Here is a 131366-nt window from a genome sequence, read left to right as displayed (position 1 = left end):
GTTGCAATTTGAGAAATCAGCTCGGTTAAAAAAGAAGTCTCCATTTTGCCCGAATCTCCTCTTAGGAGGCCTTCTTTAGGCTTAAGAAAGGCTGGAAACTGGGAACTCTTTCCTGCTACTTGGAACACAAATGAATGTGCTTTTAGTTTGTTTTGCTTTTGCAGACAAAATGTCCCTTGATTTGTCAATAAAAATTGGAATGGGGAAGTTCCTGAGCCTGAAGTGCCTTGGTTGACTGCTCAGCTTGGTTCCCTTGGCCCAGAACAGTGTCTGCTGCTCACCGGTTGCCCAATAAATGCTGAAAAGTGTTTGGAAGGGTCCTTATGAGAATACCCTACAAAGGGCACACCAGAAGGAGGGACAGGAGCATGACAAGACGAGAGTGAATGAAGAAAAGGAAGAATCTAGGTGGGCGGCCAGTAGAGTGAAGGAAGGAACAAAATGTGGACCATTAGCACAAGAGGAGGGGAAGAGTATGGTGAGAAAACCAAATGTAACCTCTCATTTCAGGGTTTTTGTCTAAAGTCAATTTAGACAAACTGATATTTTTGCTGTTTTAGCCTACTAGCCTTGTAAGGAAACTCATAATAATTAGCAGTAGTGAGAGAAAACTAAAAAAGCATGACAACCACTTTGCCCTATTTTTCTCTGCAAGATCCTTATGAAGTGTGTCTGGAATGTCATAGGTTGGATTGAATACAAATGCGTTAAGTGAGTAACTACTATGTGCTGTAGATGTAGAACACCTAGACTTTACTCTCAAGAAGCACATAGGCCTCCAGCGTAGACATTACAGGTACTAAATTTTTTTAAATGCTTGAAGAGAAGGAGAAACCCAAGGCCAACAGACACATTGTTTCTCAAGGACACATGTAATGTTACAGGCATCTCTGACTGTGATATACCTCAACACACACCTTCCTCTTCTGGGAACCACTGGCCAAGAGGTGTATGGGAAAGATGCAGAAAGGATGTAGCACTTGAGGTGGACTTTATTTTTTTTTAAAGATTTAATTTATTTATTTGACAGAGAGAGAGACAGCGAGAGAGGAAACACAAGCAGGGGGAGTGGGAGAGGGAGAAGCAGGCTTCCCACTGAGCAGGAAGCTCAATGCGGGGCTCGATCCCAGGACTCTGAGACAAAAGGACATGCTTGATGACTGAGCCACCCAGGCGGACTTTAGAGGATGAGTAAAGGTTCACTGAGAAGGTATAGGAAAGCAAACTCAGAAACGGGAAAGCAGTACCAGGTGCAAGAAATAGTGGGTAAATCTTCTGTGGTTTGGAACTTCAGAGGAGTTAGGGAAGGAGAATGCTGGTGGTCTTTTGAAGAACCTTGGGTTGTCCATCCTGTGGCCACTAGGGAGAGGTAAAAGGGGAATGACAAATTCAGGTCTGTGTTTTAAAAGGTTGACCACAGCAGACAAGGTGAGCGAGAAAAGAATCCAGGGCGCCTGGGTGGCTCACTTGGTTAAGTGTCTGCCTTGGGCTCAGGTCATGATCCCAGGGTCCTGGGATGGAGCTCTACAGGGAGTCTGCTTCTCCCTCTCCCCCCCTCCCCCCGCCTCATACTCATGCATGTGCACGCTCTCTTTCTCTCTCAAATAAATAAATAAAATCTTTTAAAAAGAGAGAGAGAAAAAAAGAATCCAGAAAGACAGATATGACCTCCAGTTTCTAGCCTGAGTGGAGAATAATGCTACCAGTCGACCGAAACGAAAAGCCAAGGAAGAGAACCTGGTCTTCGAGGAGGGCTAACAAGCTGGGCCTTGGACATAGCTTAAGATGCTGACAGACGTCAGGGGAACTGCAGAAGGGCTTCTTGGAACTTGAGCCGCTGTGGCAGCAAGGTGTTCCACAAGAAACATTGGACCATCAGTCTCAAGTCAATAGAACGTCCTTCCCTTCAAATATGGGATGTAAAGGAAAAATGACTTCCCTTGGAAGGGTCAGAGGGCTTGGTCTATCTGAGCACTAGTTGCTATCAGGCCTCCCTAGGGACTCCTGGGTGACAGCAGATGTGGCGACTCCCAGACTGAGTACACCAGCCCCCCTTTCTTCCTTAGCTTCAAATCCCCGGCCAGCTTCTCTCCCTGCTTTGCTTGGGATCTTCTCCTCTCCCCCAAAGCCTGTGTGCACCCCTGCAGGGAGGAAGACCCGTCCAGAGAGAACAAACAAGAACACTTGGACTCTGAGGTGTTTCGCAGGGGGCTGGATTTCCATGGATATTTCCACAACTTCCACAACCACCAGAGAATGGACAGAATGAATTTCCCATTTACTCCCTTTTTAGAGCCTTTCATTGGCTCCTTATTGCCCTTAGCATGACGTCCAAACCCTTTGACTGGCATCACATCCCTGCAGACTGCTTTTGTGAGCACCTGCCTGGGGCCCTTCACCCCACACTCCAGCCATGCAACCCAAACCTGCCTTCAGTTCCAGCGCAGGCGCTCTCGAGCCTGCAGGGCTGCATTCCCATGGCTTCCTCGGGCCTTAGGCCTCCCTCTGCCCCTTGACGGTCAACAGTTTATCTTCCCATCTTTCAGAACATAACTTGAGGGTGAATTCCTCTAAAAAGGTTTCCTGCAGTCTCTAATATCTCCCTGCACTGCCCTGTGTAGACTTGATCACTGTCACCCGGTACAGCTGTGTACTCATTCAGATTTCTAATGATTTTATAACCTAAAATGGGGGCGCCTGGGTGGCTCAGTTGGTTAAGCGACTGCCTTCGGCTCAGGTCATGATCCTGGAGTCCCTGGATCGAGTCCCGCATCGGGCTCCCTGCTCGGCAGGGAGCCTGCTTCTCCCTCTGACCCTCCCCCATCTCATGTGCTCTCTCTCTCTCTCTCTCTCTCTCTCTCTGTCTCAAATAAATAAATAAAATCTTTAAAAAAAAATAAAACCTAAAATGGGACTCACGTCTCAAGGTCTTTTCGAAGACAGTTGAGAGTAATGTATTAGGTGGTAAGTTCTTGATACAGGTTACTATTATCATATCAGCACTTGCTTGCTATTATCCACTCACTTGTCTGTCTCCCGTATAAAATGGTCCCCTTGAGGGACACAAGGGACTTTTTTCCCCAGGGCCTAAGACAGAGCCTGGTGCAGAGTAATGCTCGTCTCCTGTTAACCTCACACTTAGCTGCACTGTCCTATTTGCTGTTTCTGGAACATTTCAGGTACACCCACGTCTCCCGGTGTTTGCACTGGCCGCCCCCTCTACCCAGTTGGTTCTTCCAGATATGTGCATGGCTCACACCTTCCTCTTCCAGCTTTTGCTCGCATGTTATCTTCTCAAAGAGGCCCATCCTTACCATCCTGTTCAAATCACAAACCCTCCCTATACAATTTCTTTCTTCATTGTATTTATGGTTTGTCTTCTCTCACTAGAATGTCTGCTCCACCCCAGCAGGGACTGTTTCTGTTTTGTTCACGAATATACTCAACACCTTGCACACAGCAGATGCTCAATACATTTTTGCTGGGTGAAGAGATGAATGAATGTTTATTAAATTAATCTAGAGAAGTTACAAAAAAACCCCCAAAAAACATCGTGCAAAGTTGTAGTTTCTGACCCTGCTGTAGAGAGTAAATGGGAAAACAAACAAGCCAAAAACCCCCTTGGATTCCAGTCGTTATTGTTAGTCCGAGGTCCTCACTCGCAAACCTCCTTCTCTTCACGTACCCCTTTCTTCCTCCTGGAAACTCCCCTTTTCCAGCGCGTGCAATTCAGACAATACAATCAGAATCAACTGAAGACTTCCAATCAGGTCAGAAAGGTCCTTTCAATGGACGGCTGCCTCTGAAAAGAAGGGGCTCCTTGGGGAGAATTTTCCCCACAGAATCAATAATAAGAAAAAAATCATGTGCAGAGGCCTTCTGATAATAGTTATTGAGACAGGCCCATTGGCCTCACAGACTTCCTTTTTCACGCAGCGCACAATAAATGCAGTAGTGAGGAGGGGTTTGCCTTGGCTTCACTTAATAGAGATAAGATAAGGGGCGCTCAGGAGCATCTACTGCTGGCAAATATATAAGGGCAGAATTTTCTAGAGCTGGAATTAACGGGACAAAGTAGGAAGATGGTGACAGGCACCAAAATTTCAAACAGATCTTTGTGATTGTGGTGGGATCCTCCCCGCCTCCTGTATTCTCATGGGCATTCCTTCCTTGCTTGTCTTTTTTAAGATCTGTTGCCACAGGAATTGGAACACTGTGATCTGTGGGTAGTGAGAATTTGACTATTAATGAATAAATATCAGAGTAAAAAATGAATCCCAGGCCATCGTAAAAAAGATTTGCCTGAAGCGAAATCAATTTCATTAATATTTCTGTTGACAGAATGGCTTAATTCAGGAGAAGGGTTGCATTTTTTGCTAGCAAATATTGAAAATTTGAAAATTAGAGTTCTAGTGTCTCCGGTGTTTCTGGGCACCAAATTGGGGGAACAAGAATAATGGGGGTCCTTAGAGAGGTGTTGTCAGTAAAAGTAGATGTCACCAGGCTTTTTCATTTGCTGTGACTGGGATAAAATGTTCCTCAAGATCCTCTGTCCGCTTGTACACTGTAACAATCTGTGTACTACAAGGGAAGGATGTGCCCTGGAGGGGGTCACAGGCATTCCTTTACCAGGATAGAGATGTTTCTCCCTGTGAGTTAGGCAACTGATATCCTGAGTTTTGTTACTGTCAGTTTTCCTGCACCTTTGTGAGAGGCAAATGAGATACTCTAATGGAGCCTGAAGAGTAATAGACAAACTATTTTCCAATCACTAGAGAGAAGTAGGAGTAAGAAAAAAAAAAAAACAAACCCTGAAAATGATAATAACTATAGTAAATTCAAGTGGGAAAGGAGAGCATAGAGACCTCTTAGTAACTGTAGAAGCTCAGGTTTTCAGAAATCTGAAGTGGTTACAGTATTTTACCTTACAAGTTATATTTTTTAGTTTCCTCGTTCTCATGAGAAATATAAACTTCTCAAGTGTCTAGGGCACATTTTTTCCAGTTAGGTTTTGATGAATGAAGTGAGCTGGCACCTAGAACCAATTAACATTTTAAAGGGTATTCTTATTCTCCTTGCCTTGAGCGCTAAGAAGAACTCAAGACTCTTGTTAGGACAGTTTCAAACAAAACAAAGAAGGGTGGGGAATGTTAGAGATCCAGAACTATAATTTGCTAGTGTCAAACCCTAGGAAGAAAGTTGACAATTCAGTGTCTGGTACATAGGGCTTCTAATGTTTGTTGAATGAATGAGCAACCAGGCGAATGAATAAACTGATATGAAACAAAATAAGTGACTAGGTTCTATTTCGGATAGCCACCCTTCTATTTGTTGTTGTTATTTGTTGACAGTTCACACTTACTAGCTGTCCAAGTACCAAGATTTGTTTTGTTGAGGAACTTGAAACTAATTGCAGTCATTTATTGAGCACCAGCTTTGTTAGCATAAGCTTAAATACTAAGTATTTAAGAATTTAAAATACAGTAAACAAACCATGCGGTAAAGGTATTGGGACAATTGGACACCAATCATAATGAATTATACATTTGGTTGCCAGTTACACAGATTTCAGTATTGTCCTCCAGTAAATTATGATTAGAGGAGACAAGACTGCACGCCAATTATATATCACATACAGTTGATTTTAATATGTTAAAGGATCTTTCTCTGGGAAAGTTAGAGTTTGGGATTTATCCAAGAGGAAAAAGATTTTCCAGCTGAAGAGAACACTTTGAGTAAAAACACAGAGATGGGAATTCACAAGGCTGGCTGGCGTCTTGAGCACTAGGATAAAAAGTAGAGAAAGAAAGCGACAATTTTACTATTATTGGAAAGCGCAACGTCCAGAACTCAGTAAAGAAGAGAGTCTGGAATCTTCCTGCCACAGGGACTTTGCCACAGATACCCTGCAATTTATTAGCCGAATATAAACGGAATTATGTCTTTTGAAATGAGAGGTAAGTATATTACAATGGTAATGAGACTGCTGTTTTCTTCTGTATCAGATTCTTAAAGATAAAAAGTAAAAAAGAGAAAATAGAAAACCTACATAAAGCACACAAACAAGTGAAGGATATAAACACAATACATAAATAACCGCTTGGGGGCGCCGGACTAAGTAGTTCACCTTCCTTTAGCATGGCAGGAACACCGAAGCTACGCCGGCTCGTTGGTCTAGGGGTATGATTCTCGCTTAGGGTGCGAGAGGTCCCGGGTTCAAATCCCGGACGAGCCCTCCTTTTCTTACTAAAAATTTCTGATAATAAATACAGGTAATAAATACACGTTGCTGCAAAACACAAAATTGAGACTTTTTGAGCTTTTGCACACTGCACATCCAAATACTATAAGAAGACAACGTAAAAACGTAGAAAGTTTGAAAACATTGTGATACTCTGAAAACGCTGTCCCCACCCCTGCTAGGTCCGGAGTCGCGTGCGTGTGCAAGTGACACAGAGTTCCGCTGTCGGCTGCCCGCAGGTGTGGTTTAAACACCCCTCCCACCCCCCACCCCCCGCCCGCGTCCAGCCGCAGGCCTGGTGCTGGGCGTCGGCAGGAGGACCGCGCGCGCCTCGTCCGGGACCGCTAGTCGCCGGCGTCCTGCCCACGTGCGGGGCTGTGATCGGGGGGTCAGGACTCCGCACGAGGCGCCTCTTTTTTCCTAGCGCGCGTGCTTTAAGGGTACAGCGGTTCTCACGCGCAGCTCTGCGACGCACAGTGGCCGTATGGTACAAATTGATCCCATTCGATTTCTTGCTTCGCAAAACTGGGGGAATTAACAGTCAAGCTCAAGAGACCATATTAGTTGGTTTCATATAAGCCTCTAAATGCGTTGTGTGAGGAAGAGGAAAAAAAGGTTTTAAATTTAAGGTGTGGAGCGAAAGAAAAGCCTGGGCTCGTCCGGGATTTGAACCCGGGACCTCTCGCACCCGAAGCGAGAATCATACCCCTAGACCAACGAGCCACTCTCGGCAAAGCGGCTCCCGGTGCCTCCCTTCAGCCTCGCCCCGCCTCTCGCTGCGCTTCCCATCCGACCCGACCGGCGACTCTTCTCCCACTGCCTGGACCGTGCACCCATCCAGGCGTGGGCCCCGGAGCCCCTCTTGTCGCGGATTTTGCGGAGCCGGGCGGGTCTCACCACCCTGAGCCGGGCCCATGCTGCACCCAGCGGTGGCGGCGGGCGCGGGAGCCGGGGCTGGGAGGGCGCCGCCAGGTGCCCGCCTAGGCCAGTGCTCGCTGGGCGCGACGGGCCCCGTCGGGCTGGGCTGAGGGCACGAACGGGAGCCGCGGCTGAAGGCGGGCGGAGCGGGCGGGGAAGAAACCCCAGAGGAGGTTAAAAGAGAACTTTCCCAACATTCATTATGGGATCGTCCGCCCTTTTGAGGGCTTTGCAGGTACGGAGCTCATTGGATATTCCTGACGTCCTGCTCCTAGGTGCTCCCCGCCTCCCTTTGCAGAGGGAACGCAGGCCCGGGACCTCAGGTAGCTCGTTTGGAGCCGTGGGCAGGGAAGGCCTGGGAAGGGGCCGCGAGCGGGCGGGGGCGACGGGTGTCCCGGCGGCCGCGACGGGTGTCCCGGCGGCCGCGGGAGCGGGGAGGACCCCGGATGCGTGCGCCCCCTGCAGCCGACGGCAGGGGCCCCGCGGTGGTAGCGCGCCCCGCCTCCGCCCCGCCCCCTCCGCCTGCGTCCCCGGCCCCTCCGCCTGCGTCCCCGCCCGCCCCCGCCCCCACCCGGGCCCAACTCCCCCAGGGCTGCGGGGGTCCTGGCTCCCGCAGCCGGCTTCCGGACCCCAAGCTTCCTTTTTCCGTGGAAGCTGTTCTCCGTAGCTGTCTGACAGTCCTCCGAGGGTCCAGTGGTGTTCTTGCCCCTCACCTTTTGGGAGCTCCCCGTTGCACCAGCTTCTCCGCTTTCCCCCGCCCCCTTCCTCCTGAGGCCCGCCGGCACCTGGGGTGTCGCTCAGTGACGGAAGGTCAGGACCGGAGCTCGCGCCCTGGGCGGGGGTGGGGGAAGTACAAGCGAAAACACCTCAAATCAAAGAGCAAAAGCTGAAAAGCCAAATCTGGCCCCGTAGAGATCCCGGAGCCCTGCTGCTCCCTGGGGTAGGAGGACGTGGCTGGGGAGGCAGACTGTCCAAGCTAAGCCCTCTATTTGCTTTGATCGCATGTAAGACTTTAACGACATCCTCTCCTTGTCTGAGACCACCTTTCTTCCTCCTACTGAGCCAAGGTTTCAGAGCTAAATACTGCTTTGAACTTGAGGATAGGTTCGGGATGCGGGTGCGGTGGGTTCAGGGGTGGGCGTGGGGCAGGAGGCGCTCCCCGCAGAGTCCTGAGCAATCCGCTTCGCCCTCTCCTTGAGACCATGGGCTCACTCTGCCCTGCCTGGGCTGAAGCCCGCTCCCTCCACTCGCCTCTCGTGCCATGAGAGGTGACAAGGCTGGAGGCCTCTCCTACCTCTGCCAGTGTCCCCTCTCAAGGTTGTTGTTGAATTTCCCACACCCGCTTTCTTATCCCTTAAGTTGTTTGTAATGACTTCATCCTGTTCCGTCAAGACAATAGGGCACGATATTCTTATTTTTCTGTAAGCTACGTAAGTGGTGTCCAACATTTCATCGATGTAAATATTGCTTGACGGACCCATCTGTGTGTATACTTTTTTCATGTTTTAGGTGATTTCCTGAGGTAATATAGTCAAAGGAGGTGACCACTTTGACAACTTTTATGGCTCTTGATGCAATTTCATGCCAATGAGCTTAGCTTGGCTGGTTAGCAAGTAAGATGGAAACTGGCCTGGAAGAAGAGGACCTGAAAGAGGAGAACTTTGAAACCCATGCTTTAATATTTTAATTTTATTAAAGGGATCTGGAAGCATCAACGCTTTTGAGAATGGTGGGAATGTTAAAAGTACGACTGAAGATAATTTTGACTTGGGGTCAGATGCATGAGAGGAAGATGATGACATTAGAGTAGGTCCATTAGGAGATGATTAGAATAACTCTGGGATGATGTCAGGGTGGATGCCTTGACACTGTGAATGGATTTAACAATCACTTTCATTCCTATTTTATAACTAAAATTAGTTGGCACGCTACTGAATTCAGACCCAATCTAGACCTGAGTGGTGCAGACTGTTCTGACCTGACGTGGTTAGTCTTTGGAAGTGAGAATACAATTCAGTCACACGGGTCGGCCATTCAGAGGACCCTTCCTGCTGACTCAGCACCCGGAACTGGAGGACTGTGTGCTGAGCCTTATTTGCTGCCCATGAGGTTAGGCTCTAAGTGACTTTCAGGCCACCACGGCTGTCATAACTGGCAGGTTTGCTTCACCATCGCAACCATGCCCTGATCCAAACGGAAACTTGAATCTGATTGAAGATGTGTGTCTTTTTCCAGACCAGTCCAATATCCTATAATAGCTTCAGCTCCTTTTTACTAACAACATTTCTACGTGGTTTCCCTCAATGATTCTTTTTCTGAGGTCTATCTCATGCCTTCCTCTGAATTTTGCAGCCCCTGAATCATCAGAAATGAATCTTTGGAGCTGCCTCAGCCCTTTCTTTTTTCATTCAAAAGTTTTCACTTGATTTAAGTTTTGAGAGTGCCTGAAGTCCCAAGGTGATAGAAATCTAAGGCCGAGAGTGTGAAAAGAACCACTTTCTACTAGAATACCATTTCCACGAGGGGATCTTACTGTCCCTCTGTTTTATACAGACTTGGTCTTGCTCTGGATGTTATTGGCTGCATTAGAAGAGGACAAAAGTGTATCGTTCTCATGATCAGAAGTGTGATTGTTTATGAAGACACGCTCATGATAGTATGTTACGAAAAGGAAAGATGCACAGTTACATGTATTGAGAGCTTAATTTTGTAACAAGCAAGAATTAAAACATATATATGCATATTAAAAAACTAGAAAAAAATCCATAAAATCTTAATATTAGCTATTTCTCGGTAGTGGAATTATAAATATGTTTTTACTTAATTATTTTTCTTTTCCTCCACAATTTTCTAAAATAAAGATGTATTGCTTTTATAATAAAAAATAAGGATAATTAGCATCTTTAAATCACACTTTAAGAACTCTGTGCTTGGTAGAAGAAAAGAGACACGAATCAGAGGCAATGCAAAGCAGGCCCTTTTGCTTTTTCAGCCCAGCTACTTCTGAAGGTCATCAGTAAGGCTTTTACCATCACTCCTGAGGGGCCAGGTGCAGCCATGATGGGGAAGTGCCTGGCACCATCCAGCACCCATGTGTTCCTTAGACAGTCCAATAGTAATGACTAGTGTCGGAGCTCCTACTATTTTTTTGAGTACCAACCATGTATAGTCATTCTAGAGTCTTGTGTTTGAATGCTGGTTAAAGTGCAATCCAGTCCACTCATTCTTTTAAAAAGAAGAAGTTGAGAAGTGTGATAACTGACATTACAGGTTTACCTAAATTCAAGTAATTTTCTCAAATTTTTATGTAAAACGACACCATGAAGGGCCAGAGTCATTACTTATAGGAGTAACCGGGGGGACCCTTGCTCATTTTGGCCCCTTCCTTCTGCATCCTGTTTGCCTCCTAGCATCTCCCTGGCAATGCCAGGATCAGCGTGTTATAGCTCCCACAGAGAAGCCCACAACTTTCCAGGATTAGAAGGAGTAAGAAGTCTTTATGCTCTGGTTTTTGAGGTAGCTGGTTTTTACCCTCGTGGCTCCCTTTTCACTGAGAAGCGTAAAACATACACATTGTCTCCTCCTCCTCTGTGGAGTCTCAAAGAACCATAGTTCCCTGCCCCATTTGACCACAGTGGAGCCTCTCCAGAATTCCCACAGTTCCCCTGGGATGTGAGGGCAGAGCCAGAATAAAAGTCTTCGCAGCAACCATAGCCACTCTGGTCAGGACATCACTAGGCTGAGTGGGAGCCTGGGTTGCCCCAAGTCAGAAAACTATGTCTCCTGCCCCTAGACTTTTCTATACTTTGCTCTTCTTTTTCAACCCCTCTGGGAAGGATTTCAAGAACCAACTCAACCCAAGGTGTGATGACAAAGGAAACTTAAAATATTACTTCTCTCAGGATATGCATTTTGATTGGGAAAGAAGACTGAAGCCAGTGGAAGAGTTGCTGATTATGATATTTCAGGCCTCTGGTATCAGATGAGGGAGGTGTTGGGCAGTGATCGATATTGAAAGTAATCTATTCCAGCCCCGACATCAGTGCAATCATTCATTACTTAACAACTATTTATTGAGCACCTATATTGCATGGGGCACTGTGCATAATGAACAATACAGACATCAACTGTACCCTCATGGAGCCCCAGGTTAGCTCTGGATCAGCCATATATTATTACATGAAATCATGAGACTGATATTCAGTGGTGGCTTATGAAAACGAATTCCACTTTCAGTAGCGCTTGCATTTTGCTCAGTGCTCTTGATATCTTCAGACGCCACCTGGTCATACATCACAAAGAAGCATTCTGGTCACATTATTTTTACCTGGTCCATAGAGCACAAAGTTGATTAGAACTCGTTGAGGTGTCAAACAAAATTTAATGTTTTAGTAAACAATGGAATAGTACTTTGGTATGTCTGGGCTTGCCCTCTTGGACACATCTGTTGTTGGTTTTTTTGTTTTTTCCAGCATAATTTCCTTTGGTAACAGCACCCCATTTGACACCCATTGTTCCCATTCAGAATCCTTGCAGATTGCACAGGATTGGCTTACCTAGCCCTTAGCTCTGGAGGTCACACGACCCAGGCCTGGCCAGTGTGATCTCCGCAGCTCCTTGGTCATAAAGACTGGTTCAGGTATGAACAGGTGATCCACACATGGTTTATAGAAAACCTTTGCAGGATTTTTTCCCCAGTGTTATTGGAAAAAAATAAGCTCTTTCCATTGGGTTTGCAGGCTGTGAAGAGCCGGCTTGGGAATATGGCCAACATAGAGGAAAGCAGAGACCAAGAACAAAGAGAGGTTTCTGATATTGCTTGAGTATTGTATTTAGGTCTATCCATAGATTTTTAATTTATATTATTCCGTATATAGGGAGGGAGGGAGGGAGAGAGAGATATTCATAGATACAGTTTTCTGGTTTTCATCAGCCAGTTTCTTTCATTAGCAACTGAATGTCCTCATTCATTCAACTGTGTTAAACTGTTACACTCTCAAGAGTATCTAATCAAAAGAAGATGATGAACAGGTTGCCTTTCTACTAATTTATCCCTTTATTTTTTGAGTGTCTAGTTGACTGGCAAACTGAGGTTTGAGCGGGGGGACCTCAGGGAGGAGAGTGGAGTTCTGAGGCCCCTGGGCTTCTTGTGGTCATCTGGCTACCTGGTTCCACATGCAGCTGAAACAGTATAACAGCCCCCTATTAAATATTGGCATCTCCCTTCACAGCATCCAGGGTTTTTTTCCCCCCTTGCTCCCTTTCTGGAGAAAGCAAAGACACAGTATGAAATTCAAGCCGGAAGACAGAGGTAAAGGAGGAATGACTCTGACTCTTGAGCCTTATGGCTATGAAGAAATCAGTGTTTTCCTTCAAGCCTATTAGGGAAGCCTGAATAAAACCATCTGCTGCTGTAAACTGTTGTGCTTCCAGACGAAAAAATAGTTTCATCTTCACGTCTACATCCCATGCTTTCTGGTCCATTCCTTTTTCAAGTAGAGGAAAGTGGCAGATACCCCTTTTCTGTCACACACGCTCACAATCATGCACACATTCACTAGACTGTGTGTATAAACAACCCAAAGACGTATGTAAGTAAAAGCATGTGTTGTTTCGGGGGTACACATCTCTGTGGATAGATGGGTGGATGGACAGATGAAGGACAGATGTAGATGGGTGGATGGATAGATGAAGGACAGATGTAGATGGATGGATGGATAGATGAAGGACAGATGTAGATGGATAGATAGATGAAGGACAGATGTAGATGGATGGATGGATAGATGAAGGACAGATGTAGATGGATGGATGGGTGGATGGGGGGAGGGATGGATAGAGATGGATTATACTGACCTCAAAATAACTGAAACACACTTATCTCCAAAATTCCGCTAAAACATAAAACTTAAAATATTGGGCTCGACTAAGTTACAAGTTTTTGGAAGATGCATGTATTTAAAAAGTTTTGAAAAAATACATATCCCAAGTATGAACACTCTCCCAGAGTTCTAGGAAAACTGTAATGGGATGAGAACGCTGAGGTACCAGCAGTGACATAAGGCCTTTTTGTCCGGGGGATGACTTTCTGACGTCGGGGTAGGAAGTGGTCTAACAGACCTCCAGACAAACAGCCGCTCCACCTGCCACATCAGCACAATGAGACACTGAAATACGCAACTCTGGATAAGAACCAACCCTAAAGATTAAACATTTATTTGGATTAACATCTTTGCATCAAGAGGGGAGAGGAAATTAGTCAAGGAATGGGTAGTCAGGGCCCTGTTCCTTGCAAAGCCCCTTGCATTTTCCACACAGAACATTAAAGCCAGAGCTCCCAAGTGAGAACAGACTGAAGACCCAGCCCACTCCTCCTGAGTCCGGAAAGGGAGTCTGGGCTTTGATTCAAGAGCAGCTTCCCAGGGAAGCTAGGAAGGATGTTTTTGTTATGTACCTTTCAAAACAGACACTCAAGCACCTCCCAGGCAACATGGACTCCCTGCTCAAGGATCTCCTTCGGAAAGTGCAAATTTCATCCTCCCAGCCTACCTCAGAGGGTAGGCATTATTTAGGTATCCTTGCTCTGCTTTCAGGATGAGGAAAGGCAGCGTGCCCAGCCGTGACACCTGGCATCTGCTTCTCCAGGAGCTCTGCTCCCTGCCTCCACTGGACTGAGCCTGTCACCTCCCAGTGTACCATCCACTGGAAAACTCCTGGACAGGAAAGGTTCCTATTGCTGGAACAGATACCTATTTTTTAATGTTGCAATAAGTATCTTTTCCAGGCCAAGGTTTTAAAAATTGGTTGGCCAGTTCCAATTTGGACAAAGCTGAGAGGTTGTCTCAAGGGTCTTGATACAATTTAAGGTCTTCTGTAACTTACGGGATTTATATTTTCAGCAATGCGATTTTCTTTTGTTTCCTGCCACCTGAAATTAGTTTTTACTTCCATCTGAGAATCATAAAAGCTTCAGAACATTAAAAAGGCTATCGCTTTACACAAAACAAAATCTGAGAAGCTAAATTAGAATCCAGTTCCGAGGTCAGCCGCAGGGACAGGTGGGTGTGGATAGGATCCAGGCCCACAGGTTGACCAGTATCCCTGGGAGCTGTCGCCGCAGTAAATTGTTTTAAATAAGTTTTTTTTTCCTTCTTTTTTAAACCAAGTCCATCAAGTGACACAAACTCAAGCTGATTAAAGCCTGCTGCCCTCAGACTGATCTTTGTCTGCGAGGGAACATTCGGCGTGGAGACGGGAAACAACGCAATCTACATTCTCGGGCTGCCTCCAGACCCCCCCCCAAATTCTGCTCCAGCGATGGCTTCATTCTCTCTTTCTCTTGTTGCTGCTCCTTCGAAAGAGATGTCTCCAGCAGCCTCATCACTAGGCACAGTGAGCTCTTCTTCACATTTTAGTGTCCTGGACAGGGGTGTTATCCTGTGAACACAGGTGGAAAGGATGAGTTAGGAAGAGAGTGGGGGAAATCCTGACGCTCAGCAGACCTCCTTGGTGATACCAGATCCAGCAAGGATTGTAACACTAACAGTAGTGATGGTAATAATAATGCTATGTGCTTGACGGAGGTTTCTACGAGCATCAAATCATGTATTCCTCACAAAAGCAAGACGAGTTAGGTACTTCTGTTAGCGCTGTTCTGCAGGTGGGGCAGTTAAGGCACAGAAAGGTCAAGTGACTTCCCCTAGGTCACACAGCTAGGAAGTAACAGAGTCAGGATTTAAAACCAGGGACCAGAGCTTGAGCCCTCAACTATTAGGTGACATTGCCTATTCCTTGATGCCTGGCTTCCCATGCCCTCCCTGCCCCAGCTTCTTACTTACTAATTCATTCCCACTCAATTTCATCTTCCTGTTATACTGCTCAAGAAACTTTGGTGACATAAAAGTGGAAAGAGAACACAAAGAATCAAAAATAGAAGGTGGATACTTTAGTAAAAGGACAGGAAAATAGCTATTTATTCAACATTCAACCCAAAGTATGACTTTTAGCTCCTTCTGGGCTGGGGCTGCACCAGGCCTTACCACCTTGGGTTCTCTGGCTGGGAAACAGAGACATTTACGAATGTGTCCACAGCATCAGGTGGCACGTGCTCTGGGCCACCGGAACACGCTGTACTGAGCGTGAGGGGGTGCTTGAGTCACTGCGGGTGTTCCTCACCGGAGCAGTCGGGGAAGGCCTACGGAGGACAGAGACTTCCAGGCTGCAGTGAGGGCAATCTCAAGTCGGGGGTGCGGGCGTTTCTGGTGGAGGGGACGGCAGGACGGGTGGGACGATGCGTTGCCTCTTGTGGAATGGTGGGTCCTGGAGGCTGGCTGGAGTCATGGGCCCCATGATGGGGGAGAGGGAAAGGCTGGGAGAAAGTTCAGCATGGGGAGGAGGGTGAACTCGATTCTCCAATGAGTGGTATCAAAGGGTTTCGGGTAGGAGAGTAGATACCGAGATGCCATTTTCAGCAAGATGAATTTGGTGCTAATGTATAGGGTGGGTCTGGAGACCAGGAATTCCTTGAGGAGCGAGTTGTGATTGTAGAGATAAGGAAGGGGTCACAGCAGTGGAGACGGGGCAGGAGGTAAAGTGAAAGGCCCTCCCTGGCAAACCCCCTAAGACCTGGGGGGCTGATTAGGCAGGGAGGTGGAAGAAACATGAGCACCTCATTAGCAGAAATGGGTGAGTATAACAAAGGAATGTGGGGTTTCAGTTGAATACAAGTGAAGAAACAGAGCAAGTAGGACGAGTTTGGTTTTTTTCTTTTCTTTTTTTTTTTTTTAAGATTTTATTTATTTATTTGACACAGAGAGAGAGAGAGAGAGGAATCACAAGTAGGCAGAGTGGCAGGGAGCAGCAGAGGGAGAAGCAGGCTCCCCGCTGAGCAAGGAGCCCGATGCGGGACTTGATCCCAGGACCCTGGGATCGTGACCTGAGCCGAAGGCAGACGCTTAACAACTGAGCCACCCAGGCGCCCCAGGACGAGTTTGGTTTTGAGTATGAGTGACTGGCAGGTGTCCAAGCACAGAGGTCGGTTGGTGTGTGGTTGGGACCAGGGCCAGGCTGGTGCTAAGCAGTCAGGAGTGGCCCAGTGGCTGATGGTGAGGGGCAACCTTAGGGATCATTCACAAAATATGATGGCTGGAGCTTGGTAGTGGGGGCCAGAGGAGACTGCCAAGGTCAGATGTGGCAGTTCTTCTTGAGGAGACAGGGAGGGAGGGAGGGAGAGGAGTTGGTGGGGCGGCCCACCAGACAGAGGCTACGGTGGCAGGTGGCCTCAGGGGCAGGGTTGACACCTCACCGAGGTAAGAATGCCTACTCTTTGGTGGCAGGGAAGCAGGGAAGCACTTGTGAGCCTCACATCAGAGAGAAGCGTGAGATCACAAGGAGAAACAAAGGAGGGGAACAGCACTGGGTGTGTGGGGGAGGGACAGACTCGGGGGATTTTTCTTTAGGACTGGAGAGAACTGAGCAAGGTCTATAGGCAGAAGGGGGTGAGCTAGTGAGGAGCTAGAAACTTGGAAGAGCACCTGGATGGATGGGAAATTCTTAGTGTGACCCCTCACTTAAAATGCACAGACACACTCCACAAATGTCCTGTAAAAATGTCCAGAAAATGGCAGTTGGGGGAAGCCAGATCACAGCCGATGCGGGTTTGTCTTGTCAAGAAGGGACCTGTCCTCGGATTCGTACTTTGAGAGGACGAGGCTGCCCTTCCTTTCACTCACATAGGAGGTGAGGTCATTTGCAGAGCCCGTGGGGATGAGGGAAGAGTGACTGAGGAAGGTAGGTGAAAACAGGCTGATAGAATGCAGTGAGTGAGTTTCCAGGCAGCGGGGGAAGATGGATGTGGCTCAGCCCCCTTGATAAGAGGTCATAAGGGGTCCGGGCTGCTTGGCAAAGAATGTGGAGTGAGAGTGGCTGAGCTTTGTGGATTGATCCAGAAAGAGAGAGCAGGTCAGTGGGGAGGGCAGGACGGTCCAGAGGCTAAGGGAGGGGCTGAAGAGGGAAAGCAGGGGAGTGTGGTCCCAAGAGAAGTGAGAAGAGAAAGCCAAGAATTGAGGCTCAAGAGAAAGTGGTATCTCATCAGCTGAGGGAGAAAGACATTTCAAATCAAATATTGAGAAATCAAGGAGAATGCCTTGGACGAGCAAGGGAACCAGGCGGTTAGGAAGTCAGGGGTTACTGTCGGTCCTACAAGGTCTTGAATGTGATGTCAAACGTCTTGAATGTCGTGGCTTGGGGAAGTTTATCTTTGGCATACCTGAGTGCCCTACACAGTACTGGAAACATAGTGAGTGCTGGAGAAACACTTGTTTGATTTATTTACAGTATGGGAGCTGGATCCTAGTCAGTGCCCTCTCTCCAGGGGGAAGCAGAATCCCAAGTGTTGGGATTTGATATATCCAGCCTGTTCCGTGACTGAAATTCCCAGAATGACTCATTCCTTAAGCATAAAACGTTGAAATACTCGTGAGGGGCTATGCACTAGGAAATTAACCCTTTCTAGCGCTTTCACACGGCTGATACCTGGGGCCTTGTCGGAAGCCTTTCCCTGCTCTCTCCCTTGAAGAAGGGACGGCCCCATCCTCTGTGCTTCACAGAGCATAGCAAGTTCCTGGGAAGAATCACATTTCTTCTACTGCCTTGTATTATTTGTGTTTTTTGTTCATCTGTTTGTTTTATTTGTCCTTATTTGCTATTTGTTTATGCCTCTGTCCTTTTCATCTTGGAACCCCCAGTAAGTCCCATAGTGCCAGGGGTAACTGCTGTTTGGTAAATGTCGAGTGGGATTCCAATTAGTTTCTCTGATCAATGTATTTCTACCAATCAAAGAACCAGATGCGGATTAGATCAGGGGGCTGCGAAGCCGTCTGCTGCCTCTGCCGGACCCACGGAAGGCCTGGGACAGGCATGGGGTGTGCAGGGAAGCCGAGACCCAAGCAGCCCCCTTCACCATCACTGCACCGGCGAGTCCTTTTGCACCACTGCCTGAGGCTTCTTGCTTCTAACCTTGACCGAGCCTGACAAGGACAAGAGAGGATGGGAGGCAACGCCCCTCCCAGATTGAATAAATGATGCCGATGTGCAGAGAGGTGCTGTGTGGTGTCCCTGATTCCGAAGCCTTCAGCTGGCGTCCATGGTGTCAACATTGAGCTCCGTGACCTTGGACAACTTGTGTTCCCCTTTGGAGCCTCAGGTCCTTCCTCTCTAAAACCAGGGGTTTGGGCTAAGGGTGTCAGGATTTTGTGTCTCCGTGACGGAGAAGGAGACGGAAAGCATGGAGAGGTGGTGGGTGGATGTCCTCAGTGCCTCCCTGGGCTTCCTGTTCGGAAGAAGAGCACCTGCGAGGGTGTGGGCATCTTGCTCCCTGGCCAGTGCTCTGCCAGGCTGGGAATATAGAGGTGGCTCAAGAGGTTTCAGGGGAGCCTGTTCCAAAGCTCCTCCAGTTTCTGCAGGAGACCTTCCCGAAGCTTTGCAACCAAGGTGACTCCTTAACGCCTCAGGACCAGTGCTGTGGGAAGTTCTCCTGGCGAGACGGGCACCTCCCAGCCTGAAGCTAAGGTGGAGCCGCCCCTGGCAGGTGACCACGTGGACTCGCTGGCTTCGTCCTCAAAAAGAAGGGAGGATCTGAGGCAAGTGTTTGCCTTCTGGACATCTGGTGAAGAGCTCCAGGCTGATGGGATCAGATCACTCATTTTGATGGATGGTGCTGAAGAAATGTGAAGCATCTTTGCTTAACAGCCCACCCAGAGGAGTCTCACCCACACCTCAGGTGTCTTTGGGACTCCTACTACTTTCTTCTCCCCAGTCTAGTTTGAGTGGGAATAATGTGAGGGCCCCTGGTGAGCCCCTCTCCGAACACATCAACCCTTCTTATAACTCTAGTTGTATCATTAGAGATTATTTCCTTTGGGTCAAGCAATTTTCTCTCTTTTAAAAAATTTACTCATTCACTCAACAAATATATTTTTTAAGAACTACAGTGTTCCAGGCTCAGTGGTAGGGGCTGGGGATGCAGTGAGGGCAAAAGAATAAAGAGAGATGATAAGAAAATAAATAAGAGCATGTGAAATAGTGATATGCACCATGATGGCAGAGTAGAATAGTCCAAGAGAGTGACCGGGTGGTCCAGACAGGCCCAAGGGGCATCTGAAGGATGGGTGAGAAGGGGCCATGTGAGGGTCAGGAGAAATGTCTCGGGGGCGGGGGGTGGGGGAACAGCAGGACAGCGCTCTGAGCAGGGAGTGATCTTGGTATATTTGAAGAACAAAATAACCATTGGCATGGCTAAAGCACAGTGAGGGGAAAGGTCAGGGACAACTGGGCAACAGCCTCGCGAAGGGTTTGGATTTGATTTTGAGTGCACCGGGAAGCCGTGGGACAGGGGGTGGGGAGGCACAGGGGGTGGCATACCCCCAAAGATATGTCCAACCCTAACCCCCAGTACCTGCGAATATAACCTTATTTGGAACTGGCATCTTTGCAGATGTAATTAAAGACCTCAAGATGAGACAATTCTGGATTTAGGGTGGGTCCCACCTCCAATGACTGGTGTCCTCATGAGAGAAAGGAGGGCAGTTTTGAGACACCAGAGCCAGGGAAAGACCGTGCGAAGACAGAGGCTGGGTCTACAACTCAGGGAGTGCCAAGGACTGCCGACCACCAGCAGGACCTGGAAGAGGCCAGGAAGGATTCCAGGGGTTGGTAGCAGCCGTCAGAAGTCAGGGGACGGGCATGGGACAGATTTTCCCTCAGAGCCTCTAGAGGGAACCCACCCTGCCAACACCTTGATTTTGGAGTTCTGACCTCCAGAATTGTGAGAAAATACATTTCTATGGTTTTAAGCCACCAAGTCTGCGGTAATTTGTTATGGCAGCCCTAGGAAGCTAACATAAGAGGTGAGTGACTTTAGCAATGAGTAGATGATCTAAACACACACACACACACACACACACACACACACACACACACCCACCTCTTTGGTTGCTATATGGAAATGAACTATATAGGCAGAAAATGAGGAAGCAGGAAGCCCGGTAAGAGGCTGATCTGGTAGAAAGCTGATGGCCGCCTGAGTGAAGGAGTGAGTGAGTGAATGTACTGATGGAGGGGGGAAGCGAAGCACTGGGGGGTGACTTTGTTGATGAGATTGTCAGGTTTGGGGGTGGAGGGTAGAACACTGAGCTTCTCTTGTGGAGCTGAGTCTCAGCAAGGCATTCTGCTCCTGAACACAGGTAGGTGAGTTCAAGAGGGCTTCCTGGGAATGGTGGTGGTGGGGGTGGGGGGGCTGCTGAAGGGCCAGGAAGTGGGGGTGGGCAGGGACTGAGGTACCCCTTCCTCTGTGCACTTGGTGTCCAACACAAAGCTTCCTCCTCAAATGGCCCCACTCGAATGCCACCTTCACCCTGAAGCTTTTCCAGCTTCCTCCCACACACATGCACACACACACACATACACACACACACACACACACGCGCGCGCGCGCGCGCGCACACACACACTGTTTCTCCCTCGCTTGTGCTTTGGGCTTCCCCCAGAGAACCCCCTGCCCACGGCCACACTCCGCCTTCCTCAGTGTGCCCTAAGGAGATGCTGGTCTCCCGTGCTAGCCTGAGTTGATGGAAAGGTGCACCCCCTTCATCTCTGAGCCCCCCAGCAGTGAGCCGAGCCCCGAGCCCTGCCTCCTGGGCCTTCAGTAGCTGTGTGCGGGCCTGTCACCGATCCGGGCCTGGTCTCCATACATCCCCAGAGCACCCCAGAACTCCGAGTGGGCAGGAAGGCGGACAGAGCCCGGCACATGCTTCCCTTTCTTGTATCTCTGTCCCCTCACCATCTGCAACAGGGCCTTCGTTTCTGCACACCCGCGCTGATTTGTGAGGAAGTATAAGCAGACACACTCTGGCCCTGGCCTCCCCAGGTGACCGTGCAGGCCACTTACCTCGGGCTTGGGGGCCTCATGGTGGGGGTTGCAGCCGGGCTCCAGAACGGCCCCTTCCTCATCCTTTTCCTCGTCTTTCCCCTGCTCCGGGATGCGGGGGCCCTCCACCCCTTCAGGGGGGCTTGGTGAGGCCTCCCCCACTGCTCCGTCCACCGGCCCCTTGGTGTCTTGGCTCCTCTGTCTGGGCTCCTCCTCTTCATTTCCTGCCCTCTCCACCTTCACCTCCTCAGACTTTTCTGTCTCTTTTCCGGCTGCTTTTTCTTCTCTGGGGCTCCTACCTCCATTTACCGCCTCTGGGTTGGAGGCTTGGGCTGGTTGGACGGCCTCCCCTGTGGCTGGATGTGGGCTGGCCTCCTCTTCAGAGCCCCCCACAGCCTTGTGGGGATGCTGGGCTTCCTCCATGGCCCTGCCCTTCTCCTCCTGCTTCTCCGTCCTGCTGGACGTCCTCCTCAGAGGAGGCTTCTCCTGAGACCCCAGCTGCCTCCCCACTTCCTCCGCCACCGGCCCCTCGCTGGGTGGAGGGGAACCCAGGGCCTTGCTCTTGGATGGGAACATCTCATCCCCATTCTCTTCCTTGGCACCATTCTCCTGGGATGACTCGGGGGCCCTGAAATCTCCCAGGTCCCCACAGTCCGACTGAGACCTTCGGAATCGTCTGGAGGGAGGGCGCCTTTTTATCGAGCCCTTCGTCCGCACCTGGAAGAACGTGTTAAGAGAAATTATCCACAACCTGTGAAAAAGGCCAAGAAGGGGACTGCATGTCTTTCGATGTCAGTCTAAGGCACTGCTTCATCAGCCAGCCTTTAAGGGCCATTTGATTTTCCAGCAGAACGGACCCCTGTGTGCTATGTGAAGTCACAGGGTAACCAGTAGGTTTTTGCCTCGTGAAGACGCAAATGCTTTCCATCCACTAAAAATGATAACCTACCTATACTTTTATTATCCTGTAAAACATTAATCCGTTTGGTGTCTAATTTAGCAATTTAATTCTAACATTTGTTTTTTCAGTTGCCTATAAATAACCAGCTCTTTGAATGTTCTTTGAATGAACTTTACCATATTACAGGTTTCTTCACAAATCCGACAAGCTGAATAAAATCTATCTCTATTTTATATAAGAGTCATGTTTTAACATTTAGGACATTTCACTTTGACAAAGGTGAATCCAACAGACAAGAGGGTTAAGGGCCTGCAGATGGCCTGGCCTTGCTCAGGGACCTCATGGGGACAGAGCCGGACAGCAGGTGACCAGCTTCGTCCCCTTCCCCAGCCTGGCCCTCCCAGGCCTCCGCAGAGCTGGCTAATCCCCGGGGAAGCTGCACAGACAGACACCTTCACTTTCCTGGGCTCAGGTCCGCTATGAGCAGAAGCCGTGCCTTAGGAGCCTCCAGCAGGGCTGCCCAAAATCATCTCCTGTCTGGGAAGTGTGTGAATCTCAGGATCACTCGGGCCTCATCTAGGCCCACCGGACTTTGCCAGAAGTGCAATGGAAATGTTTATTTGGATGCCGTACTTTACTCAAGTGGTGTGTCCTTTAAAATTTTATATGTAGATGAAATCTTATTTCATAAACCTTAAATCTTATTTTTGTAAGTTTTATTTTCCCATTGGCTTACGTTTTGGTATTTGTAAATCCTAGCTCCTTCTCAGAAATTTGGAGTCAATAAGGGCTTCCCAGGCTCTTTCCTGAGACCATGGTGTGGCCAGCCCTGCAGGCTATCAAGGACTGGCCCTGGCCTCACAATCAGCAGGGTTCAGGAATATACCCTGCTGCCCTAAAACACCCCCCCCAACCCCGGACCCCATTACAAACAGGCGGCCCCGCCTCCCTCCTGGCCCGCCTCCCTAGTGATCATCCTGTGAAGAAAGGAGGCTCTACCCTGGGTTCCTCTCTGCTGTCAGGGGTCTCTCCATTACCCTGAGCTGGAGGATCTCTGCCCTATCCCCAGCCAGCAGACTCAAGACTTAGCACATTTGTTTCCCTGGATTCTACCTGTTTCTACACATTTGACCTTCTCCCCCATGGATTTTCTGGAATGGTCCAGAAGACCCCACTCTTTCCATCCATTACTTTAAAGTTCTATCCATTTGCCATTCCCTGGCATCAGATCCCTTTATGTTGGCCCTTGCCGGGCTCTGGCCCAGATTTGCCGGGCACCTGCTTGGACAGTACTGGACCGTATCTCTGATTCTTACCGTGTATAGTAGGGCCGAGGATCTGACGAAAGAAAGCAGACTCAGGGCATCTACAGAAAGAGGCCTTACCTACATCTTTTTGTAAAGGGAACAGTTTGGCTAGTCTTTAAATAGGGCAAGCTGCGGTAAGAATGATTTGAACACATACTGGGGCACTTAAAAGTATTTACATCAAGCCAGAGCAGTGTGGTTTGGAGTCCTAATGACCCTGCCCACCCTCTGTGTGAATCACTGATCAGGTCTTCAGATTTTGCTTTCAGTTTTTGACACAACTATCTGTGTGGCTGGGACCCGTCCTGAATTCTCAGCCCTCTCTCCACGAAGGATAGAGCGCTCCATCCCCCAGGCGTGCCTTCCGGGTGAGGGCACAGCTCTGGGAGAGGGGATGAGAGAGGCAGGCTAGGGAGAGGGGCCATCTCAGGCACAGAGAAGTTTCCTTTCTGTTGAGAACCAACTCTGATGGCAGCTCACGTGCGTCCTCCCTTCCCCAGGACAACATCACGGCAGAGATGATTCAGGACTGCCCAGTGCCTGCATTTCTACCAACACGCCGCAGGGCTTTGGACCCAGACATTACCTTATTGTAACAGGGCAGATGGCTCCCTTCAGGAGGCTGGTCAAAGCTAACTGGCACCTCCTCTGTCTCCTGAGACCGCACGCCAGGGCTGCTGGGGGTGGAAGGTGGGCTCTGGAATGGTGACACCGCGGTCTTAAGTCCAGGACTCTTGGGCGAGGCCCCAGGTAGCAGGGCCGCTGGATCGAAAGCTAAATTGGCCTGCCAAGAAAAGGTGAGGCATTTCAAGTTGGGGTGGGGGACCCTAAGAGTTTCTGCTTGAGCTTGTTGGGTATGTGGCCTGGAACTGGTTGGGGCCAGGTAACCAGGTAATGTGAGGCTTTCTGTGTCGCTTCCTAACCAAGTATCCATTGCCCTGGTCCTGGAGGCACTGTCTCTTGCCACCACCCGCTCATACCCCATCCCCACCCCCCGCCCTCCAGAGCTGGATAAGACTGAGTCATGGTAAGAATTAAAAATATAGGGGCGCCTGGGTGGCTCAGTCGTTAAGCCTGCCTTCGGCTTGGGTCATGATCCCAGGGTCCTGGGATCAAGCCCCACATCAGGCTCCTGGCTCAGCGGGAAGCCTGCTTCTCCCTCTCCCACTCCCCCTGCTTGTGTTCCCTCTCTCACTGTCTCTCTCTGCCAAATAAATAAAATCTTAAAAAAAAAGAATTAAAAATATAAAACTACATAGCAATGCTGTGAGCCCGAGCCATGTTAAAAAAGCAGCATGTGATGAGTACCAAGGGGCAGGCTTGGTGACAGGAATTCAGGGCTGGGCGTTAAAGGAGGTCTCCCTCCCCACCCAAGTTCAAGCTGGAAAGTTCCCTCTGTAAGACTGCTTGCAAATAAAAATATATCTTGCTAGCTAGCAGGAAACTTGAGCTTTGAATTATGGACTACTCCAGGGAGGAAAAATCATACTTCATAACTCATCTAATAGAATATTTGGCTGAAAAGTCTAGCGGATGATGCATTTCTTAGTTCTTGGCTCCCCCTCCCCCCCTTCCCAACAAAGTAAGGTTCCTATGGGATCTGGCCAAATTGTCATCCTGTTGCTGACATTCTTAATGAGATTGAATGATTAGCGATCACAACCTTATTCTCAGTTGCTGTGCCTCCCAGAGAGGCTCCTTAATGATGGGGAAGGGAAGGGGAAGGAGACCAAGACTGTGGGGCACAGAGCACGTGGGAATGAATTTCTGGCACTCGGATGAGGGCTGAGATGGACTGCAGGGAGGCAAAGGTGAGGGTCCTGGCCTGCACCCCTGGGCTGGCTACGAGAGGGGATGTGCACATCTGGATCCCTTCTGAGAGATCCTCCTTATGTACATGAGATCCCTGCAGCCTCCCAGCGTGACAGGCAGCCCCACTCCTTCCCTGCAGCTGGAGGGCAATCAGGGCTTTTCAGTAGGAATTCAACTTCTGGGGAGCCCCCTCCCACACTGCACAGGGTAAGCTCATGACCAGAAACCAGAGATGCTTTTCTTAACCCCAAAGCAGGCTGGGGGCCAAATCCCTGGGCTCTCCCAGAGGTGGAATTGCAAAAGCTGTGGCTGCTTGTCTTGACACACCCCTAATAACAGCTTTGGAGCAAAGTTGATGAGCTGGTTTTCTTAGTTGGGCCCAGATGGGAGGATACGGTGCACAAGAGCCTTGCTGTTCTCCCGGGTGGTTGCACAGAGACCGTGGTGAAAGCCGGGGCAGCCTCCACAGGCCCCAGCCAGACCTATGCCAACCCTCCTCTATGCTTTAGCTCATGCTGGTCCCACATCAGGAGCACCTGCCTCCTTCCTTTCCAGCCACCCATCCTGGAGGACCGATTCAGGGTCTAGGCGTTTCATAAAGCATGCATTAATTACTCCTGTCCACTCTACTGTACTCTTGCTCTAAAATTCCTGAGCATAAATAAATAAATAAATAAATAAAAATAAAATTCCTGAGCAGTGGTTCTGATCTGGGGTGGGGGTGGGGGTGGGGGGGCAGTCGCGTCCCGGGGAGACATTTGGTAATGCCTAGAGATGTTTCCCACTGTCACAGCTTGTTGGAGAGTGCTGCCGGCATCTAGTGGGTAGGGACCAGAGATGCTGCTAAGCATCTTGCAATGCACAAGGCAGTGCCCTGCCACAAAATTATCCTGCCCCAATATTGCCCAGGTTGAGAAACCCCGATTTAGAGTAGTAGGAGTCGGGGGGTTACACACAATTTAGATCTCGGTATTTACTCTCCGAGAGTTTATGTCTTCTATTGTATCATGTGTGAAAAGTCTCGTCTCCTCCCAAAGACCGTGAGCTCAAGTTCAGTGCCACAAGGTTCATGTACACCCCCAGGAAAGCCAGCCAGTTACGGGCACAGTGGTGAGGGCTCTGGGCTCACAAAGTGATAGGTAGGGAGGCAAGCTTTCCAAACAACAGATTTGGCCATATCAGCGCAATGCCTAGCCGCTGAATTTCAGCCCTATGCAGAACTGAAATGGTTTGTAGGGGCATTCAGGCCTAGGGGGAGAGGACTTGGCTAGTCCTGGAGCGTTTCTTGCACTCTTTTTCCAGACTCTTGGGACACCCCATTATCCACCAACCACCATTAGCTGTTGACCACATGAGCTGGTGCTGGATGGAATCTTTATATTAGCCCTTTGCCCCTGGATAGAGCTCCTCATCCTTCACAGCTGCTTATCAGAGATCAACTCTTCAGGTGACAGCAGGTGCTACCCCCAGGAGCCCCGAAGACATGCAAATGTTGGATAAGAGATGAGGTGGGGTCAGAGTACCATTTTGCACTTACCTGAAGCTTCTCAATCAGAGGCGAGCTCTTCACCTTGATTTTAGGAGGATGGCTTGCATTGGGCGGTGATTTCTATAGAGCAAACGGACCAAAACAACCAAATGAGCGAGGTGAAGGGAGGTGGTGTTCTGGCTGGAGCTCACAAGGCACAGGTGGAAGAAAAGGGGCACAAGCTGGTGTCACCACTTTCCCACTTAGCTTCAGCTACCTCGTTCGGGCCTGGGCCAGCGTAGGCTCCCCTCCACCCCTCCCACATCCCACAGTTGGCAAGGCCACTTGAATCTATGAATCAGAGCAGGCAGGACAGACGTCTGAAACACAGGAGGCCTCCTGGTCCAGGAAGGATGACTTCATGGTCATTACGAGAGAACAGACCATGTCTGAGGGAATGAGATCGTCACCTCATGACCTTCAACAAAGTGAGCCAACAACAGGAGGGAATTCCAAAGAGAAAGGGCGAAATGACCATATGTTCTGTTTGCACAACTAAAACAAGAAACCACAGACCAAAGCTAAAACCTCACAGAGGTACAACTGAAAATCTTCCCTTGAACTAATGATATTTTGGAAAATCCCATCAATGTATTATTTATAGATTATCATTCTCCCAAACATTGACTATTCATTCTCATTAAGCAGACATTTACTCTCTACTACATTCTGGGCATTGTGTTGGTTATATGAAGATGAATATGATTTAGTCTCTGGCCTCTAAGAAGCGGTCAATGGCTAATACATATATAGAAAACCATACCTACGATCTGCTAGTTGGAGATATTTTCGTGATGAATGTACATCAGGAATCTTGTCTGTAGTTAATTTTATCTAAAAAAATGGACTCCTTGGGGGTGCCTGGGTGGCCCAGTCGTTAAGCATCTGCCTTTGGCTCAGGTCGTGATCCCAGGGTCCTGGGATCGAGCCCCGCATTGGGCTCCCTGCTCCGTGGGAAGCCTGCTTCTCCCTCTCCCACTCTCCCTGCTTGTGTTCCCTCTCTCGCTGTGTCTCTCTCTGTCAAATAAATAAATAAAATCTTTAAAAATAAATAAAAAAAAATAAAAAAAAAATAAAAAAAATGGACTCCTTGTTTTGTGTACAATCCCTGTAACTTGAGTCTGGGTCCACAGATACATTGATCTCCACACGCAGGAGTGATAAGAGTAATGATGATGGTGATGGAGGTGACTTCCATGGGGTTTAGGAAAGGCCAAGGCAGAAAACAGACTTGTCTACAGTTTGGAGACCCCACATATGTTTCCTGCCCCTGTGTCCTAGTGTACCTGAATCATAAAAAGAAGAGTAACACCCATCTCTTGGAGATATTCTGAGATATTTATTGAGCGAGATGATTGTACGTTAGTGATGGAAGGAGGAAGACTTACTCAGGCAAACTCCTTGTGGCCTTTTTAAGGCCCAACATTGAGGGAGAGGTGCGGAGTGGTACAGTTTCCAGCTGGGACTTGGGCATTGACAGGAGCCGGATGGGTGCCCTGGCCTCAGCCTCCTAACCAAGACCCAGGCAGGCGGGTTAGAATAAATGATTCTAGGGGCGCCTGGGTGGCTCAGTCAGTTAAGCGTCTGCCTTCGGCTCAGGTTATGATCCCAGGGTCCTGAGACTGAGCCCTGGGCTCCCTGCTCAGTGGGAATTCTGCTTCTCCCTCTGCCCTTTCTCCCCTGCTCATGCTCTTTCTCTCAAATAAATAATAAAATCTTTTTTTAAAAATGATTCTAAGGACTCTTCCAGCGTGAAGGCACCTCCGGCCACATGAGTTTACGCTGTCAGACGTATTCCGAGAGCAGTCTTGCAAGGAGCCACGTGTCCCTGAGGAGTACGGCTTCCAGCCCCGAATCAGTTGTTTTTAATTTCTGTGCTTTATGGTGAAATTTCACAGGAGCCAGTGTTTCTGAAGACACTGTTTTGGGAACGGCGGCAAGGATTCTGCTGACAAAGATCACTTTATGTAATACCAGAAACTCTTCTCTTCCCCAAGCGACCGCTACCTTCTGAAGAGAGAGGGGACATTCGATAACCAGCCTCTTCGCTATAGGACAGCACTGGGAACCCAGCTCCTGCTCGACGACGTCCGTGCTGATTAGGAGCGAGCCGCAGAGCGGGAAGGCTCCGCAATAGTGGCTGGTGCAGTTCCTGCGCTTGGCAGCAGGGGGCAGCATCTCCTTTGCCATTTAACAGGATTCCAGGCCAGCGGCCGGGTCTAGCACCATCCTGGGGGGCGGGGGGCACCTGCCTCAAGCTCTGGATGTATGCATATACGTCTACGCATGACGTTCCTGTAATGCCTAGAAATTACGAAGCTGATCTTTCAGATGGGAGTGCTTTTCAGCGCTTTTGCAGACGGCCATGCTAACTACTCTTGTGGTTGGGTCCTCCAGAGAGGAGTCACCCCACGGTCTCAGGCCTGAGCAGGCCTGGGAGGGGCAGGAATGAACAAGGGGTGCAAAGACCCTTCCCTGCACCGAGGAGTCGCCTGCCTGGGGCCGTGCCCTCCAGGCCCCCCTCCGAGGCTTCGGGAATTAGGGCTCCTGCAGGCAGAAGCCTCTCTCCAGCCCAGCCAGACAAAGCTGGTGGTTCTTCTTATTTCTATGTGATTTCCAAGGTGACAAGAACTCATCGATCCTGGAAGCAATGTCCTTCCTATGTGCATGCAGCCTGCCACTCCAGGCCAGACTTTTTCTTCTAAAATCCACCCTCCTATTCATCTTGCCCTTGGCTCCTAGAGCCCGTTTCACTGCCGGGTGGTGCCTCATGGGATGAACCTGTAGATTGATTTCTCCCAGAGCCACTGAACTAAACTGACTCACTCTGCTTTTATTCCAGGGAATAAAACGTCCCCATCCAGCCCCCGTCATCTGTCTGGTTAGTGTTCGTGTCCCCATTTCACAAATAAGGAAGCAGGCTCAGTGCAAGACAGGGGCTTCTCCAGGGCTGAGCCCGGGTCATCAGGGGGCAGCCTCACAGTAGGCTCCCAAGGGCCACGGCCTCAGCCTGTGGCCTGGCACCGACACCAAGCCCGGGGGCTGAAAGTCACAAGGAGAAGTTGACCCTCCGTAAAGAGAAGTTGTTGGAATGTATTTGGTCATAGCACTGGCTAATAACTCCATGAGGCCACAGAATCATAATGTTAGTGCTCGAAGAAATTCCAACAAAAAACTCAGTTTTTAAAAACTGTATTTCTTGGGATTCCCATTCCAGAAGAAGACACTTGTTCAGGGCCTGGGGGAGTAACCTCAGAGCAGTGGGGCTCTAGATGCCCCCACCCCACTTGACCGGCAGCAATGAATTTCCGCTTTCTCTGATGGGCTTCGGCCTGTAAGCCTTGGGTGGGAAAGGTTTGAAACTGTCGCCCTACTCCACACGTTCACTACCATAGATGCTCAAGGTCACTACCATAGGTGCACAAGTTCACACAGGTATCTAGTGTCTATCGTCAGGTTGCTGGTCCCCAAAAAGAAAGGAGGAGAGAGGTAACTGACGTGGGATTTGGGAACTGAGCTGTCTTTGCCTTCCTTGCTTTCTCTTGGGGTTGGTCTTCCAGGCTGGACGAGAGAACATGCAAGTTCATTTCTGGGGGACCGTGACGTGACCACGATGAAGGTTCATGGGCTGCTGGGAGGGGGCGCAGAGAAGTCACTCTTACAGCTGCGATGAGATAGATAAGGGTAGGTACCTACCCAGTCTGGGAATCTGTTGCTGGCTACGGTCTGTGATACCAGAGCTTTTCTTTTGTTGGTAACATCGGATATTTATATGTGAGGGCAACGAGGCCTCTGTGTGCTCTGATTGTCTTCCAGTGATCCAAAACGACAGCCAGTCTTTACAAGGATAGCACGAAACCACGGTACTCTCTCTCACGAGGCAAGTCTGCCTTATGTAAGTGTGGCCTCTCTTTCCAGGCGCCTTCTGCCCAAGGAAGATCACAGAAGTCGGACCTGGAGTGAAACATAACCTTGGTGACTCCTGAACCTGGCGTGGTAATACTCTATGGCCCGTTTGTTCTCTTTGTTGAAATTCTCCGGCTTGGAGAACAGTGCTCCAGTCCTAAACAAATCCTAAAGGAGTCTCCATGAGAAAGAGTAGAAAGGAGCCTGGTGTCTAAAGTAAAGGATTCCAGAAGCATTAAGAAGAGGAGCTTCATCCCTGAATCTGAAAGGGAGAAATTCCCTGTGCAGGTTCCAAGGCCTAAATGTGCGTGTTTTGTGCCCTCTCCTCTAGAAGGAGAACGCAGATCCATAACCGGCACCCCCTGAGCTCTGACACAGCACTTACCTCCTCACCGTTCTGGCCCAGCTCTACCTTGGGGGGGAACAGGGGGAGGGAGCAGGGTGGTTTCCTTCTTGTCGGTTTACAGGCTGGTGTCTAGAGGGAGGGGGACAGACACACAGAGAGAAAAAGAGAGAGAGCTAATCAGGCAACAGGGAGGAAGAGGAGTAAGTGGAAGCTGGTTTTAGGAATGTTCAGGGATGTCCAGAGAGAAAAGATGGAGGAGGGGTGACATGTCTTTAAGACGGACCCATTAGCCCTATGCATTAATTCTATTCCGCTGTCCACCCCTTCTGACTTCCAGGCTCCTGGCTCCTGGCCTGGTTCTTTTCTGCTGGAACATCCTCTCTGACTTGAGATTCACTGGCCTGAAACAACATCTCAAAATGACACCTGCTTCCAGCTTCCAAGCGTTGCTGGCACCTTAGGTCAACACTATCTTCTTCACCCTTTATGACATTGCTGTACTGTCTAGAAATTAAAGACTGATTTTTCAGATGGGAAAACAAAAGCACAAAATACTGCACCTAAAAAAGGCTGATGGCTGCTCCCTGGTTTGCCCCAAGGGGACCATCGCCCACCTTGGGGTGCAGTCTCCTTCCTGTCACTCCTCCTGAGCTCTGTATACTGTGTGACTCGGGAAAATCTAGCCCAAATCTCTCCAGCGTTGCGACAACCCTTTTTACACTGTCCTCTCCAACTGGATTCCCCTGGAGTCCGGTGGTCACTGGATCCCTGTCCTTCCTGATCCCTGGCCTCCCATCAGAATGCACTTCCCTGGATGTTTTCTCTTCCTCTTCAACTCTCAATTCGGAATCTGCCCCCCTCTCGCCTTGCCCCTGACTCCTGGACCCCGGAGCAGGAGCCGAGCATGGGCATCTCTGTATTCTGAGCCAGTCCAGGTCTGGCACATCTGGGCAGGATCTAAGTCTCCCACAGCCGATGATCAAGATGGAAATGAATCCAGACTCCCATGTTTCCAGCTCTCTGGCCTGTGTCTCCCCCCTGCCAGCCAGAGTGTAAGCCTCGCTCTGGTGGGGAAAGATTCTGCACAGGCCCAGCAGCCTGGCCACATTCCTCACATTCAGAGGGACCCCTCTCTGGCTTCTCTTCCTAATTTGGTAATTACCAAGCCTCCTCCCTCCCTCTCCTCTGGGCCTGACCCAGACTTCCCCTTCCTCCAGCCCCCTCCCAGAAGAGGGGCTCAGGCGCCGCCTGACTCACCTCCTTTGCAGTGGCAGCCTGCTCCCTGAACCGCCCGGCCAGCTGGGCCACCGAGGGGGGCGCCGAGTCATCCACATTGGCACTGGACTCTGCCGATCTGTCCTGGCAAACCGAGGGGAAGCGAAAGTTAACGGGCAAACGTGCACTCGGCTCTTCTCCATGTTGCTCCTGGGTGCCACTGAGCTGTGGCCTGGAGCAGGGAAGCAGGGACAACGAGGTATTTTAATAGCATCTTGCAATTGGCCCCAGCGTCCAAGGATTTTAAAAACCATCCAGTCAACCACCTTTAGTGCATTTTGACGATGCGCTCAGCCCTGGGTGTGGCTCCGGGGGTCTGGAGAGGAATAGACTGGGTCCTCCCGAAGGGGCACCCAGGGATCTGGGAAGTAGTATAAGCCCAGTGTTCCTCATTCTGCAAAGACCCAGACTGGAAAGGGGTATATCAGAGACGGCACAGGAGTCTCCTTCCCTTGGTCAGAAGAGGTCTTCAGAAATGGTGGCAAATGCTTTGGAAAGCAGGGCTTTAAGTGTATGGAACGGGGTAAGCAAATGCCCTCTATTGAACTTCGAACATGTATATAGGTCTTGTCTTCTCTACTTAAGTGAGTGCCTTGGACAAAGAAGCGTTCGGTACCTATTTGCTGAATTAATCAAGAAATAATCTGAGGGGCACGTAGCATGCAGATGAAAGCTGGACCGCCTGGATCCAACCCCTGGGTTGCTGCATCTCTTACTAGCTCAGTGACCGGGGCTAATGGCTTCACCTTTCTGTACCTTTCCGTGGATTGAATGATTCACTATCTGAAGTGCCGGGGCCAGGCGGGGCACACTGTGAAGAGCTTTGGAAGGCTTGTTGTTACTGCCAGCGGCGGGCTCCTTGCAAGAGCCCTTGTGCTGATTCACATTAGGTCCTCGCGTGATGCATTCCTGCTCTCCACAGCGTCCTCCCCGAGAGAAGCTCAGCCCTTTCCCCTTCTGCTCCTTTTTGCTGAAGGAACTACCTGAAAGTCAGGTTTCTCCAAGTTGGCTACAAGCATGCGTGGCCCCTGCTCTGCCACGGGCGCAGGTCACCGGTCCCTCCCTCCAGGTGCCTCCAGGCTCCCTGACGCGACCAAGACGCACCCTGGACACTGATCGCGCCCACGTGCCACTTGTCACCGAGACACACTCGGTGAGTCAGCGAGCGCTGTAAACGGCACCCCACTTCTGACGTGTGGCATGTGGCCTACATAACCACCTGGTTTCAGTATTTTTTAAATGTCCTGTCCTAGAGACATTAGGCTCTTGTTTTGGGGACCACGATGACGGCATTTCTTACACAGCTGCAAACGCCCCCTACCACTTCCCCTCCTCACGTCTAGCCTGAAACTGGGATTTGGGCAGCAGCAGGCCCGAGAAAGCCCACCGGGGTCTCTGCACGGGGCTCGTGGCCCACAAAGACAAGGCATGCCCCCCTCCGGCTGCAGGCCTGCACCCCTGGGCGCCACACGCACGTGCACGCAGGCTTCCTAGGCCCTCCTTTTTGTGCTAGAAGGTGTCTCCAACCTTTCTTATTTGGGTGCTCCCTCCAAAGTAAATGTCATCGGTCATGCTAGACCCTGGCTGGTTGGAGCAGGGGCAAGGCAAGCCCCAAGCCCCACTAACCTCTTGTTGTGAAGTGAAGTAAACGGAGCCGAGCTCTGTGAAGAAGGCTTTGTTTAGAGATGGGAAGGAGCGGCTGGAACACAGACCTTCAGATCCGAGAACAGGCTGTTCTGGAGGAAAGACCAGTTCGTCTTTACTGTTTCCTGCTATAATTCAAGGTCAAGCCCGTTCCAGCCTAAACACCCAGTGCTGACTTCGCATACAGATGTGGAAGGATTCACCTCCATTCAGGGAGCCAGTGTTCCCCATAAAGCTGGGGAAAAGCTGGGGAGCCTGAGCGCCCCCCCAAGTCGTGCCCCACTGGGCAGAGCTCCCGGGGCTCACACCTGTCTGCCTCCCACACCTGCCATGATAGGGGTGGTCACAGGCAAACATCGTGTCCTTTGGATCCTATGGAGAGGCTTTAGCACAGAGCCTCTAATGGAGCCACTCTTGGCTGATTGGTTTGTCCATCTGTCTAACTTCCTGCCCACATAACAGATCAGTCTCTCTGTCCGTTGCTATTTATTGCTCGGGTCCTGCTGACAGTGTACTTTACCTCCGCTTCGAAGGCACCAATCACTGGTGTGCAGGAAGATACATTCCAGATAAAAATAGAGCTGTACAGGAATCAAAAACTCCTCCCTAACTTCCTCGTCTCGAAACGGGGCCTGGCAAGGGGCTCAGAAGTGATAGAACTGGAAGCATTTAGGGCTTAAAAGCTGGGTTGAAGGAAAGATTATAAGACATCTGAGTTTGTTTTCCTGGAGCCCAGTGAATGGCTCTTCTTTAGAATGTCGAAGAACTCCAGAGCTTGTTGAAGCCTGGCAAATCCATTCACCACCAGCCCCTCTCCAGACTCTTATTCTGTGTTGTAGAAAACTGCCTTCTCCCAGCTGCCACACTGAAGCCCAGAGAGGGCAAGTAACTTAGCCAGAGTCACACAGTAGAAGCCAAACAGTAATCTATGAGACGCTTTACTCCAACACCTGCTAATCCAGCAATTGGTATCAGTTAGATAGTATAATTTGTGAAGGTGCTTTGAAAACTGTGAAGTGCTGTGTAAGAAGTGAAACTATTATTAGCCACTGGGTTGCACCGGTACAACGGGAGAAGCGGGGCCTTGGAGCTGGACAGAAGCCAACGCCTCGGGCTGCTTGAGGCTCCGCCTGGGTTTCTGCCTTGCGATTCTGGCAGGTACGGCTGCTGACCTCTAGCGCTTCAAAGGCACCCCGCCTCGGCTCCAGGTTAGCGAGCGACTCCTCTAGGTTTTTCTCCCGGCCCTGAGGCTGGTTTGGTAAGACCACCGTCTCACCTGGACTGAGAAAGACTTCAGGGTCCCTGCCTAGCCCCAGACTTTCCTGGGACCCCACAGCCTCCCTGGGATTAAGTGTTCTTCCTCTGTCCCCAAGATGCCCATAAAGCATTTAACACAGAGCCCAGAGCGTAGAAAGTCCTTGTCGAAGGGCGCTTTCTTCCCCCTACCCCCACATCCAACTTAGCTCGCAGGGGCAGGGCTGTACCTGTTCCCAGAGTCGCTGACACCCCAACTTACCCCTTGGGACCATGCCAGTCACAGGTTCTCCCCGGCCTGCCTCCAGCCTGGGTCTGAGTCACTGCTGAGACCTCAGTGCGTCCTGTCTTCTTGGGCTAATCTCTATGTCTTCAATCTGTTTTCTGGACTCAACTCCCTTTGTGCCTCGCTTTAGCTGACACTCGTCTTTCCAGACTGTGGGTCTCCACTCCATTCTCCTGGGCCCAGATCTTGCTCACCAAGCCCTCCCTGCCACGGATCCAGCCTGGCCCTGCCAGCCAGCTTGGAAACCACTCGTGTGGTTCCTGTCTGACTTTGCCGAGGCCAGAAAAAAATCACCTCTGGTGTTTACTTTCCATTTCTATGGGACTTTCTTCTGAGAACTGAGGAGTCCCTGTGTCTGGACAGCATGGAACTTCCCCCGAGCTGTTGCCATGTTGAGTAAATACAATCTGCATGCTGCTGATCATCCACATAGTGGAACCTTTGTGTACAGGCCTGAATCGTGGGCTCTACCTACCTCCCTGACTCTGCCCCGGGTTCTCCATCCTCCTCCTTGGTCCAACGTCTATATCTGACGCTGTCTGGGCCCTGGATTAGGGAAAAAAGGCACCAAGGGAGGCCTCTCCATCTACAGCTTGGAAGGAGAAGCAATGAGAGGACCAGCTTGGGGGCTGAGGAACCCCTGCTCTCGGCTCGTAGGAAGGTTCTCTTTGCTCACCAGAAACAGGCCAGACAACCGGAGCCTTGAAAGTATGGAGTATGTTTGCTTCTTTGCTCTTTTAGAACGACGACGGATCTTAACACAGTCCTTTAAGGGATTCACACCCTTCCAACATGACCATACTTAAACTGTCACTTCGAAAGGATCAACAGACTGTCTCTCTGGGATGCCACAATTGTTCCAGAGTTTTCCTTTACACTCCTACCTTATCCCTGACTCTTCAATTCACCCAACGTTCAGCCATTACCATCCTGGGATGATGCAAACGGCACTGGACCGGGAACCAGGAAGGCCCATTTGACCTACCTACATTCTTAGAGCACCTGCTTTGTGGGAAGCACAGTCTTTATAGCACTTGGTACACTTGCAGTAACTCTCAAAACACTTCTTCCTGGAGAGGAAACCACCCCAAGTTGCTGAGTGACTTGCTATTCAAGTCAGGAAGTGCCAGCACCAGACTTGTCTAGATACCAAAGCTCCAGCTCTTTCCAGACCAACATGCTAAGGAACTCTAGACCTTTCCTGGAAGGGTTAGCTTACTCAGTCATTAATATATTCTGTCATCAATAAACATCTACTGTTCTAGGCCCTGGGGTATCACGGTAAACAAGACAGAGTCCTCACACTTAAGGGGTTGCTCTTCCGGGGGGGGACATATACACAGGTAAATAAGAGGACTCGTTCAATGCTAAGGAAGAGATAAAATAGGGCATTTTATCTCTGGGGGTGGGGGAAGACATTTATGAGGAGGGATCATCTGAGTTAAATCCCAGCTGGGGAAAAGATGGGAGGAAAACTCTCCTGAGCAGAAAACACAGACAGAAACAAAGGCTGAGGGAGACACGGTGCGTAAGGGTGAGAGGGAGCCTGGGGGGCCACATTGTGGGAAGCAATTTGTAGTTTATTCTGAGGGCACAGCATGCCTTTCGGAGGGTTTCAAGGAGGGGTGTGAGCTAGGTCACACACAAGAGGCTCTCTGTGGAGGACGGATGGGAGTAGGGAGCAGAGAGACTAGGAAGAAGCTTCTGTAGGCGGTCCAGCTGAGTGCTAACAGTGGAGTGGCCAGGCTTGCAGCAGGCAGGGGTCAGAATGGGGTATCTGGGGGCACGACAGTGAGGAATTACTGATGCACTGGGTCTGGGGAACAAGGAAGGGAGCAGCCAAGGACGACTCCTGGAAGTTTGATTTGGACAACGGGATGCAGGGCTCTTTTTTCCTGGCTTGGGGAGAGAGATGTGAGTGAGGGTAGACGGGGGATGAACAGTTCTTTCTTGGTCGTGGAAGTTCAAAATGTCTGTAGACATCCAGGAGGAGATGCAGTAGAGGGACGCGAACGTAACCAAGTCCAGGGCTCAGAGGAGGTGTCCAGGCTGGACCCAGAACTTGGAAAGTCACTTGTTAGGGCTGGTATTCGCAGTCACAGGACGAGATGAAATCAGAGGATGCACAGAATAAGGAAAAGAGAGGGTCCACAGACTGAACTCCGGGCACCGAGCTGGCTCTCCTGTGGCCGCAATGCGGGCCTGGCAGACATTTTCCTGCAGGCTGCAGACGGGATATCCCGTGGGGGCCGGAAGAGCACTGTGGCTCAGGTGACAGACGGTGAGAATCCTGGGATGTCACCGCACAGAAAAAGCATCGCGTCCGCCCCCCGTGCTGCTGAGACCCTTCTTCACCATTTCTTGAACATCTGTAGACACCGCAACAGGTACTGGGATCACCGTGGTGGCCCTTAGAGGGTAACGGCCCTTTTTGGAGGAGGTGGGAATGGAGAGGAGGTGAAGAAGGGGAAAAACAGCAACAAGATGAGGCAGAGGAATAGCAACGGTTTATGTGAATGCTGATCAAATATTTCATGTAAGCCCCCAAAAGTCCCAAATATCCCCTACCTGCCCATTTGGAGGCTTTAAGGATCTGAAAATAGCAGGTCCTTGGCCTCTGAGATTCTCTCCCAGGGGAAACCCAGGTAAAGGACTGTGCTCACATGGAGGACTCACAGACCCCTGCCCCGGGGAGCGTGTCCCTCCTGAGGACCTTTAGGGCTTCCCACTTCCTCCCGGGATGTGGTTGCAGCCCAGCAGCGTGGACAGAATTTAGCAGCCCTCGGTCGGTTGGTGGGACACACTATGATACGTTAGTGGTCTTAGAATCAGTGTAGCCCACAGCCTCGGGTGCATGGCGGGTCATCCAGGAGCGGTCAGCTGGGTTAGTGGTGGTGGCACGGGCTGGGTTAGGGTCCAGGTGCCTTCCCAGGTCACAGCAGGGACAACAGAGAAGGGGGATAGAGATGTTCATCCCGAGTGCCATTATAGTGATAGGACCTTATAGATGTAATTTGGGAGATAAGATCTGTTAAATGTCTCTATCAAACCCATTACCTATTGGACAAGCATAAGGAAAACACATTTATTTTGAGTCTGGGCTCTAGTCTTGGATGTGGGTCTTGCTGACCCCCAGTTTCTTCATCTGTAAACAGAATTCTTAACATCCATCAGCCTTTGTTCCAACCCAATCTGCAACACGTGCCCTGTTTCCTGGAGGCTGTGCCATCATTCTCCCAGGGACACCAGGAAGTGGCTAGAATCCCCAGAGTCCCCACAAGATTCAGAATGAGCCCTGTCTATCACAGGAGGAGTGCACAGCTGGCGATGTTCTCATGCTCTGCGTGGGACAGTAGAGCACGGAGCTCAGGCTCGGAGCCAGACTGCCTGGGTTCAAATCCTGCCTCTGCATTTACTAGTTCTGTGGCCTTGGACAAGGTACCTAAATTTTTTGTGCCTCAGTTTTTTTTTCTTTTTTTAAAGATTGTATTCATTTATCTGAGAGAGAGAGACCGAGAGAAAGAGAGAGAGAGAGAGAATGAGCAGGGGGAGGGGGAGAGGGAGGGGAAGAGAGAGAGGGAGAAGCAGGCTCCCCGCTGAGCTCAAACCCAGGACCCTGGGATGGTGACCCAAACCAAAGGCAGACAACCGACTGAGCCACCCAGGCTCCCCTTTTAGTATATATGCTGCTCAAGTGAGCACGGTGCCTCGTTTCTATCTGTAAAATGGGGATGATAATGGTAGCACCTGTGATATATGGTCATTGGAAGGATTTAATGAGCTCATGCATGTAAAATGCTTAGAACGGGGTGTGGCATGAAGTCAGCGTTCCAGAATTGTTAGCTATTACCAAATGCTCGCTATGGGGCTGGTGCCTACTCTCGCTCTCCCATTCCCTTTGGGTCACCGAAGCCTCAGGGGGAGCTCCAGCTGGCTGAGATGTGCTCCCCGCTGTTTCCTGCACTCAGGAATCTGTTGCTCAGGTGGGGCCATCTCGACTCCGCCATTTTAGTTGGCTATCTTATTACCAAGGCAGACTCAACAGACACTCCATCACTGAGTGTTCAAACCATCCCTGAGAAACTGATGTGCACCGTAATGAGCGATTAAAACAATAAGCAAAGCTAAGTTTAATTTTATGCTTCTTAGGGTCATGACATAGGTCATGAATACATAAACATCCCAGCTGTCCAAAGCTCTGTGTCAAATCAAAAGAGTTGGATCAAAATATCAAGTCCACGGCCACTCACTGATGAATGCATAGGCAACTGTGGCATACCCATGTATTGGACTATCACTTGGCCATGAGAAGGAATGAAGTATTGATCATGCTATAGTGTGGATGAACCTTGAAGACATGATGATTGCTCAGTGAAAGAAGCCAGTCACAGAAGATCACATATCGCATGATTCCATTTATACGAAACGTCCAGAATAAACAAATCTGTGGAGACAGAGAGTAGATTCCCAGCAGTAGTAGATTACTCTGTCATAGATTACTACAGAGAGTTGTGGTTGTGTAGGGCTGGAGGGGAAGGGAAGACAAGGAGGTGGGGTAGTGCTAAGGCGTATGGGGTATCTTTTTTGGTGAGGTGACAAAAATGTTATAAAATTGACCATAGTGATGGTCGCACAATTCTGTGAATATACAAAAAACCATCGAATTTTACCCTTTAAGTGGATAAAAAAAATTGTATGGTATGTAAGTTCTCTCTCAATAGAACTTGTTGGTTTGGGAGTGGAGAGGCCAATGGAGAGAAACCAGCTCTGTTTCTATGTTCCTGACTTCCCTCCCGTCGTGTTTAGCATCCTCTATCCCCAGGTTTGGGCTTTGCCAGGCTCCCAGCACGCCTTACAGCTGCAGACCCATCTAAGGAGGCTCTTCCAGCTTGCTGCTGGACGGGCTGATTATGCAGCCTTATAAGTGTGTGAGGAGGACAGAATGAGTTTGATGGTCAAGCACCCAGGGAAGGGCCTGATACTTAGGAGGCACTCAATTCATGGTCGTTCACTTCTTTACTCACTCAGTGAATATCTACTGAGCATCTTTCATGTGCCCAACACTAGCTAAGTGTGGGGATATAAAGTTGAAAGTTCATGGTCCTGCAGCTCAAGGAGCTGAAAGACAGAATAATAAAAATCACCATAATGCAGAAAGACCGTGGCTGTAATTGGGAAATGCATGTCATTGCCGTGGAAGCTTAGGAGAAGGGGCACTTAGGTTTTGTGAGTGAATCAGGGAAAGCTTCATGGAGGAAGTGATGCTTAAGCAACCTTGAAGGGTAAATAAGAGCTTGGCAGGAGGGAAGGAAGGAGTGGGGGGAGAGGGAGGAGGTCATACCAGGCACAGGAGCGGACTGGCAGGTGCAAAGTGTCAAAGCGTGGAAGACGAATATGTCTTTGGGAAACTTTAATTGGTTCAATATGGTCTAAGTGGAAAGGGGATGAAAGAGAGGAAGAGAAAGAGAAAGACGTGGCCTGTCCAGGCGGAGGCAGATCCAGGTTTTAATCCGGGCGCTAGCACTTATGTCTCAGCCGTATGGGTGACCTTGGGCAAACCTTATGTCTCTGAGTCTCAGTTTCGTTACCTGTGATATCAGGTTGATAATCCCTGTCTCGCTGTGTTGTAATGAGGAAGACACGAGATGACAGGGGCCCTCAGAGCCAACACCTGCTGTGAGCGTCCTCTGTGCTCGACCCTTACCTCCCGGGACGTGTGCAAGAAAGCCACGGTGCTCCGGAGGTGCTCCGGAGTGTGGACTTTAGTCCCCAGGCGATGGTGAGCTAATAACACACGGTGGAGAGCTACAGGCTTTGTCGTATAAGGGGATCCCTCTGGAAGCAGATGGTACACTAGCATGTATTTCCACCCATTCTGCAGTCCTTGGGCGACAAAAGGGATTTGCCGCTGCTCTTTGAAGGCGGGGCTGTTGAGAAGGAAAGTGTGTTTCCATCATCATCTTCTTCCTCCTCTCCTCCTTTTCTTCTCCTTCTCCTGATTATGATTATTGCTTGCTACCACCTCATGCAGGGAGCGCTTGGAGGCTGGCTGGTAAGGCCACTGGGTAGGTCCTGAGCATAGTCTTGGATCTGCCCCTTTCCTTGTGTGACTTTGGTCAACTCACATGGGCTCTTGAAGCCTCGACCTCCTCATCTGTACAGTGGGAATAATGCCCGCCTCCCCTTCCTCATGGGATAGTTGTGAGGCTTTACAGACATGATGGTGAATGCACACTGGGTGGAGGAGACAGAAATGGCCACAATGGGGGCTGCCTGCCCCCAGAGTTTATGCGCTACTGGGAAACAGGGACAGTTAAAACATATTTAAAGTGTAATAGATCTGCATGGTAGGCAGAATAATGGCCCGCAAAGACGTCTGCATGCTAATCCCTGAAACCTGATATGATAGGTTCCATGGCAAAGGAGAATGAAGGTAGCAGATGAAATTAGGTTGCTAATCAGCTGCCCTTAAAATAAGGAGATCGTCCTGAATGAGCTGGGTGGTCCCAGTGCAGTCAGGTGGCTTCCTAGATGTGGCAGAGTGGGGTGGAAGGGGGCTGAGCGTCTGAGCGAGTGAGGCTGTGGGGAGGGCCCAATCCATCCCCGCTGGCCCTGAAGATGGAAGGGGGGCCACAGCGGAGACAGGCAGGCAGCCTCAGAGCTGGGAAATCGCGAGGAAGCAGTTTTTCCCCTAGAGCCTCCAGAAGCAACACAGCCCTGCCAACAACTTGATTTTAGTGCAATGAGACCCACGTCAAACTTGTGACTGCTGGCCTGCAAGGTGATAGACTTCCACTGTTTCAGCTACAGTTTGCTACGTCGGGGAAAGACTACAGCGAGCCGGCCAAGGCTTGCTGAGCAGCCCCCCTCTGTGCGCTCCGAGCTGTGGGCACGTAGTTTTGAAGACAAGGTGCCTGCTCTCACTGGGACCCACATTTGGTGGAGGGACCGGCAGTGAACAAATGAGCGAGTGAATGCAGAGTATGGGAGTGGTGCTAATGTCCTGAGGGGGCGCTGGGCGCGGCTTTGGTGCTTGTGGTCACAGGACACCTCCCTGGGGGGGGGGGAGGAGGGAAAGAGGAGGAGAAGGGGGGAGAGGTGACATTGAGTTGAGGATGCTGTGATTGGAGAAGGCCAGAGTGAAAAGACAGCCTGGGCAGCAGCCTGGCCAGAGGCATCTGGGAAGGCTTCCAGGAAGAAGCACCCACCTGGCCAAGCTTGAAGGATGAGCACAGCTGGTCCCTCTCCCCCCGGGGAGAGCAGGATGTGTGAAGGCTGTGAGGCCAGGGGCGGCTCAGGAAGCACAAGAGGTCCCTAAGCCTGGTGCAGGGCTTGAGGCGTGAGGGATGAGACGAGCAGCCAGAATGGGAAGGGCCCTCTAAGCCAGGGCCCTGTTCTAAGGGCCATGCAAAGTCATCAGAGCGTTTTAAGCAAAACCACTGGATTTATTCTGATGCTCCCTCTGGCTGAGAAATGGATGGGCTGGGGACAGGGAGCCCAGTTTGGAGGCTGTTGCCATTGTGATAAAAGGGGGACAGTGAGCACATGGACAACCCACCGCTGCCCACAGAGGTGGACCCTGGCCCTGAATGATGCTTTCACTGGGCCAAGCCTCCTTGCTGCTTCTGGATCTGCCAGGGGAGCCATGAGGTGAATTTGGGAAGAGCGAATATGGAGGAACGGGAAGGGGGCTGAGCCCTGAGAAACGTTGAGGGCCGACAACTTCTGGGGGCAGTGGCCAGGTTAACAGAAAGTCTGGTGACAGGGGGCCAAAGGGTTTGAAACTCGGCTCCTGCTACAAGGTGATGGTGGGCAAAGGCTGCAAAGAGAGGGAGAGGGTGCTGGGGTGAGGAGGTGGCCTCCAGGCTGGGCTTCCCACACACTGTCACCTGTCCCCGCCCCTCCTCCCACAGTGGGGCAGAGGAGCAGGTCAACCCCAACCTTGTCCGTCAGGCAGCCTCTGAACGGCGGGCCTTCTCTTCGCTTTTGTCCTTTCTCTGTAGGGCAAAGGGGGAGAGCGTGAAAGAAGTGACTGCCGAGCCGGCAGGGGTGATTTAGGGGGTTTCGCCCACCGAGGCCGACGCATCAACCTGCCATCCTTGGCTCCTCGAAGTGAGGCCAGGAATGCCCTCCCCTCTACCCCTCTCACGCTGCTTAGTCCCACGGTAAAGCCAATTTCACTGAGGGCCCCTCGAAGTCTGGCGGGGGGGCAGGGAGCCACCCGGGCTAGCGGCAGCCACCTGAGCCACTGCGAGTACCCCCCCCCGGGGAGGCATTTCTGCTTCCTGAGTGACAGTGACTGTCAGCGTGTGTCCTGGGGTCTGGGACATGTGTCCTTCGGGCCGCAGCAGAAAGCCGAGACATACCTTCTAAGTTTAGAACAAGTCACCCGAGGACCCGGGCCTGCCCCCCGTCAGCCGCAGTCTCTCCTGTTACAGCAGCTCCCCTGGCCTCCCGTCCTCCCCCCCAGGCTAAAGCTGGACTCGCCACAGGGACACCCTCCAACGCTCTGTGGGTTAGGTCACCATGGGCAGGGCGCAGTGCTGGGCCCTCTGCTCCCTCCTGTTGTTTTATCACATCTAGGACTCATTCATTCATCCACCCATCCTTCCATTCTTCCTGTGCTCCGGGCCCTGCGCTGGGATATGACAACGAACCAGAGGACACTGGCCTTTTCCTCACGGAAGCTAGTGAGGGAGCCATGCATTCGACAACCATCCTTAGTTTTACCCCCAGTTTATTGTTCATCAGGGCAGAAAATGATACAGAGGGAAAGGACTGGGGGAGAGAAGTAGAAGGGACGCAAGCAAGGTGTGTGTGGAAGGGAGGGAGTAGCCAAGAGCATTCCAAGGAGAGTTGATACAAAGGCCAAGAAACCAGAAGAACAGGTGTTTGAGAAAATGAAAGGAGGCTGGAGCTCAGAGAGCTGATCCAGTGCCCACAGTTCTGTAAGCTTGTCTCCTTCTGCTGTAATCTCTGAGCACGGGGACCATGTATTATTCATGCCCCCCCCCCCCCAGCCTATTGCCTGGCCCATAGTAAGTGCTCAATAAATGCCAGTAAATGAGTGAATGAAGAAATGAAGGGTGCTGCAGGATTAGCCAGCACCCCTGGGCTGACATTGTGAAAGCTCCATAAATATAGATCAGGACCTTGAAGTGAAAATGGAAACAAAGTGTCAGCCAGGGTTGGCTCTGGGCTTACCACACTTGAATATTTTCATTAAGGCTCATTGACTCATCCAAGGTCACTGGAATAGTAACTAGAGGGCAGAGAATGAGATCTTCCTTGCTGGGTCTAATACTTAGCAATCTGAGCCTCCGGTCTCTACTCGAAGCTAGGTAATCCATCATAATTTCAGGTTCCCATCCCTGGGTATCTGTCGTCTCCAGTTTTAACAACCCAATTTATCCTAAAACATGACATACCTAAAACACACTTACATGTGTCTATTTCTGTATCTAGAGTGGTGGAATCTTTGCGTTGGCTGTTGATATTTTCAGACACATTTCCTCAAGGAGCAAACTGAGGCAAAGGGAGGCACGAGTCCCTTGTCGAAGTAGAAGGACATCTGCCCTAGTGGATCTGAAATCCACAGCCCTGGTCTGGGCTCTGCAGCTGTCCTCCCCGCCTTTGCTGCCTGGGCCGCTCTAGGCAGAAGTCCCCAATCTCCGTGCATCAAAGACACGTCATGCGTGGGCCAGGCTCTACCTGCCCTAGAAGACTACTCAGCTGGGATGGGGCCAAAGGGGTCTTGAAGCTATTATTTACTGATCGCTCCTATCTCCTCTTGCCACATCCTTCAAAGAAGAGAAAAGAAAACTGCCTAGCTGAGTGCAGTGGCTTCGCTTGAAAGGTCTGTTGGGTTTTATAGAGCAAAACTGCTGGCCTCCTCGGCATGAAAAGGGGAGACTGGGAAGGGTAGGGAGTGTGGCCTTCAGCCTTCAGAGGCTTGTCGATGGCCAGACCTCTCTTTTTCCTCTGCACGTCGCTCTAGATGCTCCCGTTGGGCCTGGGGCTGATTCACAGTGCGAGGGTCCCCTCCAGGTGCCACCTGAGAACACTCCAGGACAGCAGTTCCACCTGCATCCACACCTGCGTGCAGTGACTGTGGTGGGGGGGTGGGGATTGCTGCTCGGGTCCCCGTTGTAGCCAGCGCTGTCCACACTCCGAGTGATCTAGCCGCACCTACTACCATCGCTCACACGTCTCTTTAGAAACTGGTTTTTAATTAGTAATAGCAACCTTCTGCTACGTATTTTCTCCACAGTAATAAAACAGCTCATCTGCTGAATGTTTATCATGCCAGGTGCTGTGTTAAGATCATCTTTTTCTTTTCTTTTTTTTTAAGATTTTATTTATTTGGCAGAGAGAGACACAGCGTGAGAGGGAACACAAGCAGGGGGAGTGGGAGTGGGAGAGAGAGAAGCAGGCTTCCCGCAGAGCAGGGAGCCCGATGTGGGACTTGATCCCAGGACCCTGGGATCATGACCCGAGCCAAAGGCAGATGCTTAACCACTGAGCCACCCAGGTGCCCTAAGATCATCTCTTTCAATTCTCATGACATCCCTGGGACAAGGGTTTCATAATCACCTCCAATTTGCTGATGAGAACACAGAGAGCTCAAGTAACTGGTCCAATATCACAGGGCTACTCACGCAGGCTTTGCATCCACGCGCAGCTGCTCTGCTAAAGCCTGTGTTCCTAACCACAGTACCATTCTGCCTCCAGCAGAAAAGCATTTGGCAATTCACATTTTCGGATTAAAAAGTACTCATCAAATTTAGTAATAATAAGACAAACAACCCAGTAAAAAAATGGGCAAAGGATTTGAACAGACATTTCACCAGAAAAGATATATGAGTGGCTAATAAGCACATGAGTGATTAAGTAAATGCAAATTGGAACTGCAAAGAGACACGACCGCACACCCACAAGATGGCTAAGATGCAACCACAGACAATACCAAATGTTGGGGAGGCTATAGAACAACTGGAACCCTCATACCATTGGTGAGAATGCTAAATGGGATAGCCACTTAGAAAAATATTTTGGCAGTTTCTCCTCATCAAGTTAAATGTATACTAACTGAACAACCCAACAATCCCACTCTTAGGTATTTGCCCAAGAGATATGAAAACATACGTCCACATAAAAACTCGCGTGCAAATATTTAGAGCAGTTTTATTCTTAATGGCCCAGATCTAGAAACAACCCAAATGTCCATCAACTGGTGAGTGGGTAAACAAACATATTGTGTGTTGTATCATAGAGTACTACTCAACCAAAAGGAATGAACCAGTGATACGCACAACAACATGGATGAATCTCGAGAGCGGTATGCCAAGTGAAAGAAGTCAGACACAAAACACTACCAGTGTGATTCCATTTACATGATATTTTTAAAAGGCAAAGCTATAATGACCGAGAGCAGATCACTGATTGCCCGGGACCAGGGGTAGGGACAGGGGATTGACTCCAAAGGGTACAAGGGAACTTGTGAGGTGATGGAAATGTTCTACCTCTCGATGGTGGTCTGTATCGTGTGGTGGTGGTTACATGACGGTACACAGTTGTCAACACATCAAATTGTACACTTAAAACAGGTGAATTTTATTGTGTACAAATTTTACCTTATGAATGTGATAAAGCAAGCAAGAATGGTGAAGAAAGCACAGAATTTGAGGCCTGAGAAGCCCAGATTTTTTACCACCACGGGTGGTGGAATCTCAGGCAATCAACTCACCTGCTTAGAGTCTCATCTGTAAAATGAGGATAATAACAGCCCCTATGGGGTCATGGGGATGCTAAGAGCTAGTGTTTGATCAGATAGTTGGGGTTCAAATCCAAACCCTTCCCCCTACCAGAAGTGTGATCTTAGGCAAGACACTTAACTTCGCTGAGCCTCAGTTTCCCCGCTTATAAAATAAGGCTTATCTCATCTGATTATATTATATTATTTGGGTTATAAAGCCCAGAGCAGATAATACACATAGTGCCTGGCACATGATAAGCTTTCCCTCACATTGTTGTCCCCTAAGGTACTGATTGCCACATGGTCGGTGTTAGTTGGGACGCGGCCCCGCTGCACTCCTTACAGGGACGCCAGGCGGCTGCCAGTTGGTGTTGAAGCACTGCAAGGGCTGGGTGGAGATCTGCCGCTGCCAAGTCATTTTCCCTCTCACCCTGCAGAACAAGTTGGCAGACCAGGTGGGTTGGCACCGCATCTTAGTGTCAGAGGAATTTACAAACAGGAATTTTCTGAATCACGCAAAACAGCAGACTGGCTAACTCAAGTGTGATTCTGGACTCCAGCCACGAGCAGCCTAACTCACGGCAGGGCCATTCATGTGCTGGGGTCACGTGGGTGTCTCGAGGATGTGAAGTGGGATGATGCGGGCAGGACCAGGCTTCTGTAGGTGGGGAAGGGTCTTGCCTTTTTCCCAGGACCCTGCACCATGAAGGGGCCATAAAAGGAAAGCCCCATAGCCAGAGTGCGAGGGTTGTGCCTGCCCCAGCAGGTCCAAGTCCGAGCAGGACAGTGTCTCAAGTGGGAGCAGATGCCCTCTGGGGCTACTGTAGGTGAATGGCTTGGGCAGCTCTCCAGGGAACATGCGTGGGTCCAGATGGTGCAGGGAGTGGGAATAAGGGGTTAAGTTCCTGGGAAGACATGCTCTGTCCCACAGAAGGGGAGATCCAGATGAGTTATTTCAAGAGCTGAGCAGCCTGGGGGCGGGAAGGCCACTGACCCAGCGGTCAGGGGAGCTGTGTGAACTCCCCGCCCCTCCCTGCCCTTTTGTTTCCTCATCTGTGAAATGTGGGGCTCACCAAGGCCCCCTGAGCTAGCTCGCTCTTTGGTTTTTCACGTTAACACCACTACGAAGAGAACGGGGAACACTTAGGTTATCTGTCTTGGGTAGATGGCAATGGGGGCAGGCAGCCCCACTGAGTTCGGGCAGAATGGGAGCACACTGCCAGGAAGCTCAGGAATCCCAAGGAAACGCCGTGGTAACCCTGAACAGCTTTGCATACAGCTCTTCTCCTCCTCTTCCCAAAGATGAGTCCAAGAGTGGAACCCTCTCCCACTCTCAATCCGGGAATCAAACGGGTAATGCGATATAATCCCTTCATTCCAAATTAGCAAGCCAGGGGCCGGGGATTCTTTCGGCAAGAAGAGTCTAAGAGCAGCAAGACGGCATGGCTCAAACAGCCGAGGAAGCGTTTAGCGCTTAAAGAGAGAGTGGGTGAGAACCCAGGAACAAAGAACAACCCACACACTGGATCCCGGGGTACAAGGCTGAGAGACGCACAACTGTAAAGGGTGAAAGTCAACGTGCATGGAGAACTCGGGTTCTTCCCTGTGCTGCTGCCCAGTTGGGCAAAGAATAACCCTCACTTTGGTTTTCTTGGGAAGTTTATGTATTGGGGAGGTCATACAAAGAAATGACGACGGTTTTGGTTTTCTTTCCTTCACGCCCCTCAGCATGTTATCTTACTGCTGTCTGCCTACACCAAGGGGACAGGCTCAGCGCCTTGGCCAGCTTGAGAGCATCCCAGGTCTGAAGCAGGAAGGGTTGAGGCAGGAACCAGGGCTCTAAGAATTCATGGGCCCACAGGGAAGCCCTGGGGGGTGATGCAGACCCCCTGCGTGGGAAGGAGGAGGGATCTCCATTTCTACAGGGGGCTCCCAGGGTCTGAGCAGAAGCTCCTCACAGGAAACCCAAGAAGGGTCCTTCCAGTGGTGAGCACACAAATTCACGGATCCCAGCCCAAGAAGCAAGTACAGGGCCCAAGACAAATAAACCCACCTCCTCCTGTCATCCTCTTCCGTCCCCACCGCCTGCACACAAGAAGGCTCTCTTTAGACACCGGCCAATTCGCTCCTCACCTAGATATCTGGGCAGATGACTCACAGGATGATTTGGTTTTTCTTTTGACAAGGGGCTGTGGCCATCTCAGGCAATACTTAACCCCATCATTCCAGCACACCCCCACGCGCTTGCTCACTGACTGTAGGGAGCCCAGGATGGCCATTGCTACGGCTTTTCCAGGAGAGGTGGCTCCACTCTCAGTGACTTCCAGGCCCCTTCATACACAGAGGATCTGGGAATGCCACAGGACCCCCTTGATGCCCACAGAAAGCAGAGAGGAAGTGGTGCTCAATTCCATCTCAGGGTCAGCATGGCGCTGGTAATGAGGTCAGACGTCCAAGCACCAGCTGGTGAGATGCAGTGTGAGGAATCCCAAGGAGAGTCCCAAGGAGAGTCTAGTCCCAAGATCTGCTCCTCTTGGCAGGGACCTATCTCCTCTAGATTTCATTTCTTCCTCTGTAAAATGAGGAGACTGGCTACATAGCATCATTATGAAGATTAAATAAAATGAGTGTGGGAAGTGTCTTAGAGGCCAATAGTTACTGTTCCTAATTTCCACTGATTTTACTTGATATTGCTAAGAACTGGCCCTTGTTAGAGCTTGCTTGGGAGTCAAGACATTTAAGTTAAGCAAGGACTTCTCTGTAGGTTCATCATTGCACGTGTTTTAAAGCCAAGTGGGATTTAAGAAGATTCAATATCCCCACAGAAGTCGTGGCTAAACTTCATCTTAGTGAAGGTTGGAGAAGTTCCTGAAAAACAAGCAATTAGATGGCCAACAGACACATGAAAAGATGCTCGACATCACTCATCATCGAGGAAATGCAAATTAAAACTATAGCGAGATATCACCTCCCACCTGTCAGAATGGCTAAAATAAAAAACACAAGAAACAGCAAATGCTGGCGAGGATGTAGAGAAAAAGGAAGCCTCATGCACTGTTGGTGGGAGTGCAAACTGGTGCAGCCGCTGTGGAAAACGGTATGGAGTTTCCTCGAGAAATTAAAAATAGAACTACCCTATGATCCAGTAATTTCACTACTGGGTAGTTACCCAAAGAAAAAGAAAACACTAATTTGAAAAGATACATGCACCCCTCTGTTTATAGCAGCATTACTTACAATAGTCAAGATATGGAAGCGATGCAAGTGTCTGTTGATAAATGAATGGATAAAGAAGATGTGGTATATATACACAGCAGAATATTATTCAGCTGTAAAAAAGAATGAGATCTTGCCATTTGCAACAACTTGGATGGATCTAGATGCTGTGATGCTAATTGAAGTAAGTCAGACAGGAAGACAAATACCATATGATTTCACTCATATGTGGAATTTAAGAAACAAAACAAATGAACAAAGAAAAAAAGAGATGAACAAAAAACAGACTCTTAACTACAGAGAACAAACTGGTGGTCACTGGAGGGGAGGGTGGGGGGATGGGTGAAATAGGTGAAAGGGATTAAGAGTCCACTTATTGTGATAAACACCGAGTTATGTATAGAATCATTAGATCACTATATTGTACACCTGAAATGAATATTATATTCATATTACATTATGTATATTAACTATAATGGAAATTAAAAAAAAAAGCAATCAATCAACAAAGTTGGAGGGTGTGGTGACAGACAAACTCAGTCATGGTCCCTGCTCTGTTGAGTCCAGCTGGGGAAATTTGAAACCAGAGTGGAGTAAATAAGGAGTGAGTTAAGAAGACGATGGTACAGAAGTTGTATCCCTGCGGGGCATGACGAAGTGCCCGTGGGGTAAGACAGGCTGTAAGTGTTGCTGCATCTGGGGCCCCAGGAAGGAGAAGTGACAACGGGGTCAGGATGCGGGGTAAGACAGGATCAGAAGGTTGTTATAGACAGTGCTCTGGAGACCTCATGTTTGCTGCATATACCCACCCTGCTCCTTATGTGACCGTGGGCAGGCGACTGAACCTCGTTAAATGTCAGGGGTCTCATGTGGAAAGTGAGGATAGCAACATTTACATCACAGGCTTGTCTAAGAATCAAGTGAGAGCACGGGTACAGTGCTTAGCACAGAGTCTGGCACAGAATAAGTGCTCGAGAAATGCAGGTTATTAGTAAACATGAAGCCAAAGTAGTGAGAATTTATCCTGAAGGGTTAAATCCGGCAGGGAGTTGAAAGAAAAACGTTTGTCCTGAGTTCTTACAATGCAAACCCCCTGCCGCAAAGAGGCACTCGGGCAGCCCCCACGGTGCTGAAGACATCCTTTTGGAGACAAGGTTGGATGTTCAGGGAAGGGTGGGCGACCGGGCTCAGGCAGCAGGAAGGGCCCCCCCCCCCAACCCTGTGACCTCGGAGGCCCTGGAGCAAGGGCATGGAGAGTTCAGGGACATTCCATATCTATCCTGGTAGAAAGAAGGACAAAATATAGAAGAGAGCTGGGACAAGGGAAGGAAAAAAATCCCATTTAAGGAGCAAATGGGGGAGGGGGCTGTCAGGGGCGGGAAGAGAAGACAGAGGCTAAGAGCTGGAGATAGAAAAATTCCAGACTGGTATCAGCGATAGGATCTAGCCAGAGAATAGACACGTGGCCTGAGGGGAGCCTGGAATAACAGCATGCTTTGCTAAATTCCCACGCCTGGCTCTGGGGTTCATGACATTTTGAAGGCACTGAGATTAGCTGGCTGAAGCATATGATATAACAGCAGAGTACAGGATAAAAGAGTGTTAACATGAAGTATTTCCCTTTTTTAACCAAGAGAGAAATCCTAGAAGCTATTAAAAAAGGCCCTCTAACTATAAAAAAAGTAAAAATTTTATGGCAAAAGTACTGTAAATGAAGCAAAGAGAAAACAATAGATTGGAAAAAGTGTCACATGGATGAAGAGGACATGGGGTCTGTTATATAAAGTGCTCTCACAAAATGACAAGAACAATGTATCTATAAATAAGCGGTTCACAGAAAAAAGCAAACCCCAAAAGTCCAAGAAACATAAAGGATGCTCAAATTTATAAGTTGTCAGAGAACTATGAATTAAATTAACACTGAGACTTCTCTTCATGCTTATCAGACAGGCAGGAGGGTGGGGGAGGCAGGAGGGAAGACAGAGAAGTAGCTATTGCTATTTGGGAATTGGGAAAAGGAACCATCATACATTGCTGGAGGGACTGTGAGTTGTTACAGCCTTTTGGGAATGTTATCTGGCAACATTTATTAAATTAGATTACACAAACCTTGCAACTCAGCCCCATGTTCCTGAGAATCTATTCCATAAACATAAAAGGCCCAGTATATAAGGACGTGGAGGCTGATTCCCTGTTACTGGGAACAAAGCAAATACCCATAAAGAGGGAAATGGTTTATGGTCCATTCACATAGCGGGTTATTATGAAACCATTAAAAAGAATGAATTAGAGCCCTCCAAACTTCCATGAAAAATTGCAAAGTGAGAACAGTAAGCTGCACGGAAGTCTGTCTGATATGGCCCCAGTTTTATGAAGCAACAACTCAACAAGCCACCCCCATATTGTGTGTATGTGTATATCTACATGAGTGTGTTTGTATAATGTATATGCAATCATTTGCATAGTTACAGAATATGAAGTATCCTACAGAAAGTGTTATAGGAGATTTCTGGAGGCTGGGGTGTGGGGAGGCAAGCTGATTTGGAGGAGGCAAATCAAACGAAAAACACGGCCTGTAAAAACCCAGCAGGCTTGCTATGATTTCAGTTACGTCAAATTGTGTATGTGTATTTGAATGAGTAAACTAGAACTGATTTATAGAGTTGTCCATGATTGTTTTCTTTTCTTTCCTTTTCTTTTTTAAATGATTTTATTCATTTATTTGAGAGGGAGAGTGTGAATGGGGAGAGGGGCAGAGGGAGAAAGAGAGAATCTCAAGCAGACTCTGCACTGAGCGTGGAACCCGACGTGGGGCTCGATCTCATGACCCTAAGATCATGACCTGAGCCAAAATCAAGAGTTGGACATACTTAACCAACTGAGCCACCCAGGCGCCCCACCCATGATTGGTTTCAAAGGAAAGAAGGGAAGTTGCCAAGACGTATAATAAGGTAAACATAAAGAAAAATGTTTAAAATACTGAAACGAGAGTTTTAAACTCTACTCTCCAAATCTTTTGGGAAGGTATGGTTTGAGCAGGGGAAATAAATATGTGAAAACAACTCTGGAGTGAGTTGTCAGTCTTCTCCAAATATCAAAACCAGGGCCTGAGTGTCAGCGGACAGGACACATATGCCCAGTGGGGAGGAGGAGGAGGAGAAGGAGATGAAGTCAGTAATTCCATAAAGATATTGTGTCGTTATCACAATTCCGGACTTCAGGTTATATTATGAAGCTGCAGTAAGCATCACGGCATGGTACTGGCACAAAAACAGACACAGATCAATGGAACAGAATATAAAACCCAGGAATAAACCCACAGCTATGTGGTCAATTAGTCTTGGACAAAGGAGGAAAGAATATGCAATGGGAAAAGGACAATCTCTTCAACATCTGGTGTTGGGAAAACTGGACAGCTACATACAAAAGAATGAAACTGGACCACTATCTTACACAAAAATAAACTCAAAATGGATTAAAGACTGAAACGTGAGACCTGAAACCATAAAAATCCTAGAAGAGAGCACAGGCAGTAAGGTCTCTGACACTGGCCAGAACAACTCCTTTCTAGATATGTCTCCCCAGGCAAGGGAAATAAAAGCAAAAATAAACTACTGGAACTACATCAAAATAAAGAACTTCTGCACAGTGAAGGAAACAATCAACAAAACTAAAAGGCAACCTGTAGAATGGGAGAAGATATTTGCAAATGACATGTCCAATAAAGGGTTAGTATCCAAAATATATAAAAAACTGATAAAATTCAACACCCAAAACCCAAATAATCAAATTAAAAATGAGCAGAAGACATGAACAGACATTTTTCCAAAGAAGACATACAGATGGCCAACAGACTCATGAAAAGATGCTCAACATCACTCATCATCAGGGAAATGCAAATCAAAATTACAATGAGTTATGACCACACACCTGTCAGAATGGCTAAAATCAAAAATACAAGAAAAAACAGGTGTTGGCGAGGATGTGGAGAAAGGGGAACCCTCTTGCACTATTGGTGGGGAGGCAAACTGGTGCAGCCACTGTGAAAAACAGTATGGAGTTTCCTCGAAAAATTAAAATTAAAACTAATGTACGATCCAGCAATCGCACTACTAGGTATTTACCCAAAGGATACAAAAATCCTAAATCAAAGGGATACGTGCACCCCGATGTTTATAGCAGTATTATTTACAATAGCCAAATTATGGAAGCAGCCCAAGTGTTCACTGATAGACGAGTGAATAAAGAAGATGTGGTATATATACAATGGAATATTATTCAGCCATAAAAAGAATGAAATCTTGCCATTTGCAATGATATGGATGGAGCTAGAGACTATAATGCTAAGTGAAATAAATCAGTCAGAGAAAGACAAATACCATATGATTTCACTTGCATGTGGAATTTAAGAAACAAAACAAACAGGCAAAGGGGAATAAAAGAGAGAGAGAGACAAACCAAGAAACAGACTCTTAACTATAGAGAACAAACTGATGGTTACCAGAGGCGGGGGGTGGAGGGATGTGTTAAAGAGGTGATGGGGATTAAGGAGCGCACTTGTGATGAGCACTGGGTGATGTATGGAAGTGTTGAATCACTATATTGTACACCTGAAAATTATATAACACTGTATGTTAATTATACTGGAATTAAAATAAAAAGAAAAAAAAAGATACTGTGTCATTAAGTTTAAATATATGCTCCTTGAAGCTGTTTTTAGGTTTAGTAAAATCTAGGCCAATTTATCCCATTTGCAGGAGCCCCGAATACATTTTTTTTAAAATGCTGCTGCTTTGTTATTACACACTGCTCTCTGCTCAAGGAAATGATCAATCTGAAGCCAAAACGTCCTCTTCCACCTCAGAATATACTCAGAAAAAAACAAATCATAAGACAAGAGAAAGGAGAAACAGGTAATTTCCTTTAGGCCCCACACCCCGATTTTCTACAGATCTTGGACAACTCAGCATAGAGACATTTCCATCCTTGGTGATAAATAGACTATGTCGCCGGGAAGTCGTGTATTTATCAGTTTGGGAGAGGAAAAGGAGGACAGGAATCAACACTGATTGAGTGCTTACTCTGTGCAAGGCACATCAAGGATGAGTTCAGCTCACTTAATCCCCTCAACAGCCGCGTGAAGAAGACCTTACTACACTATGATCCTCTTTGACAAGGAACCGCGGAGATGGAAGAGCCTTCCCACAGTCACATGCCCTGTAGTGGAGCTGACGTCACTGATTCATTGCTCTTAATATTAAATAATATCACAGGCATTATGACCTCCTCATTGAATTTTAAGGAGGATCAGGGTGAACCGCAGACAGGATGAGGGAGGGACCCGTTAGACTTCTGTTCCTGCCCCTCAGCAGCGACCAGAGCCCTTACCCATCCTGAGCGTTGGTCTCCTATTCAGGACAATGGACCAGTAATACCCAACTCACAGAATGGCAGTGAGGGTTTTAAAAGAGAAGCTGTGTAATAAAAGTATTCAATAAATATTTGTCCCATTCCTTGTAAAAGACAGATAGGAGGCTCCATAAATTCACGTATATTGTAAAATAGGTAAATTGAGAGAGATTATGTTGCTTTACTGATGGTCTCTTCACTTTACAAAAGGATTTCCTGTCACCAAAAGGTTTCTCTGGTGTGTGAAAAACAGGATGTTTTCCTCAAAATTTTAGTTTGTGCCTAACTTTTTGGGGTAAAAATAAAGAAGCATTCTACTTTTTCAATAGCTGTTCTACAAAGCTATCGTAGGAGGTGGGAGAACTGTCCTACAAATGAGAAGTAAAGAATGATTCTACTGGAGTTACTGGGCAGCCCGGTCATGAATGTCACATCAGCTAGGGATGCATAAACCGGGGGGCTGCTGGAGACCAGAGACTTCCTCCTCTCCAGTGCCCCCATGGGCACCTCTCACCAGGGGCTCTCAGGAGTGAGCCCCGCCTGCACCACAGGTGAAAGATGGAAAACACACGCAGGTATGAGGGGCCGTGCATTCCCCTCACCTTGCCCAGAGGGGATTTGAGGTGGTGCCCAAAGGTCACAGCAGGGAGAATTTTTGGAAGTCTCAGGAACAGAGCTGATTATGTCATGGGCTCTGTTCTTTCTGACAGCAAGACCAAAGGAAACACCTGTAGACAGCAGGAAACTAGAGGAATTAAAAATATCTGCCTCATCCCTAGAAAATAAATAAAAGAGGAAAGTAAAATGGTCTCTTTTCTTCACAGGGAAAACAAACAAGGCAATATCTGGTTTAAGCCATTTCCTCTCTGCAAAGCACCTCCCTCCTATGGACTACCCTCCCCAGGCAGAGATGTGCCTGGCCCATATGCTTCAACAGCCCAAGACATCCGGATGCCTGAGATGGTTGTCAGAGAAGGTCCTGAGCAGCTTCCAAGTCACCAAGCTTGAGATTTCTTTTGCAGGAGTGGGGGACTGAGGAAGCTGAGCTCACTTCCTTGGGGAGAGGTGTAGCCTCCAGCTAGTTTTGGAAACAAGGGGCCCCTAAGCTCTTCCTCTGCAGTCTTCCTAACCCCTGGGAATCGGTCTCTGGGAGCCAGGAAGATCAGGACAACGGGCCCATTCAGAGAGGATGGGTTTGCTGCATCTGGTTGATCAGGCCGAGCACAGGAGCAGACTTGCAGGTGGTGGAATTAGGAAACATCAGATTCTGCTCTCTGTCCCCGGCCTTCCCACATCCAACAGGTCACCAAGCCTAGTTGCTGTCTTCTAGTTAATTTGTATTTCTGGTCTGGCCTCTTCATTCCCACAGTGGTCACTGTATCTGAGGGCCCCCCTCACCTCTCCTTTGATTGGGAAAGAGATTATGGCCACATGATTTCTTTGCCTCTGCTCTTCTTCCTCCTGTCCGTTCTCCCCTCTGTTGCCCAAACAATCTGTTTAAAATCTGTCTGATCGGGGGCGCCTGGGTGGCTCAGTTGTTAGGCGTCTGCCTTCGGCTCAGGTTATGACCCCAGGGTCCTGGGATCGAACCCCGCATCGGGCTCCCTGCTCTGCGGGAAGCCTGTTCTCCCTCTCCCACTCCCCCTGCTTGCGTTCCCTCTCTCGCTGTGTCTCTCTCTGTCAAAAAAATAAATAAAATCCTAAAAAAAATTAAAATGATTAAAAAAATAAAATCTGTCTGATCATGTCTTTGCTTGGCTTACCTACTCTATCGTCCCTACTCTATGATAAATCCTCTCAGTATAGAATCTAAGGCCCCTGTCCATCCCTCCTTCCTAAAAGATTACACCTTCTCACTAACAACGGCCAATACATCTAGAGCATTTACTACGTGCCAAGAATAATGCCTAGTGCTCAATAAAGATGATCTCCTTTGGTCAATCCCCAGCCAGTCAGATAGGCATTATGATCATCATGTGGTGGATGGCAGACTGGGAGCTTAGAGGGGCTATGTGACTTGCTGTCGTGGACCTGGGACCCCGGCCCTGGCAGGCCGACTCCACGCCCTGCCCTTCCCACCATGTGTTCCTGCAATGCCCCCAGCACACCACCCATTTTCATGCCTCTGTGTCTTTGCACATGCTGTTCCTCTACCACAGAAGTCTTCACCCTTATTCCCTCCACCTGGGTAGCTCTTCTTTGTCCAAGCCCCAGCTTCTTGCTTCCTCCAAGAAGCCTTCGAGGCCCTCTCCCATAGCACCTCCCCGGCTACAGTGAACTGTCTGCCCCTCTCACTGGCGTGACTCCGCTTGAAGGCATGTACCATAGACTTTACTTGGGCTTCCCCCCATTCCTAGCAGAATGGGTCAATTCATAGTAGGGGTGCAACAAATATTTATTGGTTTGAAGATATCTGCCACTGGATAAAGATTGAGGTTCTGGTTTCTGGATCAAGTCTCTGGGACTCTGGGGCCTCTACCTGTTAGAGGAAACCAACAGATCCTCTCCTGTACTTCCGACGGGGCTAAGGTCTGTGTTTTAGAGACTCTCCCACGTGACTCTAACATGCGTCCAGCGTTGAGAACCATCGCTCAATCTAAAGACGACATAGTGGTGGCAAGGCTGCCGGGGTAGATCCTCGTTAAGGGAAATCATACAACATGTGTATGCATGTGAAATCTTTGCAAAATAAGCACCCACAAGGCAACGGGGCAGATAAACTTCCAAAACCAAAGGAGAAAATACTGACCTGAAGTTATCATTTGGGAGGCCGCAGAACGTTGACAGTCAATACTGAAATGCAAATTAACTTTAAGGGAACATCACACAGCCATTAGATTGGCAAAATATGTCACAACGATAAGAAGCCAGAGTTGCCAGGATTACAGGGAAAATTCTTTCTTTAAAAATTGTTGTTAGCATTACATCTTGATTAATTCTGCCCTCTCCTGGGACAATAGTCTGGCACTGGGTAGCAAGAGTTTGAAAACGCTTCGCTCTATTCTTAGAACAGACGTTAAGGAAATAAAGAAGAAAAATGCAGTTTCTATGAAATTATCTATAGCACTGCTATTCACATAAAGGTGAAAAATTAGAAACCATCTGAATATTAAATCTGAGAGAACAGTCGGAATAAATTATAGAGAGCATGAAGGCAATATACCACTACACTCCCATTCAAAATGACAAGTACTCAACGTTCCTAACGCAGAGATGTGTACGGAACAAAAAGAAAACAAGGGCTGGAGAAATTTGGTGTTTTGTGTGCAGTGATGAGACTCACAGAAACACATAAATCTAAATTGACAAAGACAAGGGGCGCCTGGGTGGCTCAGTCGGTTAAGCGTCCGACTCGATTTCCCGGCTTGGGTCATGGTCTCAGGGTTGTGGGATCGAGCCCCGTGTCGGGCTCCGTGCTCAGGGGGAAGTCTGTTTGAGATTCTCTCTCTCTCTCTGCCCCTCCCTGGCTCGCACTAAATAAATAAATAAATAAAATCTTTTAAAAAAATTGACAAAGACGAGAAGTGAACTTGGAAGGATGGGCAAGAAAATGTAATGTTCATCAGGTCTGAAGTCGTTCACAGTCTTCATCATTAGAGCACGTGTGGGTCCCCAGCGAGGGCAGCCACTGGCCAGGGTGTCTCCACGGAGGGGCGGGCCTGGCTCCAGGCTGACAGCTGCTCGTATCCTTACCTAGGCCTCCAGGCTGAAAATACACTCTGTATCTGGCCGTGGGAGGTTTCAACGTTAAAGGGGCCCAGTTCCTTTTAAACTCAAGTTGTCGCCAGTCCAGATGATAAGAAGGGAATCACGGGTCAGGAGGAGGGGAGAGTGAGCAGAGCAGGAGCTGGGGCAGCGGAATCTACCCCCCACCCAGGGGCCTGGAAATGGGGCGCTGCCCTCCTGTGGGCAAAGGCACTGGTGACTGTCTGTGTGAGAGGAAGCATCTGGGACCCACCCCCAGATAAGAGTGGAGGTGGGGAGGAGAACAGCCCCTTCAGCACCGGCTGGGAGAGGCCTAGAGGCTCTGCTGCCTCCTGCCGGCCCCCGGGGGGCAGACAGGCAGTGGGTTGGTCCATGCTGGCCGCTGTCCTGCCAGGCCTCACCCTTCGCCCCAGCCAGGTAGACACGGCCTCCAGAACGGGATAGTGACTGGGGAGGAAGAGCCCCATAGTAACAAAGCTCCCCCGGGCTGCTGGGGAGGAGCAGTGAAGTTCCAGACCAAGGGACCAGCACGAGCAAAGGCCTCCCAGCCAGGAAGCCGCGAGAATTTTCCAGAGGGGTTGGAAAATGCCGTGGGCGCAGTGCACAGCCCTGCACTCTGCGCAGGCAGGAGAGGGGGCCAGAAGGAGGCGGCGGAAGCTGTGCCTGGATGAGGGGAGCGTGGGGCGTGTGGCGAGAGCCAGGCAGTGGCGCTGCCAGCTCAGGGTTCAGCGTGCCCTGCTGCCCTGCTGCCCTCTCTCCAGGACATGGCCCAGGGACAGGCATGACAGAGGTCACACGAGGAGCCAGGCATGGAGTGGAAGGTGGGCCCCGGGCCACCGCTCTGGTGTCCAGAGCCATGACCTCCCCTGCAACCTGTCCATTCTCACCCTCAGCTGGAGGTGAGGCTCCGGGTCCGGGGGTGTTTTTATGGGCCAAATGGTGTCCCCCAGATTCATACATTGACGTCCTAACCCTCAGCACCTCAGAATGAGACTCTTCGGAGACAGGTCTTCAAAGAGAGAATTAAGTTAGGATGAGGTCCTCAGGGTAGGTCCTCATCCAGCGTGGCTGGTGTCCTTACAAGAAAAGATTAGGACACACCCTTGGAGAGGGAAGACCCCGTGAAGATGCAGGAGAAGACACCCATCCTAAAGCCAAGAGGAGAGGCCTCAGAAGAACGCAGCGCGGCCGACACGTGGGCCTTGGGCTTCTGGCCTCCAGAGCCGTGAGGAGACGCTTCTGTCGAGTAAGCCCGCTGTCTGCGGCAGCCCTACCAGCTAACACAGGCCGTGCCCCTGGCCCATGCAGGCTGCCTCTGGGCTGTGCCCCAACGTCCCCCTCACGCCAGCAGACTACGTGTGCTCTTGCTCACGCATGCGGTCAGGACCAAAGTGCCCCGCATCCCTCTCCCCTACGCTGTCAAAACTGCCCAACTTCACACAAGCAGAGACATTGGCTGGGCTGGCACTGTGACCTTCCCAGCTCCCTGCTCTGTTCTTAATTGGGACTTTCGTTTCTAAAACTCAAAACACTTCACTGGGTAGAAGAGGGGTCCCTAGAGCTCCTGAACTTCGCGCTTGACTGCGGCTAGAACGGAGCTCCCAGCTGGCGTGATGGGGCAGTGGTCCCCCTGGTACGGACAGCAGGCCCACGACCCAGCGGCTCCTGGGGGCATCAGGTCAGAGATGTCCAAACACTTAGAGAGTCCAGAAGTCCTGCGAGCCCCCTACTCGTCCCCCCACTGTGGCTTCAAACATGGCTTCTGTGTCCCAGCCGAGTGACCTGGGATGGGCTGGACCTGGTCTTTCATCTAACAGCTGCTCAGAACTTCAAAGGCAAACCACAAGAAGAGGAGGAAGCAGAGACCCAAGCAGAGGTGCACACCCTGTGGCTTCCCCACCCTCCCCCTGCACCCCTCTCACTCTCCCTCTTTCCCTCTCTCAGGCTCCAGGGCGCCTGCCTCTCTTTGAGGGACCAAGTTATTTCCAGATATCTCCCTGTGTTTTCCAAAGCGCAGTGGTGACAACACTCTGGATCTGTGGTGTCCTTTGTACCTTCTCCAAGGCCTTGACCACGAACGCATTGTCTCATTTAATCCTCCCAATAAGCCAGGCAGGGATGGAATTATCATCCTGGTGGGGACCCCGAATCTTGTGCCATTGATCCAAGATCCCACAGCGATTCAGTGATGGAACTTAGTCCAGAGCCCTGAACTCTGGCACCACCGTGCCTGGCTTCTTCCAGCTAGATTGTAACACTCGCTTGGCTCTCTTCCAGCACACACAGGACACCTGAGCTGCCTTCCATTATGGACACTAGAAACCCTGCCCCAGGGCTTTCCTCCCTCTAAATGCTATGGTCACACCTGGGCATCCCCATTAGAGCACAGGTCCCTGGAACCAGGCTTCTCCCTCCCTTAGTCCTCAGTGAGGCCTGTGGGGAGAAAGTTCTTGGCGAGGGGCCCCCTCCACCTCCCTCTATCCGTACACTTGCCTGATCTCTACCAGACGGTTTGCCCAGCCCCCTGAAGGACCCCATGCCATGCTCTCTCCAATCCATTCTGCGAACCCTAGCCACAGCAAACTTTCTAAAATGTAAATCTGATCACATGACTACCTGCCCCCCAGTGCTCTGAGAATCAAATGAGTGGGGACCCAAAGAGATGGCTTTGGAGAGCTTTAAGTTCCCCATAATCTCATCAGCCACGCCAAAGAAACATCCAATTTACGTTAAAAAGCATGAGCTACAAATGCAGCTTCAAGGACTGTCAGGCTCCCCATTGCAGTTGTGACTGTGAGCTAAGTGCCCCTGCAGAGAAATCCTCACGCCCCCTTGACCAAAGTCTGAAAGAGGCTCCCGGGGTCTTGCATGGTCTGCCACTTCACGCACTCCCCTCTCTCCTGCGTCCCCAGCTGGAACATCCTTCTCTTCAGAGGCTCTCCATCTCCTCAGCCTGCTGCACTGAGCTCAGGTGTTACCTCCTTTGGGAAACCTTTCCTCCCTGCAGGTCACACCCAGATCTGTGTCCTGAGCACAGATCTGGAAGGAGAGGTGATCACGCTGTTCCAATCCTGACGTCCTTACTGGACTGCAAGCTCCTTGAGGGCAGGGCTCAAGTTTTACTCCCTTTTGTGTGCAGAATTTCCGGCACAGAACCTGACATAGTGGGCGCTCATTAAATATTCATGAAGCAAGCACGTGAATGGCTCTCCTCCCTAATCCAGACCACTCTTGCCCATGACCCTGAGGGATTTCCTAGGAGCAAGCCCACAGCTCCCTAGAGGCCATTCCCAACACTCAGGGTGTTCTGCTCCCATCCTTGACTGGAGGGTAAGGTTCTTGCTCACTCTGCTCTGGTGGTTCTTGCTCACTCTCCCTCTCGCTGGTACATAATATTCCCCCATCTACAGCTGCTCCAGCAGGAAGTACCAGGTTGTTGCTTCATTTCCCACGGTGCCCACAACCCCTTCCTGCCCTCTCCTGCCCCTCCCTGCTGGCGGAGGGGGACCCACAGGAGTACCTGGGAGGACAGGGCTCCGTGCTGACCCAGGCCCCACGGGTCGCTCTCAGCTCACATTCCCTTCCTGGCACATCTCACTTAGCCGACCAGGTACAGTGAGCCTTTAAGGAAGGAAGGAAGGAGGGGGCCAATTTGGCAACACTTACTGAGAATCATAAAAACAGTCATATTTTTTTGACCTAATAATTCCACTCCTGGGAATTGCTTCCAAAGAAATAATTCAAAAGAACAACAAAAAAGAAACATGTACTGTTTATAGCTCTGTTATTTACAATAAGGAGACAGTGAAAGCAAATGCCATGTCCCAAAATAGAAAAAGAATTAAATAAATTATGGTATATTTGTATAACAGAATACCATTCAAATATTTAAAATGAAAATAGGACCATGTCAAACGAGCATATTGTCTTGGAAATAATATTAAGACAGAAGATACAGACTTGCATGTACACTGATGACAATTTTGTAAGAACTATGTATCTGGCAGAAAGTAATAAAGACACACAAAGTTGGAAGTAGTTGCATTAAGGGGAATTGATTTTCCCAGTTTTTTTTTTTAAATGATAAAGGGATTCAAATTGAGGATCAGAAAGTTGCAAAGAAATGAGAAGAAAATAGTTACGTTAGGAGGATGAATGTTTACGATTTTACCTTAAGATGCGTAATATTAGTTTAATAATGAAATAACATTTTAAAGCTAAAGCAAATACCCTGAACACAAAGTCCTAGGGTTTTCTAAGAGGATTTTTTGTTAATCGTGGTTTTAACATTGTTTTACAAATACTAACAAGAATATCCCTAATTCGGACCTTCCCTATGTGTGGCTGGAGGTCTATAAATGATCTGGTGTGGGACCTGTAGCCTGATTACCACTAAAAGCACTTCAAAGACCTTTGCCCAGTGGATAAAGAATTCTGTCCCCTCTCCGTCCACTCTCTCCATCTGGACTACCACAATCCCAGTCCCCAGGGCCTCCCTTCCTTGAGCATGAGAGACAGCCAGGGGAAGGAAGGTGGGGTCCCACCAAGGAGAGACCTAGGGAGGCTGCTTGCGCAGGGTGGAGACTCTAGGTCCTACATCGGTGGGAGTACAGAGGGAAAGCCTGAGATGGAGCCTTTCTTTTCTTGAGTGTTAGTTTGTGTGAAGTTAATGGTGGGTTCAAACTCCCCACCCTCTGCATTATAAATTGAAGTGCTCCTTCACTGTCCTTTAGTCTCCTGGTGTCCCTCACAGGCAAGGGGTGTCCACGGACTCGTCCTTGGCCTGATTCTCTCCGCGCAGTTGCTCTCACCTCCCCTGCTTCAGGGAGCACTTCTGTGCAGGTGGCCGCTGACCGAGTCTCCGCCCAAAGCCCCTCCAAGCTCTGGGGCTGAATGTCCGGCCAACGCCTCAACCGAAATGCAGCATCTCCCCGCCCAAACCAGCAACATTCTCATCCCTGTGCCCGGACTGAAAGTGCGCTCCCTGTGCACCATGCACACCTTTCTCTCTCACCGCTGCCTCCACGGCAGCCTTCAACCAAACACCAACCACTGGGATCCCTCCCTCAGTTTATTCCACAGCTTCTTCGCCTCTCCAGTCTCAAGGCCATCTCTCATTGATGCTTTAGCCCCTCGACTGGTACTTCGGCCTCTAGAGCCTCTCCATCTGCACCCCCTTGTGTGCTGGGACCAGATGTATGGCCTTCCTGCGCCCCCTGACCCCGGGAGCCCCTCTCCTCGAGGGCCTTCATTTCCCACGGAAGAATGCCCACATTGTCTTTCTAGTCAGAGCACAGTCTGGTTTCATCCTGTCTGCGCAGGTGTCCACCCTACCTCTCCCCATCCCCGCGTGCACATACACGTGTACGCACGTTTGCACAGACGCCCCCTGTGTGCACGTACACATGTATGCACGTATGCAGGAACGCCCCCTCCGTGTAGTCGTACACATGTGTGCACATTTGTACGCACGCCCCCGTGTGCACGTACACATACATGCACGTTTGCACGCACACCCATTCCCTTAAGAGACCCTCCATGTTGGTCACTGCAGGTACCCATCATTGCCCACACACGTCCTTCATCCCCTTCTCCTCGTCACATTAGCTTCTCCCCACCGTTCCTTCTTTGCCCCTGCAACCCTGCCTCCTGTTTAAAAAATCTTCCTCGTGTTCAGTGCCCACTCTGAAGTCACCCCTCCTACGAAGCCTTGTCCAGTTGCACCAGGTGAGGATACTCTTCCCCTGAGAAGGTCCTCCAGCCCTGTGGTCTTGTTGCTCACATAACAACCTGTGCCCTGCATTTCTTCAGAGCTGCATTGTATAGCTTCCCACCACCACTACTAAACCTTCAGCTTACTGAGTACCGTCCTTATGCTTGACTCCCTCTGAGAATCCCAACGGCATCTTCTTACAGTAGGCCCAATAAATCCATGTGGAAGGCTGACCAAACGAATGTGTATTTCTAAGCCAGGTCTCTCCCGTAGAGTTGCATGACATTTTCCTAAAGCTAAGCAGAGGACTTTGCATTCGTCCCTGTTTCATTTCACTAGGTTGGTTTTGGCCCAGCACCCCACCCTATATAAATCATCTTGAACTCGAATATGTCATGTAGCATATTAGCTATCCTGGCTGTGGGTCATCTGGATTCTTTCCATTTTTCATCCAAGTCATTAACAAAAATGCTTAACAAGCCAGGGCTAAGGACAGAGCCTGTCCCTGGAGACACCCCTCAGGAAAAACCCGAGATGCAAAGTGTAGCTCACTACACTTTGGGCAAGGTAGCTCATCCTGCTCTGAATTCATCTTACCAAAAAATCCTTCGTAATACAAGTAATGTAACTGTTTGAAAAATCGGAATACCCTGGTTGGCATGTGAAAGCCCTCAATTCCTTCAGCCCAGCCAACAGCTCAGGATCGATGTCAGCTGAGATGGATGTCAGCGGCAAAGCCTCCAATCCCTGCAGCTATCCTAGCAGTCTCAGAATCCCACGTCCCACTCTGGTCAGCCCCCCAGCAGGTGTGAAAGGTGAGGACAGGTCAGGGAAGAGGTAACCAAGGTATAGGAGAGGGAGGGGTTGGGGGGAGAGGGTGGGGGTGGGGGGGAGAGGGAGAGGGTGGGCAGAGAGGGAGAGGCTGGGAGGAGAGGGAGGGGAGCAGTAGTTCAGTGGTAGGACTGTCTCCTTCCCATTTCCTCCCTCCTCATTTCACTCACTGCTCTATCAGGGTGAACCCACAAAATACGCTTGCTGTCTCCTCTCTTCCCCTCCCTTTCCCTGAAATGCATGTATTGAGCCAATGATCACTCCCTTCCTCTTGCAGGCTTTGGCTGCCGTGGGAGCCTGCAGCCTGGATTTGCTGTTCCATGTCTGAGCCTCCCCCATTTCCCAGTTTCTGGTCTGGACTTACTGTTCCAGCACTGCCCCAAGGACCAGCCTCCTCCAGAAGCTGTAACAGCAGAGGTCTGCACGCAGTGTGCACTAACTGCCCCCTACCCACACACACTCAGGGAGTCACACGCTCTCCTGGAGGAGAACTTCAGATGTCCTCTTGTCCATCCTGGGTCCCAGTCAAAGCAAGGGCGTCTATAAAAATCGACTTATTTATCCCAGCACACAATCATGTCACACCTAATATGTACCAGGCATTGTTCTAAGCACTTCACACAAATATTAACTCATTTAATCCTCAGAACAACCCAATCCTGTAGGTACGATTCCTATTTCCATTTTACAGATGGGAAAACCAAGGCACAGAGAGGTCGCAGGCTAGTAGAAACTGGAAAAATCTGGATTCAAAGCCAGCTGTGTGACTCCCGGGTCTGTGCCCTTAACCCTTACGTCATGCTGTATTCTGGTCTTCATTCAAAAGGATGTGTTGAATACCTGCGATGCTCATTGTAGGATAACTAACACCAATGATGGGGATTTTTAGAGCTTATCATTTAGTTTAAGAGCTATGGGAGAGTGTTTTAAAAAGAAAGCGTGGTAAAATTGTATTTTCCTTCTTCCCATTTTGTGCATTACCTGACCTACAGTGGAAGGCTTAGCTCTGCTCATATTCACCAATGTCACCTTATTTGCACTCCCTCTGCCACCTTCCACTAGGCAAAGAGAACACCAGAACCTTCTTACAGAAGACACACTCAGGGATGTTACGATTTCCCACAATATCCACTTAATGAATATTAATAACCATAGGAAATCAGGAAAAATATCTCCTGATACACTCCCTGTGTAAGTTCCCAGGGAATGAGCGTGAGGGGCACAAACACAAGCTTTCTTCCTCAGCCTTCACACCTTTGCCAGGCTGAAAGACACAGTCTTCCTTCCAGACCCCATTCAATGACACCTCCTCTGGAAGTTCTGTCAGACTTCTCCAGGACCCCGATGATGTGCATTAGACACTTCCAGCTCTCATCACTTAGGGCACATGGGAGGATCGCTCCTCCTTTTTCCTGTGGTTGAGTGTAGCTGTGGGCTACTTCTGACCCTTCCAGGCCAGAGCCACAGCGAGTGCAGGGCCTCCAGAACTTTCCTTCCCTCTGCCATGACAACTGATAATGTTGCAGGGACATGGACAACAGTGACATGGAGCAGAGCCCCCAGCCCCACTCTTGACAGACGCATAGCACGAAAGAAATAAGCCTGTGTTGTTTTCAGCCACACGTGAGCCTGTCCAAACCCTGAGAGGTACCTGGCAATGTGCCCCCAAACTGTTTGCCGATCACATCGTTTGGTATCACTTCTTCCGTCTCTGCCCCCTCTCCACCTCCAGACTGTATGGATCTGAGAGCAGGTATTGTGTCTTACTAGTTCCCATTTAGTAGCTGCTCAAAACGTGTCCTTAAATACACGAATCAAGGGATGAATCAAGAATAAGGCATTTGACAGCAGAATATCAAATGAGATCACACAAAATGTGGTTTTATAATCTTGCTAGGCACAATCCTTTCTGAAGGTGGCGATGATCCTGGACGATCTTAAGTAGCTCTTCCCAGCCTGCTAACACCATATTTATCTCATTGGGAAGAGATAACCCTTATAGCCCTATGGAAATGCTCCATAGCACCCTGTGGACCTCCTCCCCCAACTGTGGGTCTGACCAGAAAGAACTGTGTTTGTGACCCACCCCAATACGGGTGTTGTAGGCTCCCCAAGAGGCAGGAAATCAGTCACAAGACAGATACCGAGGAGTATTCACTGGTAATTCACTTGAGGGCAGTGACAGAGATGGTGGTGTCATAATATGGCCTGCAATAACCAAGGATTCACTCTGCCAAACCCCCAAGTCCCCTGCCCTTATAATGGACAGCAAGTTGTCTGCTGTCGTGGGCTGAATGGTGGCCTAAACCGTGGCCCCTCAAGAAGATATGATCACACCCTAATCTCTGGAACCTGTGAATGTTACCTTATTTAGTAAAGGGTTATAGATTTGAGATGTGGAAATCACCCTGGATTATCAGTGTGGGTCCTAAATCCAATGACACACGTCCTCATGAGAGACACACAGAGGAGAAGGTGAAGTGAGTGTGAGGCAGAGATTACTGTGGCCACAAGCCAAGGAACCTCAAGCAACCACCAGGAGCTGGAAGAGGCGTGCAAAAATTTCTCCCCTAGAGCCTCCATAGGGAATGTGGCCCTGGGGCACCTAGATTTCAGATATCTGGCCTCCAGCACGGAGAGGATAAATTTCTATTGTTTTAAGCCACCTAGTTTGTAGCCGTGTGATGGCAGTCCTAGCCAACTCCTCTACCTGCCCACTCCACGGGCTCTAGATTCCCCATGTGGGCAGCAACCTGGCATTCTGCTGTGGCCTGGGGCACCCCATCTCCGTGCGTCTCCCATTCATGTCCCCTCGAAAACACAAGGGCTTGGAACCAACCTTGTTTTTCTCCTCCCAAGGACTTCAGTCCAGGCCCTCGGAAAGTGATTCAGGCACGACTGGGAAACAGGGGTCAGGGGCTCTCCCAGGAAGACCCCTCCAGGAAGGCCAGTAGGAACAAGGCACAGGGCTGCACCTGTGGGGTTGGGCCTCCCAGCCTCAGCCCTGGATCTCTTGCCCTTGCGGGCTAAAAGAATGACAATAAAGGCCATTCCTCTCCCTGCCTGTGTCACCCCAGAGATAATGGTGCTTGCTAGGTAAAGCCTAGAGAACCGAGCACCCCCAGTGTGGACTTGGGAGAGCCTCAAGGAGACGATACACAGAAATGGGGCAGTGAGACGGTGATGATGAGCCGATTTCCACACACGATCTATAGCGCCCTGTGCAGGGGAAGTTCCTGTGCTGAGGGCCGGGAGGCCTTCATCTTAGGTCTGACTTTGCCCCCTGACTGATTTAAAGTGTGACCATCGGTAAAGCTTTTACGTGTAGTTTCCTCATCTTTAAAACCAAGGGAACTGGAGAAATTGCTAACGTTCCTTCTTGCTCTCAAAACTCTAAGCCCTAAAATTGCATTTTTATTTAAACTTCTTTTTTTTGCCACAGACGTTCGCACTAGTCTCACCCAGATACAGCTGGAACCTTTCAGAAACCTTTCAGGTACGTAGTGAGGGCTCAGAGTGAATCTCTGCCAGACCTTAAAAGCCCCATGCCTTGAGCCACCTGGCCTCCACTGTGGGCTGGCCCTGAGCTGGAGGAGGACCGGCCAGGCCCAGGGGCCTGTGGTCTCCCTGTGAGCACACACACACTACGGGGGTGGCCAGAGCTTCCCCAGTGCAGGAGAAAGAATAGGGGCCATAGGATCCCACCCAACAGGCTGGGTTCCAATGTTGGCTCTTCTGGTAGTCACCTTCTAGGCCTTGGGCACATAATTTAATCATACTGAAACCCCAGCATCCTTCTCTAGAAAACAGAGGTAACAAGACTTTATGAGGACTAAAAAAGACAAACTTATGCGAAACATCTGTATTTAGGAAGCATTCAACAAGTGGTAGGAATCACCCAGATGACAAGCTTTAGGTTTCTCCCCACACTGACATCGATGTGGCTGCTCAGAAATGATTTCCCATTTTCCATCGAAATGTACCTCAAAAGCAAGATGAGCCAGGGACCTGAAGCTTGGGAATGCATTTCAGAGGTGGGGCGAGGTGGGGGTGGGAGACCGGCCCTCTAGCTCACGTGCTTGGAATGAACGAGCCCGTGGGGGTCTGGAGGGGAGGCCCCAAGGAGGCCTGCAGTCCTCTGTGGCATATTGTGACATGCAAATTCTCGGTGACCTCTGGTGTGGGAGTTGGGCTTGTGTAATAGCGGCCGCAAGGCTCAGCTTCCTGTTTCTGCTGCGCGGGGCTTGCTGGGCCCAGCCCGGGCTGGTGCCTGTGGTTGGCCGCTGTTACTGGGCCCACCTCAGCCTGTCCTTGCGCTGCCTTGGGCCGAAGAGGAGAGACGGTGGCTTTTCAGACCACGCACAGGATGTGCGACCACAGTGGGAGGAATGAGTGGGGCTGCAGGTAAAGGTGTGAACGGGACGAGGAGGTTTTTCGTGAGCATGGCTGTTCCCAGAGGCCTCTTTCTGACGGGGGCGAGTGCCATGGCGGTGGCTTTTGGTGAGCCTGACCAAAGGCATTCCCTTGGGGCCTGGAGCCTGTTTCAAACGGATTTCCTGAGCAAGAGTGTGTAGGAGCAGGCCCAATGCAGTGCACCTCATCACTAGGTTGAAATCCCCATGGTCGTGCACCCCCAGGGCTGCCAGGAGGCTGCCACATTTGGGGGGGGGATCCCCAGCAGAGGAAGCAAGCTTTCTCTAGCTGCCATTAGAGAAGCTGACTTTGAACTCCTACATACCTGCGAGCTTATCAAGATACTATCTTATACTTTGTATGTCACGTCATGTGTGTACATCTTGTTTCCCCAAACAGAAGAGAGCTCCTTTAACGCAGGAACTGTAACTTCTATTTCTCTGTATCCTTCATCCAGTCCCCCAACTTCAAATACCTTTATCTTGCTTTGTCCTCCAGCAATGAACTACGGGGAGTCCCCCCAGGCACACCATGTTGTTTCCAGAACCAGAGGCTTTGCTCTTGTCATTCCCTCTGACTGGAATGCTCGTCCCAATTTTCTGCACTAGAACTCCTCCTCATCCCTCAAGACCTAACTTAGAAATTGCCTCTAACAGGACGTCCCCCTGAACCTTGGGCTGGGTACACTGCTTCTCCTCTGTCCTTGCGAGCTCATACCTCTGTTCTGCACTCACCTGTTAGGTGCTTGCCCTGCTCCTAGACCTGAGTTCTTCAAGGCTGGGCGGAGTGAGGCATTTATCTTTGTGTCCCCGGTGCCTGCCCTCAATGCATGTCCGTTGGACCTAATTAAGGAGTGAGGGTGTGGTGTCCTGTGAATTGTTAGCGATGCATTATAGAAGAGCCAGTCTGAGAAAGAGCTTTGATTGCTACCCTGAGGCCAGGAGGGTGGCCCTGATATGGCATAAGCAGTGTCGGAACAAAGGGCTGGGGACATCTGACAATGCAGATGCTTAGTTGAGTTCCAATGTTTGGAATTTCTCCGTGCTTCCAGCCTGGGGGCGCCAACATTATCCATCAAGCATGGGCTCTGATGGCCTCTCACAAGTGTCTCCTGCATGTTGTGCATGTCCACATCACCTCCCCAGGGAGCTACTGGGGCCGGAGCCCCTCCTCTCCCAAAAGGATCTGGGGGGCCTCACGGGTTCGGCAGTCATTTTTCACAATTCCCAGAAGACAGGTATTCAGGAAGCCCGAAAGGAAGAAGATGGGGAGCTCACTGCCCAAATGACCGGCGTACAAGGACAGATCCGTTCAGGAGATCAGCTCCTGGAAAGTCCTAGAGCAGTGAGGTTGATGGTGGCCACCAAGCCCGAGCCGGTACCAGCAGGATCCTTGTATCCTCTTTTGCACAGAGAGATAAACATGTCTACATAACACCCCGAAGGCCAAACCTGATGTGGATATTGCTTTTGTGATGAAACTGATGATCTTACTTCTTAAGGTTTAGGCTGCCCTGCTCCCCGGATGAGAGAAACACCGCAAGCTGCTGGCTTCCCAAAGGTCCACCAGCAGCCTCGGCGGCTCTCTTTTCTCCCTCACAACGTGGCGGGGGCAGCTAGAGAAGGTTTCCTGCCACCCACAGCTCTGAAATGTTTCGATTCTAGTAAGTCGAGTAGGGGTGGTCAGGCTGGCTGCAAACCTAAGCTATTACTAGAGGAAGGCAGGGCTGCCTTCAGATTTCTCTGGAACCAAATGCTTTCGCCTGTGGCCCTGATAAGATTACTGGGCCCCTGAGCCGCCAGCGTTCAGATTTCCCACGGAACCCCGCTCTGGCTCTCCTTGCCTCGAGGGGGCACACTGCGGATCAGGCTCTGAAACCTGACTCCGTCCCGGGAATGCGCACTCACCCTCCTGTGATCGGGCCTGGGCCCTTCCAGTCGGACCGCCCCAAATTCCCCCTGTCATTGCCGGCCAGTGAATGAAAGGTGGTGGCTAAGCGGAAGCCAGTGTTACTTTGGGGGTCCCGCAGAGCACCCGGGAGCCACACAGGAATGGGAGGGTACTTGGGGATGCCCACAAGTCTTCCGAGCTAAACCCCAGCTTCCAGAGGCCATGCAATCCCTAATTATGACCCATACGCTCCAGCCAGCAGCCAACATATGGCTCAGCGAGAGGGTGGGTCCAAAAACAGCAAAGGCTGTTGGTGAAATTGTGGTAAAAAAAAATTTAATGAATTAAAAAAAAAAATCAGTGAAAAAGTAGGTTACAAATTGAACACATTATACACACACGGGTACACATACGCTCTCTGTCCCTCCCTGTCTTTCCCTGTCATCGTCACTAATGGGCTGAGATAGTCTGCGAGGAGGAAAAGACATGATAGCCCAGTGATTTTTAAGTAACATTTCAAACACAAGGTTCAGTATGGAATAAATGCTCAATAAATACTGAATAAATGGATGAAGAACAAATGATATCTGGAAAGGACTTGGCGTAGCCTCGAAGAAAAGGGCTCATTAATTGTCCCCATCTAAATTAGAGATTATCTGTTCAGTGGCAAGAAAGTTTAATCTTCACAGACGAAATCCTTCATATGTTCAACTAAATAGTAGACACGTGGTTGTGGGAAATAAGTTTAATTTTCATGTGTCTCCTATTCATTGAACAAACGAAGGATTTCATTCGTGAAGATTAAACTCTTTGCAAGCACTCTCAGGTTATTTGGTAGGGCCTACAATTTATAGTTAAACAACTAAGAATATTAATTTAATTTGGATGTCCTAAGTCTCCATGTCTTTCTTTACTATTTATTTCTCTCTTCTGGGCTCCTATCCACAGTGATGTCCCCCATTAGCTCTTCTAAAGAAGAATCCTATTTGCATCCTAAGAGGTCTGTATTTCTCAGGGAGTGCTGGGCATTTCAAAACCAATATACCTAAACCTTGCTTTAAAAAAAAAAAAAATCTCATCTTTCTCCCATCAACAATCATTTATTTACTCATTCAAAAAGCATTTATTGAGTGTCTGTTGGGCCTTCCAGGGGGAGAGCCAGCTGGGCAGTTATAAGTCGGCCTAGTACTGGGACCCAGCTTGCACAAAGTGCTCGGGGAGAGAGCCGCGGGGTCTGAGGGCACCTGCCAAGGCCTCCTAGGCGGAGGCACTGAAGCTGTGCACTGAGATGTCAAGGACTTCCCTGTTGCTCTTACTTCATTTACCGAGCAAACTTTTCTTGAGAAGTGAGAGGATTATAATTCGAGGCACTGTGCTAATCTCTGGGGACCGGAGGATCAACAGGACAGATCCTGCTTACAAAGGGCTTATAGGCTTACGTAAAAGCTGCACTATTCTCCTTGGTGTCTCGGGAACTCCACCCTTCTGGGCACCCTGGTGAGCTCAAACACGGATGTCACTTCTGATTTCTCCTTCGACACACGGACCTTACTCTTCCATCTTTTCCATCCTTATTTTCTCTTGAAGGCAGAATCTGTGTGGACACTCAGAGAAGCTTCTCAGCCTGGTTCCCTTGCTCACTCTATGAGTTGGCATTTCTGCCAGTTCATCCCTGCTTCCTCATGACCACCATCTTACTAAATGCCCTGTAGAGTTTTCTCCTCTCCGTGGAGCAGAACCCAGAGCCATCCCCTATCTGGCCTTGGAGGCCTGCAGCTGGCCTCTGTCTGAATTAGAAAAAGGCACCCTTTTGGGGGCACAGCTAGACAAGGAGACTTTGTATGAAGAAAAAGTAACCCTTTCCTCCAGATGGCTTGGATTCCAGCTCCCACTCACCCACTTGGCCAGCATCCACTATACTTGGAGGCCCTGTGGTTTTTATCTTATTACTTTCATTTTTTTCTCTTGCTGCTTCCCTACCTTCCTCTCAGCCAACTGGCCTACTTTCCTGAACAAAGCTGACATGTTCTCCCTGTACCCATTCCTATGCCTTCTCCTCCTCACCACCCACTATTCTTTCAAGGCTTCTGCCAGGTCTCACCTCAAAACAGCAGCATACTTACCATCTGCAGTAGTCATTCGTTTGGCATTTACATGTTTGAAAACTCATACATGACAGGATCTAGTAAGTCTCATTTGCCCTACTGCATTGTGAGCTTTTAAAAGGCATCTTAATCTTGTTTATTCCAGAGGGCTTATTGAGGGCTGAAGTAATGACTGATATTGATAACAGTGACTTAAAAAAAAGAACAGATTTCCCAAAGACTTCCAATAGGTTAGTGGGTTCTAGAGAATGAATGTTGAGTAAGCCTTGTTGATCTGGCTTGAATTCCTAATACTGAGAAGTCATATAACTCAGTTTCTCCCCAAATAGAGTGGTGCCTTCATGCCTCAAAAGTGGGTTTCATCTCTCAAAAGAGGGGTTTACTCAGATTTGTCAGGAGTTCCCAAATCCCACTCCTGCATATCATGTCCCACCATAAAAAGTTTACTTCCTGGCTACGAATCGTCACTTCCCCAGCCTCTCGGTTTCCTCTTTACTTCCTTTTCCAGGGCTAGCAGCTGCAGTTCTTTTTTCGGTCGTTTTGACAAAGAAAACTTCAAAAGCAGTCACTGCCAATCAGCAGACTCAGGGCAAACCGACAGGCTTCCTGGCTGGCTGAGCAATTCCCTCCCAGGCCCCACCTTGGTAAATTGCCCCCCAGCAGTTAGGACCCATCTCCCTTTGTAGACCCGAGGGCCTTGTCTTTTCCCAGCCCCAAGCCACACAGGAAGTTGCTCAGGTGACATATTCAGGGCCTCTACCACACACCATTCCTTCTTCAACTGAGGGAGAAGACAGTGCCTCTGTGGAATGAGTCCCTCTGTGTCTTCCGAGAACAAAGTTCACACACGTATTTGGCCTCACACACACATTAGGCCCCCCAAGCAGCAACATGCTTTTACTCCTAAGGCTTGCTTTGCTCTTATCCCCAACCCACTTCTGCAAGAGATTAGATGGGTCCTAAATCATATCGAACCTCTAGCCTAGGGCCTGAAGCCCCTTGTACTCTCCCAGAGGAGGGTACTCACTTCTCAAGCAACTTCTTTAGGAGCCTTCATTCACCCCGCCCGACAAGCTGGGTGCCCCCCTGGGCCATCTCCCTCCTCTGCCCTGAAGCTGTAGCCAGCCGGAGAGAATCCTGATGCTTTGGGCTTGGATGGTCTTTGAGCAGACCTGCACACCACCTGCTGAGCTTTGCTCTGTGGTCCCCACCACCCTTCCCCAGCCCTAATCTGCATGAGTTTCCCTGACTTGCCAATGTTTCCAAGGAGGGTGGATCCCACACTCTAAAGGCTCCCTGGAGATGGTCCCTGTTCCTTGAAGACAACCAGTTGAGCTGGATGCCTGAATGCAGGATGCCTGCTCAGGACAGACAGAGAGCCCTGCAGAGAGTCACAGGGCTTCACAGGCCCAGCAGGGGTCTAGCTCAGGAGAGCCAGCCAGGGCTCCGGTGCAGAGCATGGAGCTGGGAAGGAAGGAACACTGTGACTACAGCCTCAGGAGGAACAGTCTTCCTTTTGAGTGTGGGTGGGAATCACCTTAGAAGCTACATTAACATTTGCACCTTCTCCTTTCATCTTTTTCAAAAGCCCCGTCCTGTTAAGATTGGCTCAGGGCTAAACGTCAGGTCTCCATTTCAAGGGGGAAATCTATGGAAGCCTCAAAATGTGGAGAAGGGCGGGACAGGGGAACACACGGGGCATTCCTCCACTGGCGGGTGGCGCCTGCACCCCACTGGGGTGGGAACAGCGCCAGGAAAGAGCCACGCAGAAAAGCCGTGGGCACCCCACAGATGCGGCCAGCACCCCTGACACAGCCGGTCTCAGGAAGCAGGGACGTACATGGGAGTCTCAAGTGTGATCAGAAACAGCGCCATTTGACTGCCCGCGAGGGGAGCTTTTCAGAAAGTTCTGACAGAAGATGTGACGGCCAGAGAGGGACTTGAGAAGCAAGAGGACTCTCCTAAAGGTCAATCTTCAGTCGAAAAGGGAAGCCCGCAGCCTGGCACAGAAGCGCCGCACGTCGCCTGCTCTGTTTCTCTTTCAATACCCATCTCTTCAGACCCTCCAGATTCAGGGGCTTCTGCTTTATTGCGATTTTTGGGCCCACATGTTCGCCCATTTACGAAGTCGCTGCACCTAACTTCTTACTTCTGAAGCACAGACGTCCTGAACCCAGCACCTGGACCCCCGGAGGCCCCCTTCCCCGCCCCCGCACCCTCCCTCGGAGGTCCTCCCGCCGCCCGGCCTGCCCGGAGGGGTGTCCCGGGAGCCCCGGGCGCATCTGCCCTCCTTCCCCGCCCGGGCGGCCGGAGCCCCGCGCTCCCCGCCCCGAGCCCCGCAGCTGCGTGCGCCCCGGCCGCCGTCCGCGCTGCCCGCCCGGCGCTTTACCTCCATGGCCTCCAGGTGCCGGCTCCGCGGCGGCGGCGCTCGCTGTCCGCTCGGCTCCCAGCGCCCGCCGGACCCGGGGCTGCGGCGTGCAGGGCAGGGGCGGGAGGGGGGGGGGGTGGAGCGGCGCGCCGGCGGCTGCCTGGCTCGGGACTGCGGGCGGCCCGGCCCTGCCCGAGAGCACGAGGAAGGGGGAGGCCGCGGGAGGGGGAAGGGGTGGGGAGCGGGGGAGGGAGGCCGGCGATCAGGGTTTAAATTTAGACACAAATCTAAACAGATACTGTCCCCTCCCAGGGCAGGACTCGAGCGAGGGAGTCACGACTCCATTAATCTGCCCAAACATGGGGATGGGACAGCCGTCTGGCCCCTCTTCCTCGCGAAGTTTCTGCAGGACCCTGGTCTCTGCCCGGGTCCCAGCCCTTCTCAACCTCGCCCTCCTTTAAAATACCTTTTTCTTGCCCTAAAAGTTAAAGCTGTTCTTTTATTCTTTTTATCTCCTCTCTTTTCTGTTTCCTTCTTTTACGTGCATCCTTATTGCTTTCTTTCCTCCTTAAAAAAAAAAAAAATTATGGCATTCATGTCATACCTGGATTTCCTGGCATTCTTGCGTGGGATTGAGAGGACCTTCGATGCAGCTGTGTTCTCTCCTGGTCCCAGGACCAGAGCTCTTCCAACGGAGGCTTCAGCGCTCTGTGTGGAACCCACAGGACCCCCTTTCCTATTTTTCATCTCTTGGTCTCTCCACGTGCACTGTCACGTTTTCAGGAAACACCGATCAATCTGTCCATCTCTTATCTGTGTACCGGGCGTGGGGGGAGGTGTTTGGGTGGGATGAGGGACCACAAGGAGTCCAAGCAAGGATTTTCAAGTTCCCTGTAGCATTAAATCTTTTTCTCTCCCCTTGATTTGATTGATGCATTGGATTCTGTGGGAATTTCAGCTCCCACAAGCTGCTTGCTAAAGGGCCTTTTTTGCCGTTCCTATTAAATAGAGTAAAGGGCAGGATCCTGAACATCCGATTCCCATAAGACCCAGCATAGCAGCCCTCCCCCAGGGTTGTTTCAGTCCTCCCAGCTGCGAAGAGGCTGAAGAAGAGGAGGCTGCATGGGAGGGATGTGGGACCTGGAATCTGCAGTAGGTGCTTTCTCGGCTACCAGTTTGTGCACTGGCCACCAGCCTTGGGTTCTGGATCCCTCTCCCCAGGACAGAGAGAGGAGGGGAGATGCGTGCAAGGACTGTGAATAGAAGGGGATTGGCTGTCCAGGAGGGGTGCCTTCGTGTCCGGTTGCCTGCCCTGCCCCCTTCGCAAGGTCTCACCCAAGTTCACTCCCTACAGGGGGGGCGAGCAGTGTCAGAGGGCAATAGCAGGGTGGGCAAGGGTGAGCCCCGTGAAGGGAAATATATGGAGAATCCCAAAAAGCAAACAAGTGGAGAGTTTGCTCACACTAGGAAAAACTGCTCTGATTCAGATCTTAATCCCAACACCATCGGTGGGTCTTTCAGGCACTTAGATTGCTGCTTTGGGTACCAGTCTTAGAAACATGACCTCCTTCCTATCATAGAACCTTCTAAAGCCTGACTTTCTAAAACACTAACAGCCCAAATGCCAAAGTGTTTTCCAGTTCTGAACATAGGAGCAAGACCTCAATTTCCAGAAATGGATTGTGGGTTGAATTCCAGCTCTGCGACTTTCTAGCAGGGTTTCCTCCGACAAGTCACTTACTCTCTCTGATCCTCAGCTTCCTCACCTATATAGTTTAGTCGGCACTCTGAGAAGAGTAGCTATTTTGGTAATGCTTAGCTTTGTGTACAAGCTCAAATGAATAGGGACCAGATATTTCTTTTATTTGGAGCAGGGCATTCTGGGGACCCACGAAAGGGCCCCCTGCCCTTAGGAATTAAGGGTGAGTCCCCTCCCATTTCAGTCACACAGCGAGAGAGGCGAGGACTCTAGGGCAGAGTTGGAAGCAGGAAAGGAAATTTCCTGGTACCTTACAATACGTACTTGTGCTTGTGACTGTTTTCTTTTCTTCCTTTTAAAGGTGCGGGACTGAGCGGGTGATAGGAACATAGTCTCTTACCATGTCTTCTAACCCTGACTTGTGGCGCCTTTTTCTTTCTGCCTCCATCTAGTCTTCTTTTTGGCTCAGAATGGGGCTGCCCCAGCACAGGTTTCTGGCTTCACAAACAGAAGGGCGGAAGTGCCTACCCAAAGGAAACGGTTAGGCCCAGATAGCATCACAACCACCCGAAGTACCTTACGGCTGCACCACACGCCCTGCCCAGGCCTTCCCTTGCCCAGCGAGAACCCGTGACCCACAGCCCAAACAAGCTCGGCCTCTGTCATGCTCTGGGCTTTGCTCTGGGGTCTCAAGACCTGCAGAGTGGAAAGCTGCTCCAGAGCTCTTTGGGCCCCAGGCAGGCAGAGGCCTTCGCTGGAGGAAGGAATGGAAAATGGGGAGAGAGGGGTGGAGGGGCGAGACAGCTCAGAGCTCAGTTTCAGCAGCCATGAGTAGGTGCGGGGGGTGTGCTCCTCTCTTTTCCCCCTCCTGCCCCTCCAGAAGATCCCCAGAAGCCAGAGTGGAGATAACCCAGCTGGTAAACACTCTATTTTTGCTGGGTCACCTGGGATTGTGACTTGCTGCTCTGACAGCCTAAGGGGAAGGGAAAGTGGCTCTGAGGAGGTGGATCCCCTCCCTCTCTGGGGGGCTGGTTGTCTCACCAGGACCCACTTCCTTTACTTTCTCCCACGCCCCCTTCACACACCCTTGCAGTCTGACCAGACAGGCAGTAAATAGAGGCCAGTGCAGGATGAAGACAAGGAACACTAGAGACGTAGCTAGGGCAGGGGAGTCTGTGTGTCGTGGATCCCATGTTACCGCAGACAACCATAGGTACATAGCAGGTCCTCGATGGATATTTGGTGAATGAATGAGTGCATAAATGAATAAGTGGAGCAGATTAGTAGCATCTTTGTCATTAAATAAAAGGCAAAGCCCCCTTCTATAGATGGGTCTCCAACAGGAGAAAAGACCCACTTGGAGAAAAGATTATTGAAGGCCATGATAAGTTAAGCTGTAATTTAATTAGTTTTTGAGAAGAATTGTCAAGAACCCAATCAATCAGTTCTTAGTAAGCGGCCACACCGTGCTGCTGATTGACCATTTCTAAAATTAAGAGCAAAAAACAAACATTCTTTCATGACTGCAAATATTAATGTATATACTTCAGCCCTAAATTCTGGGAATGTGGTAAAAACAAAACAGCGAATTCTGCCATAAGTGACTATCATTGAGGAACAGAGTTGAAAACACTGACATGAAAGCATTTTGTTTATGTGTTTAAGAAGTGGCAATGGAGGGTTTCCCAGATGGCAGAAGATGGAAGCTGGTAGCTGTTTGTTTTTTTTTTTAAAGATTTTATTTATTTATTTGATAGAGAGAGACACAGCGAGAGAGGGAACACAAGCAGGGGGAGGGGCAGAGGGAGAAGCAGGCTTCCCGCTGAGCAGGGAGCCCGATGCGGGGCTCGATCTCAGGACCCTGGGATCCTGACCTGAGCCGAAGACAGACGCTTAACGACTGAGCCACCCAGGTGCCCCGGTAGCTGTTTTTAATGTGTGGAAGGTAAATTGAGGAGGAAGGCAGCAGGGTAGCAATGGGACCACAGGGAAGACGTTCATGTGTGCAGACGACAGTCAGCAGGGATTGGAGACCTCATGAGGAAGGCTTTTGACTGGCCCTTTGGGGATCAGGAGATTGACTACATAGGGAAACCGAGCAAATAAGTCGATATATTGAAGCCTATGGGAGCCAGGTTTCTGGGCAAGGGAAGTACAAACATGCAGGGGTGGGCTGGGGGGACTAGAACGAACTAGACTGGACTAGGATGAACTCTGGCGCTGGACTGGAGCAGGAGGTATTGGTGTGACGTCATGGTTTGCAGTCTCTAGATAGCTGTAAATACCAATGTATATAGATACATGCATATATTTCTTAGTTTGAGCCACCGAGGGAACCTAGGAGCAGTGACATCCCAGTAGCAATCAGTGCACACAGAGCCCAGATCTTGGTTTCTAAATACCATTCTCCACTAAAGGAACAAGGGCTCCTGGGAGAAAATGGCTGATTATAGGGCTGGGGCAGATAAAAAAACAAGATAAGCCTGGAACATCTTGTTTTGACAGAAAACATGGAAGTTCTCAATGAATGACAGAGAAGTGTTAAAAGGACATAGAACTCTGTTTGCAGGAGTTCCCACTGGCAATATTGGGATAACTTGGGGATAATATAAAGATCAAGAGAAATAATGATAGCAGTGAGGTATAACGCATGAAATAAAATAGAAGTTCAAGAGTCCAAACTGATACAAACAGGTGAGTGAGTAGGAGAAGAGAAAGCACAATACCAATGAACAAACACAAAACAAAGTTTAGAAGAAAACTGCCATATGACAATCATCATAGTTATAATTTCAGGTAAAAAATACTATTGGATGTTAAATCTAGTGGGTAAAAATGAGATGAGGAATGGGATTTTTACATAATTTAAAAATATCTCCCTTACAAGGTACTCACTAATTATAAAGGGGAAAAAGTACCTTTACAGAGAACAAACCTGACATCGTATTAATCAAGTGATCAAAGCAAACATGACCAACAGTGGGACAAATTGACATTGCATGCTACCCGATGGGATACAAGAACATAACATCACTTCTGGAATATTCTTGCCCAAAAGGCATAAACTGAACTTAAACATGAGGAAACATTGGAGAAGCTACATAGGAAGACATTCCTCAAAGTGACTGGTCTATCATTTCCAAACACAGTCAAAGGAAGGGCGAGGAAGGGTCCTAGGCTGAAGGAGATGAAAGTGACAGGACCACTGGTTCAATGTGTGGTTCTGGGTTGGCTCCTTTGACTATAGAGTCTATTAAAGGGTTATTGTATATACATGTATCAAATCATGACAATGTACACTTTAAGTATATTACGGTGTTATTAGTCAATTATACCTCAAAAGAGCTGGAAAAAAGACAAATTATTAGGATAATTGGCAAAACTGTAAGGAATCCTGGGTGAAGGATATGTGGGAGTTCTTTGTATTAACCTTATAGCTTTTCTTGATGTTTAAAATTATTTCAAACTGAAACGTGAAGGAAAAAGGTGGTGGGGGAAGAATTGAACTGTCCCATTTGTTTGATTTCAACGGACTCCCTGCCCGGTCCCTCCACGTCTGTTCCTCCCCGATCCACCCCCACCCCAGACACCCCCAGGGTGGCCAGGGGCCTGGTGTCCCCGGTGATGGAGAGAGACAACAGGCAGAGAGCACCTAGTCTTCTTGCATGACAGGGGATGGAGACAGGAAGGGGAAGAGTATTCAAGTCTTTCTTTGTACAAATATCTTTTCGTGGTTGTAGCAAACACATGTATCTTTATGATTTTGGAGGAGAGATTTAATTTTTTTTTAAAAAAGAAGAAAACGAAAAGCCATACTGGACTGAGGGAAGGCTGTACGTACTGACAGAGACTGTGCGCACCTGCAGGGCGCTGAGGAAGGGGCTGGGTGTCCACAGCTGAGAGAAGGCCCCATCAGGGATTTCCCAGGCCGGGCAGGGGGAAGCCCAGCAAGGACACTGGTCTGATTATCAATGCCAAGGAACAGTGTTGACAAAAACCCAAAGGGGGTAGTCTGCAGGCCCCAACAGTTTGTGGCCTTCTTCTTCTGAGGCAGATTCCATGTTTAGAAAGGAAATTATGCAGCCCTCCAAGGAACCTTATTGTATCATGCAGAGCACCTGAGCACCAGCCTCATCTCTAGCTGTAAATTAGAATGACCCAAGGAGCTTTGAAAAAAAAAAATCTATGCCTGGGCCCCACCCTTGTCAATAGGGAGTGGCACCCGGTATCAGTGTTTTGTTTTTTTTTAATTAAAAAATGTATATTTTTTGAAGATTTTATTTATTTGAGAGAAAGACCCTGTGCCCCACACGGGGGTGGGGGCAGGAATCAGGGGCAGAGGGAGAAGCAGATTCCCTGCTGAGCAGGACCCTGATGTGGGCTTGATCCCAGGAGCCCAGGATCATGATCTGAGCTGAAGGCAGACGCTTAACCGACTGAGCCACCCAGGTGCCCTTTTTTTTTAAGCCTCAGTAAAGAGGTAAATCCTGAAGAGTCTAAGCCAATTGTGGAAATAACATTCCTCTTGCCAGAAATTGGTTTAGAGAGAAATAAGTGAGATTTTGGTCAATGAGATAAAAGGAGAAATCTTTATGCTTTTGGATAAGGAAACACAGAGGAAGAGATGCCCTGTAAATCTAGGGTGTTTTCTTAGCTAATATTATGCCCGGAACTACAGCAATCATTTTGCCACCATGAGAAAAGTTGGAAAGAGCCAGAAGACAAGCTCCACGAAGACAGAGACTTTTGTTTCTTTTCTGGTCAGTGTATATCCCGTGTACCTAAATCAAGGCCAGGCACAAATAGGTCTTCAGTAAATATTCATCAAATAAGGAACCCGACAACTGTTGAGGCATTGAATTGGCCAATTGTAGAGGGACTATCCCCTGGATTTCTTCTTACATGAAGTAATACATTTCTTTGTGGTTTAAGCCATTTGAGCACAGTATTTTGTGATAGCTGAAAGCATCCAAATGATTAAGATAGATACAAACTTACAAGAAGACAAAATCAGACATCCATACCGCATAGGCAAAGAAGCATTCCTCAAAAAATGTTCAGTGGAGACGTGGAGAAAGAGTGTGGCATGGAAGGACAGAGAAACACACACACACACACACACACACACACAGATAAACAGAGATGGCAGAATATGAGGCAGATAAAGAGAGTGGGAGAACTGAATAATACCTATTGGGGAAGAAAAATTTAGTTTGAAAAAATTAGAGTAATCACTGTCAGAATTTGAAGTGTCTTAATTCCTATCTGAATTTTGGGCAGCAGATGTGGCTAATCCTCTATCATTCCTTATTCTTTTTTCCCCCCCAAAGATTTTATTTATTTACTCATTTTTAGAGAGAGAGTGAGCACAAGCAGGGGGAAGAGCAGAGCAGGAGGGAGGAGGAAAGGATCTCAAGCAGACATGCTGAGCTGGAGCCTGATGCGGGGCTTGATCCCACAACCCATGAAGACATCATGACCTGACCCAAAACCAAGACCCTCAACAGACTGAGCCACCCAAGCACCCGTATCTTTCCTTATTCTTTTTTTTTTTTTTAGATTTTATTTATTTATTTATTTGGGAGAGAGAGAGAGCTTGCGAGCAGGGGAGAAGAACAGAGGGAGAGGGACAAGCAGACGCCGAGCTGAGTGTGGAGCCCCAATGTGGGGCTCAATCTCACGACCCTGAGATCATGACCTGAGCCGAAACCAAAAGTTGGACGTTTAATTGACTGAGCCACCCAGGTGCCCCTCTTTCCTTATTCTTAAAAAGAAATAAAACTAGGGGTTGGGCGTCTGCCTTCGGCTCAGGTCATGATCCTGGAGTCCTGGGATCGAGCCCCGCATCGGGCTCCCTGCTCGGTGGGAAGCCTGCTTCTCCCTCTCCCATTCCCCCTGCTTGTGTTCCCTCTCTCGCTGTGTCTCTCTCTGTCAAATAAATAAATAAAATCTTAAAAAAAAAAAACTGATTTCTCCTAGAAAGAAAGCAGATCATATTTACAGAATTAGAAGTACACTTTCTTTTTTTAAAAGTATATTTTCATAGAGTACTTTCATATCACAATTTCTTTTAGGGTATTTTTAGTAATGTTAAGTGCTGTTGCAGTTTTGCCAGTAAAGACATTTACTAATATGAATCAGTTTCTTGGATTGGGCAGGAGCTTGTCCAAAGCTGGAGGTTACCCACATGGCCTTAAAAATAAATATCTGCAATGGTTCTACACAATAAAGTGAAGCAGGTTATGAGAAAGAATAGTACCCGAGTCCCACCTACCACTCCTCCCCTTTGCTTCCTTGACATGGACAACAGGTGAAGAATGAAGTGGGAAGTTTTCTTTTTCTTTTTTAAAAGATTTTATTTATTTATCTGTCAGAGAGAGAGAGAGAGCACAAGCAGGGGGAGCAGCAGAGGGAGAAGCAGGCTCCAAGCTGAGCCAAGAGCCTGATGGGGGACTCCATCCCAGGACCCTGGGATCACGACCTGAGCCAAAGGCAGATGCTTAACCGACTGAGCCACCCAGGAGTCCCAAAGTGGGAAGTTTTCTGCACACTACATGCTCATTTTTCAACCCCAGCAAAGTGCACATTTGCAAAAATTTACTAAAAACCTGTGTCCCCACCTGTTAGTTTCTCTTTTCCTCTTGGGGTATCCATTTGTTAGGACAGAAACCTGGGAGTCATTCTTGATTCTTCCTTCATCTTTACCAACCAGGTGCTGCCATTCCAGCTCGAAACACCCTACCATCGGTCCCCCCGCCAACCCCCAAGGGCGTCTAGATAAGATGTCCTGGTTCCTCTCCTCGTATTTCCTAATTGCTGTGCTTGCACTCAGCCTGACCCACCAACTCCCCCCACAGTTCCCACTCTACAGACAGCAGTCTTTCTCCAACGTGGAACCCGCACCCTTTCCTGACAAGGCCCTGCTGACCTCAGTCAGCGGCCTCTTCTCAACAGAGAACACCCAGTCCTCCACACTCCAGCCGTCCTGAACTGCTTTAAGTCTCTGAAAGAGCTCTGTTCTCTGCTTTGCCCAAAGTGAACTCTGATCCATCCCTCAGTTCTGGGTTAGGCTTCCCCCAGGGAGAGGGTCCTGACCGTGCTGTCCCTCCCCCATTCCCTGACCTCCCTCTGCCCCCAGGGACACGTTTCCCACTTGCACCTCCTGCCTGGACTCTTCCTGTCTTTACAAGGGTTGCTTTCTAATTGCCCGTTTACTTTCTTTATCCTCTTGCAGAACTTGAAGCTTAATGAAGGCACATTCCATTCTGCCTTGGTCAGAATTCTATGATCAAGGCCGGGTTCAACTTTGGTGAGTAAATACAGGTTGGATGAATGAGTAGACACTGACTCCATGCAAAGAAGTAGATAATCCATACTGTGATCCACTTCTTGAACGTCCACCTAAAAATGTGGTAAGAACATAAAGAGGAGTAACACAGAGGGTAGCAGAGGTTTATAAAGACCAGCACTGAAACCAGACTTCCTGGGTCCTACTGTGTGACCTTGATCAAGTTACTTCACCATTTCGCCCCTCTTTTTCTCCTTCTGTAAAGTAATAGAATTTACCACATAGAGCTGTAAGGATTAAGTAAGTTAATACATGTGAAATGCTTAAAATAGTTGCCAGTGAATAGTGAGATGAGTGCTGGATGGTTCTTGACATAGCAGTAATGGGAGCAGGATCTGTACTGTGTCATGAAGGAATGATTATGACCAGGGGCAGGTTCCTTCCCAACATGAGTGCATCCATGTCCATCTCCCAATTCCAAGCCATCCGCTTATGATTTCCACCCACTTCTTATAAAGTTCTCTGCTTGGCTGCAGCCTCACCTTGGAGGACAGATGCATCTTTGTCACATTTCTCCTCGTTCATACTTTATTCAACAGTTCTTGAATATTCTAAGTTCAGATTCAGTTCTGCATTTTTTTGCTTGCACGTGCCAAAAAACAGGGGGCGGGGGGAGGAAGGGGTTTCGTATCTCAATTGTGAATAAATTTCACTATCTTGAGTGGTGTTTTTTCATTTTGGAAACTAGTTTTAAGTTACCCTCATTTAAATAATACATACATTTCATGCATAGGAACTATAGGGTTTTTCTGGAATCGTCAAGCATTTGACCTATTTTTCTGAATGTTACCACTTATCAACTTGTTTACTTGCCTTCATCCCATCGGATAACCTCACAACTCTTAAGTGCCGAAGGCTTTCCTGTGATTTTACAGTTTTGGAGTATGTCATTATTACATTTCCTTTACTCGTGTCTCTTCATTCACTTTTTCTGCTTCCCCACCTGTGATAGTACTTGAGACTTTCTTTTAAAAGATCTTATTTTTGGGCGCCTGGGTGGCTCAGTTGGTTAAGCGACTGCCTTCGGCTCAGGTCATGATCCCGGAGTCCCGGGATCGAGTCCCACATCGGGCTCCCTGCTCGGCGGGGAGTCTGCTTCTCCCTCTAACCCTACCCCCTCTTGCGCTCTCTCTCTCTCTCAAATAAATAAATAAAATCTTAAAAAAAAAAAAAAAAAAAAAATAAAAGATCTTATTTTTAAGTAATCTCTACACCCAACGTGGGGCTCAAACTCACAACCCCGAGGTCAAGAGTCGCATGCTCCGACGGAGCCAGCCAGGTGCCCCGTATTTGAGACTTCTAAAGATTTTTTTCATCTTGGTGGACCCAATACCATTCGGCCCTGGAGAGGCCCACACCGGGTCCCGATCTTATCTAAGAGTGTCATTTATCTGAGAAGGCAGTAAATAGTAGACCCTTGAACATTTGAATCATACTTCGAACTAAATACTAAATATCCTGAAGCAGTGTTAACCCTGGCTGCCCTTGGGTCCTGAGGAAAGCCTGGGGGCAAGAGGAAGAGGAAGCAGGCCTAGGTGAGCTTGGTGGAGATGGGGATGTTGGGGCTCTGGGTGGAAGAACCACTTGAGCGAAGAAGGGCTCCAGGAGCCTGAGGACGGCGGAGAGGGACATGAGGGTTCGTCAGATTCCAGCTTGGACAGTCCTCAGGTTTGCAAGCGTCTGCTGCACCAGGGCACACATTAGCCCTTTGAGTAGGCATTACGTTTAAATCCACCCTGGGCTCGTTATAGGGGGCTGGCTGCTCCCAGAGCCCTCTGGGAGTGCTTTATGCTTGGTATTTGCTTCTGAAAAATAGGTGATTATTGACCTTGAGCAGAATTGCTTCTGTTTTGTCTTGTTTCTTTTTGCACTATGATGGGAATTTTAGGCAACGACAAAGAGAAAGACATGGGGTGAGCAGGGAAAGAGAGAGAGAGAGAGACAGAACGACCATGCACCTGTAGCGACTGAGGGCAGAGGGGCCACTCCAAGGACTGGGGACCCCAGGCCCCTAGCACATGTGTGCTTCCTAAAGGGCGAAGCTACTTCACCGTTCTCTTTCCTCATTTGAGGATGAGTCTCATCAGTCACCCGAGGACGTAGGAAGGAACACCTAATGGAAATGACCATAAATCTCAAATGAAAATGGGGTAGGCACTAAATCTGATCTCACACAGCCTAGCTGGCAATGGGCAAAGGAGGCCAACAGCCCCTGATGGGAGTCACACAGGGAGATGAATGCATCTCTGCTGCCCAAAGGGGGATGGCGTGGGCGGCAGTGATCGGGAGCAGGGTGGGGGTGGGGTGGAGAAGGAATTTGCATCTTGTGGCTTAATCAGATCCGAAACCTAACATCCTGTTTTCTGTAGGTTGGGCACATCAGTAGCCGAAAGCCTCCTCTGACCATGGCCAGCCTCAGGAAGTGAGTGTCAACAGCCTTGCAGATGGGAACCCAGCTCCCGAGTGACCATGCCTGCAAAGTATCCCCCCTGCACCCTGACCAGGCCCCCTGCCCTCCCTCTACCACAATTCTAGAACTCCAGACCTCACCCCTCCTCTTCGGAGACTTATCAACAGGAAGTTAAGTCAGCTGGAACACTCTATTCCCTTGACATTTTTGTTTTAATTCTGCAGCTGTGTTTAAGGCTTCATGAATTCTCTCTCTGGCTCTGTCTCTTGGGTCTGTCTGTTTGTCTGCGTGGTGCTTTTTCTCTCACACCCATGCACCAAGTCATGGTTACCATAAGGCTGGTGGACCGGAATGGGAACTAGGATTGATAAGAAGGAAGTGGGGTGGTAAGAAAGCACTTTAGGGACCGTAATAATAGCAGTTGATGAGCTGAGGAAGGTGACTATTTGCTCAGGGATCATTACTCAGGAGAATGCTGAAGAGGAATTCCTAAATCATTAACAATGTGCCCTGCCCGTATCTCCTTCCTCACCCCCTCATGGTTCTTATGTCTCCCTCAGATCACCATGTGGGCATGTCTCCTTTCCTCAACATTCTAGAGTGTCTACTTGGCAGATGCCTTACTCACACTTATTCTCACTCAGGAAGCTTCTCTCCCTTCTTTTATCGCTTGTCAGCTTATCACCTAAGAAACCACAACACGGCTCACACATGCACCTTGATCCCACTTCGTCCTCTTAATCTTTGGTAGCTGCAATTCACCGGTCCTTCCTTGCTGAATGTCTAAATTATGTTCACAGAACACTGTTCTAAGACTCATCAGGGCATTCTTTTTTTTTCTGTCCTGTTTTCTTTGCCTTCTACTGCCTCTCATTCAAGTCTAGAGGGAAAAGAGCTCTAAACTCAGAGACTGGGGTCTCTAAAGCACCCTCATGTCTACAACGAAGGTGGTTATTGGTGATTATTCTTTCTCCAGGTTCTTCTGCCTCAACAGACCCAAGAAGAGTGTCCCCCATCCATGATAGTAGCTGGCCCATTAAACATGCATGTAAACTACCAGCGTTTTATTTATTTATTTATTTATTTTTATTTTTATTTTTTAAAAGACTTTATTTGCTTATTTGACAGAGAGCGAGAGAGAACACAAGTTGGCGGAGGAGCAGAGGGAGAGAGAGAGGGAGAAGCAGACTCCCCGCTGAGCAGGGAGCCCGATGCGATGCGATGTGGGGCTGGATCCCAGGACCCTGGGATCATGACCTAAGCCGAAGGCAGATGCTTAACTGACTGAGCCACCCAGGCACCCCTATCAGGGTTGGTTTTAAAGGGAGTACCTGAGGCAAATGATTTACAGTCACACCGACTGGGGATGCTTTGTCAATCATTTAAAACTTAACATAGCTCATAATACAGGTATGGTCCCTTATGTCTCTGAAAACCACATCTAGAGAATCCATACACAGATCTGTTGTCAGTTCTGCATTTCTATACACTAACAATGAACAATCCAAGAAGGAAATTAAGACAACAATCCCATTTACAATGGCATAAAAAAAAAATACTTAGGCGTAAACTTAACCAAGGAAGTGGTAGACCTATACACTGAAAACTACAAAACATTGCTAAAAGAAACTAAAGAAGACACAAATAAATGGAAAGACATTATGTGTTTGTCCATTGGAAGATTTAATATTGCTAATATGTCCATACTACCCAAAGCTACCTACAGATTCAATACACTTCCTTTTAAAATCCCGGTGGCATTCTTTTTAGAAATGGAAAAAAAATCCTAAAATTCATATGGAATCTCAAATTGCCTGAATTGCCAAAAAAAAAAAAAAATTCTTGAAAAACAAGAACAAAGTTGGAGGCTCACACTTCCTGCATTCAAAACATGTAACGGGGCGCCTGGGTGGCTCAGTCTTTAAGCGTCTGCCCTCGGCTCAGGTCATGATCCCAGGGTCTTGGGATCGAACCTCACGTCAGGCTGGCTCCCTGCTCTACGGGAAGCCTCCTTCTCCCTCTCCCACACCCCCTGCTTGTGTTTCCTCTCTGGCTGTGTCTCTCTGTCAAATAAATAAATAAAATCTTTAAAAAAAGCAAAAACAAAAACAAAAACATGTAACAATGCTACAGTAATCAAAACAGGTGCTGGCATAAAGACAGACACATAGACTGATGGGACAGAACAGAGAGCCCAGAGATCAACCTTCGTGTATATGGTCAAGTGATCTTCAACAGGGTGCCAAGACCACACAATGGGGAAAGGACAGCATCTTCAACAAATGCGGTATTTGGACAATGGGGTATTCACATGTGAAAGATTGAAGTTAGGTCCTTACCTTACACTATATTTAAAAATTAACTCAAAATGGATTAAAGACCTAAATGTAAGACTTAAAACCACAAAACTCCTAGAAGAAAACACAGGGGAAAATCTTCGTGACATTGGATTTGGCAATGATTTATCAGATACGACGCCAAAAGAACAGGCGACAAAAGCAAAACTAGACAAATAGGACTACATCAAACTTTAAAACGTCTGCACATTGAAGGCAACAATCAACAGAGTGAAAGGCAATCTACAGAATGGGGGGAAATAATAGCAAATTATATATCTGATAAGGGGCTTGATACCAGAATGTATAAAGAACTCCTACGACTCAACAACAAAAAATGAAATAACTCAATTAAAAAATGGGCAAAGGGCTTGAATAGACATTGCTCAAAGAAGATACACAAATGGCCAACAAGCATATGAAAAGATGCTTAACATCACTAACCATTAGAGAAATGCAAGTTAGAATCACAGTGAGATATCCCCTCACACTCATTAGGATAGCAATTATAAAAAACACAAAATACAAAACAAGTGTTGGCGAGGATGTGCGTTGTGCACTGCTGGTGGGAATGTAAAATGGTGCGGCCGCTGTGCAAAATGGTATAGAGTTTCCTCAAAAAACTAAAAATAGAGTTACTATATGATCCAGCAATCCCCCTTCGAGGGATATATCCAAAAGAATTTAAAACAGGATCTCAAAGAGGTATTTGCACACCTATGTTTATTGCAGCATTATTCACAATTAGCCAAGAGGTGGAGGCAGCCCAAGTGTCCATTACCAAATGAACGGAGAAAGAAAATGTGGGATATATATATTCAATGGAATATTAGTCAGCTTTAAAAAAGAAGGAAAATCTGTCACCTGCTACAACATGTATGAACCTTGGGGACACTATGCTGAGTGAAATAAGCCAGTCACAAAAAGACAAATACTATATGGTTCCACTTATATGAGGTCCCTAGAGAAGTCAAATTCAACAGAAACAGAAAGTAGAGTGGTGGTTGCTGGGGGCTGGGGGAGGGGGAAGGGAGAGTGGAGTTGTTATTCAATTGGCATAGAGTTTCCGTTTTGCAAGATGAAAAAGTTCTGGAGATCTGCTCTACAACAATGTGAATATAGTTAACACCATTGAGCTGTACGCTTAAAAATGGTTAAGAGGGTAAATTTTATTTTGTTTTTATTTTAACCACAATCAAAACTAAAAAAAGGTCGGGGGGGAGGGAGTAGAAGCATACATGCTTGAACATGCTTAATCATAAATTACCTTCATTGGTGCCACACCTGGGGGTTTATGTCAAAGACCAGGCCTATGACTGACTGAGTAAAAATATCTAAAAAAAAGCATATTTAGCACCAGCCAGGAAAACACCTTTATAACAACTAGGCTTCCAACTGTGGTGTCTCATAAGAAGGGGCGTGTCCTCCACTAGTGAAAACGAGTGAACTGAGAAGCCAATCTCAGGCAATCTCTTATGGAGATGCTATAGAGCATCCATGGTTTTGTTGTTGTTGTTTTTTTAATATATCTTCTTAAGATTTTATTTATTTATTTGATAGAGAAAGACAGTGAGAGAAGGAACACAAGCAGGGGGAGTGGGAGAGGGAGAAGCAGGCTTCCTGCTGAGCAGGGAGCCCGATGCGGGGCTCGATCCCAAGACCCTGGGATCACGACCTGAGCCGAAGGCAGACGCTTAACGACTGAGCCACCCAGGCACCCCAGAGCATCCATGCTTTGATAGAATTGAGCAGCTTGTTTTTTCTAGGTAGCTCTAAGATGCAGATTCAAGGATTCTCAACCACAAATTGGGCTGAGAAGTGGTGATAGTGGTGCACATTACCTCAGTCTCTCTGACTGCGCCATGAAATGAACTGCTGAAGCCACTGACTGAAGCTTCCGTGGGGTGGATAAAGCGTAGGACAGTGATTACAGTGTGTGTCTGTGGGTCGGCGGGGCGGGACAGACAGGTGTTGAAGGAGGGGCAAAAGTAGAGCAGAAAGTGAGCAAAGCCTTGGGAGGAATGGAAGGGGAAGGGATGCATGTTTTAAACCTTAGCATCTTTCAAAGTAGAAGACAAGACGCTACGTGCCTCCTGATATGATGCAATAGGGAGGACACAGGGCCCCCTACGATGTGACATTTGCAAAAGTCATTAAAAATTCAACTAGAGTCTAATCACGCCTCTAGTTCTAACTCCCAGTTTACAGGAAATACAGCATATGGTTCATGTATGAGCCATGAGGACTTAATCAGCAAAACCTGGAATAGGATTTTCTATAGATCAAATGAACTGGTTTCTTCTATGAATAAATGACATTTGAAAAAAAGTAAAGAAAGGGAAAGTAGGAATTGTTCTAAATTGAAAGAGACTTAAGAGAAGTATCAAAATACAATGTGCAGAACTTTGCTGGATCCTGATTCTAACACACCAATGGTTTTGAGACAGATGGGAAAATTTGAACACAGATGATATGCAGAAATCTATGTCACTTTTCTTAGGTCTGATAGTGATGTTAAATACAAAGGCTTCTATGTGTCAGAGGTGTATACCGAAGTATATACACCGCACTTCAGAGGTCCAAGATTGGCTTTAAAATATTCCAGAAAAAAAAAATGGTTAGGGGGATAGACAAAGCAGGATTGGGAATACACTAACCACTGTTGAAAGAGTGTGGCACGTGGGAATTCATAGCATTATTCTCTCTGGGTTTGTTTATCCTTACGAATTTCCACAATAACAGGAAGACAGTGAACCCACTCAAGTTGACTAGGTATCCTAAATAGGTCTTGGCGTAGATGTCGGAAGGGACACTGAACACTTTGAGATCAATAAGTACACCTTTATCTACTCTACAGGTTGCCTTAAGGGCCGTCTCCTTCATGAGGATATGGGGAGAGTTACTTCATTCATTCCCTTAAAACTTTGAGAGTCAGCTCCATGACCAAGCAACCCACACGTAGCTAACCTCCCAAGAGAAATGAGTGGTTTTATCTATCAAAGACAGGTACAAGAATGTTCACATCAGATTTATCCATAATAGTACAAAACTAGAAACAACCCAAGTATCAAAGAACAGATCAACAGATTGTGTATCATTCATATAAAAAAATATATATAACTCAGCAGTAAAGAGAAACAAACGACTGACACACACAACAACACAGATGAATTTCAAACACATAATGCTGAGCAGAACCAGACACAGAATACAGCTGTGACATTCAAGAATACGCAAACTAAGTGAGGGTATCCTGACAGAGGCCAGAATAATAGCTATCCCTGGGTGGTGGTTTGACTGGGAAGGGGCATAGGGACCCTCTTGAGGAAATGGAAATGTCTTATATCTTGATCTGAGGGCTGGTGTGTGCATATGTAAGAACCCATCAACCTGGACATTTAAGATCAGCATGCTCTGGGGGCGCCTGGGGGGCTCAGTGGTTGAGCAGCTACGTCTGACTCTGGTCCTGGGATTGAGCCCCGCATCAGGCTCCCTGCTCAGCGGGTGGCCTGCTTCTCCCCCTCCCTCTGTTGCTCCCCTTGCTCCCCCTGCTTGTGCTCACTCTCTCAAATAAATAAAATATTTTTTTAAAAAAAAGATCAGTGTGCTTTGTGCATTCTAGGGTATATAAAACTCAATTTTATTTTTTTAATTAAAAAAATTTTTTTTAAAGATTTTATTTATTTGAGAGAGAGAGAGCATGAGAAGGGGGAGGGTCAGAGGGAGAAGCAGGCTTCCCGCCGAGCAGGGAGCCCAATGCGGGGCTCCATCCCAGGACTCTGGGATCATGATCTGAGCCGAAGGCAGATGCTTAACCGACTGAGCCACCCAGGCGTCCCTAAAACTCAATTTTAAGAGTAATTTTTAAAAATAGGAAAAGAGGGTCACCTGGGTGATCAGTCATCTAAGTGTCCCACTCTTGATTTCGGCTCAGGTCGTGATCTCAGGTTCGTGAGATCGAGCCTTCCGTTGGGCTCCGTGCTGGGTGTGGAGCCTGCTTAGGATTGTCTCTCTCCTCCTCCCTCCGCCCCTCCCTGCTCGCTCTCTCTCTCTCTCTCTGTCGCAAATAAATAAATAAATAAATTTCTTTAAAAAATAAAAAATAAATAAAAATAGGAAAAGAAAGAAAAAAACCTTTGAAGTGTTTGGAATTTCCAAGAGAGACCTAAGTGATGCTGTAATTTAAGATAATTTTAAGGTCTAAAAACACCTAAGTTCCTGACTCTGACAGCAAGTCTCTTCTGAGGAAAATGCTGCGTGGAATGTTCTATAGTCCCGGGGTCAGGGAAAGGGTTCCAGTTCTACCCCAGACTTCCATCCTGCTTTTTCCCTTTTGCAAAATACATCAGCCCTGTTTACCCAGCTGTTTGCCTCAGTAGCAATTAAAGAACCCATTCTTTTTTCTATTTTGTTTTTCTCCTGAAAACATTCATGGCAAATTCCTGATCATCACCAATTCAATACACTAAGCCAAATGAAGATGTCATGTACAAAATAATGAGCATGCGGCCAGCAAAGAAGAAATGATTTGTTGTCCGGGACCTCCTTCTGGGACAGTGAGGGGTTGGGGGGGGTGTGGGGGGTTGGGTGGCAGAGTTCTCTAAATAGTGCCAGACATACAGTAAGAAGACTTGGGTGCTAAGTCTAGCTATTTCCCTGACTAGTTAGGTATCCGGGGGCAAATCATGCGACCCCATCTCTTGTTATCAGTTCCACATTTGAGAATCGGGGGTGGTGAGCCTGCAGGCTGTCACGCGGATTAACTAAGATCATGTGCACACAGTGTCTGGTGCAGCTTCTGTTGCTCAATACGTGGTGACTCTAATAAAGAGGAGGAGGAAGAAGCAACATGGCCAAGTTTCTTCTTTTTTTCATCTTCTACTTTGTAATAGTACTTTTCTCTCTTCCTATCCTCCTAGTGCCTTGAGGTCCCCAGACTCCTCCTGCCGTAGTCAGGACCGCCCCCCCCCCCCCCCCCCACCGCACCTCTCAGGTGCTCCACTGGATGGCTGAGATCCAGAGTCAGTGGTGTGGCCGGTGCCCCCAGATGCCCTCTGCCAGGTGCAGAGAGCGCTGAGGTGCTGCAGAGGTGACACCGGGACTAATGACGGAGACCCAAAGCAGATTTTTCCAGACTGTGAGGTCAGCAGAAGCAAACCAGAGGATACATAAAAGTGTGCACTCTAGGGAGGGAAAAGCAAAGTCTTGGATGGCTGGGATGGTGGAGGAGAATGGGGTTGGCTTTGGACATGCTAAGGACCTTGGACCTCGGTGGGAGAAGGGGCAACCCCCGGAGAGGCTGTTTTGCAGGGGTCAGAATTGCATTTTGGGATGATGATTCTGGCCGCAGATGGAATCGGAGGCAATATGTTTGCAGACAGGGCAACAAATCAGGGGATCCTGGCCACATCAGCTGAGACATGATAAAGACCTAACCTGGAATGGAGGCGAGGGTTTGAAAGACTTTACAAATGTCTTAGTGATTAGCTAGGACTGGCATGCAGGGGTAAGCTGGAGTTGCTGAGAATAACTAAAACTTTCAGAGGAGGATTGCCAGATTTATTGAACAAAAACACAGGACAGAGGTCCAGATGAATTTGAATTTCAGATCATCAACGAATAATTTTTAGTCTCAATGTGCAATGTGCAATAGTTCATCTAACGTTCCAATTGTACTGGGGGGTCCTGGATTTTCTCTGGTAACTCGATTTCAGAATCATTTCCCTAAAATGCAAGTCTGATTTGCTTAAACCACTGTTATCTTAATTCGATCTCCCAGGTAGATAATCCTCCTGGAAAGAGACTGCCCTTGTTAGTTAGAAAGAGTGTTTGGGGGGGCGCCTGGGTGGCTCAGTCGGTTAAGTGTCTGCCTTTGGCTCAGGTCATGATCCGAGGGTCCTGGGATCGAGTCCCTCATGGAGCCCGCCCCCATCGAGCCCCCCCAGTAAGCCTCCGTACTCAGCGGGGAGTCTGCTTCTCCCTTTCCCTCTAACCGGTGTGCTTGCAGACCTGCCCTAGACTGTTCTAGATTAGGAGAAGACGGACAAGCCCCTGATAAGAAATGGGCAAGTGGGACTGGTTCTCCTGGCCCCACTGCTCAAGAAGAGCCATGTGGGGACAGGTGAGCGGCAAGAACTTGGCTTCAAATTAGTTGGGTTGAGTCATGACCTCCCCGAGGGAGCAATCCCTTTCCCCAGGGACTGTAAACTGATATCCCAGAAGACTGGCTGTGGGATTTGGACATAGATTGCGATCTACCTGTGTGCACAATGTCTAATTGTTCCTGATTTGCTCTGAAAGCGTCTCCTGATACTTGGTAGCAGCTCAAATCAGTGGCAGTCCCTGGGCTGTCCAACAGAGAGGTTTGCCCAGGTTTCTTGGTGGAGACTGGAGCCATTGGAATTGGGGCGCCCTGAACTCAAACCAACCAGCCATTCTTGCCCAGGCACCTCTGACCCCAAAGGTCATGCCAAGAGCCCAGAGGCTCTGCTCATGAGTTCAGCACTTTAGCCAAATAATGGCCGTCATTGTTGTGTTTCCCAAATGCCACAAGGCTCTCTTCTCTCCAGGTTTCACTGATCCACACTGCTTGTAAAAAGACCCCTGGATTGTGTCAGCATTCCTCTGAGCTCTCTCTCTGGTTATCAAAGTCCAGACTCCTTGGTGTGGGCTGATGGATGCCTGGTGTGCTTTTCCAAGGTGGGCTAGTGAGACAAAAGACAGTAGGGGTGGGGGAGGTGAGTTAGAATAGACGTGAGGCTGCTAAACAAACAGACCAAAATACAATAACTTACACTAAGTTATTTCTCTCTCACGTCAAATTTCAGGTGAGTAGTTCAGAGGTGGTACACTCCAAAATGGCTTCCTCGGCTCCTGCCATCACATTCCGTGTCCCCGCCATCAGGAAGGAGGAGAGCACAGGCTGTTGTTTTAAGGGGCTGGCCTGGAAGAGTGCACATATCACTTCTACTTATATTTCACGTTGGCCCAAACATAATTTACATGGACAACTGTAGCTGCAAGGGAAACTGGGAAATGTAGTTTTTAGCTGAGTTGCCAGTGTGCAGTAAGAACTTCTATTGCTGTAGAAAAAGAGAATAGACCCTGGGCAGAACAGATAACCACTACCGACCGCAATAACTCTGGGAAGCTCTTGCATGAATTGAGAGGCCATTTATGTTTTCTTTAAGAAGTCTGGATTTAGAGTCGGAGTATCTGGCTTAGAGCCACATCTCTGCCTCTCAGAGTTGGCAAGTTTTGCGACATCTCTGGATCTCAGTTTCCCCCGCTGTACAATGAGGTAATGATAACTAGTCTGCCCACCTCACTGGGATGTTGGGAGGCTCAAAAACACTAATTTCTCTGAGAACCTAGAGTAGGGGACACAGTCACCTGAAAAGCAGAACGCTACTTACTGCCCTGGGACACCCTGAGGTGGCTTCTTGTTATTGCTTCGAAGTTGTGAGCACTTAGTGCTGGCTGTCCTGCTTGGCTTAGGGTGAAAACACCTGAAACCACGTATCTGAAATTTCCTGGAATTGCATTTCCCCTCACAGGGGGATACTATTGTATGTCCTATGGTATGTCACCTCACCCGGTTAGCCTGGCCTCGCTGTGGCCACGCACCTCTCCCCAGGCTCCGGGGCTCCTATCTTCGTCTTGAGGGACAGTCGTCGGCAACCTGCCCCGCTGGTTCTTTCCGAGCTCTAATCACGTGTGGCCGATGAAGGCCCAGGAAGTTACTTCTCACAGAGTGGATCTGGGTGGAGACCCCCTGAACAGGACCCGGGGGGAGGAAACCAGTGAGTGGCCCCCAGCTTTGCCAGTCTGAGCGGTTCCCCCTACCCCACGGGCAGCAAACCACAGAAGGCAGCCTTGGCATGTTTTTGCAACCCTCACTGAGCTTGTATGGTGGTCTACAATGTGTGTTAGCGATAGCAGAATCTATCTTATTGATTGGTCTCTGAGGCCCTGAAGGAAGGAGGGAAGGATGGGAGGAAGGAAATGTTTTCTCAGCATCTTTTATGTCACAGGCACATAAACAACTTGCCAGCTTTGGTCCCTCACCCAACCTCACTGCCAGGGGAGCTTATGACTCCTTGTTGATAGAGGAGGGGTTGGAGGTTGGACTACCTTGCTCAGGACTACACAACATTAGTAGAAGAGTCGAGATTTGAACCCAAGACCTCTGACACCAAGTCTGGCTCTCTTTCTATAATGCCATAATTATTTTTATTACAGTTGAGTGTGAAAGGGTAGCAATCAGCTGGTCGGTCCTTGGATCCTCCTCTGGGCATTACTAGCATGATTTCATACCTACCACAAGGACCCAGAAAAGTCAGAATAAATGGCATTTTTTGGGTGCCTGGGTGGCTCAGTTGTTATGTGTCTGCCTTTGGCTGGGGTCCTGGGATCGAGCCCCACATCGGGCTCCCTGCTCTGCTGGAAGCCTGCTTCTCCCTCTCCCACTCCCCCTGCTTGTGTTCCCTCTCTCGCTGTGTCTCTCTCTGTCAAATAAATAAATAAAATCTTTTAAAAAATTGCATTTTTCACCATTTCATCTCTGATAGTGCACAGCACAGTATCTGACATGTGAAACAGGTCATTATAGTATTTATTGGACATACTTAAGTTGTTGGATTGATATTTTTAAAAGAATCATCACTGCATTCCAAGAGTTGAAGGTAAAAGCACCTTGCAAAGCCTTCATGGGACTAGGGTCTTTGTGCAGATACAATAAACAAGGGACATCAAGGAAAGGGGTTTTCTGGACACAACTGTTCATGCCCAGATTTTTGGCAGGCCCTGAGCAGGAGTTCACCAATGGTCCACTATGGCTGGTGTCTGAGTCACACTCAGTCTTGAATCCGTGGCAAAAGCAGATGGCAACTTCTGGCAGGCATCCTCCAGAGCAGAGAATTTCCCATGATGTTTGTGCATGGCAGCCATCCATCCTGGATTTTCTGGCATGGTCCTGTTTTATGTCTTTTGTTCAGAAGTCCTGAGAAAGGCACGTGCCCAGTGGGGTAGTAATGAGTCCTGCTCTTGAATTTGGAAAATATGGTTACAGCGGGCACGTGGAAGGTGCCTTTTATTGCTTCCTGCTATAGATCAAAAGTAGAGGGGTTGGACTGCCCAGGACAGCCTGCTTTACCCAGGCAAAGGGAGGGACCCCAGGGCTCATGAGTCATTCTGTTATTCTGTTGAGGTCAGGAAGCCGGGGGCAGCTTCCCCTAGAGAAAGCCAACTGGGGCTGGAGCAGGGCTGCGTCCCGAGGATTGGGTCCTGGAAAAGCTACAGAAAGTGATAACAGGAAAGAAAAGAAGCAGAGGCAGAAACTGCTCTTTGGATCTCATTGCACAAAGGAAGGAGGTGACCCAAGGGCTCCTTGTGACACAGGAAGAAGCACATTTGGGGAAGTGAGAGCTCTCTCTGCAGATCCCTCAGATTAGAGGCCAACCATGGGGGGCCCCAGAGCAAGCATGAGGTTCTTCTGTGGTTCTGGCTCTTTCCACTCCTGGGTGGGGTCACTGCTGGGTAAGGGTACCTCTCACAAGCACTGTCAAACCAAGCCAAGAGCCTATTTGGTTTCTAGGATCAGTCCATTAAGATCCCCCCCAGTCCCCATTCCTCCCACCCTTCAGCCCCCAGCCTGTTTGGTGGCCCCCTGAGGGTTAAGCTTTGTGCCCGGACTCAGGAGACCTGGGGTCTTATCTGGATTCACTAATCAGCTCTGAAACCTCGGGCGCATCACTTTTGACCCCTCTGACCCCGTTTTCTTGCCAGTCAAATGAGAAGCAGCAAAGACTGACAGAGCTATGAGTGCTTACCACTCACTTACTAGACTGGTTGCTTCTCTCTGAGGTGACTCAGCCAGCTGACTCCACATGGGGAAAGCTTGAAAGTGTTAGTGTTCCTCCAAATCTTTTCGATTCTACACCATTCATTCATTCATTCACTTAAACATGTATTGAGCACCACTGTATGTCAGCACTGCTAAGTACCACCTCGTGTTAGCTTCTCCTTACTGAGTCCCTCTAATGTGTCATGTGCTGTCTTGCCCGCTTTAGATAGATCCTCCATCCCATTTAATCCCCACCCCCACAGTTCTAGGAGATGATACTTCCCTTTTTAGGCTAAGAAGAGTTTAAGCAACTTGCTCCATATATCATTGATTCTAGGTCAGACCCCAGAAGTGGTGTTTTGATACACTAATTCTGTGGCTGCAGAGACACATGACACAGCTAGTTGGTTTCTGATCTGAAGGAGGTTCCAGCCAGCAGCCCTGTGGCAGAAGGCCAGCCCTGGAGATTAGAACATGTCCCACCCATTCCAGAAAATCTGGTGACCCTAGAACACACAGCCAACTCCTTTTCTCTCGCTGCTCCCAGCCCCAATTTCCAGACCTAGGTTCTCACAAGACTGTAAACTGTAGAAACAGCGCCCTCGTGCGTCAGAAAAACAACATACATTTGAACTATGAGGCCCTTTAGTTTTTACTTTTTTTTTTTTTCTTTCTTTCTTTCCTTCTATGTCTTCGAAACATTCTGGGGAGAAATGATGACAAATCGCTAAAGCTGCATAACTTGACCCAGAGGCAAATGTCTATTAACTGCTAGGACTAGCAGGAGAGCACAAAGGGGAGTGATCTTGGAATACTCGCTTGCTGAGTGACTTGATGTCCTGTACTAGCCTGGAAAATCAAAACTTCTGTTGTTCCAATCTGAGAATGATCCTTACTTCTTTACATGTTCCCTTTCTTTCTTTATACTTGCTTTTCCATTTCTTTTCTCTTTTTCTTGTTTTCCATTCATTTGCTTTCTTCCCCTTCCCCTCTGCACTCTCCCTAACTACTCTTAGAAACAGCTCTATTTCCCTATAAATCATAGCATTTTTGTCTTTCCCTTTTATGTTATTCAAAAAAATTGCCTCTTCCTTTTTGAATGTGTGTTTTGGTGGAGAGGGTATGCAACGAGGGAAACATTGATATAACAGAGAAAATCAGAGTTGGAGCGAAAACATCTGGATTTGCCTCCATCTACCCATCGCTTTCTGCTCTTTCCACAGAGGATTAGCAGTCACTTGTTAAAACACATGCCATACAAATGACACAATGTGTAAGTTGGGAGATAGGATGTAGGAAAACATATAATAATATAAAAGGTCAGGGGTGAGAGCGGTACAAAGTAATGCACATTTGCTCAAAGTGGGTCACAAGATATTTCATTGTAGAATCTCTCAGAAACCAAGGCAAAGAGGAACAAGTAATTAGTAATTGGATTTATCATATTCATTAGGTGAAAACAAACAATTGTTCTTTGGAAGGACTGTGCTTTCTGATGTCGGGGCGGGACAAATTCTCCCCATGGGTTCTTGGGAGGGGCACGCTGCGACACTGGGAGACACCCTCACCAAGCCCCTGCCTTAGCTACAGTAACAAACATCCTCTAGTTGTTTCTTACAACAACGTTCAAGGTAAGGCTGATAGTGTAACTCCAGCAAATAGTTCAGTAAAAACAAAACCAAACGGGGTGGGTGGGGGGACGACACAATATAATCCAAGCAGGCAATTCTCTGCTACTCTGATACATTTCAAGGATAAAATTCAGAATAGCTACAAGAATGATTGGACTGCATTTTCTTAGGAAATCTACCACCACCCATCTTATTTCTCCTGACTGGGATTTTATAAAACCGAACAAGACAGATTATGAGTTTGTAATCCCTCAAAAGAACCTGTGTTATTGATAAAAAGAAGATTGTCGTGTTTTTGATAACTAAAAGGGAGAAGAGAATTTAGGACTGCATCCAGACACACGGCTGGCTGGTGCCCTACTCCATCTCAGCGGAGGGTGAAATAAAAGAGTACCTAGAAGCTGGAGCCAAAATCTCTTTTAGAAAACAGTTTGGGGTCGACTCCAGCTTATGAAAGAAAGAAAGAGGCACCAAAAAATTCTCAAATTTTCATGTGTGCAGGACCTTGTCAGAAAGACTTTTTCCTAAAAGAGGTGTCAAATAATGTCAAAATAATTGCAGACTGACTAAACAAGTGTTTAAAATGCAGAGCCCTATCTAAAACTAATGATGTAATGTATGGGGATTAACATAACAATAAAAAATTAAAAATAAATAAATAAATAAAATGCAGAGCCCTGGGACCCCCCCCCCAAGATTTTGGTTTCATTGTTCTAGAGTGGATCAGTGAATGTGCATTTTAAACAATTGGGACAAGACTCTGCCTTAAAGTGGGGCTATGATAATCCTAGTTGGGAAAAAAAATTCAAAGCAGATGCTAGTGATCATTCACTTGGACAAAAATCTCTCAATAAAACACCTTGACTGATGTTAATTTTAAACTATAATTTCCTGGTAAATCCTGTAGGACAAATTCGTTTAAAATGGTGTCCCTCCCCCAGGAACTAAATGTTCTAACCTGATGCATAGAATTGCTACAGCAATGTTGGAAGATGTTTGCCAAAACTGATTTGATTTTAGAATAGATAAACTCAAGTCAGTAGGTCACTTAGGATTAGGTTTGTCTGCACATAACAGAAAAATCACAGTGGCTTAAACAAAGCTTAGTTCTGTCTCCCAGAAATGAGTTTCAGAGCCTGGCAGTGCTGGGCTGGGTGCATGGAGTGCTCTGCAATGTGGGGACCCAGGCTCCTTCCATTGCGCTGATCTCCAGCATGTGGCTGAAGGTGGTTGCTGGAGCTCCGGTCATAGTTCTACATTATAGAGAGCAGAAGAGAAGAAGGGTGAAGACTGATGTACCCCGTCTCTTTAAGGATACTTTCCAAGTTCATATTCAGCATGTCTGCTGACATTTCATTGCCCAGAACTTAGTCTCATGGCCATATCTAGCTGCGAGGATTTGAAGGTCTGGGAAATGTACTTTATTTTAGATGGCCAAGTGCCCACCTAAATTTGGGGGTTGATTACAAGAGGAAGAAGGTGGAAATGGGTCCTGGGGGACATCTCCCAGTCTCTGCCATAGTCATTTGTGGACACAGATTAGGTGACAGGGTCAATCATTGGTTGAAGTGATTTCTAGTGGGCAACATCAAAGCCATGTCACCTCTTTTAGGAAAAAGCCTTTCTGAGCTCAAGAACAGACACTCATGCTTCCTTCTCATCTCAGAGCAAAAGCAGTCCATAAGATATCTACCCGTGTAATATGACTGTGACAAACCCAAGCAGCACAGACAATAAAAAGTTCAAGTTCTCTCCTGCCACAGCCCCCAGCCCCCGGTCCTACTCAGGGCAGTCTTGGTAACATTCTGGGCGTTTCTTGCCAGACAAGATTATGTCTGCCACTCATACTTGTTATTTGATTTATCAGCTTCCCACATGCTTATCCTGACTTCTATTTTGTTTTGTTCTGTATCAGTGTGGGGTTTCCTCGTGATTTATCACAAGGAGGGAGGCAGGGGAGTCAAAGATTACAGATGTTAGAAAGTTAAAAGGGCCTGAGAAATTGCAATGGGTTCTCACAAGTTATTCCTCTGTGTATAAACCAGGAAATGTAAATGGGACTAGGTTTGCTCTTTTTTTTTTTTTTTTCCCCTCTTGACTTAAGGAATTTTCTTTATTTTGGAATATTGGATGGCTGGACAGCACCAGGAGGCCTCGGAGCCAAGGAGAAGGCTCAGTGGAGGAGAGGACATTTTTCCCCTCCTTTCTCCCCTTCCTTTTTGATTTGCTTATTTATTTATCTAATACCATCTTGTTGTATGAAAGGCTCAGGGTGGTTAAAAGTAGAAAAACATTGAAATTGGGGTCAAAAGATGGAAAAGGGCAAGTGTTACCAGCCTTATACCGGGGGGCCAGGTAGGTGACAAAATGAGGAGGTGATGCAGGTGGGCCTGGAGAGGTCACAACCTTTCTAAGGGACAGCGGCTCATGCTTCAGGCCTAGGCCACCTGATTCCATTTCCTTAGAGGATGGCAGAAATGCAGATTTCCTGATTTATAACTCTCAGAAACTCCATCTTTCAAAAACTTCAAGTTGGGATCTGTGAAGTTAGAAGCCAGTTGGTGGTTTTCCTCAGAGAGGTGGGGATAGCCAGGAGGAGACATGAGCATGATTGCCTGGAACGTTCTGGGGCTTCATCTAGGCTGGTTCCATGGGTGTGTGTAGTTTGTGAACATTTAATGGACCCTTTCCTCTCAGATAAAAAGGTAAAAGGTAAATTAATGTCAAAATAATTGCAGACTGGCTAAAGTATGTCTCTAGCTTCAATTTTTTTTTTTTTAAGATTTTTATTTACTTATTTGACACAGAGAGAGCACAAGCAGGGGGAGCAGCAGAGGGAGAGGGAGAAGCAGACCCCTGCTGAGCAGGGAGCCCGACGTGGGGCTCGATCCCGGGATCCTGAGATCATGACCTGAGTGGAAGGCAGACGCCTAACAACTGAACCACCCAGGTGCCTCACTAGCTTTAATTTGATAGGCGGGACACCATTCCATCTTTTGAAATAAGACCAAAAATGAAGTTAGGCTGTCAGCATGGGAGGGCAGTTCCCAGGGGCCTAGAGTGATTAACAGGAAGTCAGAAATCCACTTCAGAGCTTCCCAGAAGCCAAAGCAAAATGGAAAATGAAAAAATAATAATTTATATGGTATGCCAGGCCAAGGAGAGAAAAAGATAAATGAATACCCCAGAAAACCTTCCTGGGCACACAAAACTGACGGAACATCTGGCTTATTTTATGTTTTTTGGCTTGCTGGGCTGGGAAATCTCTTTTTCATGCAAAAGTAAATATGTTATATGTATATAACTAATATCTAATATCTAATATTGGGGTATCTAATATCTAATATCGTGTAATATCTAAACTCGATTATTGCCAGTACCTCCCACACCGCCAGTGTGATTTCTTCTCCGCCTCCCGCCTCCCCACGAGAGGTCATGTTATCCTAAATTTTGTGTTTTAAATTCCTTTGGCTTTTTAAAGATTATTTATTTATTTATTTGAGAGAGTGGGAGAGAAAGCACAGCAGGGGGAAGGACAGAGGGATAGAGAGAAGCAGACACCCCACTGAGCAGGGAGCCCGATGTGGGGCTCGATCCCAGGACCCTGGAATCATGACCTGAGCTGAAGGCAGATGCTTAACGGACTGAGCCACCCAGGTGCCCTTATTATTTCTCTTATTCTTAATTGAGCTAACAGATAACAGTTCAAAGAATAATTCTAAGAATGCATTTGCTTCTGCATGCTAATATATATGCATATAACATATATGCATGCTGACGCATACTTGCAGATAAGTGAAGTAAGCGAGGGAGGGAGGAATGAGGATTATTTGCATACTCTTCCCTGTACAATCCAGCAATCACAATCCTTGGTATTCACCCAAAGGAGATGACGACTTATGTCCACACAAAAACCTGCACACAGACGTTTACAGCAGCTTTACTGATGATTGCCAAAACTTGGAAGCAACCAAAATGTTCTTCAGTGGGTAAATGAAAAAATCAACAGTGGCCCATCCAGATAATGGAATATTGTCCAGTGCTAAAAATAAATGAGTTATAAAGCCTTGAAAAGACATTGGAGGAACTTTAAATGCAAATTACTAAGTGAAAGAAGCCCATCTAAAAAAAAGCTACGTACTGTACGACCCAAACTACATGATATCGTGAGAAAGGCAAGACCGTAGAGACGGTAGAGAGATGAGTGGTTGCCAGGGGTTGGGGGGTGGGCACAAGGGAGGAATGAGAGCAGGTGGAGCCCAGAGGATGCTGAGGTAGTGGAAATACTCTGTGTAGTACCACAAGGATGGAGAACATGTCATTGTACATCTGTCCAAACCCATAGCACGTCCAACACCAAGAGTGAACCCTAACGTTAACTATGGACTTTGGGTGATTACGACGTGTTAGTATAGGTTCGTCAATTGTAACAAATGGGGCACTCTGGTGGGGGATGTTGAGATGGGAGAGGCTCTGCCGGTGTGGGGTGGGGGATATATGGGAAATCTCTGTTCCCCTCAATTTTGCTGTGAACTTAAAACTGCTCTGAAAAAAAGTTTGTTTTTTTTTGAAAGGCAGATTGCCACATGCAGCACCTCATTTGGATGTGTCTGGAGTCTTGGAAGCGTGACTACCCCACGTTCTCCTACAAAGGAGAAAGCTTGAGAGCCTGTTTGGAGGTTCTAGCAGCGGACAGTGGCTACTCGTATACCCTTGACTGAAGAATGAGCCTCCTCTATTGGGGAAAGTCACCCTCTTCGACCAGGCATGCAGCTCTAGGAGGGATGCACACGGAGCAGGGAGGGAGGAAGGGGGCATCCGCCCAGCCAGCCAGATAAGCCTGATCAACCCTGGTGACCAATGGGGTGACAGATGTCACAGTCAGATCGCCCTCACATCCAACACAGTGGATCATTAGGAGACTGGGAGCAGCCACCACAATAAAGAGTTAAAATCTCCATTTCAGTTTGCAGACCTAGAACCCATTCAATGAGGAGAGGCTGACTCCCTTGGAAGATGGCCTTGTAACACCATGGCAAGTGTAAATGGCAATGATGCTCCCAGTAGTCCCCCCTGCCGCCCCCACCGCCGCCAAAAGTAAGAGCTATTTAGTTGGGCAACTTTACACTGAGAAAAGGGCAGTACCAAATATTTTGGGGACACTGGGTCCAAGTTTTGATATGATACCTGGAAACCTAAAGCATTACTTTGTCCCTTAGTTATAGTAGGGGCAGGTGGGGACCAGGTAATCAGTCATCCTGGCCTCAGTCCAGCTCATAGCTGCTCCCTTGGGGTCCATGGGCTCTCCCAGGGGACATTTTCCCTGTCCCCAGATGTATAATTTGAAATGGACAAACTTGAGGGTCGGCAGAAACCCTATAGTGGCCTGCATAGTGAGGTATCATGGTGGGGAAGGCCCCATGCAATGCCCTGGACACGTTCCCTTACTCCATCCAAGATACTAGGGGCAAATAGTGGTGATGCACGCCATCCTTAAAAACATCAGGGATGTGGGGTGTGGTCCCCAACATGTCTCCATTTAATTGATCACTCTGGCCTGACATGGGCCCTGAGGATGACTGTGGGCTGTGGCAAGGTCTACCAAGTCATAGCCTCAACTACGGCTGGTGCGTCCCATGCGCTCTTTGCTGGAGTGAATGACACACATCTGCACACGGTATGTGGCCATTGGTTCAGATGTGCATCCCCTTCTAGCCCTGTCGGAAAGGGGAATCTGAAACTGTTCTCATTCATGTGGGAGTCAAAAGTATACATTCTTGCTCCTCTAGAACCTTCCCTCCTTCTCTAATAATGGAGTAGAGGGACCTGGACTTTTGGGCCATGCGACATGGTCATCACATTGGTCCATCTTATTGCTCACATTGTGTTATTCAGACTCTATGAGCAAACAACGGCTAATGCAGTGGGAGAATTGTTCACACCTATGAGTTGTACTTTCTGAGGCTACCCCAGTGTGGGGGTGGGGAGCGGTTATGGCCTGGTGGTGGTGGAAAGACTCCCCACCTGTTTTTGCTGGCATGAGTGGAGTCAGTTTTTTCTATGGTATTTGGTTGGAGTCGAGTGATTACTGTCTAAAAGTTTCTGCCGTTCTAGAATGATCTATTCATGGTCTTTGGCTAAAGAGAACAGACTTTTTGGGGGGTTTTCTTCCCCATCTATGCCTATTTGTGCTTCCAGGTTGCCAGTTCCTTTAGCTGCAAGTCTGGGACATATGGGGGGAGACAGAAGAAAATCGAGAACCCACCACTGTGTCCTTCCTCAGGTCCCATGGCCTCTAGCTGGACAGCCACCTTTTCTCCACCTTACAGAGTCTTAGGTTTTTTAAATGAATATATAATTTCCGGAGTTTTCAGTTGTACTTAATGGGAGGAATAGGGAAAAGGAATATTCCATCTGCTGGAAAGTGGAAGTCCAGAAGCGTTTGACCCACAGAAATGAGACCTCCCACCACATAACATTGGATCAAGGGATCCACTTTATAGCAGGGGACATGCGGAAGTGGGCCCATGACCCTGGTATTCACTGGTTCTTCGCAGAACAGAACGTGCAGAAAATGCCATCCTGAGAGAGCCATGGAATGCCCTCTGGAAGGCACAGCTGAGGTGCTGGGCTGGGGTTGATACCAGGTGAGGACGGGTGTCATCCTCCTGGATAGAGTGCACATTCCCTATCATCAGTCATTATACGGTACAGTGTCCCCAGCAAACATGGGGTAAAAATAAGGGAGGTCCTACTTATCATTGCTCTGGGTGGTCCACTTTGGAAATGTGTGCTTCCTGCTCCATGATGCTGGGCTCTGTAGGTCTAGAGGTCTTGGCTCCCGGAGGGGAAATGTGTCCACCCATCACCTTGGGTTTCTCATGCTGAGAGACCAGCAGGAAAAGACCCTGATCATTAGAAGGAGGGGAATCTGCTATTACATTGGGGATAGAGAAGAACTCCTCATTGTCAACCACTCCATGGAGGGGTGGGGTGAAAGCAGAGTCACTAATTTGGAGAGTGGATATTTGATTTCTTCACTCTCTTGACTTCCATTACCCTGTAGGGTTGTCCTAGTTTCTGTTGTCCTAACTCATCTTGACACCCAGTCTTACCTCTGTGGCCCAAAGAGTCCGTGTGATACAATCTCTAGGCCCCACACTTCTGGAGATGTTGCCTGTGATGACAGGATACTTCCCTGCGGCCGCCTCAGCCCTCGAGGCCTTTTGTGGTCAAGCTCTCCTGTCTGCAGAAAGCAGGCTGGGGGGCATAGGATGGAGTTGCTAGGAAGATTTACCACTCCTCATTCCTCATTTCTGCCCTGGAGGGCTTTCTCTTTGTCTCGCCCTCTTCTTAAAAGATAACAGACACTTGTCCCAGAAAGGGCATGGAAGCTCTGGGCAATTTTGTCTCTAGTCCAAGGGCCTGGTTGGCCAGGGAACACATTCAGTTTTAATTTTCACTCCCCAGTGCAGCATTTACCAGTTTCCAAATCGGCCCAGTTTCGCCAATTTCAAGCTGCTGCAACGTCACTAATCTCAGAGATGGAGGAGATATGCTGTATTAGCTCTTGAAAGCTGGTACAAGCTGGCTCCGGAGCACCCCCAACCTGTTCCTACATTCAGACTTCTTTCTGGAAACTGTCTCGTTTCTCCTAATTTACTCCCCCCAGAGTTTATCAACAGATCTGGCTTGAGAAGTAAGCTTGGCACAAAGGATGGATGAAAGAAGTATGCTTGGCACAAAGGATGGATGGATGGATGAAAGAATGAATGAAATCCTTGCTGCTTGCTCTACCATCCTTGTGTGCCCAGCATGAGGCAAATAGGACTCACTGGAGAAAAACGAGTTGGTTTGAAAGGCTCTCTGCACATAGAAAGGGCACCACACTTGAAGTCAGAAAGTCATAGGTTCAGGATCTGGCTCTGTCATGTAGTATCTATTTCACTGAGGCCAAGACCCTTAATGGCTCTGAACTTCATTTGGATCATCTGCAAAATGAGGCTGAAAAGACCCTGCTTATCACACAGGGCTGTTGTGAGGATAGAACGAAATAATGTACAGTAAGAACTCCAAAGTGCCATTTTATTGGTATCACTGCACAGCAAAATCAGGAATTTGAAAACAGCTATGAGTCGGTTGGTAAGAAGATTCATCAGAAAGTAAAGCTTAGTAAACGTTACTAGAAATGCAGGGTAGTGAGGCTAGGCATGGGGTCAGAGAGACGTGGGTTTGAAAACAGTCTCGACCACTTATTTGCTCTGTGACCTGAGGAAATCTCATCAAAAAGGGGGATATAATAATACCTACTTGGTAGGGTTATTACAGGAATTAGAATTAGTACATCAGTCAAAATAGGCTAATTATGCTCAGTAGCAAAGAGCGTTCCAGTCTCTGGGAGTTCCAGCGACAAAAGTTGATTGTTGTTTCCCACTAGTAATACATGTTCACTGTGTTCCCTGGGGGTGGGGGAGGGTCTGCTCTGCATGGTTTCAGGCTGGGGTGGGGGGAACACTGTCAGCTGCCTCGGCAGAGGGAGAGAGGGCCTTCCACCAGCACGGAAGTGACATCATTTCTACTTAGATCTTTTATGCTATTGGCCAGAACTGGGCATGTGGCCCCACTAACCCCAACCTGGTTGGGGTCTACAGTCCTCCTTGAAACACGGCCTGAAACATTGAGAGACAACGTCCACGATGACGTTGGCATGGAATGCCCACCCAAAGATTCCTTGTCTCCCCTCCCTAGAAATTGAGGAATAAGATGAATTCAACCAACGGGCTTGAAATTTGCTTGATCAGCACACACTGAGTAACTACTTAAATCTTCCCTTTGCAGTTTTATAAGTGTAGGAGACAGAGGAAAAAAACCTACTAGTTTAAAAATGGGCCCCAGAGTCACTTTAGAAAAAGAAGTGTATTTTATTCAACAAAATGCCCAGAAAACCATTTTGTTGTGGAAAAATAGCCCCCAAGCAGGGTGGCTGGGCTAGGACATCAAGCTAAATTACTGTACATATTAAAGAGACAAGAATTTATAGTTTCTTGAAGTAGCCTGGGATGCTTTCTAGAAAAGAGATTCAAATATTCAATTTAAAACCATCTGCTGTGGGGCGCCTGGGTGGCTCAGTCGGTTAAGCGACTGCCTTCAGCTCAGGTCATGATCCCATGGTCCTGGGATGGAGTCCCACATCGGACTCCTTGCTCCGGAGGAAGCCTGCTTCTCCCTCTCCCACTCCCCCTGCTTGTGTTCCCTCTCTCTCTCGCTGTGTCTCTCTCTGTCAAATAAATAAATAAAATCTTTAAAAAAAATAAAATAAAATAAAACCATCTGCTGTGGTACACAGCGGTCTAGCTCCACCCTCAAACCTTCAGCAAAACCCTGCCACACTCTGGGTAAGTAGTGTTCGTTGGGGGCGGGGTGGATTAAGAAAAACCGTCTGCCCAGTTAATTCAGGACAAAAAGAAGAGAAAGCTCCTGGAGATATCAAGAGTTTAGCAGAAAACTATTATGAGAAACAACCCTCCCCCCCCCCCCAAGAATCCTCAGTTATTCTGCGGGGAAATGCAATGAATTCCCCAACCCAGCATATGAGATATTTTGATTTAAATATTAAAGGGAAAAGTGGTCCTACTAAGCCAAAGAAGATGGGGGCTCTCCAGGCTGCTGCTAACAGATATTTAAAAAGAGAATAGGGGCGCCTGGGGGCCTCAGTCAGTTAAGCATCTGCCTTCGGCTCAGGTCATGGTCCCAGGGTCCTGGGATCAAGCCCCGCATCGGGCTCCTTGCTCAGCAGGGAGCCGGCTTCTCCCTCTCCCACTCCCCCTGCTCGTGTTCCCTCTCTCACTCTGTCAAATAAATAAAATCTTAAAATAAATAAATAAATAAATAAATAAATAAATAAATAAATAAATAAAAAGAGAAGAGTAGAGGCCTCCAGCGGTGCTAGGTGTCTTTAAGGATGTCATGGGTCAACATTTAAAAAGTCATAGTTGAAGGAGATTTCTTCGAGAAATGTCAGCCTCTTATTAAGAAAGACCCGGCACGTAAAGCAGTGAAACGAGTCCCCCGCAGGCTCTCTAAGTTGGAGCAGGTTGGGCATGTTTCCGGCTGGGCATGTGCTCTTTGCCCCGAGCGCCCTCAGTGCTCCTGGGAATTCCTCAATAACCCACGGCCCCTTCAGGACTTCAGAGCCGGCGAGGTGCAAGGGCATTTCTTTACCTCTACACGCCATGTAATTGCCTCCTGTCAAACAGAAAATTAAGTTTCTTGAAATCCAAGTAGAACTTGGGGGCATGAAAAGCTTTGGTGTGACACAGGTGGGCGGGATGGCTTGTTTGTAGAATCCAGAACTCGGTTCTGTGAAGAGGGTACCGTGAAATACAGACTTGAGGAACTCTTCCTGAGGTGTTTTTGTTGGTGGTGCTGGTGATGTTTTGAGAGGGGACTCACTTAAAATTGTTGTTAACATTTCAATTTTAAAAAATGTTTGCCTGAGTTTACACATGAAGTACTGAGAGAATTTACTGAGAGTTAAAGCAGGTTGGTTGTTGGTGGAAGACTCACCCCGTACATGCCCTCCAGGGGGAAATGGCCAGCTTTGCCTCCCCGTCAGAACTTCAAGGCCTGGCCAGAGATTCAGCCTCCTTAAGCACTTTTCTTTTTACTTTCAATAAAGAGTCATTTAGACTTCTTATTTGTTCTAAATAATCCTTAAAAAGAAAAAAAAAAAACCCAACTTAAGTTATTGTCAATGGTTAAAGGAAAATTTTCTTCTACTCACAACACTTCTGATTGCAAGTATGTGGGGGGTTTTCCCACATCAACCAATTCTCCAACTCTCCAGGCCCCGACTGGGCATCCTGCAATTCAATCCTGACACCAACTATGCAGTTAGTGTAGGCCCCACAAGTTAGGGGCTCCGTCCCACAAGGTTTCCCCCACTTCAGACACTAATCACAAGTAGTGGGTCTCCCCCAGGATACCCACACTTCTGTCCAATGTGGCTACAAGTCAATGGTTACCATGACCCTCTCCTCAAGTTCAATAATTTGCTATTGCAGCTCACAGAACTAAAGGAAATACTTAGGTTTACTGGTTTATTATAAAAGATATAGGGGCACCTGGGTGGCTCAGTCAGTTAAACGTCTGCCTTTGGCTCAGGTCATGATTCCAGGGTTCTGGGATCAAGCCCCATGCTGGGCTCCCTGCTCCGTGGAGAGTCTTTCTCCCTCTTCCCCTCCACCTGTTTGTGCTCTCTCTTTCTCAAATAAATAAATAAAATCTTAAAAAAAAAAAAGATATAATAAAGGATAGAGATGAATAACCAGGTGAAAGGTACATAGAGTGAGGTCCAGGAGGGTCCCAAGCACACATACTTCTGTCCCCATGGGGTTTTGGGCACGTCTGGATTATGGATGCTTCTACCATCCTGGAAGCTCTCCAAACCCAGTTTAGGGTTTTTACGGAGGTTTCATTACATAGGCCTCATTGATTACATCATTGGCCTTGGGTGATTAACTCAATCTCCTGCCCGACTCCCCTCCCCAGAGGTCAGTGGGTGGAGGAGTCCTGTCTACGATCAAATATTGTAACAAAGATGCTCCCATCACTCAGGAACTTACAAGGGTTTTAGAAGGTCTGTGCCAGGAACTCGGGGCAGAAACCAAATATGTATTTCTCATTTATGTCACAGTGGTCAAGAAAGTCTGACAGGGAGAAAATAAAGTGAAGAGGAAAATAATCACAGGCTTCCTACTCAACCCTCAGAGACGCAAGGACCATGGAAACGGCAGAGCGGGCTTTCTCCCTGGTCATCCCGGACCTCGGGACGAGAGGCGAGGCCTCTCTCTCCAGCGCAGAGCCGGATGTCAGGTCCTCAGGGACAGCAGCTCTGGGCACAGCACCTAACTGAGGCTGTCCCGACACCCCTTCCAATCAGCTACTCTGATACCTGGGAGTGCCTTGCGGAAAATGGGTTGTCTGTGGTCTACACACGAAATGCTAGGCCTTGGGCGGGGTCCTTAGCCCCTACAGCCCTCAGTTTCCTCCGCGATAAAATGCGGCTGGTAAAAAGAAACCCTCAACCAAGAAACCTGGGGGCAGGTGTGTCCCAGAATTCAGTTTTTCAGATCTGAGAACGGTAACAAGGGGCCCCTAAGTGTCTGTGTTTTGTATTATACATCGCCTCAGAGCAGGGTCTGCCGAAGTTCCCCCTCAACAAATACCCTGTGAGAGCCCCTGAAGGACTGAGAATGTCCACGGAAGCCCTCTCGCTCCTCGTCCTCCTCAGCGGGTCCTTCCAGACCTCAGCCCCCGACTGCTCCTCCTCACCCCTCCCGATGAAATCCAAATTCTTCCATCCTGGCTGCAGACAAGCAGGAAGAATTCCTCCCCACTCCAAGACCCACGTTTAACCACCTGTTCCCCAGGGGGAAGGACTGATCCTCCCCCTAAGTCCTTATTACACAGTCCCTCTCTCCTTCCCCAAGGCAGAACACTCCTTTAGGGGCCTCTCAAGCCTGGCGTTCTAGAATAAAGGCTTATTATGCTTTTGGTGCTCTAGTTGCTTCTCTTCCACAACATTTGGAATTTTATAGTGAAACACAGGCACGTGCACAGGAAGCGGAGTGGACACAAACTGTAAGGAACCTCCCCCAGGTTAAGGTTTGCTGCCAAATGACTTACAAAAGCTTGTTTTCAGAGCTTTTTGGATTTTGGAAATAGGATATGAGCTTTGAGGACCTGTATTATATATCAACAGATGTGGAGATTAAATGAGATAGTCCAGGGAAGTGTTTAGAACAGTGCTGGGCACATGGAGCTTAGTAACTATTTGCCACGTGGATCATACTGAGAGGGTTGTGGAACTAAGGGACTGTCGCTATGGGAGCTCAGACCCACAGGTGTGCAGAGTGATCAGAGTTTAGAGCAACACTGTGGGAGAAGGCATCCTCTCACCCCTGCACCCTGAGAAACTATGGGGGGAGGGCATGTTCCAGCCATACCTGCACTCCTGCCCCTGGCTGCCCGTTTGCAATAGAGAGCCTACGGTCCTCGGCAGCTCAGACCAAAGCTCCGAATGCAGACCGTCCATAGAGGGCTCTGCTTTCCCAATAGTTAAATTATTTATTTTTGCACAAGGCAATAGTAACAGGATCAGCTCCATAGCCTGAAGAGTGTCCAGAATTCTTGGGCTTTTCACGGTAGGGGTGGGAGGACAGATGGACTCAAAGATGGATGGAGTATGTTCCTGTGATAGGCTTTAAGATGTGATCTTAAATCATACTCTAAGCTGTACACACTACAGAAGTATACCCAGCCAACAATATTTTAAATATTGCCCATGATTTAATCACCCATTTATTCATTCATCCAGCCATCGATGCCTGAGCACCTGCTATAGACCAGGCATTGTCTGTGCCCAGGGGGATTCGGGACTGAACAACACAGATAAGGTCCTTGCTATGGTCTGAATATTTATGTCCCCCCCTCCCCCAAATTCACATCTTGGAATCCTAACACCCGAAGTGATGGTGTTAGAAGGCAGGGCCTTTGGGAGGTGATTAGGTCGGGATTCGGCTTTTATAAAAGAGATCCCCAGAGCACCCTTGTCCCTTGCACCACATGAGGATACCGGAAGTCTTTGACCCAGCAGAGGGCCCTTACCCGACCATCCTGGCACCCTCCTCTTGGACTTCCGGGCTCCAGAACTGTGAGCTATAAACTTCTGTTGGTTTTTAGGCACCCAGGCTGCAATATTTTGTTACAGCAGCCCGGACAGACTATGTTAGTCCTCTTCTCACGGAGTTTCCATTTTTAGCGAAGAGGGTGGACAAACATAATTATTCGCCGTGGTGAGTGCTAGGAAGAAAATAAAGCAGGGTCACAGAGCCAGAGTGACTGCAAGTGACTGTTCTGGAAGGGGGGGCCAGGGAGAGTCTCTCTTCATGAAGTTATCCTTAAGGGTTGAGGAGGCTGAGAAGGAGCTGGCTCGCGAAGAGCTCAGAGGAGTGAGCTCCCGGAGTTAGGAAGACAGGTGGAAGGCCCCGGAGGAGGCAAGGTCTGAGGTGTTGGGGAATGACGAGGAGACATGTGGCTGGCGCGGGGGGTGAGCAGAGGAGCTGTGCTTTGAGAGGTCAGCAGGGAGCAGCCCAAGTAGGGCTTGCAGGCACGCAAAGGATGACGGACATTCAGTGTAACGACCAGCCACTGGAGGCTGTGAGGAAAGAAATATGCTCTGATTATAATTACTTAAGGAGCATGAGAATTGTGTTGTTGTTGTTGTTGTTGTGTTTTTAAAGTAATCTCTACCACTGTGGGGCTCAAACTTCCAACCCTGAGATCGAGAGTCACAAGCTCTGTCGACTGAGCCAGCCAGGTGCCTGAGAATTGTTTTTTTATAGTGTGTTCTGGTCTATGATTTTTCACACATCCTTAATGGCATCTATAAGGCAAAGCCTTTACATTTTCTTTTTTTTATTACTTACCTTTTTTTTTTTTTTTTTTTTTTTAGAGAGAGAGGGGGTGCACACGCATGAGTGGTGGGGGGTAGGGGCAGAAGGACAGGGAGAGAGAGAATCTTCAGCAGGCTCCACACTCAGTACAGAGCCCCACACAGGGCTCGATCTCACCACCCTGAGACCATGCCCTGAGCCGAAATCAGGAGTCAGATGCTTAACCGACTGAGCCACCCAGGCGTCTCTATAAGGCGAAGCCTTTAAAGGACTTGTAATTCATTCTAGTTACTGTAGCTGGTGCTCTAGCAGTCGCCCGGTTACTAACAGTACCTTCTGTCACGATTTAACCTCCAAAATCAAATCATCCCTGTCTATCTCAAAGCCTGTGATTGTTCAAAACAAAAGACATGACCTCATAAATATAGCTTTTTCTATGGTGCAAACGCCCCTTACATTAAAAATAGAAATATTTATCAAACACTCGTTTAGTAATGATGCGTGCGAGGACCTAAAGCACCTCCTGTACGAGCCACATGATGTCCTGACAATTCAACTCTGCCCGTCACTACTTAGCTCTCATTTTCCTTCTTGCTTTTGGGAAAAACTATTAATAGCCCCGCCTTCCCTACCTCGCCCACACCTCTCCACACCACTCATCCACTTTCTTGATAAGTGAGGATCTTGCCATCGAGCCTAAGACTCCTGGAGGTTGTAGAGAAGCAACACAGGGATTCAGTCCAGTTGCTGCACTTGAAGACCTTGACCAAAGCCAGCTTCTCGATCACCTCAAACATAGTCTCTAGCTAGCTAGCTCACGGTTTTCCCTTTTGTCCGATGACAGCTTCACCTATTGAAGTAGCTTCTGTTTGTCCAGCAGACAGACGTGCCTGGGTCACGTTAACAATAACACGCTGGAGGAGGTCCTCACCTCCACTCACGACGGCGGGACCTGCATCTCCTCCAAGCCTTCCCATCACCGAGGAGTCTCACAGGGGCTCACAAATGAGCTCACCGTCCACTGCTGAGGCCACCACTACCCACAGAGGCATGAGGGCCCTTCCTCTGTTGTCGGAGCCTTTAGTCGAGACACTTCTGGGGACGCCGGGGAGCCAGATGCTGCAGATCTGGGCCAGGCGCCGTCAGGGTGGGGGCTCCACGGTGGCCAAACATTGCTGCCACCATAGGCACTTTCAGTGTATGTAGTTGAGGGTATTTTAGTCTCTCCTTCCCCTTTCCGCCATGTTCCATTTCTAGACGAAGGCATGAGACCGGGGGAGGGTACAGAGAGGGGCTGGAGGATGAACGCACATTGCGGATGCTTTTCTGAGGTCATCCTGGCTGTATTCGTAACTGAACGCCGCCGTCGTGTGACTGCAACAACCCTGTGTGCTTCTCCGGCCCACTCACGTTCTGTGTCAGTCCCCTCCCCTCGAGTGATAGGGTGTCGCTCTGAGAGTCCAGCGAAGCCATAGAGAGACTCTGGTTTCCATCTTGCTGGCTCTCTCTCTCTCTCTTGCTCAACCACTTGCTTTATACCAGCTGCTGGGATGTGAGCCGCCCTATGGAGAGGCCATGGGGCAAGGAGTGGGGGGAGGCTTGCAACCAGCATCCAGCAAGAAACCGAGGCCCTCAGTCCAGAACGCACCAGGGACTGCATCCTACCGGCGAGTGAGCTTAGCAGTGGACCTGGTCCCAGCAGAGCCTGGAGGTGACTCCAGTCCCTGGCACCAACGTGCCCATTGCCCACCGTTGGTTCTTCACACTCCCTTCATCTTACGACTGCTTTTCCCAACACACAATATCTTTCCTGTGTACATTCTACTTCCTCAGTGTAGAACTCTCCCTTTCCTCCTCTCCCCCAACTTTCTCATTGTCTGCCAAGCTTCTATTTATCCTTCAAGTTTCACCTCAAGAATTACCCCTGATATGAAGCCTTCCTGGGCTCCTTCCTCTGTATGCCCTTGGCCCCTGAAGGAGTCATCCACGCAGCACTATGGTAGTGACCCAGACACATGACAAGGACAGCACTGTGTGAGAGGGGGAGCACGCATTGGGGGTTCCTGACCACGGTCAAACCCAGAGAAGAGAACTAATTCCTGGTGGGCCCGTGGGGGATGGAGAGCAGCTCAGCCTGTTCAAATAAAGACAGAAAGTCCAGATGAGACCAGCAGGATCTGGATGGTGGATCCAGCCCCTCCTGGCTAAGGGTTTTCCCCGATACTCCAATGAGGAGGGTTTGCTAATTAAGAGCTGAAGCACCTGCTGTTATTCTCGAACATCTCCATTTAGTCAACCTCACTTCCTATGTTGATTTTAGAAGGCTCTATGTGCAAAGAATTCCAATGGATATTATTAATTCAGTCAGGCAGCCATTCAGTAAATATTTATTGAGTGCCTACTCTGTGCATTGGGAATACAGGGGTGGATAAGATAAACAACATTCCTGCTCTCCTGGAGTTTGGGTTCTAGCAGGGGAGACCATTAAACAAGTAACTATATAAATAAATACAGTTCCTACAGAGTGTGATAATTGCTATGAAAGAAATGAACAGTGTTGCCCACTGCAGAGTAAGTGAAGAAGGCCTCTCAGAAACAGTGGTCAAGGAGGCACCTCTGGGGATGCATCTGAGTAGAGATCTGGATGGCAGTGAGGTAGCCATGCCCATAGTTGAGGAAGAGCATGCAGGGCATAGGGAATAGTGAGTGCAAAGACAGACACCGAGGAGGGGGTTTGTAGACCTCATTCTTAAGCTCAAGTGCATGGAGACCAACTTCCAGGCACCTGTTTTGCAATGGAGCTATACAGGGCCGATTGTTATTTTGTATACCAGCAACAGGTGGTATAGCAATAAACAAAAGATGTCTTTTTTGTCCTCTTGCAAAAAGTGTCATTGTGAAACTTACTAAAGGCCCATATTTTGCATGTTAATAGATTATAGAGTCAACAGAGGTGTCAGATATCATCTAATCTAACTTCTCATTTCAGGTGAGAAAACTGAGCCCCAACAAGGTGAAATGGAAGTCCTGTGGTCCAAGGCTTGCCAGTGGCAGGGCTGAGATTAGAACTCCAAATGTGAAATTATGTACACTCTTTCCTTAACAGGTTAAGGCAGTTACTCAAATTATTTGTATTTCTTTTGAAAATTATAAACCCGATCTTCCTCCTCTTAAATTTCTCCCTCTTTAGTTTTCCTTCTAGCTTGAAGCTCTTCCAAATCCAGTTGTTAAAAAGGAAACCAACTTTGATTAAGGGTTGCTCACACTCTTCTTACTTGAATGTGAAAGCAGGGACTGTAACATCCTTTGGCTACCAGAGGGAACTAAAAACACCTATTCAGAGTAAATAGTCTTCTTTCTGTACACAAGTTCTCACCGAGTAGCCTGAGAATCTTCTCGGCTGAATATGGCTGAGTTTGAGACAGAAAGCAGAGGCAGGACTTTGGCTCGCACACCTGTTGCCCGCACCTGCTCACGTGATTGGCCCACAGCAGCTGAGTGAAATTACTTCATCTCTATTGAACTCAGCCACAGAGGGCCAGGTAGCTGCCAGAGCCGGATTTTTAAAGCTGACAAACGCCTGCAAAGCACCACCACGCAGCATTTATAACAATTAAGGTGGGGATATAAGGCCCAGCCAAAAAGAGTAGGATTCGCTTGGAGGAGATGTGACCAGAGCTTACAGGTATAAGAGGGGCGTGGGGGAATGGGTTAGCCTGGTGATGGGTATTAAAGAGGGCACGTTCTGCATGGAGCACTGGGTGTTATACACAAACAATGAATCATGGAACACTACATCAAAAACTAATGATGTAATGTGTGGTGACTAACATAACATAAAAAAAAGAATGTAGGTCAGGTGGTCTGAGGTCGTTTACCAATTCCGATAATATTATAATGAGAAGGTACACCTGAAAGAATGGGTCCGGTTGGGAGTGAGGTAGCCATGCCCACAGCTGAGGGAAGAGCATGTGGGGCACAGGGAACAGTGCCCAAAATGCTCCTCCTGGAAGAAGATTCTTAGCAGGAGCGAAAGGAAATGCTACTTACATGGCATGAGAGGGTCACTAAGGGTGAGAAATGTGTGAAACCACGGACCCCTCCGATGACTTCAGGTCCCAAACTGCTTTCAGTAAGTTCAAATTTGTGCATGGAATACTGAGGGTAGACTAGCAATCCCTTAGTGTCTCTGGGTAAGAGACTCTGGGCCAGGAGCAGCTTATAAAGTCTTAAACTTTGGGGCTTCTGTCCTTTACCACCAGGACCCTGGCTGCTCTTCGGTGCGGATAGTGAAGCAAACAGAAAAGGGGAGCATATACAGAAAGTGCAGCATTTCTTCTCACACGCCAAATGTCCGTATACAAAGGTATTTTAAAAAGGTGTGCGTGTGAAGACGCCAGTCTTCTCCAAACAGGATGACGTAGGCAAGTTTCCTAATTTCTCTGAGCCTCCGTTTTCCCATCTGCCAAACAAAGCAAACTTCACATTTAGGACAATTTCACGGTCCTTAAAGATCCCCACCGGGAGGGGCGCCTGGGGCTCAGCCGGGTAAGCGTCTGATTTCGGCTGAGGTCATGATCTTGGGGTGCTGGGATCGAACCCGACCTCAGTATCCCCGCTCAGCGGGGAGTCTGCTTCTTCCTCTCCCTCTGCTCCTCCCCCATGCACGCTCGCTCTCTCTCTCTCTCTCTCTCTCAAATAAATAAATAAAATATTAGAAAAAAAAAGAGCGGCTGGCTGACAGCAGGGAGGTGGATAAACAAGTCGGGCCCCAGCAAGTTGTCCCGCCCCCTCCGCCCCCCGGACTCCGATTGGCCCCCCGGAGGGGGCGTGACCAGCCGGCGCCGCGGTGGGCGGGGCCGGGAGCGCAGGGCTAACCCTCGACCCTGTCGGTCGCGGGGCCGCAGACTCTCTGGAGTCACGGTCATGGCCGGCCGAGCCCGCGGGTCCGCGCGCGCGCTGCTCGCCGCCCTGCTGGCGCCCGCGCTGGTGGCGCTGCTCGTGGCGCCGGCGCGGGGCCGGGGCGGCCGGGATCACGGGGACTGGGCCGCCGCCGAGCTGCTGCCACCGCTGCCGCCCCGCGAGGACGCGGCGCGCGTGGCCCGCTTCGTGACGCACGTCTGCGACTGGGGCGCGCTGGCCACCCTGTCCACGGACCCGGCGGTGCGCGGCTGGGCCTTCGCCGACGTCCTGTCGCTCAGCGACGGGCCCCCGGGCGCGGGCAGCGGCGTGCCCTACTTCTACCTGAGCCCGCTGCAGCAGTCGGTGGGCAACCTGCAGGTGAGCCGGAGGCCGCAGGGCCAGCCTTCCGACTGTCGCCGAAATTCTGCCGGGGAAGGAGGGCGGGGCAGCTCGAGGGAAGAATTTGCGCGCGGCCCTGAGCCCTGCCTCTTACCTCCCGCGCCGGCTTTGCAGCATTCCAACTGTTGGGCCACTAAAGGCGGGAATTGCCCGCCCGCCCGCCGCTGGGGTGAATTCTTGGCAGCACCTGCCGGGGGGACTTCGCACCCTTGAGTCGTCCTGGGGCACCGTGGCGCTATTAAAAGTCTTACAGGGCGTACCCTTCCTTCTGAATGAAGAATTTTCCTTTCAGCAGCAAGAAGCTAATACACTACATCGTGAGTGTTTAAGGCAGCCTTGAGGCCCCCGGTGCACATTACCTTCCCTGGTTAGGAGCAGAACTGATGTGAGGTCTATGTGGTCACCCTTTGCCCGGCTTTTGTGGCGGGGCCAGGCTTAGAACCCTCTGGTGGATCCGTGCTGTCCCAAGTGGTGTCACAACTCTACAGCGTGAGGGGGCTAGAGCCATACAGAGTCCGGGAATGGGCTGCGGATGAAGAACTTGAAGCTTAGACAGGTTGAGTGACTTGCCCAAAGCCAGTAGCCCAACTATGCCAGGTCCGTCTGCCTTCAAAATACAGGTCACAGAATGGTGGCACATGACCTGAATATGTCCCACAGACCAGTTTTCTTTGGCCCACACAGAGTTCTGTTTGGTTTTATAATAAATTTGAATTACAGTAGTCGCCGCCTCCCCCCCCCCCCCCCCCCCCCCCCGCCCATCCGTGGTTTCACTTTGTGGTTTCATCTACCTGAAGTCAACTGTATTTAAGAAGCACAGGATTCTCCTTCTGAGATATTGTCAGATAATTGTAGCCTAGCTCCAGGTCACAAAGCCTACCCCCTTCACCTCGTTCCCTAGGCATTTGATCATCTCTCAGCATTATCATTAGATGAGTGAGTACGGGACAATAAGATACTTTGAGAGAGAGTGAGCATATTCGCCTAACTTTTATTACAGTATATTGTTATAATTGTCCTATTTTATTACTAGTTATTGTTGCCAATCTCTTACTATGACGGATTTATAAATTAAATGTTATCACAGGTGTGTGTGTGTGTATAGGAAAAGCATAGTCTATATAAGGTTTCAGCCATCCACAGAGGGTCTTGGATTATATTCCTTGTGGGTGGGGAGGGAGGGGCTAGGGTAGTTACCAACATTCGAAAATTGAGATTTCAATTACAAATCTAAGGGTTTTTTTTTTTTTAAGATTTTATTTATTTATTTGACAGAGACACAGTGAGAGAGGGAACACAAGCAGGGGGAGTGGGAGAGGGAGAAGCAGGCTTCCCGCCGAGCAGGCAGCCCAATGCAGGGCTTGATCCCAGGACACGGATCGTGACCTGAGCCGAAGGCAGACACTTAACGACTGAGCCACCCAGGAGCCCCACAAATCTAAGTTTTTAGTTTCTTGGAAGATCTGTGCCCCTGGGGACCTGAATTCTGTGAATAAAAAACAGAAACCGCTGCTCTTTTTAAGATACACACACCTCCATTCACCCCTTCCTTATTCCCAGGCCACCCCACTCTCAGGCATTTGCCCAAAGCAAGCTCATTCCACTCAGTCAGCAATGCTCAACCCTGGCTACAAACACAGTCATCTGGGAAGACTTAAAAATACGGTACCTGGGTATTTTATTAAAAACACATTTTATTTAAAAAAAACAAAACAAAAACACACAACTCCCCAATCCCTCCCTGACGCTTCTAAAGAGGGAGGGGGATTGAGAACCACTGCTATCCGTAATTATATTTAAAGTCTCGCTGATATGGTCATCTGCTTTGTAGGAAGGAGGAAAACTAAGACTCAGAGGGGACTCCCCTGTGCCCAGCCACTAAAGGCTGCCAGGGAGAACTCCAGCCCAGGTCTTTGACCTGTCTAGAGAGACGGTGTAAGGAACCTCTCCTGGATTTCAGGTTTCTGTGATGGCAGGGAAAAGGTGTGGCCATGTCAGAATTAGTCTGACTCTGATTCCGTCAGTTAACCAGTCAGGTTGGTTTCTACCTCCTCCTTCTGACCTCTGTCTTCCCCCTGTCACCCTACCTGCCAGATTTACATGAACAAAATACCACACAGCATTGCCCTCTGCCCAGAAACCTTTAACAGCATCTGGCTGCCTAGAGCTGCGTAAGATTCACTTGGGATGTTTGTTAAAAGTACAAATACCAGGGCTGGGAACGGAGCCCAGAAACCAGCATTTTGACAAGTTCTCCATGCAGGTGGTTCTTGGAAAGCACAGATTCTAGCCTGCAGAGCACAATCTTGACTCCTTAGCTTGGAGTTGAGCCACCCTCACTCCCCCACCCCCACCACCTCTCCCACATCCCCCCCCACACCCCAAAACCTCTCTTTCAAGCAGATTGGGTTTCTCATAACTCATAATCATGTGCCACATCTCCCCAGTTCTGTTTTTGAAATTCCCGTTACCTTTAGTACATCATCCCACTTCTGTCCTGATTTTGAATATTTTATAAGGCTCTCTATAGTGTCCATATTACTCCAGGCTATGTTGACATCTCCGTATACTAAACTTCAAATACACTTCACTGTACCATCCACTTGACAATTAGTTGTATACTGTCTTCTGATCTCTTCTGGGTCATCTTGCATTTATTTAAGTTTTGTTTATGTCTGACTTTTCAACCAGATTATAAAGTCACAGAGAAAGGCAAACCCCCCCCCCCCTTTTTTTTTGTCTCCTCTGGCCTCTTGCCTAAGAGTGTACAGACAGTGAATGTTTGGCTAAGTGATTTCAAGGAGCTCTCTTTATACTCATTGTTTTGATAGGTCACCATGAGATGGCAGAATTTCCCACACAAGCCACTGGAGTTTAAAGCACTAAATGCAACGTGTGAATTTTGCTGTGATCTCTCAACAGTGCCTTTCATGAAGCTGATTTCTGAATAAGAAGGAAGAATTTTGCTTACTTTACTTTAAATGCTGACACTTCTCTTATTGCTAAAACAGGAATGAACAACTTCTCCAATTTTGAAATCACAAGACAATTTCTGCTAGCATAAGATAACCAAAAAACATGATTCAGCAACTTTCTTGCTTAAATTGTCCGATTAGCTAGGTGAACAACTGTGTATTTTTACGCCCTAGTTTCATATTAGAGTCTAAGCCCTTAGATCTTTCAGTGAAGGCTCTAGACCAGCCTTGTATTTGGGCAATACTGTAATGTCATTTCTCTGGTGAATATGAAACAGATTAAGAGTTTAAGAAAAAAGAGTGAATCAGTTAATCTTAAATATGGAATCTTAGCCCCTGCTTTTTCGGAGGAAAGGTCAAGATCAAACTCTACCCAACTAGTAATTTTCTCAAGTGGTAGGTGGTATTTTACAATTCATTGTTTCCTGGAAGACGCTCAGCTCTAGGGACAGTGTGTATGTGATTTATGAGGTTTATTACCTCTCCAGAGACAGTATCTCCTGTGTGGGGATCTTTATTTTCTCTCTACAGGAGAATCCACATGCTACGCTGACCATGTCTTTGGCACAGACTAACTTCTGCAGGAAGCAGGGATTTGATCCCCAAAGTCCCCTCTGTGCTCACATAATACTGTCGGGAACTGTTACCAAGGTGAGTAGTTAACAAGAACAGAGACGGGTTTTAGAAGAGCATCATCTATTAACAATGAAAGAAAAGACAACTTTTTTTTTTTTTTAAGATTTTATTTATTTCTTTGGGAGAGAGAGAGCACAAGCAGGGGGAGCAGCAGGCAGAGGGAGAGGGAGAAGCAGGCTCCCCTCTGAGCAGAGAGCCTGCTGCGGCACTCGATCCCAGGACCCTGAGATTATGGCCCGAGCCGAAGGCAGACGCTTAACTGACTGAGCCACCCAGGCGCCCCAAGAAGAGATACCTTAAGAATAAAATGAAAATGATTTATGATTGAGATACAGAGTGAGAATATATTCTAATCTGTACTTTCATGAAAACTAAAGGCTTAAATCGGTTGACTTCGTATAGGTGTTTGATAAGATATTTATGCGGAAAATGAATGAGTTTTTGAAGCTGAACAGATGTAACAGCTGCTCAGCTCCTCCGTAGGGAACATCTGTTCAACCAAAGCCTTCTGCCGTTGGCCGTGTTGTACACTGCACAGTGTTTCCCCTGTGTGGGCTCCTTGTCTCCATATTTTAACAGTGGCTTAGGGCCGAGAACAGACCATAGAAGCTGAAAGAGGGGTGCCAGATGTGAATTTAGACAGTGGGGTGAACGCTGCAAGGCAGAGGGCAAGGTGTCCGAGCACTGATCTGATGGCCTTGCCAGCAGATGTGCTTCTTGACCTTGTCGATCATGATTACCTCAGACAAGTTTGATTAATGGTCTGGAAGTTCTGTGTGGACGCATCTCTGTGGCTGCATTTCACGAGCAGGAGAAGGGGGGAGGGGCGGCAAATGCTCTTGAGTTCCACTGTGCTTCTTCCCGAGACCTTTATCCTCTGGGGATTTGCATCTCCATGTTGAACACATGCTTGTTACGGGATACATGTGCCAATGTGACACGGCGTGAGCATCCTAGCATGTTATCATGCGCCCTGTGCCGGTTACTCTGATAGCTCGGAATGACTGTCGGGCAATGGAAGTCGGTACTCGGGGTGGTTTCCCACGTCAGTATATGTGTACCACCAGCATCTGAATTCTTGGGTGTTTTCCGCTATTCTGCATGCTTCCGTCTTTTCCTCTTGATTCCTTAAGTTTAAGATCAGTAACTAAATAGACCCTTCAGGATTTGTAGGATGCTAGAACCCCACATCCTTAGCAGGCGAGAACACAGGGTGTGGTTGTTAGGAGTCGTTTACGTCACATATGCCCTTCAGGTGAACCAAACGGAAACGGGCTTTGCCAAGCATTCCCTGTTTGTTCGGCATCCTGAGATGAAAACCTGGCCGTCCAGCCATAATTGGTTCTTTGCCAAGTTGAACATAACCAACATCTGGGTCCTGGACTACTTTGGTGGACCAAAAATAGTGACACCTGAAGAATATTATAATGTCACATTTCAGTAAGTATTTACACATCTTTCTTCTTTCTAATACTGCAACTTTGATTAGCAGTCCTCGATCTTTTAAAGCAAGGGAGAGTCTTAACCATTTCATGTACCATGAACCGACCCTTTTAGCAAGCTGGTAAAGCCTATGACTTCCCCTCAATAACATTTTAGGTGTATAAAATACATAGGAAATACAACGGAAACAACTCTATTGAAATACATTTATAAAAAATATTTTTTAAATGTGTGGTGTAATAATATGTTGACTTTTTAATGAACACATTAAATAAGATTTAATAGTGAGTCTGTAACATTACTGTACTTTCTGAGTAGTGAGCACTGAACATTTTGTGGCATTTGTGACAACGCTAACGTGATGTGAGTATCTGTGATTTCTTTATTTCTGTTGGTGACAGTCACAGATACGCTATCACCACTCGGGTTTGTTGCCTACATTCATCACTGAAGGAAATGATAAATTTTAGTTAGAGCTTAATGAAAATGAAAACGTCTATTTTCCATCCAAGTTCACAAGCGCCCAAGCTCTGTCTACAGGCTTGAACTAAGGCGATGCTCTGGGGCCCTGGCTGACCTGTGATGGCCTTTTCCCATGAGAATGAGACTTGGGAACTTCTGGACTGTGAATGGTCCACATCTGAGTCTGCGTGCGCGGCCCCGTGCCCATCAGCCCCAGTGCTGTGAGTGCTGGGGGGCCGTGTGGGGCACCCACCAGGAAGTGGACACTTGGGGTGGGGGGAGGTTGACACCCGAGGGCACCCAGGAGAGAACGAAGAAGAAAATAGCCTGAAGATGGGAAAAGGACAGGAAAGAAGGGTGTGATCAGATCCTTTGAAATTAGGTCAGGGTTCCAATGAAGGAACACAGAAGTCTGGGCTTTTCCCTGGGGACAAGGTCGGTGGCCTAGCTGCCGTCCTCCAGGCCGCCTCCAGTGGGAGGTGAGTGTTTGCCGCTGGCTCGGTGCCGTGCTGACTGCCTTACACACTGAATTCTCCCTGCAAGACGCTAGGGCATGTTTCTCTTCGGCTGTGAGATGGAGAGCCGACGCCGACGCACAGAAAAGGAAGAAACTTGCCTGAAGTCTGAAGCCAGTACGTGTTGGTGCTGGGATCGAGACGTCGGCATTCTAGCTCTGGGTCGGTCTAGAGTCTCCCCCCTCTAGCAAGGTGGGGACCTTGCTTCTAACCATGATGATAGCCTGTTTCTCTGGTGACCTGTCCGCTAGCTGGCCGGGCTCCTAACCCTGGGTCAGTCACGTGAGGCACTTGTACTTGTGACGACTGATGGCGCTTTGCAGAGATCAGGGTGGTGAGGCTAAGTTAGGCCTGTAGACTGTAGCTCACTTGGGGGCTTATATTCTCAGCCTTTCTTCATTCCACATAGTTCCACACTGAACTCTTTTTTTTTTTTTTTAAAGATTTTATTTTATTTATTTGACAGAGAGAGAGATAGCGAGAGAGGGAACACAAGCAGGGGGAGTGGGAGAGGGAGAAGCAGGCTTCCCGCGGAGCAGGGAGCCCGATGCGGGGCTCGATCCCAGGACCCTGGGATCATGACCTGAGCCGAAGGCAGACGCTTAACGACTGAGCCACCCAGGCGCCCCAGTTCCACACTGAACTCTTGACGTCCCATCACCATTGTAAAGTTCTTCACAGCAAAGCTCAGGTCTTATTTATTTATTTGTTTGTTTGTTTAATCCCAAACAGGGCCTAGGACAGTGCATGGCTCAGAGCAGGTGCTTAGTAAATACTGGCTACTTGTCAGGCTGATAACTTGAGACAAAGTTCTCAGCTTCTTTGTTTGAACGAGGAACCCAGCAGTCGTGGTGTTTCTTTTGCTTCTGAGCACACAGGAGAAGAGGCTCAGGCCAGTGATTCTCTCCTGGACTGACAAAGCCACCTTCCTTTATAGGAATACGGAGGCAACAGTTACAACATTATGACCTGGCAATGAATTATCCAGGAGGATGGCCCGCGATGCAAGGTTAAAGTTCACTTTTACAGGATGTGACAATCTCTGAAATAGTTATTTTTGTATAAATAACATGCCCAAGGGCAGTGCTTGATTTAATAACAAAAATGTGCTTGCCTATAAGTCTCCATGTTGAATAAGTGAGTAAAATAGATAAATTTGAGGTTCCCATTTTATGCAGACTTGTGAGCCTTTTTCTGCAGCTCAGAGATAAGAGGGAGCATTTCCCTGTCCTTTTGAGAGGAGGACAAAAGTCTAGACCACCTTCTGAGGCAGGACACCAGAATCCTAGGGAGAGGCAATCTTTTTTTTTAAAGATTTTATTTATTTATCTGACAGAGACACAGAGAGAGCAGGAACACAAGCAGGGGGAGTGGGAGAGGGAGAAGCAGGGAGCCCGATGCGGGGCTCGATCCCAGGACCCTGGGATCATGACCTGAGCCGAAGGCAGACGCTTGACGACTGAGCCACCCAGGCGCCCTGGAGAGACAATCTTAAAGCTGACCTTTCAGAACTCATCTGACTATTGTCTGTTTCAGACAAGTTGCACTGGTCATCAGCTCTGCGTCCCAGAGGCCTCTACCAGAGCGTGTGGGCATCATACTCACAGGGGAGGGGTGCTGGCTAAAATGAAGTCTCCAAGGCCGGACCCTAAACCTGTTGCTACCAGAATTCAGGAATGTGCACAAACTCAGGCAATTCTTCAGTACTCTGAAGTGGCTGAAATTCACTCAGGATCCTAAACTTCTGGATCAGGAGCTGCTTGAATCATTCCCTAGAATGATGACCTTGTAAGATTTGTCAACTCCGTTTAATGAAATAATTCTTCTTCCTCTCTCTTCCCCTCTCTAGGTGAAGCAGAATATGGCATCTTTAACACCACCCTGGAGGCTGCTTAGGATGGCTCATGCAGACCCGAAGGGCTTAATATCTCTCTGTAGAATATTTCCCAGATCGGCTTGTTGGCTTTGCTTGCTTGCTTGTTTACAAAATAGAGTCGCACTATTCCTGGATTTCTTGGAAGATTTGGTTGCTAGAATTTTTTTTTTTTCCTCCAAATTTGAAGCCATTTTCATAGAGGGATATCTTTCATTATGATCAAGGAAGTTTTGCTCCATCCGTTCCAAATAGTTTTCCAATGGTGCTCCTTGAAGAGGAGCCAGATTTAGATGTAAGAACATGGGTCCTTACCTCCTGGAAGCCACCGTGCTGGGGGAGGGCCTCGGTCCCCCCCGCGCCTGTGCCCGAGCTGCCCGAGCCCGGCGGCGGGGCTGGCCCATTGCCCGCGCACCTGCACATGCGTGGTCGTGCCAGACCCTGGTGAGATGCTCACGGCACGTCCTCCTCGTGGTCCATTCCTGCCTGACGGTCCCAGGGAGTTGTTGATCCAATGTAGGGCAAAACTATTTCTTATAAAGAACTTTTTTTTTTTTTCACTTTTCAAATCTAAAGTGATGATTACCTGGAACAGAAGAAGTTCATAAACCTTTCCTGAATTTGATTTCCCCGTCCAAGTGGACAGAACGCTGTATAATCTGTGTCCTGCACTCCAAACACACCCCGACATACATGTACACATTATTTTATTTTATGTTTTGCCCCCAAATGGGCTTGCAAAACAAAAAAGGATGCAGGGAATTTTGTGTAAGTCGTTTCTGGTGTTCTTTCGTAAGTAAAGTTTACCGGACACAGACCAGCATAAGCCCGGCCCCAAACCCGCTGCCCCCAGCCGCTCTCTGTAGCTTTCTAAATAATGCTGCTCTCAGCAGTGGCCTCAGCTACTCTAAGTCTTTAAATGGCTCCCGTGCTGTTACTACCTAATTCGGGTCATGAGGGAGAAGGTAACATTTAAAAAAAAATCACATTTCTTCAGAAAAGAAGAAAAGTTTGGTTTTATTATCTATATACATGATTTCAGAAGATGGTGGAAGATCCCTCGTAAAGAGGGGTGTCAGGAACCAAGCTGCCGAATCCTTAAATGGCTAAGAAAGGAAGATGAATACAAGTTGTTATGTTTTAAAATTACAAAATGAGCTTACCTAAAATCCAGCAAACAGCTGCTGTCTAAGAAACACGATTTATATTGAATTTGGTAAAATAGGTTTTTCACTCAAAATAATTAAAAGCATTATTTTCATGAAATGTGTTGGATTTATTTTCTTAAACATAGATGTTAGTATTTATTACACTTTCATTGCCCGCTGTCAAAACCCTTTTGCATTTTTATTTTAGCATGCTGTTAAATCAACCACTGGCTGGCTTCCTTTAGGGCCCCGGGTGCCGAGGTACCTTGTGAAAAAATGAGATTGAGGGTGTGTATCTGTTTTTCTCCCTTTACTCACTGATTGTGAGTTTTATCTTCATCATTTGATACCATATCAAAACATATCTATATTCAGTTAGGATTCAGTTATCATTTGGAAAGTCAGCTACTTCTTCACAGCAGGTGCTGGGGATTTGTTCACAGTTGAATGAGATTATGTCTCTGTTATGTTCTGACTGGCCACCAGAGAGCGCCGTAGACCACTTTTTATGGAGATGCTGGTGTCTTCGTCCTCGGGGCTGCTCA

At 48.4% G+C, this 131366-nt stretch overlaps 2 protein-coding genes and 2 non-coding genes across 8 annotated transcripts; 2 read left to right on the top strand and 2 right to left on the bottom strand.

The window, feature by feature from the left end:
- Positions 1 to 6163: 6163 nt before the first annotated feature.
- On the top strand, positions 6164 to 6235 carry TRNAP-AGG (transfer RNA proline (anticodon AGG)). The gene has a single exon. It is a non-coding gene; the product is annotated as a tRNA-Pro (tRNA).
- A 657-nt stretch (positions 6236 to 6892) lies between these two features.
- On the bottom strand, positions 6893 to 6964 carry TRNAP-CGG (transfer RNA proline (anticodon CGG)). The gene has a single exon. It is a non-coding gene; the product is annotated as a tRNA-Pro (tRNA).
- A 6379-nt stretch (positions 6965 to 13343) lies between these two features.
- Positions 13344 to 76899, bottom strand: RCSD1 (RCSD domain containing 1). 3 transcript variants are annotated; one of them, XR_013449817.1, is made up of 8 exons: positions 76766 to 76899; positions 32138 to 32239; positions 30920 to 31009; positions 26638 to 26709; positions 23875 to 24072; positions 21102 to 21797; positions 15196 to 19835; positions 13344 to 14593 (listed from the first exon to the last, which is right to left on the bottom strand). XR_013449817.1 is itself a non-coding variant. In XM_036076755.2 (7 exons), exons 1-7 carry the CDS (start codon positions 76769 to 76771, stop codon positions 14561 to 14563), a joined length of 1197 nt encoding a protein of 398 aa, XP_035932648.2. In that variant the 5' UTR covers positions 76772 to 76899; the 3' UTR covers positions 13344 to 14560. The 3 variants fall into 3 exon arrangements, 1 of the variants encoding a protein (XP_035932648.2); XR_013449818.1 differs by lacking the exon at positions 30920 to 31009; XM_036076755.2 differs by lacking the exon at positions 15196 to 19835.
- Positions 76900 to 121318: 44419 nt separating this feature from the next.
- On the top strand, positions 121319 to 130939 carry CREG1 (cellular repressor of E1A stimulated genes 1). 3 transcript variants are annotated; one of them, XM_036076752.2, is made up of 4 exons: positions 121325 to 121748; positions 125276 to 125395; positions 126636 to 126820; positions 129650 to 130939. In XM_036076752.2, exons 1-4 carry the CDS (start codon positions 121395 to 121397, stop codon positions 129651 to 129653), a joined length of 663 nt encoding a protein of 220 aa, XP_035932645.2. In that variant the 5' UTR covers positions 121325 to 121394; the 3' UTR covers positions 129654 to 130939. The 3 variants fall into 3 exon arrangements, with proteins under 3 accessions (XP_035932644.2, XP_035932646.2, XP_035932645.2); XM_036076751.2 differs by lacking the exon at positions 126636 to 126820 and having other exon boundaries at positions 121319 to 121748; XM_036076753.2 differs by lacking the exon at positions 129650 to 130939 and having other exon boundaries at positions 121322 to 121748; positions 126636 to 126824.
- Positions 130940 to 131366: the final 427 nt, after the last annotated feature.

This window comes from Halichoerus grypus, chromosome 7 (assembly GCF_964656455.1).
Source record: "Halichoerus grypus chromosome 7, mHalGry1.hap1.1, whole genome shotgun sequence".
NCBI lineage: Eukaryota > Metazoa > Chordata > Mammalia > Carnivora > Phocidae > Halichoerus > Halichoerus grypus.
Note: the sequence above shows the minus strand (reverse complement) of the source record. Positions and strands in the feature narration are given on the sequence as shown.

What these genes read in the sequence shown, in the direction of transcription:
- RCSD1 (XM_036076755.2), bottom strand. An exon ending in AGGCTGCCACTGCAAAGGAG is followed by an intron (nt 31,010 to 32,137) that starts GTGAGTCAGGCG and finishes CCCTCCCTCTAG; the next exon opens with ACACCAGCCTGTAAACCGAC. An exon ending in CTCTGATTGAGAAGCTTCAG is followed by an intron (nt 24,073 to 26,637) that starts GTAAGTGCAAAA and finishes TTTTCTTGGCAG; the next exon opens with GCCAATTTAGCTTTCGATCC.
- CREG1 (XM_036076751.2), top strand. Translation starts at nt 121,395, where the DNA reads ATGGCCGGCCGAGCCCGCGGGTCCGCGCGCGCGCTGCTCGCCGCCCTG. An exon ending in AGTCGGTGGGCAACCTGCAG is followed by an intron (nt 121,749 to 125,275) that starts GTGAGCCGGAGG and finishes TTCTCTCTACAG; the next exon opens with GAGAATCCACATGCTACGCT. An exon ending in TGTCGGGAACTGTTACCAAG is followed by an intron (nt 125,396 to 129,649) that starts GTGAGTAGTTAA and finishes TCCCCTCTCTAG; the next exon opens with GTGAAGCAGAATATGGCATC.